At 43.1% G+C, this 106,433-nt stretch overlaps 1 protein-coding gene across 3 annotated transcripts; it reads right to left on the reverse strand.

Annotated features, from left to right (window-relative positions):
* Positions 1–691: 691 nt before the first annotated feature.
* On the reverse strand, positions 692–95,485 carry LOC124596472 (general transcription factor IIF subunit 2). Of its 3 annotated transcripts, none has more exons than XM_047135615.1 (9): positions 95,301–95,485; positions 92,999–93,055; positions 78,699–78,784; positions 45,736–45,809; positions 25,472–25,623; positions 8,154–8,240; positions 7,938–8,062; positions 4,245–4,388; positions 692–1,021 (listed from the first exon to the last, which is right to left on the reverse strand). In XM_047135615.1, the coding sequence occupies exons 3-9, from the start codon at positions 78,771–78,773 to the stop codon at positions 884–886; spliced, it is 795 nt and encodes a 264-aa protein (XP_046991571.1). In that variant the 5' UTR covers positions 78,774–78,784; positions 92,999–93,055; positions 95,301–95,485; the 3' UTR covers positions 692–883. The 3 variants fall into 3 exon arrangements, with proteins under 3 accessions (XP_046991571.1, XP_046991570.1, XP_046991569.1); XM_047135614.1 differs by having other exon boundaries at positions 92,999–93,058; XM_047135613.1 differs by lacking the exon at positions 92,999–93,055 and having other exon boundaries at positions 95,301–95,484.
* Between the last annotated feature and the right edge of the window lie 10,948 nt (positions 95,486–106,433).

Here is a 106,433-nt window from a genome sequence, read left to right on the forward strand (position 1 = left end):
AGCAGTAATATCACTCAGTACCTTAAAAAATTCTGAGAGGCCATTTTCTCTGGGAGGTCATAACAAAAGTTACATCTGCTTACTGAAACTGACAGGAGGGTTTTATTATCGGTTGTACAAAGAACTACTATTTTTGAAGTTCTCCATATGGAAATTCACTACAACTGCACCGAGTGAGCCCCCGCAGCCTTACCATCAGTTTATATTTGCCACAGCTTTTGCAAAACTACATTCAGAGAAATCATAGAAATCATTGATACAGCATCAAAACTGGCCCTAATGTGACAACTCAACTGTTGTTTGGTTACCAGCAGTTCAGCAGTTTTGGCTGATGAAACAAGTTTACATTTGAAAATTAACTAATAATGTCTTTATATGCGTTGAGGATGTCTACTGCATTAAGGGATCAAATATAAGGCACAGACACATTTCTCACACCAAACACTAATGTCAAACAGTATATTTCATGCTTGATATTACCAGCTAATCACCACCAAGTTACTACTCACTACTTCTGCTATTATCTGTGAAACTGTTATTGTGTGAGTACATTTTTCAATTCTCTGTATGTTTTAAAGATCAGATGCTTTTGTTGTTGTTGTTGTTGTTGTTGTTGTTAGTGGTGGGTGGTGGTGGTGGTCAAACTTCTTCATCCCTGCTGCAATGTTTTTATTACAACATACTGATGATGTATCTGAACATATAAAAATATTTATTTCACCAAAAGGACACATGTCTAAGTATAACAACATACAGTCATCTGAAATAATAGAATTGCAAGTTTGTAATCTGGTATGCTGTAGCACAGCAAAAACTGCAGAAAATATTCAAGTACATCAAAAATTGGTCACACACCAGAATATATTTTTATATTCTCAACATTTCAGTCAGTTTTTGAAGCTGATGTTGCAGGTGGTGGATCCTTGTAGTGTCTGTATTCTGGCTTCAGCTCCCACATATTCTTGTGTGGATTTTTCATATTGTAATTACACACTTCTTTCAATATGTCCTTGAGGTACACCTAAAAAAATTGTTTACATTAGTGAGACATACGTTCTCCTTTTACTTTTTTGACATATTCTGAAACAGTGTGGTAAGAGCAAAGAATGTGGAAAACAAATAACTTTCAAGCACTAACAAAATATGATAGATTCACACCATCACAATACGTTTGAAACATCAATTAGGTTTCTAATATAATAGTGGCCTGCTTATGAGCTGCAAAACCATATGTTTATTTCCAAAAATAATATTCAAATCACTCAATACTATCACAATACACATCATAGTTAATGGGGACATTGTATGTGAATTCGTTGAAATTTGACATTTTCTGCTTTTTACTCCATAATGTACTTTGTACTTTCTTGAAAATTTTGGTATATAATTCATTAAAATCAGGCAATTGTGAGACCTTCAAATAATTTCTTGTATGTTGACGTGTGACTGTCAAATTTCGAGGCTACACATATACTGCCACAGTTAAGCAGTCATATCTTGGGAACTACACAGTCTAGAAGGCTGTGAATTGCTTTGTTTTGTGCCTACTGCTACATCTCAGAAGTTGGCATCATGAATAAACATATCAGTCATTTGTTTCTGATACTAGTTTTTGTTGTAAGTAGTGTGATTATCAGCTATTTTTGTAGTAAGCTAACTTCTATTGCTTTTTATATATAAATAAAATGACTAAGCATAAAAGTAACTTCAAGAAACACAAATTTGCGGGTAACAGATATGTGAGACCTGCATTTTCTTCTAAAGTACTTGAAAACACCAATGAAAAGCCATGTCATGCTTTGTGTCCACCTCAACCAAACACTTGGTGTAAATATAGGCAAGCTGAATTTTCTGGCACTGTGCATGAATTTACACACAAACATTCTCTTCCTTTGGCAGTAATGGAGGCACTCAAACCTATTTACATGGGAAGACCCAGAATGTGAATAAGTCCTGCAATAATGTTGTGTAGTACCATGTGACTAAAATTGTATTTGTTGGCCTTATGACTCTAATGTTAGCAGTGTCTGATGCTGTAGTAACTATTAATAGTGGAACTATGAAAGACTTAAGGTTCTGGAGAAGTTAGGAGTATGATTTGGACAGAACACGGCTAAATGACTACGGAAACTGGATGAGCTTCGTGTACGTGAAGCAGAGTTGGATGCTCAGCAAATGACAAACGAAGCAAGAAAGAAAAGGAGGAGGCAAGCACTGGGCTGTTTTGACACTGAAGACGACACAGACTATGGGCCAGGGCAATTCTAGTGCATTAAAGAGGCAGAAATGTAAGTCTGTATAAGAATTTGTAACAAAAAAGTTTTAAACTGCAATATCTCTGAACAACATTTCTTGCAATAAAAGACCTGTTTTCTAAAAAAGTAATGATGGTAGAGAAATGGAATTTCCACAGCATGCACATATGGAACTAGAATAATTAAAATATCCTGAGTTGTTTTGTTTTTATGTTCATTTATTTACAAAATTCTGTCAAAAAATTCAGTGTTTGAGGAAAAAAAAAAAGATAACATGCACTCTTGACAGGTGGATGTCCCGTCATTTCAGCCAGCTCAGGCTGTACACAGCAGGGTCTGTTCCAGAAGGCCCACCACCTCCCCTTCCCCTGCCGCCGCTTACGCCCATTCCCGTGTCACAGACGGTCCGGTTGGCACCACAGTGGGGGTCAACGCCTGTTAGATCGCTGTCTAGGGTTTCTGCCTCCTCAACTACCACTTCATCTGTCACCGCAGCCACCGCCTCCTCCGTTGCTGGGTCCAACGGCCCCACCCCTGGCACCTCCGGCTCCAACCAGTGACGTCACCAAGGAAGTCATTATGGAGACCCCGTCCCCGGTATTGTCCCACAGCCACTCACAAGATGGGGGACAGTGCGCCAACACACCCCTTCATTACTTCCGCCTCTACTCGCAGGTGACTGCCCGCCACCTGCTGCAGCAGCCATTGTCGCTGGGCGATGGAATGGATATCAGCACTGTCATTGGTGTTTTCCACGACTCATAATGTAGGTGTCTTGTGAGATCAGTGCCTTTTTTTTTTCCTCTCATGGTGCCAATGCTTTTTCGGTACCAGTGCTTTTCTTCCATACCACACTCGTTTCTGTACAATGCACTTTCTATGTACCACCTATTTTTCTGTGCCTAATGTCTTTATGTATGTATGTGGTTTTCCCACCCCCTAGAAGGGAGGAGCAATGTACGTCCACTCATGAAGTGCTTGATTTCAGACATTGAGAGTCCATATAGTTCACAGGACTGCCTTATAAAGGTGCACTCTTGTGAGCCGCCAAAGGAGCAGCATTATTTAAGCGATTGCAAAAGAGTGCTTGGCCTATTCTGTAACCTGTATTACTGTTGTACTGTCAATGTGTTCAATGCTACACACAACATGTACTTCATGGCATCGTACGTGTTGCTCTATAAAGTACTATGTTTCATAAATTGTGTTCGTTCTTGATATAAAAGTTATGGTCTCAGTTATTCTACATACTCTGTTCATCAAAGTGGGACCCCAGCCAGCCAAACTGAACTGCAAACGTGTTTCCTCCACCACAACACGCGGTGTCGAAGTAGCAACTGTGAGCCACACACTGCCAACGTGCGACCTTCGTACAGCTTATTAGGTCTGGGCTAGGGCAGCCATCATGACACATCAGTCTATGTGGCAAGTAATAGAGGGGACAGTATGTGCAGATGGTACCTAGAACTGTTTCAGGTCTTCCTCTCCCACTGCAACATCAGGCACCACACTTCCAAGTTCCTCATTAATGTGTGGCAAGAAACACTTGTATTAGAGCACCTGAGACCACAGCTGAGGTGGTCTTTAATAATTTACTCAAATTAAATACACATTCTCTACTCAGCATTCAAAAATTTGTACACTAGATCCTCGGTAGCTTTCCATACCACAAAAATATTGCCAGAATTGGAAACCTGCTAACAGATTACAACTGTTGGCAAGACTAGGGCTCAAACCCGAAGCCGTACATTTTGCAATATGCAGGGAAACTTCTGTGAAGTTTGGAGAGCAGGTAGGAGGTGCTGGTGGAACAGAGGCTGCAAGGATGGGTCACTAGTTGTGCTCGGATGACTAAGTCCCAGTCTGGCACATAGTTTTAATCTGGTAGCAAGTTTAAAATCAGCACACACTCCACTGCAATGTGAAAGATTCTTTCTGAAAGCTAGAATTTACTTTTATTATGACACACAATTTATAATTAATACTTACAATAGGCTGCCTCGTTATTTTCACTAGGTCCTTTATATTATAATACTGATGTTTTTCAAAAGCTGCAAAAAGCATTTCAAGAACTGCATCTTTATCATCCCGAGCCTTCTTCCCTTCAGATTTCTTCTTTTCTTCATATTCAATCTATAAAATGAACAAATCGCAAGAAAAATGATTAGAATACAAAAATGCATTGCTGAAATTTATCTACCACTGTGTGACAAAGTCAAGCAGAAAGTTCTTAATAAATTTACTTATATTCTTGCAGTAAAATGCAAGAAATTTGCTGTCCCACACACTACCTATTATATAAATTAGTACAGCACATTTTTAAACCATACTGCTATAATAAGCTGCCTTTTTCTTGACTTCTTCCCAAGAGCATCAAATTAGAATTCTTCATATTCAATAAAATATCACAAATTAAGGTTTAATATACTCAAAAACACCAACAATCACACAATTTCTGGAACAGGTGATTTTTATGGTGCTACTTGCAAATCCTGGTCCACATGCATGAATTGAATGGTTTTTCCCATACAACAGTCCACAATTCGTCCTCAAGAGTCTGTGGGAAGCAGTGTACTCTGTACATTAGGTCATAGGTGAAACTTTCAAAATATTATCTATGACAAGGTACGTCCTTATATCTTTCGTGAAAGGACAAAACATCTGTTCTAGCAGTTGACTGCATTACAGTATACCAAATTCCTGGAGGTTGTTTTACTATATATGACACACTAAATCTGAAATCCACTTGTCTTCAATACATAAATGTACGGTTTTTGTTTGTAATCCTGTAACTGAGGATGTGCTGATAGCCTTTCTTTCATTTCTTTTTCTGCTAACATGTTTCTTCATTTGCTTTTTTTTCTGAACTCTCTTCAGACCACTTGAATAACTATTTTTACGTCAGTACCTACCCCTTCTGATACTCATTCATTCAAACACAGTATTTGTGGCAATGACTGCTTTACCTGGTTATTCTAAGCAGTGTTTTACACACACCTCTTAATTATTTCAGATCCCCCAGCTCCTAACCACCCACCACTTGTTCCTCATAGCCAAATGGCTTTTCCTGCTCCACCATGGGTCTATGGGACTGGCTGTCTGCTAGGTTTAACAGATAATTTTGGGACAGACACATCAGCAGCCTTGTGAATGATGGTAGTTACGAGTTCTACCAAGTATCTGATCCTGGACTGATGTTATACTACAACCATTTTGCTGGAAAAGATAACACAGTGGATCCTCTTCAAAAAAGAAGAATCAAAAACATTGTTTATTTGCAGTCAATGGACAAAATGCTGGATTTTGAAGCACCAGATCTCAGTCCACAGTCATTTGCACAGCATATCACAGACTGATACAAAATGGTAAACTAAGGTGACAAAACTAAAGATACAAACTTCAAATTATGTTTACTGAGCAATTCCCTCACCGCCATCACCAGCCAATAAGAAAACCAATGAAATATAACAACTTTGTGCACTTTCTGCATAATAGCCTACTAATCTACCATCCATTTCACATAAATTTGCCTCATGAAGAGGAGGGCCAAAGCAGACGTGCAATACAACAGTGCCAGCAAGCAGAATTTGATGGAGAGCTGCCTACAGTTTATGAAACAAACTGAGACACACACTTTCATTAGAATGACTGATGCTTCAGGGATGTAAAGTTTTGTATGAGGGTTGGAACTTAAATAGTGGCAGCTATTTATTCGCAACCAATACAAAAGAGTTACATGTTTGCACCTGTTACTGTCCTTCAAAGTAGTCACCAGCATTGTGTAGAACCCATTGCCAGCGACATGGAAGCCATAGTATACCATTAGCAGAGCCTGTTCTGTTGTTGATGCGAATGAAGCGGTCTAAAGTTATGATGATTCTTGTGTACAACTGTGATGGTGTTAGCCTAACGCATTATGTTCCTACATGGCAGAGCATCAATGCACAGTATTACTGTTCATTTTTGGAGCATCACCTGCGACCAGCTTTGCAAAAGAAGCGGTTACACTTTCTGCTCAACCCACCAATCATTTTGCACGACAATGAGTGGGCACATACAACGCAAGCTGTGGCTGCTGTGTTCGGTCGATGGGACTGGGAAGTACTGTACCATCCACCATACTCCCCGGATTTAACTCCTGGTGACTTTGATTTGATTCCATAGACGAAGGAATGGACCACTTCATGGCATTCGCTTCAGAACTGTTCCAGAGATTCAACAGACAGTAGACCGCTTCATTCGCAGCATCAACAGAACAGGCTTTGCTAACGGTATACTATGCCTTCCACATCACTGGCAACGGGTTCTACACAATGCTGGCGTCTACTTTGAAGGACAGTAACAGGTGCAAACATGTAACTCTTTTGTATTGGTTGTGAATAAATAATTGCCACTATTTAATTATTCTGTATAAGCCAATCATGATTTAGAAGACAAATGGCATAACTGCAACATCCTTTAACAGAGTATCTTAATGTGAACCAAGTAGTACATTATCAAAGAATTTCAGTCTACAGAATAAGTAACTGATTAGTGAGGTTAAAACAGATCGAACTGCGAGGTTAGTGGTCACTTCTTTAAATAATCAACATCTAAATGATTACATGAGTGGAGTAAAGGGTGGTCAACCCATCTGAACTTTTCCAGTTTCACGTGAGATGTAGACCCAGGCAAGAGAAAAAGTAAAGAAGCGAAGATATAACTATGAAAAAAGAAGTCATAAAATACATTCCAGTGGGGGAGGCTCACTGGGGCTAGTATTGCAGCTGGAGCTATCGTCTGCATCCAGGTCACTGTAGAAGAATGATAGAATTTTTGTCACAAAATGGTAAACAGAAGTGATAAAACCAAAGCAACAAACTTAAAATGAGGGTATATAATCGTACTCTCAAATAAAACAAAAATAGATCTGCCACTAAACAGTGGTAGAAATTAGTCCTTATGTTTCAATACACACCATGAGATCAGTAAGAAATATCTAACAGAGAGATTAAACAGAATATTTAGTGCCTTCAATTAAAGTCCCAGAAGCCTCATAAATTAAAAGGATGAACTTTAATATCCAATCAGGAAAATGAAAAGGCAGATGAAATTTCAGCAGACTTGTGCATATGAGTACCTCATATGGAAATCACTGGGACATAACAGATTCATCTCGGTGGATACAAGCTAATGTCACATTACTGTAGAACCAATCAGGGAATAGGAGGAGTAACTTTATATGCAAAAAAACAGAGTTGATTAATCATCTCAGTTTTGTCACAGTCACACTCAAGTCCCACTTTAACATATATTCTGATTTCAGTACTGTTTGGTCTCTGTTTCTCTCTTTTACTTTTTTGCTTCACTTCTGATGTGATTTGCCCCTTTATTCACCTCCACTAAGCTATTTTAGGATTCTAAGGTTCTGAAATTTATCATCTTTAAACACAAATGAAATAATTATATGGAGATTGGTGTGGTGCACTTATGTCATGCTTCACTACGACACGGGTCTTCAACACGTTTCTCAATTTGCAATAATTCACAGTTACTTACTTATAGAGCACATCTCATAATACTACACTGCAGCTTAAACTTACATGTGAGATTGCATATCACTGTATTAGATCAATGATGTGAAAAATCAAAGCCAGAAAATAAATAAATAAATAAAGTAGTTAGTTGGCAAAGTTTACTAACATTGTGTTTATGATCTGACACTGGTTTGAAGTTATGAACAATTCTCTCCAACTGCTGTACTTGTCTTGTGGGAAGAGCCGCTTTACGTATTGATTCCAACTTCATTTTCATATAGCAATTGTCCGCTGAAAGAATAAAAGATATTCTTAGTCTCCTTTGATTATCATCCCACTAACAGTTTAGCACACTTTTGAAGGTTGTTAATAAAACTGTTACCATAGGGTCGGCATTCCAGTTTTTGAACTACACGGCCCTCTAAACTCAATTTTTCAGTCTCTGGGACTACAGAATCAGAATTTGATGCTGAAACACAAGAGAAAGAATGTATCAGTTACATTGAAAAGATATTCTTTCTTAAAAATAGCAATAGGAAGAGTAGTTATAAGAAATAAACAGTAAAATGAAAAAATACATGGGAACTAAGGAAAGCAAATATGGTAAATTTGCTACTATATGAAAATGTTAGAATACACTGAGATTTTATAATACTGCCCCCACCCCCCTTCTTTGCTCAGTGATGGGCTAACAACCAAGGAAATGGCATGAGCATATCCCACACAAACACCACATGTAATAAGCATTTTTGGACATTCAGCTCTTCGTAACATTTAGGCCTGCGAAAAACCATCGGAAAAATTTTTGTCTTAAGCAAGAAACAAATCACTGGTTTTTCTTATAATGGTATGTATTTCACCATATTATGTGCTATCTTCAGCAAAGTTTTGGTGGCAGAACAATTGGAGGAGGATCCTACAAATACAACTTACATCTACTTCTACATGAACAGAAGATATAATCTGACACTAACTCATGCTAGCATACACACACAGATAAAGACTGTGACAAACATTACATGGTTGACCAGTGAAATATATTGTATCTGTTATTAACGCTGCACCAAAAACTGAGTTTACAACTCTATGAGAGGAATTCATATAGCTTTAATCACCACCTCACAAAAACAAAGTTATGTGATTATTTTTTGTTTAATAATATATAGTTGATATTCTTGAGACATATAGAGTCTCACCTTTATCTTCAATAATAATGTAGGTTGAAGCAAAGAATTAAAAACCTACAAATTTTAATTCACTGTTTGAGCCTACATTACTATTGTAGATAAACTTTTTGTCTGTTTGCAGTTACATGATGATGGATTTGGAGTGCCCAATAGCACAGTCATCAGCACACTTAGTGGATGTCAGCATGCAAATATTTTGGGAGGGACAATTTATGTCCCTGCAGGCTAAGTTTCCTGTAAAGCATTAAAATCCAACTATCAACTGCAAAAACTAACTTTACGATACATTAAACAACGAGACTTAAAATCGATGAATAAAAATGGTAAACTGCCCAATCAAGCTATTCACTCGAGAGGCTGTTGACCTCCTCTCACCAAAATTTAAGAGATAGCACCTGACATTTCTCAAAATTTTGAAATGTGTTACACTGGTGTCAGCATTGGCAAGGATGGTGGACACAGCTGCAGCCAAAATGAGTGTTTCCCTTATGTCACATGTAAAACACATCTAGTTAAAATATACTGTACCAAAAATGGTACACTACAAACTTAGGGTAGTGGTAGACCTTCCCACTGGAGGGGGGAAACAGTGTGTTACCACGCATGAGAGGTCGATTTGACTGATCAAATTGTTGTTCAGCACTTTCAGCCATTTATTTTCATACTGATGCACGACTCTTCTGTCAATGAGATGATGACGTGCAGGATGGCACACCAAACTGGAACATCTTTGTCACTTTGTCAGATGTATCATTTCTTCGCATTCTTATGTATCCTGGTATGCAGCAAAAGACCACCTCTTTGTCTCAGTTTTTGATCCACTGTAAGGCACTGTCGATGGTCTGAATCATTTCTGCTACTGGATATTTTTGTTGTGCCAGTTGTAGGGCACTGAGTGAGTCATAGTAGATGAGAAACTTTTTGTTATCATGATTTCGTACCTGCTCCAGTGCCTGCATGACTCCATATACCTCTGCATCATTATTTGTTAATTGCTCTGGAAGGCATACCCCGAAAACCCTATCGTGAAAAACTGCCGAACAACCAAGTGCATTCCCCTGTTTAGATCCATCCATTTATATAAAACTATAAACCTTGGTGTGTTCTTAAAACTGAAGAAAACAAATTTTTAAAGCAGTAATCTGGAGTACATGATTTCTTGTGCTCTGTCAAGCTTAAAATCACTCTGAGCATCTGAAGACATGAAGGCAGCAGTTCGTTCCATCCCTGGCTGCTAATTCTCAGGTCTGACACATCCAGCTTACTGAGACAGTCTTAAGTGTGTATCCCAAATGCCTTGGTCACATATGGCCAAGTCCTGAAAATCTGCTGAAAGTTTAGCCGGTCCACCACACGAAATTACTGAGGTAATACTAACATTTTCAGGGCCCTTACAGCTAAAAGGAGGTGCTGCCATGTTCAGAGGTGGTCCACCAGCTTCTGCACACAGACTCTGAACTGGGCTGGTCCAACACCACCTGCTGTGGTCTAATACCCTCATAGTAGACAGAGTCTAACATCTTGAGGTAGGACATATATTTAGAGCCATAAACCATGCCACCTAATTCAGTCACAAGAGAGGACTCACAGAATATTGTGAATATGTTTCCTGATCCTGCTTCTGTAATGAATAGAGACTTCACTTTGCTAGCTATAGCATGCGAGAGTCATGAGATAAAATCTGGGGCTACAGACAGGGATTTGCGTGATGTTATTCTGAATGTCTTGTCCAAAAATTACTTTGAGCAGATATTTGAAAAATTAACTTGCGAGAGTGATGTCTAAGACCTCCTAGCAACAAACAGATCTGAACTTCTCAAATAAAACAGAGAGGAGGGCAAAGGTGATCAAAAGGCTGTGATAGCATCAATGACTATCGATGCTGTAAGAAATCTTAAGGAAAGTAGGAAAATATTTTTACTGAGTTAGACTGACAGGACACAAATTGCAGAGTATCTGAGTAGTCAATATCAAATATTCAGTTCTGAGGATGAATTGATGAAATTCAAAAGTGTCATTCAATATGACATAGAGAAGTACATTCCCAGCTAGGTTTTGAGGGGTGGAAAAGACCCACTGTGGTTTAATAGCCATATTACAAAGTTGCTATGGAAGCAAAGAGAGATTCATCATGGATTTAAGGTGAGCTTCATCACAGATTTTACTCTTTGAAGGGTGGGCTTAACTGCAACCTACCACATACACACGGGGTCCTTTTTAATTGAAGACAGTGGAATATCTCAAAAATCACACACTGGATCAAAAAAGTTATAATTCCAATTTGTTTATGCCAGAGAGGGACATCCAAGGTGTAGGGTGGCGGGGACTTTGAAATCTTCAAATGAACCCGTTTTTTAATTGCAGATTATGACTATATGGCACATTTACATACGTTTTCTATGCAGCATTTTCTTCATTTCACTGCACATGGCGCTGTAATTGGAGGAACAGAAATGGGTACACAGTCATAATTTACCACATGATACGCAGGGGCCCTTGAATACCCAATGACACATGGGACCCCATCTTTATGCTACAAGGGTAGGAGAGGCCAGAATTTCATAACTTCTTATTGGAAACACCATTCGCAACTTTGTATTCCTCCAGCATATTGAACAGGGGACTACTTGATGGGCCACCATGGCTGTGCAGTGAACTATAACATATCATACTAGACAGTACACAGTGACCAGAGCTCACATATCGTGCAGACGTACAACAGATAGTGGTTCAAAACATTCACAATACTTGAGCAGTGTTTACTGCTTGCATTATTGCCTGCACATCTACACATCATTTGGAGAAAAGACATGCAAGTGGACAATCAATGCTGCAACTACAGAAGAAAAAATTCGAATGATCGTAATCCACAGAGAATATAGGAGAAATGTTGCGGCTGCTGTTGCCTTGTATGCAGAGCGTTTTCCAGAGAAAGCTCACTCTTGTTTGTCATTTTACAAGGTTGTGAACGCCTTTATGTTTGTTGGCAGCATACAGCCTGACGAAAGGAAACAAAGCAAACGTGTTACAGGAGATGTACTAGCAGCATACCACAACCACAGATAAGCACTCAGCAATTACATTGCGATTCCAGTATGCCTTTAGGTAGTATTGTCACAACACCGCATAATTATAAGTATCATCTATATCAAGTGTAACTGCATTAAGAACTTTGTGGTGCTGGTTTCCATAACTGGATAGTGTTTTGTGAATGGTCATGTCAACAAATGTAAACAACCCCCACATTCTTTGGCAACATACTATTTTCCAATGAGTCAAAATTCACAAACCATGGCAACATTAACCAGCAAAAGCATGCATTATTGGAGTGCAGACAATCCCTGCTAGTTATGGCAAGCTAACCATTAGTGTCCTTGGTTGGTTAATGTATGGTGTGGCATCATGGGGAACAAACTCATTGGTCCAGGTTTTATTTATCATTGAAAAGATGAACATTTTTGGAACAGGATCTACCGGTACTACTGCAGGATGTTGCCCTGGATGTTCAACAATGTACGTGGTTTCAGCATGACGGTTGCCCAATGCGTTTTGCAGTTGACGCATGGAAGATATTAGGCCATTTTTACACTGGTCAGTGGATTGGCGGAGATGGCCTTATTAATTGGCCCGTTTGGTCACCAGATTTCTTTCTGTGGGGATATTTAAAAGATAAGGTGTATCAGCAAGTGCCAACAAGCAATAAAGATGTTGTCAATCACATCAGAAATGCCTTTGCTCACATTCCTGCAGATATTCTTCTGTCCTGTGTATGGTCATTTGAAAAGCGGATCACTAATGTATTAAAGTTGGCGGCACTACGTTTGAACACTTACTCTAATAGGAAAAGAGAGTAGCATCCACCTCCAGCCATAACCACAGTGTTTGTCAAGTAGTCCCACGATTGATATGTAAGAGGAATACAATGTTGCAAATGGGGTTTCCAGTTAGAAGTTATGAAATATTGACCCGTCCTACCCTCTCAGCGTGAAGGTGGGGCCCCACATGCCATTGCATATTCAACAGCCATTGAGTAGCACATTGTAAATTATGAATGTTTAGCCATTTCTATTCCTCTGATTACAGCACCATCTGCGGCAAACTAAAGAAAATGCTACAGACAAAACATTTGTAGATTTTGCCATAGAATTTTAATCTGCAATAAAAAATGGGGGTTACCATTGAAGATTTCAAAGTTGCCACCCCTCCTAATGTCACCCAAGCATGGGGTGGAGTGGTGGATTGAGTGAGGTATCACTAGATATCCCCCCTGAGACAAACAAATTGGAATTATAACTTTTTTTGATCTGATGTGCAGTTTTTGATTTATTTCAATGTCTTCAGTTGAAACAAGCAGGCTATATTAACACTTTGAAAGGGGAGTGGTGGCTGTGGCTAACCACATATTTTTCTCAGCTAACAATCTAATTGCTGATTTAAGTTCCATTAGACAGGAGAAGAATCACAGTTCAGTATTTTTACTGCATATTTATGACACAAACTGATATTTCATACATTGTTGATGTTGTTCATGGAAATGTCGTGCATTTCTCTCTGTAGCTCTTCTTCATACAGCTATCTCCGGTACATAATTGTTTATATTTATGTGCTGACCTTCCACAAATCTACAAGTAATAGTACTTTTTAAATGAATAGACTTTTCTACATTTCACAATGGATGTCTGTGTGATTAGTGGCACTAACCACCGCCCTTCTTCTCCATCCAGTATATTTTCTTCTCCATCCAGTATGTCTCACCAGAAATGAACAACAGAGGAAGAATGTTACCAAATATTATTTGATGAAATTCCTTCTAGTGACAACAATGTTGACAGTGATTTAAGTAATGTTAATAATCTGGCATTCACTACAGATAGTGCAACTTCTAGTCTTGTTTACAGTTGTATGTTGAACAGTATGATTCTAAGGATAAAATGATGAGACAAATGGAAATGACATGGTACCTCTCCCTGTTTCATCAACAGTCAAGATAAACTGGATTCAAGAAACAAGTGTCAACCACGTGCCATTATTTACTGGACAACGTGGTGCAGTTGCAGAAATAAAGAACAAACCAAACCTAAAGCCAGATGACTTATTTTGCAAGTTTTTCAATGAAATGCTTATAAACCATATAGTGTTTCAAACCAATTTTTATGCAACACAGACATTCAAATGTTTTGTCGCCACCAACGAACACAAAATAAAAAAAATTATAGGAATAAATCTATCTACAGAGATTACTGGAGCACTGATCCAGACCTTGACGAAAGTTATACATCAAAGCTAAAGCCAATAAAACGATTTAGTTGGTTACTGACAAGGGAACACCCCCCCCCCCCCCCCTCAGATTTATTGGTAAGATGGCCCAGTGGATAGCTCGTCAAAAACTGAACACAGATCAAGCATGAAAACAGGAACAAAGTGTACTGAACTGTGAAACAAAAAGAAAGAAAGAAAGAAAGAAAGAAAAACCAGTAAAATAGAAACAGTAAGTGGTCTAAGCTAAGAACTGCAATAAGTGATGGAAAGCAGCCCCAACGTCATGGTGGTCATGGTGTTGGATTGTCAACTGGGCGAGCCGGGTTCAAAACTCCCTCATGCCATTTATTTTTATTTTCTTTTTTTCAGAACATTGTGAACTGTCTATCTGGTCAGTGAAATGTTTCTTCTCTTTCTGTAGTCTTGGCAGTTGTCATACTATACACTGGTCTTATAATTTGAGTCATGTTGTAAGAATACGTTACCATCGCAAGTAAACGTAATGAATAGTGAGAGCAGGCAAGATACCACATACATGTCTCACAAAAATGAAAGCAACAAATAAACAGGTGTGAACTATGTTACAACAAAGGAACTATGTTACAACAAAGAAACTTCCAAAATGGAATGCAACTTTAAAAAAGTTAAGTACATAAGGTTTGGCAGAGCACAGAAAAACTCTGTGACTTTGAAACTATTGCATTCATTTGTTACAGCTTATGTATTATGTTTTCGTCATTTCCTATGTTACAACAAAGGAACTATGTTACAACAAAGAAACTTCCAAAATGGAACGCAACTTTAAAAAAGTTAAGTACATAAGGTTTGGCAGAGCACAGAAAAACTCTGTGACTTTGAAACTATTGCATTCATTTGTTACAGCTTATGTATTATGTTTTCGTCATTTCCTTGGGACCAATCACATTCACATTCATTCAAACACCTAAATCGGGCAAGGAGGCATATCTAACTCACTCACCAGGCATACAAATTAGGTGCATCAGTAAGAAATTCCTATCACATGACACACATACTGTCATTAATGCAGTGTATGACACACCAGATGTGTTTTCCAGAAGAGGATTCAAATGACTTGTCGCCTTGTCATCAAACATTTGCAGTTCGTATATGAAATCCAATCTCTTCTGGCTGCTAATAGAGTATTATAGGTGCCCTTCCTTACACACCGCTGTTGTAAGTGGATGTTACACTACAACACAGACACAAATCTGAATATAGTGAGGAAAAAAATGAGCACAAATAAGAGTTGAACACAGCTTGCCTGTGTGGCAGTCCAACACCATGACCACTTAACCATTAAGACGCTGCTATTTCGAGCTGTGCTATACTGCACTTCTTGTCCTTGGACCATTGACTGTTTCTAGTTTGCTCTTCTTTTTTCCGTAGTACAATACACCTCCTCCTTCCTGTTTTCAAGCTTGATCTGTGTTCAATTTTTCATGGGCTGTCCACTGGGCCCTCTTACCACTAAATCTGAGGGGATGGTGCAAAGTTTCCCCTGTGAGTACCTTGCACCTCAATGATAATTCTGTGGCTCCTGACAGAAACTTTTTTTTTTTTGTCCATCCTCATGATAGGTGGTCTGGGGGACTTTGGGCGTTCACTTATGTAAGAAAATGAAACACCTACAGCGATCCCTACGATGCCATTTATTGTATGGTTACCAGTTTTGGTGCTTCCGTGCACCATCTTCAGGCATTGGCTGTTGCTGAGGAGGTTAACACCATGTTGTCTCTCCAACCATTAACATCCTGTTGATGGTCGGAGAGACAGCATTGCAGTTTGAGGTAGTCTGCAAAACCAGTTATAGATGTTGGCCACTGATTCAACATGTATACGGATTCTGTTAACACCCTCAGCATCAGCTAAGGCCTGAATATGACAAGCAACATGCTGCCAACGCTCTCTTGAAAGCATGTATTTATGCAACCGCCACTGACCAGTGGGCCTCACAAACTCGACTCAGTACTCCAGGTTGGTGTCGGTCATTCATTTGCGGAGCGGCATATTTCAGCACAGGCTACACCAGTACATAGCGTCCAGATTGTGACTATAGCAAGACTACTGATAATGTCTGCAAGAGGACTATTACTGATGAGGCTATACCACGAACACAGACTCTATCTAAGTTAAATAGCAGCTTCATGTAAATAAAGAATCGTATTTATCCATGTATGCAATTACCAACCACCCATAACAACATCCTATCCCTTGCTTCCTATGATACAAGACTCTACAGTAGCGACGAGGATAATTCAGTGGTGGTTGAAGATAATCAACTTGGCCGAAGATTTTGCTTGTTTCTCTCGTGTTTTAGCTTGCAGGGATGATCATGTGCAAGTGTTTGTAACTGATAATTTGTTGTTGTGTTCTTGTATGTATTCCAGGAAAGGAGCTGCAGAACTAATAAAATTTCTATTTTCAGAGCCTTTGCTTGCTTTTTGTTATAACGTATTTGTGTAAACCATGAATTCTCCGCTCTCTCCACCTCCCGTCCCCATACTGACGACAGCACAACAACTACTGGCTGCACAACCTATGTCGGGTGCACAACCAACCAACCAACCAAGCCAACAACTGCCACTGACCAGCATACCTATGTCCCGGCAATTTAATGACACAGAAGAGGAATGGCTCGAACACCTGACTCTGTTCCTAGCACATTGTCAAGTTCATCATGTTCTAGGTACTGTAAACTTACAATACTTCCTTTCTATTGTGGAGTCCCCAGTGTTCAGGTTAATACAGAAACTATTCCCAATCGCGTCTCCTGACAAACTCTGTTTTGACCAGGTAATCGCTGCATTACCTAAACACTATGACCAGCAAGTCCAAGTAACTGGAGGTAGATATGAGTTCTTTCATTTGCAGAAGGAGCTGGAACGGACGTCCTACCTGTGGTACATAGAATTAACGGGTGTGATCAAGAAGTGTAAATTTAAGTGTAGTTGTGGCAACTTTTACATTGATTTAACAAATCACAATGCAATAACATTCAATGTCCCATACAGTAGAATACAGGAACAGATCTTAAAGTTCTCTGATCCATCACTTCCCCAAGTATTGCAAATCTCAGAGCAATATGATTCGGGTGTAACTGTGGCCAATAAGTTTGACCACGCACTGATTTGTCAGGTCAAGTCGCCACTTGCTCACAACCGCCCCAAGCAGCTACAACAACAAGCACATATACAGCCGCATGGAAGGGCAAGTAGACAGGTAAACAGACCTGTGAATTTTGTGAAGTCTTGCTCTAGATGTTTTTCTCACCTTAAAAGACAGGATTGTCCACCATGTAACACAACAGGTTACACGTGGGGGAAAAAGGCCATGTCCAAGCAGTTTGTTTGCAATGGCACAAAACTGCCAATTTTGCCAGCAACAGAAAAAACTGGCTCATGCACATGCAGTGAATGCTGTGTTTTCAAAACCTACAACAGGTTCTGACAAAAGTAAGAGTAAGGCTGTACCTCCTTCATGTCCTAGTGCTGTGCAACAACATTCTAACGAACTGTTTGTCTCATCATGAACTTCTGGCCATCATGTGGACTTTCAGTTAGACACAGGTGCCTTAGTATCTTTGCTTAATCGTGCCACATACAAACAGTTAGGCTCACCATGCCTTTCTAAATCTAGCAAGCACCTCACTGCTTACAACGGACATGAAATTCCAGTGCTTGGACAATGTAGTTTGCCTGCTATTTAGAAATCTCACACCAGGACAGTGAATTTTACTGTGTTGAAATCAAGAGACAATGAGAACACATTCAGCTTAGATGCCTTTGATTTGTTTGGACTTAGCATTGTAGCTAGCTTGCTTAAAGAATTTCCTGGACTATTTTCAGAAGAAATGGGAAAAACTTGTAACTTTGTAGTGCATGTTACATCGAAAGACAATACACAGCCTAAGTTTTTCCAGGCCCACCCCATTCCAATTGCTTTAAGAGACAAAGTAGACAGTGAATTTCAAGAATTGCAAGATGATGGTGTAATTGCTCCCACTCAAGCTAGTCAATGGGCAAGTCCTCTCATTTTGTTGCCTAAGCCTTCTGGTCGCATTCGCATTTGTGTTAACTTCAAGCTACAGTCAACCCACAGACACTGGTTGACACTTACCCGTTACCGCGCCCTGAGGAACTCATAGACAGGCTTGGTGCAGGACTTTCTAAGACAGATTTGTATGATGCCTACCTGCAAATTCCATTGGATGAAGAATCACAGAAAATGTTTGTTGTAAATACACACTTAGGACTGTTCAAGTATTTGCATTTGCCTTTCGGCAGTGCTTCCCCACCCACTATTTTTCAATGTCACTCGGAACAGCTGGCTACAAAAGAGCCATTTTGTTCAAACTACCTTGATGATATTGTTGTATCGTGTCATACAGCAGAGAAACACACTGCCAATTTGCATACTCTTTTTCGAGTGTTGTCAGAAACAGGATTCAAGTGTTGTCTCAGAAAGTGTGACTTTTCACACTGAACTACAGTACTTAGGTCATGTGATAAACAGTCATTAGGGCATGTGATAAACAGTTAGGGTGTGCACCCCCTCTAATCTCATTTGGTTACAATCTGTGACCTGCTTGTTACTTGCAATGTGTCTGAACCGCAGTCAGTACTAGGAGAGATGACATACTCCATTGGCTTTGTACTGAATGCTGCTCAGATCGCGGATCCATTGCATCACTTGCATCGAAAAATGTGCCTTTTGTGTGGAGTAAAGAGAGTCATGACACATTTCAGAAACTCAAAAATGCTTTGCTTAGCGACAGATGTTTAGAGCATTTTGACCCTGCCAAGCCGGTAGTTTTGCAAGTCAACGCTTCTTTGCTTTTGCCTCAAAGTTGTTAACTTAAACTCAGAGCAATTATTCACAAATTGAAAAAGAAGCTCTCACTACTGTATATGGTGTGACCAAATTTCATCACTATTTGTATGGTCATAAGTTCTTTTTAGTGACAGATCACAAGCCTTAGCAGTCCTTGTTTCATTTGTCGAAGCCTGTTCCTACACGCACTGCTCAAAAATTGCAATGTTGGGTTTTGCTGCTTTCGCAGTATCAGTATGAAATTGTGTACAGACCTATAGCAAAGCATGGCAGTGCAGATGCCCCATCTCGCCTTCTGATTAGCCCAGACTCTGAGTTTGGTGCATCTGCCGCATCTGTTGCCAAATTGATGTGCAGAACTCCGAGTTGCTGGAATCTTTTCTCTTGCATTACGGAAAAATTGCACAAGCCATGGAAGCAGACCCAGATCTCAAGTTTTTGTTGCATTAAATTCACACTTCTTGGCCGCATTCATATCCAGAACTCAGTTGTATGCTGATATTTTGTATGTTGGCATAACCTTCCAGTTCAACAGGGTGAGATTCTAGTTCAAAATAACAGTGGACAACCACATTTGTTTATTCCCAAAGTGTTGCCAAAGGATGTGTTGTTATTGCTCCACCAAGGACAACACTGGGGAAAGGGAATTGTCCGCACTAAACAGTTAGTGCAACGGCACTGTATTTGGCAGGGCTTGGATGCTCATATTAAATGGATGACATCACAGTGTTGCACATGTGCGGAAAACCAATCAGCTCCACCACAGACAGCAGCTTGGCCTAAGGCTCAATCACCATGGCAACAAGTGCACACTGACTTTGCAGCCCATTCTGGAACACTCGTTGGCTCACAGTGGTAGACTCTTTTAGCAAGATCCCATTTGCGGTGCCTATGGCTTCTACCACATCATGTAGCACCTTCAAGCATTGTCCTCCATATTTTGCATCAAAAGGTTGCCAAAAGTATTTGTGTCAGACAAAAGATCACAGTTCACTTCACGTGATCTTTAACAGTTTTGTGAACGAAATGGCATTCATTGTCTAACAAGTGCTTCATTTCACCCCCAGTCCAACAGAGAAGCAGAACGCTTTGTATGCACTTTTAAGCAACAGATGGCCAAGCTTCACACCCCCCACACACAGGAAAAGGCACAGCAATTCATTCTCACCTCCTATCTCTTCCAACCATGAGACGGATCATCACTAGCGGAACTTCTGCATGGCCACCACCGTCGGATGCTGCTCCACTTGCTACACCCACCGGCACCATCAATGGTCTGCACGTAACGCTTTGCACTGTGCGATCTATTTCTTTTCAGAGTTTATGGCAACCATGGGCATTGGGAAAGAGGCATGATCCAGGAATGCATTGGGTCTTTTATGTACTTGATTAGAGGTCCCGATGGTTTGCAGTGCTGCCACCAGTACCAAATTCATGCGTGTTATTTGCCCTGTGGTTCTGTTGCTTTTCTTCTTCCAGATTCACAGGCTCACAGGACTGCGCAGCCTTCTCAGCCACCCACTGGTACCATTAGGGCACCCCAGTAGAAGCCCTGCCATCCCTGCTCGCCAACCTGATGGACGTGGACCCGTTGTGGTCGTCATTGTCATCGCTGCCATCATCACCCCAGAACATGCTCTCAGGACTGGACGTGTGCCCTAGCAACAGTTTTCCGGAGGATGTTTCTGTTGTCTCACAAGCCAGATGGTGGGGTACTGTCGGGAGTATGCCATCCTCCACAGTCACAGCTCCTGCCTCATCTGTACATGCAGCATCCTGCCTCCCACCCCGAAGTCGTTCGCTTCCTCCCTACACGACAATCGACAATGGTTCTACAGTTAACCAGTGAAAGAAACATTATTTTTAAGGGCATTTATTTAACCTTATGTGATTTGTTCAAGAACCTTAAGTCCAGTGGTCTGTATGCTTGCAGAACAATATATCCCAGAAGGAAAAACATGCCAAAACTCATGGAGGAGAAAGGGAAATTGGATTACAGAATAAGTACTGATGGAGTAATTAACTACAAATGGAAGAATAACAGGGCAGTCAAAGCGATTTCTACATGTCATGCACCATCAGATGCATCCACAGTAAGTCACAGACTGAAAGACGGAACAACAACAACCAATATCACTTGCCCTCTTGTGCTGAAAAATTTCAGTTCCAGTACAAACCACGCGAACAATTTTGATTGACTGAAGTCGGACAACGCTATAGACAGAAAAAGGAAGAAATGGTGAATGAGACTGTTCTTTCACATTGTAAACCACTGTGTAACAAGTGCATTCATTATGCACTAGGAGACTGAAATGGAGCAATTCTTCGATAAAGACTTCCGTCAAGATGTGCACAAAAGTTTGTTGGCTCCAAAAATAATTTCAGTGGATACTGCTTCATGCTGTATACAGAAAAATATTTTATATCATCTCAGATCAAAGAACACAAGCACATGCAGATGAAAGTATTCACCACATAAGCAGTCAACATCACTCATCTTTCACTCATCATCTAAATGTACAGTTTGCAATTCAAGAAAAACACTCGTCTGAATTGTGTGGTTGTATTTAGTATGCAAAGTACAAGGGCAGAAAATAGAGTTCTATTTTTTATTTAAATTCATTTACTGAAAAACTCAAGGCAATTATAACTTATTTTTCCACATAGTTTCCTGCTTTGGAAATGCATTTGTCCCAGCTTATGGGCAGCTTTTTGATGCCCTCATCATAAAAAGAACTGGGTCATGTCACCAGCCAGTTCTGCATGAAATTTTCCACACTATCATCATCTTCAAATAGTCACCCTCCTAGAGCTACTTTAAGCAGTCCAAATAAATGGAAAATGCAGGGTGATAAGTCCGGGCTGTAAGGAGGATGATCAACTGTAGTCCAGTGCATTTCCTGTAGGTTGGAGACAGATAAAGCTGCAGTATGGGGTTGCGCATTGTCGTGGAGGAGGATGACCTGTTAAATCGATTGGTCTCATCTTTTGCGGCAATACGCAACTCTCGTCTTGTTCAACAGTTCGCAGTAGTATGCAGAACTGATTGTGCTTCACTCATGCAAAAAATCAATCGGCAAAATGCCTCGCTGATAAAGGAAAAAAGAAAAAAAAAAAAAAAAAAAAAAGGGGTTGAAAGAACCTTGCCAGCTGACATTCGAGTCTCGGCTTTCACTGGTGCTGCCTCCCCTTTCTTCCGCTATTCCTTACTGCCTTGTTTGGATTCTGAAGTGTGGTGGTGAACCTGTTTTGTCACAGGTGACAATCCAACTCAAAAATACATCACCTTCTTCTGCAACCCTTACTGTAAGCCTCTGACAGACCTCCAAATGTCATAACTTCAGATTCTCGGTCAAAAGTTTAGGGATCAATCTGGAACACACTTTAGAGGACTGTAGGTCGTTTGTGATGATTGCTTGACAGCTCCCATAACTGATTCCAACTTTCTGTGCAATTTCTGAAACTCTCACCCGTCGATCGTCGTCAATAATGTCTTTAACCGCGCAAATGGTTTTTGTCTGTAATGCTGGTCCGAGGACAGCGATTGTGTAGCTGATTTTCCACACGTCCTTGTCCCTCCTCGGTCTTTTTATGCCAGGCAAACACATGCGTCCTTGATAATGTTTTATCACCGAACTGTGCAGTCAATCTCTGGCAAACTTCCACTGCTGTAACTCCTTTATGAGCAAGAAATTTGATAATGGAGAGGTGCACCTGCTGCTCAGACATCATGAGCATTACTGACAAAATGGTAGGAAATATCCAACAGCACATTCTCCTCACTTCTAACGGTCCCGCCTAAGCATAGCAGAAGTGTGGGGCCAGTACTACCAACAAAAATCCCGTTTATACAGGATGTTACAAAAAGGTACGGCCAAACTTTCAGGAAACGTTCGTCCCACACAAATAAAGAAAAGATGTTATGTGGACATGTGTCCAGAAACGCTTAATTTCCATGTTAGAGCTCATTTTAGTTTCGTCCACCTACGCTCAATGGAGCATGTTATCATGATTTCATACGGGATACTCTACCTGTGCTGCTAAGAACATGTGCCTTTACAAGTACGACACAACATGTGGTTCATGCACGATGGAGCTCCTGCACATTTCAGTCGAAGTGTTCGTATGCTTCTCAACAACAGATTCGATGACCGATGGATTAGTAGAGGCGGACCAATTCCATGGCCTCCACACTCTCCTGACCTCAACCCTCATGACTTTCATTTATGAGGGCATTTGAAAGCTCTTGTCTACGCAACCCTGGTAACAAATGTAGAGACTCTTCGTGCTCGTATTGTGGATGGCTGTGATACAATACGCCATTCTCCAGGGCTGCATCAGCGCATCAGGGATTCCATGCGACAGAGGGTGGATGCATGTATCCTCGCTAACGGAGGACATTTTGAACATTTCCTGTAACAAAGTGTTTGAAGTCATGCTGGTACGTTCTGTTGCTGTGTGTTTCCATTCCATGATTAATGTGACTTGAAGAGAAGAAATAAAATGAGCTCTAACATGGAAAGTAAGCGTTTCCGGACACATGTCCGCATAACATATTTTCTTTCTTTGTGTGTCGAATGTTTCCTGAAAGTTTGGCCGTACCTTTTTGTAACACCCTGTATTTGACCCCCTCATACCTTTGTGTCTGAGAGATGGCAAAAAACTGTTTCAAGATATACCAAGAAAATTAAGAAAGTTATGCCAAAGTTGAACCACCAACTATTGAGCTTGTATACCGTAATGGCATGATGGTTAGCAGCGATGACCACAATTAGCTAATATTTTGTTGGTAACATGAATTTTTACAAATCTACCACAGAAAGCATAACACAGTAATACAACTAAAGTGTTATAAGTGTATGAGATTTCAAAGATGTAAATTATTGCTCATACCCATATAGGGCAAATTTTTATGTTGTTTACCTGCCCCTCGAAGAGTTAAGCCAAACAAAATTTGAACAAAGCAAAAATGGAGGGTAAGGAAAGTAACAAGATAAACATTCAATGAATTGGAAGTACCATTCTGCCATCTGATCTTTCTAATAACTCTGAGAAGTTTTGAGTTTTGGTCATATATAATATGAGGAAGCTGGTCATTAATCTATTCGCTCACTAAGTGACTATACTGACACCGAATTTGGTCTTCTGAAGCTGTTTCACTGAGGAAGACCATAATATGATCCCTCCTTCCAATCATCATACAAATAACAAAGTAGCGTATACTGAGATAAATGATTGCAGAATAGAAAAGCAACTACAATTACTTAGTAGTGGGAGCACTTCTGGGCCAGACGAGACACCTATAAGATTCTACAGAGATTTTACAAAAAACAGCCAACCAACTTGTTCCCCTTCTAGCAACAGTTTAGAAAGAAGTACAGTCATTCCCATTTTCAAGAAGGGTTGTAGGACAGACGCATAGGCGTACTTTGTAGATATAAATCTGTTGTAAAATTATGGGACATGGTTTATGTTCATGAATTATGACATTTTTGGAGGGTGAAGATCTCCTCCATGCAAATCAACATCGGTTCCACAAACGGAGATATTGCGAAACTCAGCTCACTTCATCATAGTGCCGTAGACCTCTGCACTCAGGTTGAAGCTGTGTCCCTCAATTTCACAAAGGCATGTGATACAGTTGCACATTGTCATTCATTGAGCAAAATACAAGTTTAATGAGCTTTGGACCAGATTTGTGACTGGATTTGAGACTTACTTGTAGACAGAAATTCACACATAACTCTTAACGGAACAAAACTGACAGATGTAAAGGTAATTTCCAGAGTACCCGAAAGAAAGACTTCTTAATTTTCTATCTTTCTATAATTTCTTCAGCACTAGTCTGAATTTCATAACCAATAAATGTGTGGTCAGAGTGGAAACGCTTTGCAGTTTAAACTCCTGTATGAAAATCTGTCTTTCCATATTATCTGCATGAAACCTTCCAGGGTTTGTATATAACTTCTTTCATGATTCTTAAACCAATGAGGAAACTGCAAAATTCTACTAGGCATCTTTCTCTTTTATTCCTTTTCCCCAGTTCATGTTCTCTTATTAGTTTCCTTTCTCATTCTTTTCCTATTATAAAATTCCATTAGCCAACCACAATCAAAATTTTTGTCTCCCTTAATAAATAAATTCTTTTATCTCATCATACATTTCTTCAATCTCTTCATCATCCGTGGATCCATTGGTCATACATCCTCGTACAACTATGGCTGACTGCAACTTTATGTCTACCTCAGTTCAAGCACAGTTCATGCACACTTGTATTCTATTTATGGTAATTCTGGTATTTCTTATACTACTTCTGCAGCTACATGAAGCACCTACACACCAATTATGCAATTCAACAGTAGCACACTGAAAAATTTGCTTTATAATTAAATAATAACCTTACGTGTTACATGTGAGAAGACACCTAAAGTCTGTCTTGTTACGGTTGAAACATCAAGCCGATGCTCTCGTGGAATATTCTCTTCTCCAGGTTGCTTCAAACACAGGACAGACTCTGAGAGTGTGAGAGAAACATGTGTCTTTTGCCCCAATGCTCTAGGAGAGACAAAAAGAATTGCCATTACAAACACTAAAAATATTTTACATTAGGCTACTCATCATTATGTGTATCTATACTAAACAAAATTGTGAGTTACTAACATAATAAATTGACATTTCTCACTTTAGTAAAATTCTGAAAATTCAGGTATGTCTCCAAAGCCAACTGATTACACAAGGATAGCAGAGATGCTGAGTCACACATTGGCACAACGAAAAGACCATCACAATTAAAGCTTTCAGACACACACACACACACACACACACACACACACACACACATTGCACACACAACTGCAGTTTCAGGCAACTGAAACCACACTGTTACATTCTATCCTAGATTTTCCACTGTTTGATTACACAATGAGGTATAGCCAGAAAAACAGTTGAACAGAATAATACAACAAATCTTCAATGAGTTTTACAGAGGAGCCCAAGTGTCTCAAAGTGTCGAACATCCTTATAACTGCCCAAATATGACTGGATGAACATTGAGGAACTTTTGTTTTCAAGGCCAACCAACAAGTTTAGCAATAATAGTGTTATTTATGACACACAATATTAGAAGGGTTAGCATAATGAAAAACAGGTGAAACTTGTGCACATCTTAATGGTGCAGCACTTGGCATTTCAAGAAGTCAATATAGGGCAACAACCTGTTGGAACTACATTCCTGTATAGTACATAAATAAAACAGCACACTTTGTGATAAGTTGGGAAAGATGAACACAAGTCACTCACTGGACTTGCATACATCTGCACCGGCTTACAGTATTAGTTTCAGTGGTGATCAGTGAACAAGTATAGATACTGAATGTGAATAAACATGTCAGAACAAGAAATTGAATCATATCATTTTACATCTGGACATGAGTATTAACGACTATAACTTATCTTGAGAAGAGCTTCCTCCAAATAATGTAGAAAATATCTTTGAAAAGAGGTTAGTGTTACTACCTGTTAGTGACAATATGATAATGCAGAGCCTTTGTTTTTCTGGTTACGATGCAAAGTTCTGTCCTTTGGACATGCTTGCATGTCCAAAGGAACTCTGCACCATAATCAGAGTAGCACAGGCACTGCAATATCGTATTTCTCTGCCAATACCAGGCAAGCGGCTTTCAAGTACAATGTCTGACCTATAATGGATGCATGAGTACAGGTCATAGACAAATGGTTGGCGACAAATGGAGATTTAGGTCTGGCCATGAGTCATACACAGATAGCTAAACGGTATGGCGACTGCCCACCCATGATAAGCAGGAAATCTGGGTTTGAGTCATGGTCCAGCATAAATTCTCATTATTGTCATTCCATTCTACAGCTGATGGTTGTCCTTATTCACAATGCCAGATACATTCAATGCCAGAGACAAGGTCATAAGAGATTGAGCATAAGCTTAGATTGGACAATAACGGTGAATAAAATCAGCAGAGTCAATTTCAAAGGACCCATCTGTGTATCACCTTAAATAATTCAGAGAAACCACAGAAAACCTACAAGACATTATTGAATCCTATTTCTCTCAAATTAAAACCACTAGAGCCTTCAACACAGCACTGAGTCACTTGGATTGGCGAGAGTGGCGATACAAAGCTTTGAGTGCTCACTACTCTCACGTTACTTCCATGACTGTCAAACTGAGGACAATTTGACTGCTAATTTCAATACAAATCCACTGTCTAAGGCCGTACTTAACAACACTTTTTTATTTTGTTGGTGTTGCCGTCTTCAAACTGAAGAGTGATTTGATACAGCTTTCTATGCTGACCTATCCTGTGCAAGCCTCTTCATCTCTGCATGATTACTGCGACATACATTAGTCAGTTTGCCATAAAGTTCTTTTCTTCCAATTCAGTCAGTTACCCAACCTGCTCATCCTAACCTTTATCAGTATTCTATAGCACCTACATATAGCTCCTACACATATTTTGTCTGTACTGTTATCATTCATAGCTCTCTTACATTAGAGCCTACAGTAAAGACAAATATCTCCAGAAAAGAGTCTGTAATGCAAATTTATGCTCAATGTTAACACATTTCTATTTTACAGAAATTCTTTTCTTGCTGACCGCAACACAACAAATCCTCTACTTTTAGTGTTTCATGTATTAATCTAATTCCTCAGTGATGACTGATTTAATTTAACTACAATAGAGTGCTGAAAAGTAACATCTCCGAATTTTTTATTCTCTTCTCAATATTGGTTAAGGTATGTCATGCAAATTACTTAGTCAATTTTCCCATTTCGTTGACGCAAGTTGCAACCCTCTGCTGCTAGTGGGCTCCAAATTTGTGGAGTGTAATACAGCAGTCTGTAAAAGTAACAATTTCAATGCATGAGAAAGAGTCAAAGAGTTTGTCCACACATGGAGCACCCTCTCCTGCAGCATGACAATGCCAGACCATACACGAGCACTGCGACGCCTGCGGGAACCCAACACCTGGGGCGCTCTGTCATCAATAAACCTCCATACAGTCCCAACTTGACTTCATCCGATATTCAACTGTTTCCAGAACTTAAAGAATATCTCTGAGGACTTCTCTTAGATAGCTAAGAAGCAGTTCAAGCAGAGATGAGATTGCGGTTCCATCAATGAAGTCAACCATCTATAATGACAGTATCAACAAACTGTTCTCTCTTTGGGAGAAAAGTGTTTATTACTATGTTGAGAAATAAATATGTAGACACAAAGAAAAAAGATGTAGAATGTTAATAAAGTTTGTTTTATTTATATAAAAAAAAAAAAAAAAAAAAAAAAGCCTTAAATGTTTTCACATAAAAAATTCAGAGGCACTGATCTTCAACATGTCATTGTGTATTTAATCACCTCCCCCCTCTTTTTTTGCCGTTATAAGCTCTCTTCATGATACTACCTATTCTATTCAACTGCTCTTCCAATTTCTTCATTATCTCTGTGGTTTGCCGATGAGACTGTAATTCCGTCAAAGCTTTTATTTCTTCTTCCTGAACTTTAATTCTATGAATTAATTTTCTCTTTGGATTCCTTCACCGTTTGCTCAATGTATAGATCGAATAAAATCAGGGGCAGGCTACAAATTCACACCACTTTTTTCTAAACTACTGCTTCTCATTCATGCCCATCTCTTATAAATGTAATCTGATCCTTAACCAGTTACATTCAGAATTTCAAAGTGTGTATTCCTGTCAACTTTGTCAAAAGGGTTCTCTAAATTTACAAATGCTATAAACAGATTTGCCTTTCCTTAACTTATCTCCTACTATAAGTCCTAGGGTGTGTTCTTACATTTCTTTGGAATCCAAACTGGTTGGTGTCTATAATTTTTTTCTGTTCTTCTGTGAACAGTATGTGCCAGTATTATGCAGTCAGTATGACAGAGAGTTCTATAATATCCAAACCTGTCACCTATCTTCCTGGTAATTAGGATTACTACATTTTTGTTTAGGTCTACCGACTGAGCTACCCAAGCACGACTCACGCCCCGTCCTCACAGCTTTACTTCTGCCAGTACCTCGTCTCCTACCTTCCAAACTTTACAGAAGCTCTCCTGCGAACGTTGCAGAACTAGCACTCCTGAAAGAAAGTGAAAATTTCATTCTAGAAACATCCCCCAGGCTGTGGCTTAGCCATGTCTCCGCAATATCCTTTCTTTCAGGAGTGCTAGTTCTGCAAGGTTCACAGGAGAGCTTCTGTAAAGTTTGGAAGGTAGGAGACGAGGTACTGGCAGAAGTAAAGCTGTGAGGACGGGGTGCGAGTCATGCCTGGGTAGCTCAGTCGGTAGAGCACTTGCCCGCAAAAGGCAAAGTTCCCGAGTTCGAGTCTCAGTCCAGCACACAGTTTTAATCTGCCAGGAACTTTCATATCAGCGCACACTCTGCTGTAGAGTGAAAATCTCATTCTAGAAACATCCCCCAGGCTGTGGCTAAGCCATTTCTCCGCAATATCCTTTCTTTCAGGAATGCTAGTTCTGCAAGGTTCACAGGAGAGCTTCTGTAAAGTTTGGAAGGTAGGAGACGAGGTACTGGCAGAAGTAAAGCTGTGAGGACGGGGTGCGAGTCATGCCTGGGTAGCTCAGTCGGTAGAGCACTTGCCCGCAAAAGGCAAAGTTCCCGAGTTCGAGTCTCAGTCCAGCACACAGTTTTAATCTGCCAGGAACTTTCATATCAGCGCACACTCTGCTGTAGAGTGAAAATCTCATTCTAGAAACATCCCCCAGGCTGTGGCTAAGCCATTTCTCCGCAATATCCTTTCTTTCAGGAATGCTAGTTCTGCAAGGTTCGCAGGAGAGCTTCTGTAAAGTTTGGAAGGTAGGAGACGAGGTACTGGTAGAGGTAAAGCTGTGAGGACGGGGTGTGAGTCGTGCCTGGGTAGCTCAGTCGGTAGAGCACTTGCCCGCGAAAGGCAAAGTTCCCGAGTTCGAGTCTCGGTCCGGCACACAGTTTTAATCTGCCAGGAAGTTTCAAGTATTAATCTGTTGAGGAAGATGTAACAATTTTTTTATTATATATAAAAACAAAGATGAGGTGACTTACCGAACAAAAGCCCTGGCAGGTCGATAGACACACAAACAAACACAAACATACACACAAAATTCAAGCTTTCGCAACAAACTGTTGCCTCATCAGGAAAGAGGGAAGGAGAGGGGAAGACGAAAGGAAGTGGGTTTTAAGAGAGAGGGTAAGGAGTCATTCCAATCCTGGGAGCGGAAAGACTTACCTTAGGGGGAAAAAAGGACAGGTATACACTCGCACTCACGCACATATCCATCCACACATACAGACACAAGCAGACATATTTAAAAGACAAAGAGTTTGGGCAGAGATGTCAGTTGAGGCAGAAGTGTAGAGGCCTCTACACTTCTGCCTCAACTGACATCTCTGCCCAAACTCTTTGTCTTTTAAATATGTCTGCTTGTGTCTGTATGTGTGGATGGATATGTGCGTGTGTGCGAGTGTATACCTGTCCTTTTTTCCCCCCTAAGGTAAGTCTTTCCGCTCCCGGGATTGGAATGACTCCTTACCCTCTCCTTTAAAACCCACTTCCTTTCGTCTTCCCCTCTCCTTCCCTCTTTCCTGATGAGGCAACAGTTTGTTGCGAAAGCTTGAATTTTGTGTGTATGTTTGTGTTTGTTTGTGTGTCTATCGACCTGCCAGCGCTTTTGTTCGGTAAGTCACCTCATCTTTGTTTTTATATATAATTTTTCCCACGTGGAATGTTTCCTTCCATTATATTGATATCATTAATTTTTTTATTATAAATGACAAGAAAAGAAATACAGCAGAGTCCCACTAAAAAGAACCCTGGTAATCCAAACGTTCCGTTAATCCGAACATGAAAAATGTTAGTCTAAGTATGGAAAACTGTGCGGTAAACTGCTGTACACACACACTATTTTAATCTACACAGTACAGTAAACATGTATTAGAAAAATTGGCAAGAAAACATTAGGTTTAAACAATGCATAACAATGAAAGAAAAGTTGTCAACCTTACTAAAATACAGCGGACATTTTATCCCTACTGTTTAGATGACAAAAACTCAGTCATTGTTTTCGGGTGTAATGAAGACAGTCTGTTATATGACACATAACTGTGCAATCATCTTATAAACATCAAATCAGCAGGTGTCGTAGTGGGCTGTTGCTCCAAATAATGTAGCGCAACGTCAAGAGCTTCTGCTGCGTCACTGTGTGGCACCAGCTCTCCTTTGTCGTTTTCAGGCTCATTGTCACTTCTGCCACAGCAGTCCTCTTCTTCCTGGTCTTGAGTCAGAGCAGCAACTAAATCAGTGTCAGTAAGGTTCTCCACACATGCCCCATCTGATGCAATTCACTCATTTACGTCTCCTTCATTATCTTCTTCACATCCAGGGATTGCTGTATCATTTGTAGTAGATTTTCTTCTTCATTTTCAACTAGGTTGTCCTGAAATTCAAGAGATGTCCACAGTTTTCTCCACAATTTTCTCAGAGTATTTTCTGGAATATTCTGCCATGCCTCAGTGGCCCGATAAACAACATCCCTCAGATTGGTCTTTTTATTTTGTCCACTAAAGGAATGCTATCATATTGGATCAGCATTCTTAAAAACCGTTTTCTGTACATCAGTTTTAATGTTTGCAGTACACCATGGTCCACTGGCTGTAGAAGTGGTGTAACATTCGGCGGCAAAAACTTCGCCACAATTTCTCCATTACATAATTCCTCAGTGTTGGGATAAGATGGTGCATTATCAATCAATAGGTTTGCATGAGGAGACAAATGATTTTCCTTAGAAAACCGTCGAACAGAGGGAACAAACTGGCTGTGAAACCATTCTTTGAACAGCTTCCCATCCATCAATGCTTTTTTCTGGTTGCGATAATATACAGGCAAGGACTTCATGTTGCAGTTTTTAAAAGCTCTGGGCCTAGCAGATTTGCCAATCAGCATTAAAGGCAGCTTGTGATTACCAGCAACGTTGCTGCATGCTAATAAAGGCACACGATCTCTGCACGTTTTAAAACCAGGAGCATGGCCTTCTGCTTTTGATGCCAGTCTTTTTGTTGGTAATGCCCTAAAATTAAGGCTAGTCTTGTCAGTGTCATAAATTTGTTGGGGAGAATGCTTTCCCTCTCTTATCATTTTTTCAAACTAGCCCAAATATTCCTTCGCTACATCACGCTCAGAAGAAAGCTTCTCTCCAGTGATTGTTAGCTGAAGGATTGCATGACGTTTCTTGAATCTGTCCAGCAACTCGTACTCGCACTAAAAGACTCATCACCATTCATTAACTTGTTCAGGTAAACAGCCTTCTCCTGAACCAGTGCTCCACTCAGAGGAGCTCCCCTTTCTCTTTCCTGCATACACCAAAGGAAAAGAGCTTCATCCACTCCATCATACTGGGAATTTCGAGTGTTTTTCACAAAGACGTTGCACAGGACTGTTCAAGCTCCACTCGGTTCTTCTTCCAATCACACATAGTTGCTTTGCCAACACCCAGTTCTATTGCCAGTTTAGATACATTCTCACTATTGTCTATCCGCTTCAAAGCATTCAATTTTTTTTTTTTTGAGAGTTAACGTTGTATGTTTCCGCTTATTCATGACGAAAATATGTACACCACTACGCCTGAACGAATTCAATACAACTGTTACGCGTGCCAGCGATCAATAACTAACATAACCAAGCTCTTTGTGAGCCAACTGGTAGTGCACTGGCCTCTGACGCTGCAAAGGTCTCAACTATGCAAAACAAGGGCAGAGAGTGAGAGTGAGCCATTGTTCCCGCACTTGTTCCCATTTGTTACCATGGTGTACCTACTTATCTGCTTGGTATACTTCATTCTAGAAACTAGTCACCATAATTCTGGCTAATCCGAACAAATAGATAATCCGAACAGGGTCCGGTCCCAATAAGTTCAGATTAAAGGGACTCTACTGTATTTACAACAAATTTCCATATTTTCAAGATAATTTTTTTTATTGGAAATAATATATTACCAATCTCTGACACGCATTATAACAGTATTCTCCATTTTGAAACTTATTTACATAATCAAGGAAGGTGAATCCAGGAAACATTCAGGCAATTCTTACTGCAAAACAATGTAAAACCTTGCTTGCACAGTGCTTCCCAACAATCAACAGCGAAGTGAGCTCCATTTTGGTTTTGCTCAAGCAGTATACAACGCGCGCTTGCTGAACATGCTGTTTTACAGGCAGGTGTGCTGCAGTTTTAAGAAAAACTGTCGACCTTGCAACTGATATTGTGATACTTATTTTTACTAATAAGAACTTTTGAGCTTGGTGTGGTTCCCATCCTTGGTTTTAAACAAAAGGTACTAATTAGCTTATTCATCAGTATGACACAGAACTGCTGTGGTTTAGGAAATGGGTAGCATTCGGGAAAGTTGTCCAGAACACCACACCGAGGGAGACTAGCTAGATGGGACGATCAGGAAAGACTGACTGGTGGGGACTACATCGGACAATATTTGAAAATCTGAGAGCTTACATTATATATATGAGGTGGTGGTGGTGGTGGTGGTGGTGGTGGTGGTGGTGGTGGTGGTGAGGGGGGGGGGGAGGGGGAATAGACAGGTCAGAAAATAAAATGCATAGAAAAATAAAAGGGAATGAAGAAAAGAATGTGAAGAAATTAAAGAAAATGACCAACCACTATTGAACTTTTAACTAGATTTACAGCAGCTCAGTAAATTAGTACTACCAATCTTACAGGTGGGGACAGGGAACTAGCCACTAGCTATCGAAAGGGGGGGGGGGGGGGCAGGGTATACTGCTTCCTCTTTGAAGGAATGAGTTATCAATTTATGGTATTTTCAACCTTAATGTGTTAATTTTGGTTTTTACTTTTTATTAAAGCTTACATCAACTGCTAATGAATTATTTGATAAGATCTTGATATATACAGACGATAATAGTCAAGAGAATCAATGAAATATGAATATAAATGCTAAGACAGACCTTTTTGTTTTAGGACTGTGTTCTAAAGGATGTATAGAAATACAAGTGGCTGACAGCCTGATCAATAAAGACGATGGCTTGACTCTCAGTAAAGTGTAGAACCCAGTGCACAGCCAACTGAAGTCAAAATTCCACATGCAACAGGGAAAGCAAAAGCACTGAGGGACAGGAGTTCACTAGCAGCACATGACAATCACATTCCCCCATCAATCCACCTCACGCAGTATGTGGCCAGGTAATGAGGGAAGTGATGTGGAGCAATAAGAGTATAAAGGAGGCACAACATAGTGAAGATTCTCCTTCTACGGGTATCACCTTAAGGTCACGTCAAGGAACACCGACAAAATATCGTGTTACATAAATGATTGCACTCGTCCGGACTCCCCAAGAGCAATGCAAATAGATCCTTAGTTGTAGATGAGAAAAATCACTGCAACGAGGAAAGACTATCAAATTAACCTAATCGCAAATTTGTGTGTTGACAGGGAATATTATCGATAGGTGCGGTATGACATCTGACCCAGAAAGCTATTACTTATCAAACAACGGAAACCAGGATGGGTCGCGATAGGCACAACAAAAAAATAGATTCACACAATTATAGCTTTCGGCCATTAAAGCCTTTGTCAGCAGTAGACATACATACACACATGCTCACACACACACACACGCGCGCACTCACACAAACGCAACTTGCACACGTCTCAAGTTGTGCAAGTTGCGTTTGCGTGAGTGTGTATGTGTGTCTACTGCTGACAAAGGCCTTAATGGCAGAAAGCTATAATTGTGTGAATCTGTTGTCTATAGCGACTCAGCATCTCCTCTATATGGTGAGTAGCAACTTTCCTTCTCAAGATCATTACTTATATAAGCCATGGTCAACCATCCTGAAGTAAGTGCTTGGGTAAATCCTAGTAGTGGCAGAGAAAGTGATTATATAGTTGTCCAGATTTAAAGAAGTTTATAGATTGATGTTCAAAACCATTGGATAATAAGAAAATAAACAAGAAGATTTTGGTATTTTGTATTAGGTTAACTTTTCTCTCTTACTACTTTTTGGTTACCATGAAAGAAAGAGTAGGTTTATGGGAGTATTTTATAATGTCTGAGTGTTTTAATCATAATTATTAGACATTCATATTTTGTTGATGTGTGGGGGGATAGATTCTCTTTACAAGGATGACGTTATTGAAGCAGAGGTATGATGCTTGTGTTGGGGTGGATGCGTCAGTTGCAACAGAGGAAATAACAGCCAATTTTGTGGACCTGTGGGGTTGAAGCTGTCAGTGTCTGTTCTGTAGAACTGATGAGCACCTGTAACCTATAGCCCACAGGTGAAAAGCTCCACAGAGAAGGATCCTGAAGGGGGGAGAAAGAAGGGTACCTGTCTTTGGGGACCTGTATTCTGTTCTTCAGTCCTGGTTGCTCTGTCCTGTTCATTTTCTGTTCTTACTTTCGCATTGGGAAGGCCTGTTTGGACGTTTTCTCTCTCTCTCTCTCTCTCTCTCTCTCTCTCTCTCTCTCTCTCTCTCTCTCTCTCTTTTCAGTGGGGCTCTATTCTGTCCTATCCACTATCTCACATTCTACCACAGAACCCTTCCCATTTAGCATACAACTCAATTCATGAGATCCCTCAGTTGGTGGATAGTCACATGGTTAGTAGTTTGCTAAGTACACAAGGGTTAAAAAAAAAAAAAAAAGATTATACATGGATGCTGTGACTTACCAAACGAGAAAGTGCTGGTAGGAAGACACAATAAAAAACACACACACAACTCTTTACCTTTACATATGTCTGCTTGTGTCTGTATGTGTGCAGATGGATATGTGAGTGTGCGAGTGTATACCTGTCCCTTTTTCCCCCTAAGGTAAGTCTCTCCGCTCCCAGGATTGGAATGACTCCTTACCCTCTCCCTTAAAACCCACATCCTTTCGTCTTTCCCTCTCCTTCCCCCTTCCCTGATGAAGCAACCGTGGGTTGCGAAAGCTTGAAATTTGTGTGTGTCTGTTTGTATGTTTTTTATTGTGTCTTTCTACCAGCGCTTTCTCGTTTGGTAAGTCACAGCATCTTTGTTTTTCAATACATTTTTCCCATGTGGAATGTTTCTTTATATATACAAAGATGATGTGACTTACCAAACGACAGTGCTGGCAGGTCGATAGACACACAAACAAACACAAACATACACACAAAATTCAAGCTTTCGCAACAAACGGTTGCTTCATCAGGAAAGAGGGAAGGAGAGGGAAAGACGAAAGGATGTGGGTTTTAAGGGAGAGGGTAAGGAGTCATTCCAATCCCGCGAGCGGAAAGACTTGCCTTAGGGGGGAAAAAGGACAGGTTACACTCGCACACACACACACACACACACATATCCATCCGCACATACACAGACACAAGCAGACATTTGAGGCGGAAGTACAGAGGCAAAGATGTTGCTGAAAGACAGGTGAGGTATGAGTGGCGGCAAATTGGAATTAGCGGAGATTGAGGCCTGGCGGATAACGAGAAGAGAGGATATACTGAAGGGCAAGTTCCCATCTCTGGAGTTCTGACAGGTTGGTGTTAGTGGGAAGTATCCAGATAACCCGGACGGTGTAACACTGTGCCAAGATGTGCTGGCCGAGCACCAAGGCATGTTTAGCCACAGGGTGATCCTCATTACCAACAAACACTGTCTGCCTGTGCCCATTCATGTGAATGGACAGTTTGTTGCTGGTCATTCCCACATAGAAAGCTTCACAGTGTAGGCAGGTCAGTTGGTAAATCACGTGGGTGCTTTCACACGTGGCTCTGCCTTTGATCGTGTACACCTTCCGGGTTACAGGACTGGAGTAGGTGGTGGTGGGAGTGTGAACGGGACAGGTTTTACACCAGGGGCGGTTACAAGGGTAGGAGCCAGAGGGTAGGGAAGGTGGTTTTGGGATTTCATAGGGATGAACTAAGAGGTTATGAAGGTTAGGTGGATGGTGGAAAGACACTCTTGGTGGATTGGGGAGGATTTCATGAAGGATGGATCTCATTTCAGGGCAGGATTTGAGGAAGTCGTATCCCTGCTGGAGAGCCACATTCAGAGTCTGATCCAGTCCCGGAAAGTATCCTGTCACAAGTGGGGCACAAGTGTCTGTGTGTGTGCGGATGGATATGTGTGTGTGTGCGAGTGTAACCTGTCCTTTTTCCCCCCAAGGTAAGTCTTTCCGCTGCCGGGATTGGAATGACTCCTTACCCTCTCCCTTAAAACCCACATCCTTTCGTCTTTCCCTCTCCTTCCCTCTTTCCTGATGAAGCAACCGTTTGTTGCGAAAGCTTGAATTTTGTGTGTATGTTTGTTTGTGTGTCTATCGACCTGCCAGCACTGTCGTTTGGTAAGTCACATCATCTTATATATATATAAAAAAACAAAGATGAGGTGACTTACCGAACGAAAGTGCTGGCAGGTCAATAGACACACAAACAAACACAAACATACACACAAAATTCAAGCTTTCGCAACAAACTGTTGCCTCATCAGGAAAGAGGGAAGGAGAGGGGAAGACGAAAGGAAGTGGGTTTTAAGGGAGAGGGTAAGGAGTCATTCCAATCCCGGGAGCGGAAAGACTTACCTTAGGGGGAAAAAAGGACAGGTATACACTCGCACTCACGCACATATCCATCCACACATACAGACACAAGCAGACATATTTAAAAGACAAAGAGTTTGGGCAGAGATGTCAGTTGAGGCAGAAGTGTAGAGGCCTCTACACTTCTGCCTCAACTGACATCTCTGCCCAAACTCTTTGTCTTTTAAATATGTCTGCTTGTGTCTGTATGTGTGGATGGATATGTGCGTGAGTGCGAGTGTATACCTGTCCTTTTTTCCCCCTAAGGTAAGTCTTTCCGCTCCCAGGATTGGAATGACTCCTTACCCTCTCCCTTAAAACCCACTTCCTTTCGTCTTCCCCTCTCCTTCCCTCTTTCCTGATGAGGCAACAGTTTGTTGCGAAAGCTTGAATTTTGTGTGTATGTTTGTGTGTCTATTGACCTGCCAGCACTTTCGTTCGGTAAGTCACCTCATCTTTGTTTTTATATATAATTTTTCCCACGTGGAATGTTTCCCTCTATATATATATATATATATATATATATATATATATATATATATATATATATATATATATATATATATATATATATATATATATATATATATATATATATATATCTATATATATCTAAAAAGAAAGATGATGAAACTTACCAAACAAAAGCGCTGGCAGGTCGATAGACACACAAACAAACACAAACATACACACAAAATTCTAGCTTTCGCAACCAATGGTTGCCTCGTCAGGAAAGAGGGAAGGAGAAGGAAAGACAAAAGGATATGGGTTTTAAGGGAGAGGGTAAGGAGTCATTCCAATCCCGGGAGGGGAAAGACTTACCTTAGGGGGAAAAAAGGACAGGTATACACTCGCACACACACACATATCCATCCACACATACACAGACACAAGCAGACATTTGTAAAGGCAAAGAGTTTGGGCATTTTTTGGGCAGAGATGTCAGTCGGGGCGGATGTACAGAGGCAAAGATGAAGTTGAAAGACAGGTGAGGTATGAGCAGCGGCAAATTGAAATTAGAAATTAGCGGAGATTGAGGCCTGGCGGATAGCGAGAAGAAAGGATATGCTGAAGGGCAAGTTCCCATCTCCGGAGTTCTGACAGGTTGGTGTTAGTGGGAAGTATCCAGATAACCCGGACGGTGTAACACTGTGCCAAGATGTGCTGGCCGTGCACCAAGGCATGTTTAGCCACAGGGTGATCCTCATTACCAACAAACACTGTCTGCCTGTGTCCATTCATGCGAATGGACAGTTTGTTGCTGGTCATTCCCACATAGAACGCTTCACAGTGTAGGCAGGTCAGTTGGTAAATCACGTGGGTGCTTTCACACGTGGCTCTGCCTTTGATCGTGTACACCTTCCGGGTTACAGGACTGGAATAGGTGGTGGTGGGAGGGTGCATGGGACAGGTTTTACACCGGGGGCGGTTACAGGGGTAGGAGCCAGAGGGTAGGGAAGGTGGTTTGGGGATTTCATAGGGATGAACTAAGAGGTTGCGAAGGTTAGGTGGACGGCGGAAAGACACTCTTGGTGGAGTGGGGAGGATTTCATGAAGGATGGATCTCATTTCAGGGCAGGATTTGAGGAAGTCGTATCCCTGCTGGAGAGCCACATTCAGAATCTGATCCAGTCCCGGAAAGTATCCTGTCACAAGTGGGGCACTTTTGGGGTTCTTCTGTGGAAGGTTCCGGGTTTGAGGAGATGAGGATGTGGCTCTGGTTATTTGCTTCTGTACCAGGTCGGGAGGGTAGTTACGGGATGCAAAAGCTGTTTTCAGGTTGTTGGTGTAATGGTTCAAGGATTCCGGACTGGAGCAGATTCGTTTGCCACGAAGACCTAGGCTGTAGGGAAGGGACCGTTTGATGTGGAATGGGTGGCAGCTGTCATAATGGAGGTACTGTTGCTTGTTGGTGGGTTTAATGTGGACGGACGTGTGAAGCTGGCCATTGGACAGGTGGAGGTCAACGTCAAGGAAAGTGGCATGGGATTTGGAGTAGGACCAGGTGAATCTGATGGAACCAAAGGAGTTGAGGTTGGAGAGGAAATTCTGGAGTTCTTCTTCACTGTGAGTCCAGATCACGAGAATGTCATCAATAAATCTGTACCAAACTTCGGGTTGGCAGGCCTGGGTAACCAGGAAGGCTTCCTCTAAGCGACCCATGAATAGGTTGGCATACGAGGGGGCCATCCTGGTACCCATGGCTGTTCCCTTTAATTGTTGGTATGTCTGGCCTTCAAAAATGAAGAAGTTGTGGGTCAGGATGAAGCTGGCTAAGGTAATGAGGAAAGAGGTTTTAGGTAGGGCGGCAGGTGATCGGCGTGAAAGGAAGTGCTCCATCGCAGCGAGGCCCTGGACATGCGGAATATTTGTGTATAAGGAAGTGGCATCAATGGTTACAAGGATGGTTTCCGGGGGTAACAGACTGGGTAGGGATTCCAGGCGTTTGAGAAAGTGGTTGGTGTCTTTGATGAAGGATGGGAGACTGCATGTAATGGGTTGAAGGTGTTGATCTACGTAGGCAGAGATGCGTTCGGTGGGGGCTTGGTAACCAGCTACAATGGGACGGCCGGGATGATTGGGTTTGTGAATTTTGGGAAGAAGGTAGAAGGTAGGGGTGCGGGGTGTTGGTGGGGTCAGGAGGTTGATGGAGTCGGGTGAAAGGTTTTGTAGGGGGCCTAAGGTTCTGAGGATTCCTTGAAGCTCCGCCTGGACATCAGGAATGGGATTGCCTTGGCAAACTTTGTAAGTAGTGTTGTCTGAAAGCTGACGCAGTCCCTCAGCCACATACTCCCGACGATCAAGTACCACAGTTGTGGAACCCTTGTCCGCCGGAAGAATGACGATGGATCGGTCAGCCTTCAAATCACGGATAGCCTGGGCTTCAGCAGTGGTGATGTTGGGAGTAGGATTAAGGTTTTTTAAAAAGGATTGAGAGGCAAGGCTGGAAGTCAGAAATTCCTGGAAGGTTAGGAGAGGGTGATTTTGAGGAAGAGGAGGTGGGTCCCGCTGTGACGGAGGACGGAACTGTTCCAGGCATGGTTCAATTTGGATAGTGTCTTGGGGAGTTGGATCCTTAGGAGTAGGATTAGGATCATTTTTCTTCGTGGCAAAGTGATATTTCCAGCAGAGAGTACGGGTGTAGGACAGTAAATCTTTGACGAGGGCTGTTTGGTTAAATCTGGGAGTGGGGCTGAAGGTGAGGCCTTTGGATAGGACAGAGGTTTCGGATTGGGAGAGAGGTTTGGAGGAAAGGTTAACTACTGAATTGGGGTGTTGTGGTTCCAGATTGCGTTGATTGGAATTTTGAGGTTTTGGAGGGAGTGGAGCTGGAAGTGGGAGATTGAGTAGATGGGAGAGACTGGGTTTGTGTGCAATGAGAGGAGGTTGAGGTTTGCTGGAAAGGTTGTGAAGGGTGAGTGAGTTGCCTTTCCGGAGGTGGGAAACCAGGAGATTGGATAGTTTTTTAAGGTGGAGGGTGGCATGCTGCTCTAATTTGCGGTTGGCCTGTAGGAGGATGCTCTGAACAATAGGTGTGGATGTGGGAGAGGAAAGATTGAGGATTTTTATAAAGGATAGGAGTTGATGGGCGTGTTGATTGGCTGAGTGGATGTGTAGGTGAAGGATTAGGTGGGTGAGGGCAATGGATTGTTTGGTTTGGAACTGGTATAGGGACTGATGGAAAGAAGGGTTGCAGCCAGAGATGGGAACTTTAAGTGTGAGGCCTTTGGGGGTGATGCCAAATGTCAGACAAGCCTGAGAAAATAAAATATGGGAGTGTAATCTGGCTAGGGCGAAGGCATGTTTGCGGAGGGAATGTAAATAAAACTTAATGGGGTCGTTGTGAAGGTGTTGTGAGGGTGACATGGTACTAGAAGGTGGAAAGTGGAACACGAGGCTGAAATGAAAATGAGAATAAATATGAAAAAATATATGGGGAGAGATAAAGGTAAAATTAGAAAGCCAATGGAGATCTGGTGTGAAAAAAGGCGAAAAAGGGTTGGTTAGGGCTGGGCTATGTTGATCCTGTGGTGAACTTGTGTAGGTAGATAATGATGTGCATAAAGGTTAGGTGGTTGTGTTGCCGCCAAAACACGTTAAAGGGTGGAGAAATTCGGGAAAATTTCGAAAAAACTACGTGAGGATGTAATAAAAGGAGTGGTTTGGTGGTGGCAGATTATGGAAATGAAGCTAACAATTGTTTGATGAAGAAATAATGACGTTAAAACCTGTGGGAAGCGACTAAAAAGGATCGGTGATGTGAGAAAAACGGAAATGGAAATAAAGCAAAAGTTATTAAAACTGCCGAAAGGGTTGTTTAATAGCTGAAAGGAACTGTTTGTGGACTGGAAACGGTGGATTTTATAGCAGCAAAGCGGAAAAAAAAATTTTTTGGTTATGGTTTGGAAGTGATTTACGTATTATTACGTATTATTGAGTGTATATCGACGGGATAAAATTGTATACTGGATTACGGTAAAAAAGGAGAAGGTGAATAGAAAGTGATGGCAAAAACAGAAGGAGGAAATAAGACGACAGAAAAGACTTCGAAATGTAACAGTGACAATAACAATAACGATAACAATAACAAACGTGATTGTTGGCTTCAAATTAATGATATGAATATAATAGAGGGAAACATTCCACGTGGGAAAAATATATCTAAAAAGAAAGATGATGAAACTTACCAAACAAAAGCGCTGGCAGGTCGATAGACACACAAACAAACACAAACATACACACAAAATTCTAGCTTTCGCAACCAATGGTTGCCTCGTCAGGAAAGAGGGAAGGAGAAGGAAAGACAAAAGGATATGGGTTTTAAGGGAGAGGGTAAGGAGTCATTCCAATCCCGGGAGGGGAAAGACTTACCTTAGGGGGAAAAAAGGACAGGTATACACTCGCACACACACACATATCCATCCACACATACACAGACACAAGCAGACATTTGTAAAGGCAAAGAGTTTGGGCATTTTTTGGGCAGAGATGTCAGTCGGGGCGGATGTACAGAGGCAAAGATGAAGTTGAAAGACAGGTGAGGTATGAGCAGCGGCAAATTGAAATTAGAAATTAGCGGAGATTGAGGCCTGGCGGATAGCGAGAAGAAAGGATATGCTGAAGGGCAAGTTCCCATCTCCGGAGTTCTGACAGGTTGGTGTTAGTGGGAAGTATCCAGATAACCCGGACGGTGTAACACTGTGCCAAGATGACATTTTCGTGATCTGGACTCACAGTGAAGAAGAACTCCAGAATTTCCTCTCCAACCTCAACTCCTTTGGTTCCATCAGATTCACCTGGTCCTACTCCAAATCCCATGCCACTTTCCTTGACGTTGACCTCCACCTGTCCAATGGCCAGCTTCACACGTCCGTCCACATTAAACCCACCAACAAGCAACAGTACCTCCATTATGACAGCTGCCACCCATTCCACATCAAACGGTCCCTTCCCTACAGCCTAGGTCTTCGTGGCAAACGAATCTGCTCCAGTCCGGAATCCTTGAACCATTACACCAACAACCTGAAAACAGCTTTTGCATCCCGTAACTACCCTCCCGACCTGGTACAGAAGCAAATAACCAGAGCCACATCCTCATCTCCTCAAACCCGGAACCTTCCACAGAAGAACCCCAAAAGTGCCCCACTTGTGACAGGATACTTTCCGGGACTGGATCAGATTCTGAATGTGGCTCTCCAGCAGGGATACGACTTCCTCAAATCCTGCCCTGAAATGAGATCCATCCTTCATGAAATCCTCCCCACTCCACCAAGAGTGTCTTTCCGCCGTCCACCTAACCTTCGCAACCTCTTAGTTCATCCCTATGAAATCCCCAAACCACCTTCCCTACCCTCTGGCTCCTACCCCTGTAACCGCCCCCGGTGTAAAACCTGTCCCATGCACCCTCCCACCACCACCTATTCCAGTCCTGTAACCCGGAAGGTGTACACGATCAAAGGCAGAGCCACGTGTGAAAGCACCCACGTGATTTACCAACTGACCTGCCTACACTGTGAAGCGTTCTATGTGGGAATGACCAGCAACAAACTGTCCATTCGCATGAATGGACACAGGCAGACAGTGTTTGTTGGTAATGAGGATCACCCTGTGGCTAAACATGCCTTGGTGCACGGCCAGCACATCTTGGCACAGTGTTACACCGTCCGGGTTATCTGGATACTTCCCACTAACACCAACCTGTCAGAACTCCGGAGATGGGAACTTGCCCTTCAGCATATCCTTTCTTCTCGCTATCCGCCAGGCCTCAATCTCCGCTAATTTCTAATTTCAATTTGCCGCTGCTCATACCTCACCTGTCTTTCAACTTCATCTTTGCCTCTGTACATCCGCCCCGACTGACATCTCTGCCCAAAAAATGCCCAAACTCTTTGCCTTTACAAATGTCTGCTTGTGTCTGTGTATGTGTGGATGGATATGTGTGTGTGTGCGAGTGTATACCTGTCCTTTTTTCCCCCTAAGGTAAGTCTTTCCCCTCCCGGGATTGGAATGACTCCTTACCCTCTCCCTTAAAACCCATATCCTTTTGTCTTTCCTTCTCCTTCCCTCTTTCCTGACGAGGCAACCATTGGTTGCGAAAGCTAGAATTTTGTGTGTATGTTTGTGTTTGTTTGTGTGTCTATCGACCTGCCAGCGCTTTTGTTTGGTAAGTTTCATCATCTTTCTTTTTAGATATATTTTTCCCACGTGGAATGTTTCCCTCTATTATATTCATATATATATATATATATATATATATATATATATATAGAGAGAGAGAGAGAGAGAGAGAGAGAGAGAGAGAGAGAGAGAGAGATTAACTTAAATGATATCATTTAATTAATAAAAGAGTACTACGGCTCCTAGACTGAATTCTGTCAAGTTAAGGTGAAAATAGTCATGAGAAATGTTATGCATGTATACAGATGGGAGTAGTATTATGTACCCAAGGTATAAAAGGGCAGTGCGTTGGCGCAGCTGTCATTTGTACTCAGGTGATTCGAGCAAAAAGATTTCCGACGTGATAATGGCTACACAACAGGAATTAACAGACTTTGAACATGAAATAGTAGTTGGAGCTAGACACATGAGAATTGCATTTTGAAAATAATTAGGGAATTCAGTATTCTAAAATCCAAAGTGCCAAGAGTGCGTCGAGAATATTAAATTTGGGGATTATGTCAAGAATATTAAATTTTAGGATTACCTCTGACCACGGACAACACGGAAGTTTGCTTCATAGCTAAATATCAGCTTGAAAGCAAAATATCCTCTTCCAGTGTTTCCTGTATTGTGATGCAAAATTGAAAGTGTCAGCCACCCATAATCTTCCTGTTTTAACTGTTGCTCAAGCTGTACATGGTATGGTTTGAAATGCATCCGCCATTGCAAAATCTTCCCAAAAGTTTGCTGTGGTATTCCAAGTTCATGTGAGGACCACGAACAAAACCATCAGTCACCCTCTGCACCACTGCATCTGGCAGATTTGGTCAACTGGCACTTTTCTGTTTACAGACAACCTAGGTCTCTAAACTGTCGATACCAATGCAGAATGCCCTGTTTACATAGCAGTTCTTTATCATAATTCCTTCTGAATGCACACCGCACTGTGGTAACAGATAAACATCTCACATATTCCAACATACAAAATTTTTTTCTTGTTCTGTCACTATTTTGTCAAGGTGCTGCACTTGTAAAACCAACTGATGGCCGCAAAGAAAACTTTGCAACACTCATTTTGAATGATCTCAGTAAAATAAAAAACAATATTGTGATTTTCTAGTAAACTGCTCAGGTGCTTGAGTCATGAGGTGATTGTTCCATACTCCACACTACTCCCCATCCCACATGAAAATGGAGTTTACTTTACAAATAGCCCTTATATTCTGATAAACCTTTGCATGCCTTGTATAACTGAAGATATGACGAGAAGATAAATCTGTTGCTTTGAAAATAAAGTTATGTTTCTTCCATCTCCCCAATCAGGCAAATACAAATACCAGAAATGTTGTATTAGGCTACAAACCACAAAAAGATTATTTAAAAATTATAATTTTTCTACTCACTTGGTAATTTTTAGTTTTCCTACTTCTATGTTACCAGGTGCTTTGTCCCATTTGTTAGCTACATATTTTGGAACCTGAAATTAAACGAGTTATTAATATCTACATGAATATCCAATACTGCAAATGAACTGAATAATACATAATCTGAAATGCAATTTATGTACAAACTGCACAGTTATCTTAACTCAGCTCTGGGTTATGAAATAAATGTCTGACACACGAAACAAACCTCTTAGTACTTTGAGTTCAACAAAATATAAGAGTTACTATTTACTTAAAACAGTAAAAATTTCCAGAATCCCATAGTGTACATTTTTGTACTTTAAAAAAAAAAAAAAATATATATATATATATATATATATATATATATATATATATAGCTAACAGACCTACTCAGCAGGGTAAGTCGAAGCACAAACACTGAGTGGAGCTACTAATGTGAACCTCCTCTCATTATATTGGACTGTAGGTTTTTTGAAGGTGGTGAAGTAATGGCATACTAATTCATTCGTACATCATGTTCCATAGATCCACTCAGGCAGAGAAATAACTGGTGTGTGTGTGTGTGTGTGTGAGAGAGAGAGAGAGAGAGAGAGAGAGAGAGAGAGAGAGAGAGAGAGAGACCGGAGGGGGGGGGGGCAGTTGGGAGGGGTGGGGGTGGGGCAGTTGGGAGGGGTGGGGGGGGCAGCCTAGATTTGTGTGGCAGGGGCTTTCAATGGGAAGTTCTTTTTGTAGTTTTATTTGTTTTTTATTGTGGTGGTGGTGGTTGTTGGGATGTTTAAGGGGGACTAAACAGCTAAGGTCATCAGTCCCCCATTCCAAAAACAGGCGAGACAAAGTCGCAGAGCAGATAAAACCCCAAGGGAAAGGAGACTCCCTCCCCCCCCCCCCCCCCCAGGTGCTAAAGAACACAAATTAGGCAACGAATACTACAGAAAAGAAGAGTACAGACGAACACCAGACAGAAAGAAATAGAAGAAAAGAAGATGGCCGGAGACTGGGTGACTGACCACCAGAACAAAAAAAAGGGAAAGAGTCAACCATCCGACGGCACACCCAAACAGCAACAAATATGGAGAGATGCGAGGACAAAAGACACAGAAACGGAAAGGTGCATGACCCCCCTAAATGGATCCATAAAAAGGACTAGCACGGATAAAATGTAAAACATTGTCAGCCATGGAGGCATCGTCGCATAAAATCAAAGGCAAGGTGCCCGGGAGATTAAAAGACTGTCGGAGGGTGCGCAGTCGGGGACACTCCAATAAAATGTGGGCGACTGTCAGCCGGGACCCACACCGACACAGGGGGGGATCCTCCCGACGCAAAAGATGGCCGTGCGTCAGGGATGTATGGCCGATGCGCAGCCGACACAGGATAACAGAGTCCCTGCGAGAAGACCGCAGGGAGGAGCGCCACACATCGGTCGTCTCCTTGACAGCCCGCAGTTTATTAGGTGCTGTCATGCCTCGCCACTCAGCAGATCACACCCCAAGCACCTTACGGCGCAACACCAGCTGCTGATCGCGAGCTGTGAGGCCGATCTCCAAAACTGGGGCGTCGATCGCCCCTTTGGCCAGCCTGTCAACACGTTCATCCCCGGGATGCCAACATGACCTGGCGTCCAAACCAAGACCACCGAACGACCAGAACGGGCAATGGCGGAAACAGACTCCTGAATAGAGGACACCAGAGGAGAAGAGGGATAGCAGCGGTCGATGGCCTGAAGGCTGCTCAGGGGGTCACTGCAGATGACGATGGACCTACCTGAGCAGAAATGCATATGCTCAAGAGCGCGCAATATGGCCACCAGCTCTGCAGTAAAAATACTGCAGCCAGCCGGCAAGGAGCGCTGCTCAACATGGGCAGCGTGAGCAAAAGCGTAGGCAGTGCGACCATCAACCAGGGAACCATCAGTGTAGACAGTCTCACAGTCCGAAAAAGAGGCGAGGAGCGCAAGAAAACGGCGACGGAGGGCCACAGGCGGAACCGAGTCCTTGGGTCCCTGTGCCAAGTCCAGACGGACGGACGGCCGGGACATACACCAGGGAGGCGTAGGTGCACGGACCCGGAAGGGAGGCAGAAGAGGGTATGACCCCAGTTCCGACAGCAGGGACCGGACGCGGACAGCTACAGAAAACCCAGACCTAGGTCGCCGTTCGGGCAGATGGAGCACCATGGCAGGGAAAAGCAGGCGACGATTGGGATGGCCTGGCGAGCAATGCACGTGGACAGCATAGTCGGCGAGCAGTCGATGGCGGCGAATCCGCAGAGGGGGAACACCGGCCTCCACCAGTAGACTATCCACGGGGCTGGTGCGAAAAGCGCCAGTTGCAAGCCAAACCCCACAGTGGTGTATGGGGTCTAACAACTTCAACACTGAGGGCGATGCAGACCCATAGGCCAGGCTCCCATAATCAAGCCGGGACTGCACAAGGGCTCTGTACAATCGCAGCAGCGTCAGCGATCTGCACCCCAAGGCATGTGGCTAAGGCAGCGGAGGGCGTTGAGGTGCCGCCAGCATTTTTGCTTCAGCTGAGTAATATGAGGAACCCATGTGAGCCGGGCATCAAACACGAGTCCCAAGAAGCGGCAAGTGTCCACCACTTCAAGCAGGTGGCCGTCGAGGTAAAGTTCAGGATGAGGGTGGACCGTCCGACGCCTGCAGAAGTGCATAACTCGAGTCTTGGCTGCAGAGAACTGAAAACCATGAGTCAGAGCCCATGATGCTGCCTGGCGAACTGCGACTTGTAGCCTGCGTTCGGCGACTCCCGCAGTCGTGGAGCTAAATGAGATGCAGAAGTCGTCAGCATACAAAGAAGGAGACACCGACGACCCCACGGCTGCAGCCAGACCATTAATTGCCTCTAGAAATAAGGAGATGCTCAACACCGAGCCCTGCGGGACCCCATTTTCCTGTATATAAGATGAACTAGAGGTGGCACCGACTTGCACCCGGAAAGAGCGGCGCAATAAAAAGGTTTGAAGAAAAGCCGGGAGCCGACCACGAAGACCCGACTCATGCAACGTGGCGAGGATGTGATGCCTCCATGTGGTGTCATACGCCTTCCGCAGATCGAAAAATACAGCAACGAGATGCTGACGTCGGGCAAAGGCCGTACGGATAGCAGATTCCAGCTGCACCAAATTGTCCATGGCAGACCGGCCCTGACGGAAGCCACCCTGGCATGGAGCGAGGAGACCGCGCAACTCAAGGACCCAACACAAACGCCGCCCCACCATACGTTCAAGCAATTTGCACAAAACGTTGGTGAGGGTAATGGGACGATAGCTGTCCACCGCCAGTGGGTCCGCACCGGGCTTCAAGATGGGGACAATAAGACCCTCTCGCCATTGCGACGGGAACACGCCCTCGCTCCAGATGTGGTTAAATATGGTGAGGATGTGTCTCTGGCAGTCCCTGGAGAGATGCTTCAGCATGTGTGCGTGGATGCAGTCTGGGCCTGGTGCTGTATCAGGGCAAACGGCGAGGGCAGCGAGGAATTCCCTCTTGCTGAAAGGAGCATTGTATTTTTCAGAATGACGCGTGCGGAACGATAACGGCGTCTGCTCGGCACGCTCCTTGAGAGAGTGAAAGGCGGGGGGATAAGTTGCAGCCGCAGAGCTCTTAGCGAAGTGCGCAGCAAGGTGTTCAGCAATGGCGGCAGCGTCCGTGCAGACAGCGCCGTCCAAAGAGATCCCAGGGACACCCGTAGGAGTCTGGTGTCCATAAATCCGCCGTATCCGGGACCACACGAGCGAGGGGGAGACACGGGTGCCCAAGGAGGAGACATACCGCTCCCAGCACTCCTGCTTACGCTGTGTAATAAGACGACGGGCGAAGGCACGGAGCCTCTTAAAGGCTATGAGGGTCTCGAGAGACGGGTGCCGCCTATGACGCTGGAGGGCCCGCCTACGGTCGCGAATAGCCTGAGCAATCTCCGGCAACCACCAGGGTACAGCCTTCCTCCGAGGGAGTCCAGAAGAGCGGGGGATGGCAGCCTCGGCTGCCGAAATGATTGACGTGGTTAACACACAGACCACCTCGTCAATGTCACCCCGTGGGGGAGACTCAATGGTTGCCGCGGAAGTAAAACCCGGCCAGTCAGCCCTGTGGAGAGCCCAGCGGGGCAGGCGCCCAGAAGAATGACACTAGGGCAGTGACAAATAGATGGGAAAATGGTCACTACCACACAGGTCAGGATGCACTCTCCAGTGGAGGGATGGGACAAGTCCGGGGCTGCAAAGAGAGAGATTGATGGCCGAGAACGAGCCATGGGCTACACTGAAATGCGTGGGAGCACCGGTGTTCAAGAGGCTAAGGTCGAGCTGAGCCAACAAATGCTCCACGGCACGACTGCGGTCATCGGAGACAGTCCCACCCCATAGAGGGTTGTGGGCATTGAAATCGCCCAGCAACAAGAAAGGTGGCGGCAGTTGGGCGATCAGAGCAGCCTGGACATGCTGCGCGACAGCACCATCCGGTGGAAGGTAAATACTGCAGATGGTAATAGCCTGTGGCGTCCACACCCGAACAGCGACAGCCTCTAAAGCTGTTTGTAGAGGTACAAACTCGCTGTGAAGAGAGTGAAGGACATATATGCAGACGCCACCAGACACCCTTTCATAAGCTGCCCGGTTCTTAAAATAACCCCGATAGCCACGGAGGGCGGGGTTTCGCATTGTTGGAAACCAAGTTTCCTGCAGAGCAATGCAAAGGAAAGGATGAAGGCTGATAAGTTGGCGGAGCTCAGCGAGATGGTGGAAGAAACCGCAGCAGTTCCACTGGAGGATGGTGTTGTCCATGGCTGGGAAAGGCGTGACGGGACAGGGAAGGCAGATTACGCCACTGGGTCACCTGCTGCCTCCGATTGAGCACCTGCGCTAGTGATATTCATGGCGTCTGAGGGACTGGCGAGATCGAGGTCCTCAGCGGATGCCAGAATCTCCACTTCGTCCTCAGACGCAGAGCTGGAAGGTGGCGGCAGGGTGGCTGCCACCGCGAGTTCCTTAGGCTTAGTGCTCTTCTTCCTTGATTTCTCACGCTGCTCCTTGGGTTTAACTGGCGGGGAGGGCTTCACCGATTCAGTCTCCGGGACTGAGGAGGATCGTGAAGCCCGTCGACCAGCTGATTGTGGGCACTTACGCCACTGTTGGTCGTCAGCCTTCCCGCTGGTGGAAACCTGGGCAGGGAGGGACCCCCCCATGGGGGGGGATCGTCTTGCTCCTGAGGGAGGTGGCACAGGAGCAACCCGGTGGGTAGAGCCCCCCACTGGCAAGGGGGCAGGAGGAGTTGTACCACTCGTCGATCCGGCCGGAAGTCGCGAAACTGATGGGGTGAGCACAGGTGTTGTAGCAGCGGCGTAGGAAGATGTCATTCTCACTGGATGTAAGCGGTCGTATTTCCTTTTGGCCTCAGTATAAGTCAGCCAGTCCAGGGTCTTATATTCCATGATTTTGCGCTCTTTCTGGAACACTCTGCAGTCTGGCGAGCAAGGTGAATGGTGCTCCCCGCAGTTGACGCAGATGGGAGGCGGGGCACATGGAGTATCGGGATGAGATGGGCGTCCACAATCACGACATGTGAGGCTGGATGTGCAGCGGGAAGACATATGGCCGAACTTCCAGCACTTCAAGCACTGCATCGGGGGAGGGATATAGGGCTTGACGTCACATCGGTAGACCATCACCTTGACCATTTCCGGTAACGTATCACCCTCGAAGGCCAAGATGAAGGCACCGGTAGCAACCTGATTGTCCCTCGGACCCCGATGGACGCGCCGGACGAAATGAACACCTCTATGTTCTAAGTTGGCGCGCAGCTCGTCATCAGACTGCAAAAGGAGGTCCCTATGGAAAATAACACCCTGGACCATATTTAAACTCTTATGTGGTGTAATAGTAACGTTAACATCCCCCAACTTGTCACAAGCAAGTAACCTGCGTGACTGGGTGGAGGATGCCGTTTGTATCACGACTGACCCAGAGCGCATTTTAGACAAGCCCTCCACCTCCCCAAACTTGTCCTCTAAATGCTCGACGAAGAACTGAGGCTTTGTGGAGAGAAAAGACTCCCCATCAGCTCTCGCGCAAACCAAGAATCGGGGCGAATAACTGTTACCTCCATCCTGAGACTTACGCTCTTCCCACGGCGTAGCCAGGGAGGGGAACGTTTTCGGATCGTACTTCTGAGCATTAAATTGAGCCCGAGAACGCTTAGAGACTGCCGGCGATTGGCCGCCAGCGAGAGATGATGTACCACGCTTCATTGCGGGTCATCCGCCCTGATGCCACCTACTCCAACCAAGGGCCCTCCCCACGGGCGCCACCCAGCCACAGCAAAGGCCACCTGGCAGGATGGCCGTTGCCGGGAGTCCCGATACCCCAGTAGGATAGGCATCTACTCTTTGGCATACGTGGGGAGTTAACGGCGCAGGCATCAGTAGAGCGATCCCTGTGTTGTCAGGGGGCTACAACCAAGAGGGTACATGGCAGCCCCACCACAACGGACTGGCTACCGCGCTGGATCTTAGGTGCAAAAATGTCCAAGGTCGTCGTCGCAGTTAAACGAAACACTGCAGAGTGCAGTGTGGTAATCGCACCCAGGGACGCATCCTCGCCCAAGAGATCGAAAACGAGCGGGACGCCATTGCAACGACGAGAAAGCCGGCGAAAGGTCTAATTGCACGACGGATACAGTGCACCATGTAAGGCGCCCTTCCCCAATTGGCTCGCTCTTTGGAATGATTTAGAAAGATGGAGGTCAAACCCGAAAGGGGACCATCACATAAGGCCGAAACATGTGAGACTCCTTTTAGTCGCCTCTTACGACAAGCAGGAATACCGCGGGCCTATTCTTACCCCCGAACCCGCAGGGGGTGTTTTTTATTGTAATATATATGGTATGGGTGTATGTGTTTCTATCAATCAATGGAAAATCCAGGATGGAATGTAACAATATTATGAAAGTCATTACCATATAGCGGAGATGCTGAGTCACAGATAGGCATAACAAAAAGACTGTCACAAACAAAACTTTCAACTGAAAGCTTTATCTGTGACAGTCTTTTTGTTGTGCCTATCTGCGACTCAGCATCTCTGCTATATGGTGAGTAGCGACTTTCACAATATTGTATATATGTTTCTAGTTGTTTACGTATATCGAAACATGATGATGTAAGTTGTCATGAATTTTGGGGGTTGGACAAAAATATGGAAACACTACAATAAAAGCATGTCTCAACATAAATGCATCTGCAAGCCAAACATGCAGATTGCGCTGTCGTATTTGATCACAAAAGGCACCTGTGCAATGTACTCAATATGTGGCAGACATGTCAATCATGATCAGAGCAGTGGTCTGTATAGTTGTGAGTACATTGTCAGAGCTAAGTGAATTCAAATGTGTGCAAATTGTTAGTGCTTATATGGTGGGTGCTTTTCTAATTAAGGCAGTCGACGCGTTTTGTGTTTCAAAAGGCACCATACTGCAGATTTACACTACAATCAGGGAAGTTGGAAAAAACATCATCCACCAAGTCACAACATGTATGAAAGTATGCATTGAGTCATCATGTCAGATGATCACTGAAGAGGACTGTGATGAAAAATTGGACAATGACAGCTGCAAAAGTATCTGCAGTACTGAATGTCACACTCGTGGACCCTATCAGCATCAAAACAAGATGGGAACTCTGTAAGCTGGCAATCACAGGGTGAGCTGGAAGAACTGGGATTCCAAAACCATTCATCAATAATGCAAATGCTTGTAACAGGAGAATTAGGTATCTGAAGCCATAAAACATGGACTACGGAGCAATGGTTGGTTGGTTGGTTGGTTGGTTGGTTGGTTTAAAAGAGGGGAAAAGGGAACAAACTACAAGGTCATTGGTACCTTGTTCCTAATAAAATAATGCCACAAGTGTGAGAATAAAACAGACGAGACATATAACACAAAACGGAAAGAAAGGAAAGACCACAAGAACGAAGGAATGGCAGCGAACACTAAAAGGAACAAAAATTGACAAGAAAACAACAGAGAGATGCAAGAAACAGTTAGAAGAGAGTAAAACAAGAAAGCAGATTATAGTGGCTGGCCGAACACGAAAATAAAAAGGGAAAGCCAGCCACCCTGTAACAAATTAAAATCTCCACCCTAAAAGCACTAGTTTGGAGGACACACAGGGACAAAGGACAAGCGCTAAAACTCAGATCGAATCATAAAACCCACCCTCATGGATGAAACGTACAACCAAACAGCCGATGAGGCGTTGTCTGCTAAAATCAATGATAACAAGTCCGGCAACTGAAGATGAAGGTGCAGGGCAGCCAAAGAAGGACAGAGCAGAAGAATACGAGCCACTGTCAACCAGGCGCTGCACCGACACTGAGGTGGGTCTTCACGGCGCAGGAGGCAGCTGTGGGTCACCCAGGCATGGCCAATGCAGAGCCGGCAGAGAACCATGGAATCCCCTCATCAAAGACTTCCACACATTCATGGTCCCCTTAATGGCTTGCAGTTTGTTGTGTGTACGGACATTTTACCATTCCGTCTCCCAAAGCTGAAAAACCTTGTGGCATAATAACATATGCAGGTCAGTTGCAGGGATGCCCATCTACAGAAGTGGTTTCCGTGTAGCCTGATTGGCCAGCCTGTCAACAAGTTCATTTCCTGGGATTCCGATGTGACCAGGGGTCCAGACGAACACCAGTGAATGAGTGGACCGTTCCAGGGCATAGATGGATGCACGTCTGATCTGCAATGGAGGGACCCCAGCCTCCACTAGTACACTGGTCACCGGATTCATCGTAAAAGCTCCTGCCGCTAGTCGAACCCCGCAGTGGTGCACAGGTTCAAGTAAACGCAATGCTGAGGGCACTGCCAAACCATTAACCACACTTCCATATTCAGTTCGGGAATGGACAAGGGCTCTGTAGAGCTGCAGCAGTGTAGAGCGATCTGCACCCCAACTGGTGTTGCTCAGGCAGCAGAGGGCATTGAGGTGCTACCAGCACTTCTGATTAAGCTGACAAAGATGAAGCTAAGTCAACCAAGCGTCGACAACCAGTCTTAAGAATTGATGTATCTCCACTACACAGAGTGGATCATCATGAAGGTAAAGTTCTGGGTCCGATGAACAGTACGATGCCCAGTGAAGTGCATGACACACAACTTTGCAGCTGAAAACTGGAAGCCGTGAGCTAGAGCCCATGACTGCACCTTGTGGATGGCTCCCTGTAGGCGATGCTCAGCAACACCAGTGCTGGTGGAGCAGTGTGAAATGCAGAAGTCGTCTGCATACAGAGAAGGTGAGACAGAGGGCCCGACATCTGCTGCTAGACCGTTAATGGCCACTAAAAATAGAGAGACGCTCAATACAGAGCACTGCGGGACTCCATTCTCCTCAATATGGATGGAACTATGGGAGGCACCAACCTGGACATGGAAAGTATGAAGCGACAGGAAATTTTGGATAAAAATTGGGAGCGGGCCATGGAGACCCTACTCGTACAATGTGGCAAGGATATGGTGTCACCAGGTCATGTCATATGCTTTACGCAAGTCATAAAAGACGGCAACCAGGTGTTGGCATCTGGAAAAGGCTGTTCGGGTGGCAGACTCAAGGGACACAAGATTATCAGTGGTAGAGCGACCCTGACATGGAACCAGTAGGCCACGTGACTCCAGGACCCAACCCAACAGCTGACATACCATACATTCTTACACAGAACGTTGGTGAGGCTGGTGGGCCACTAGCTATCCACATCAAGTGGGTTTTTACTGGGTTTGAGCACTGTAATAATGGTGCTCTCCCGCCATTGCGATGGAAAGATGCCATCGCACCAGAACCAATTGAAGATGATGAGAAAACATCGCTTTTAGTCAGATGAGAGATGTTTAATCATCTGGCTGTGGATCCGATCTGGCCCAGGAGCTGTGTCAGGGCAATGTGCAAGGGCACTGAGGGGCTCCCACTCTGTAAATGGGGCGTTATAGGATTCACTGTTGCGTGTGGTGAATGAGAGGACATTCCCTTCCAGCCGCCATTTGAGAGTGAGAAAGGCTTGGGGGTAATTCTCTGACAGAGAGGCTCAAGCAAAGTGCTCGACAATCACATTTGCGGTGATAGATAACACACAATTTATGGTAATATTGGGAACACCTGTTGGTGTCTGGTACTGAAAAAGACGTCTGATCTTTGCCCAGACTTGGGAAGGTGATGTATGGCACCCAATGCTCGAGACATATCTCTCCCAAAACTCCTGCTATGAGATGCTCCAGGGGAGGGTGCCACTTATGCCGCTGCAGAGCTCACCAACACTCCTTAATTGCTACAGCGACTTCCAGTGACCACCGAGGGACCGCCTTACGCCTTCGGCACCTGCAAGAGCGAGGAATCACGTTTTCTGTCACAGAAACAATTATTGTAGTCACCTGCTCAACAATCACACCTATGTTACCGTATGGGGGAGATTTAACAGTGACAGCAGAGGTGAAAGTTTCCCAGTCCGTGGCCCTGATATGGGGGCAGTGACAGGAAGATGGGAAGTGGTCACTACCATACAGGCCATCATGTGCTCTCCAGTGGATAGATGGGATAAGTCCTGGCCTGCAAATTGATAAATCAATGGCTGAATAACTACTATGAGCCACACTGAAATGTGAAGTGACCCCAGTATTTAAGAGGCAGAGGTCGAACTGACACAATAAAGTTTCAACATCTCTGCCTCAGCCATTAAGCACTGTGCCGCCCCACAAGGGGTAGTGGGCATTAAAATCTCCCAAAAGTAGGAAAGGTTTAGGCAGTTGATCAATCAGTGCAGCTAATACATTTAATACATTCAGGGGTACTGCACCATCTGGAGGAAGATATACGTTGCAGACAGTTATTTCCTGAGTCGTCGTCATTCTGACGGCCACAGCTTCAAGAGGGGTTTGAAGAGGCACAGGTACACTACAGACTGAATCTAGGACATAAATGGAAACTCCATCTGACACTCGATTATAGTCGCTATGGTTCCTGTAGTATCCCTTATAGCCCCAGAGGGCATGAATCTGCATTGCCAGGAACCAGGTTTCCTCGAGGGCAATGCAGATAGCAGGTGTAAAGCTTAACAGTTGCTGTCGCTCAGCCAGGCAGTGGAAAAAACCGCCGCAATTCCACTGGAGGATGACGTGATCATGAGATTGGGAAGGCATGGAACATTCTATGATGTAGTTTACACCTCAGAGTCATGTGCTGCCACAGACTTCTTGCTTGAGCAGGCTATATCCATTGTATCTGATGGTCTGGCAAGAACTAGGTCTTTAGCGGTTGCCAAAATGTCCACTCCATCCTCAGACGCAGAGCTTGCAGGTAGCAGTGGTGTGGGTGCCACTGCAATTTCCTTGATCTTAGGGGTTTTCTTTTTGGATTTCTCTTGTTGCTCCTTGGGTTTCCCTGGCTGGGAGGACTTCACTGGGTCAGTCTCCGGGACTGAGGATGAGTGTGAAGCCCTTTGACCAGCTGCTTTTGGGCTCTTCAGCCACTTGCGGGTGTCATCTTTCCCATTAGCAGAAACCCGGGAAGGGAGTGATCCAAGGGCCCCGTTCCTAGGGAGAGAAGCCAGAGAAGACTTACGCTTCTCTGGCTCAGAAGTTGGGACGGATGTCCCCAAATAGTTGAGGGGGGGGGGGGGGGGGGGGGGGCTCCAGAAGTACGTGGTGCAGGAGCAACAGGGAGGGAAATGCCCCCCACCATCAAGGGGGCAGGTGTAGTCTTCAAGCTCTGAGAGGTGACTGGGGTTGGCGGAGCTGATGGTGCCAGAACTGTTGTAGCGGCGGTGTAAGACGATGTCATACACACAGGATACAGGCTTTCAAATTTTTCCTTAGCCTCAGTGTAGGTCAGTTGGTCCAGGGTCTTGTACTCCATGATTTTCCTTTCTTTCTGGAGAATCCTGCAGTCTGGCAAGCAAGGTGAATGGTGCTCTCTGCAGTTGACACAGATGGGAGGCGGGGCATTGGGATGTGAAGGGCGTCCACAATCTCGACATGTGATCCTGGTAGTACAGCGGGAAGACATATGGCCGAACTTCCAGCATTTAAAGCACCGCACTGGGGGAGGGATATAGGGCTTTACATCACAGCGGTAAATCATCACCTTGACCTTCTCAGGCAATGTATCACCCTCGAAGGCCAAGATGAAGACACCGGCGGCAACCTGATTATCCCTCGGACCCCGGTTGACAAGCCGAACAAAATGTACACCTCGCCACTCTAAACTGGCGCACAGCACATCGTCAGACTGCAAAAGAAGTTCCCTGTGAAATATGATACCCTGGATGATATTTAAGCTCTTATGGGGCATTATGGTTACAGAAACATCCTCCAGCTTGTCACAAGCGACTAACTCCCGTGACTTGGCAGAAGATGCTGTTTTGATCAAGACTGACCCAGATCTCATTTTGGACAAGCCCTCCACCTCTCCACCTCCTCAAACTTGTCCTCTAAATGCTCAACAAAAAACAGAGGCTTCACCATCACGAAAGATTCCCCATCAGCTCTCAAACATACAAGGTAATGCGGCGAATAAGATCCGCTGCCATCCTCAGCCTGACATTCCTCCCTTGGTATGGCCAGGGAGGGGAACAATTTGGGGTCATGCTTCTGTGCGTTGAATTGAGCTTGTCAACACTTAGAGACTGCTGATGTTTCACACCAGCAAGAGATCAAGGACTATGCTTCATCACGTGTCATCCACCCTGATGCCACCCACTCTGACCAGGGCTCTCCCCATGGGCACCACTCAGCCACAGCAAAGGCCACCTGGCAGGATGGCCATTGCTGAGAGTCCCAATGCCCCAGGGGATGGGCATCTACTCCATGGCATACATGGGAGTTAACAGTGCAGGGATCAGCAGAGCAATCCCTGTGTGGCAGGGGGCTACAATCAACAGGGTACATGGCCAGCCCACCACAATGGACTGACTACCGTGCTGGATATCAGGGGCAAAGAAGCCCATGGTCATCGTCGACGCAATAAGTGCCATTACATAGTGTATGGTGGAAAATGCACCCAGGACGGTGTCCTCGCCCAAGAGGTGGAGAATGGGCAAGACTGCAATGCGACGATGAGAAAGTGAGCTAAAGATCTCAATGCACAATGGACACGATGCACCATGTAAGGCCCCCTTCCCCAGTTGGCTCACTCTTCGGGAAAATTTTGAAGAATGGAGGTTAACCCCTACAGGGGTCCATCATATAAAGGCCAAAACGTGTGAAACTCCTTTTAATTGCCTCTTACGACAGGCAGGAATACCTCAGGCCAATTCTTACCCCCGGAGCCAGGGAGGGACAGAGCAATGGAAGGAAGTCATTAGGTCTGATAAGTCTTGTTTCAAACTGTTCCCAACTTCCGGTCAAGTTCATTTTCAAGAGTGAAACATGGCAAGGGTCCCGATATGAGTAAGGCCATAATAGCACGTTATTCCAACTGCCCCATGGTTACTCTGCAAGGTCACATTACTGTCAATGACTATGTGACCATTTTGGCTGATTATGTCTATCCCATGGCACAGTGTTTGTTCATCATTGGTGATGCTGTGTTCCAATACAACAGGGCTCCTGTTCACACAGCTCGCATTGTTCACGACTGGTTCGTCAACACAAGGATGACCACCACTCACCACACCACAATATTACATTACTGAGACTTTGTAGTCTGCTTTGGAGAAAAGAATGCGCGATTCCTATCCTCATCCATCATTATTACCTAAACTTGCCATTATTTTGCAGGAATAATGGCGTAAGATTTCACTGAAAACCATACAGGATTCCAACATTGGAAGCTTTTTTGAATGTCCATGGGTTTTCTGCATCTTTTGAAATATAGTAATGAGTTGTGTTTTTTTGTTTGTCCACATTTCTGTCCACCATCTGTATAATACTAATACACCGGTGGGGGGGGGGGGGGGGGGGGGGGGTGGGGGTGGAATTGCAACGTCCTCATGTGTGCAGTAGCACCAGGGCATAACTAGTGCACAGTCTGGAGTTGTAGTGCTAGTGATTTATTTGTCATGGTCATTAGCAACCAGATGGCACTCAAGAGGCCTGTCTGCGCACTCTCTGAATCAACTCTGCAGGCAATAACTGTGCTGAAGTTTGACATGAACATTGTTTGCAACTTCATTCTAGGATACAATCGCGCCCAACCGATGAGCACATACTCCTGTTGACAATTTCAGTCATATGAACTGGGTCACACTGTGGGCCTGTGGGAAGCAGGATGAACGTATTGACAGACTGCTGTGCATTTTGGACATTATGTATCGATGGTGCGTCGCTGCTTTCAGCAGTGGTCTGTGGGACATTCCCACACTCATAGGAAGACCCTGGACGTCTGCACAATACAGACGTGCATCATGACCGACATGTTGTATAAGCAGCAGTGGCCAAACAAAAGTCATCCAGGGAAGAAATCTGGAGACATGCTGCACCTGCTTTGTGGCCAAGGAACAGTGGGGCTATGTGCTTGCAGTAGGTCAATATGACATATGTCACTGGCCAGGATACTACTGCCACCACGTCATCAAGCATGCTACTCTGGTATTGTGAGAGTTGAGTGGAGAGTGATGAGTACAGATTCTGTGTGTATGTGAGTGAGTGACATACACATGTATGACACAGACCTGGTGAGTGGCCTTTTCTGGGGTGCATTTGGCCACAACACACTGGTTGCACCCCAGGCTTCAAGGTGTAGGAAGCACGCATGCACACACGCACGCATGCACACGCACCTCACTTCATTACTGTCACTCGCGCACGCCAACGTCACTAGCCCAATGCCATGGGTGGACACAAGGGAAAGCAGCTCGCAGCCGCACTTGAGCTTCTCATCAATGCGATGGGCAGCAACAGCGGCCGCTGCTGACAGCCGAAGTGCACTCACTGGCAACGCAAGGACGTGCAGTGCTACAGGTGCCAGCAACTGGGGCACACTGCGAGTCATTGCAAGAACGCCGTTGCGTGCTTGAAGTGCGCGGCGGCACATGACACCTGCAGTTGCACCACGCCACGTGGGGTGGCCAGCAGCTGCGCAAACTGCGGTGGTCCGCATGCCCCCAACTCGCGTAGCTGTGACAACCTCAAGAAGTTTCACCGTCAGCCCGCCGCACCACGCCCAGTGGTGGTATCAGATGCCACAACGACTGCCCCACCCTCCCCCCACTCTGGCGAGGGGTGTGAGACGCGCCGACCTGAAGCCGCCACTGACAACGCCACGACCGGCTTCCAAGCTGCCTTTGCGGCCAAACAGGCCGCGCTTAAGGAAGAACTCGTCGCAGTCGATTGTCAGCTCCAGCAGCTGCGTGAGGAGCTGCGAGATCTCAACAAGAAGAATGTGCCCGCTCCCGTGCCCGCTTCCCCTATGGTGCGCCCGGTGGGGGTGTACGCCGCCGCACAGACGGACTTACTGCAACAGAAGGACATGGCCACTCAATGAGACGTCGCTCCGGAACCTGTAGCAATTCAGGAAACCGGGGAGACGCCCATGGACGTGGCACCGTCCTCCCCTTCCCCAACTCCCGACGGGGAGGTAAAACAGCAGGGGAAACAAGAAGAGGCTGGGAAACTACGCACAGATGTAATCCCTTTTCCGGACAGCATGAACATGGCGGACGTGCTAAAGAAGATAGCCACCATGTTACGGGATGGGCGCTACAATGCCCAAAAGAATCCATACCTCTTTGCCCAGGTGGAAGGGGAACGGAAGCCGTCGCTCCCACATAGGCCATACGAGCTACGTGGCGGGCACCGGGCAATTCTGTTTGAGTTCAACATAATCAACATGAACCCCATCTTCACGCCGTGCAACTGGGACTACATCCTAGAGGACGCAGTCGTGCGGCTGAGGAATGAGGTTCGCGACAGTGAGAGGAAGCTGTCCGCAGACCTACAGACAGCACTGCACAACGTCTCGCGTGAGACACAGAAGACCAAAAACAGCAGAGTCCACCACTAGCATGCCTGCATGCTAGTAGCCAGGACCAACACCGGACCATGAGAAGACACACCATAAAGCCAGGACACATCATCATCGCATCGTAAGGAATAGGAGGAAAGGCTGTAATAAGCCAAAACTCCTACACTTCGGGCCAAGGCCCGTTTGTAGAGTGTCAGCGTCAAGGTGTATGGAGCTACCAGTTACAACTCCCAGTCACATTTAGTGCCAACTGCATTGCTCAAATTATCCCTGTACTACTGCCATGTCTTTGACAAGAAGGCGATGTAATTTTTCAGCAGGACAATGCACATCCTCATATGGCACACTCTGATGCAACATGCTTTTCATGACGTACAACAGCTGCCCTGCCCAGCAAGATCACTAGATCTCTCACCTATTGAACACGTATAGGACAGGATTAAGTGCAAATTTACTGGTTTCCAGAGTTTGCCAAAATCATTGTCAAATTGCGACAGAGGATACATGATGCTGATATAACTCCCACTTTGTTCTACATGATATCCTCATCCCACTAGTCAGCCACCCGAGCTGCCTATTACTGCTAGTACCCTGTTTAGAACGTTCTAATGGAAAGCAACGCTCAAAGAGCATGAGAAATGTGTTAAGGAAAGCATTATATTTATAATCTATGTTACTGGCACTATAAACATCCTGCCACTCTTGTTCATTGACGAGTTTTAAAAAACTCTCTATTGCTGTTGGGTTAACTTTTCTACATAGTTTGTAATTAAATGTGACTTTTTTTTAGTACATAAGCCTGTTAGTGTTAAAATTTGTGCATCACGGTCTGAAAGCTCATTCACCGCTTTAATAACAGAATGTACATCCAGTAATGAAGAATGAATAAAAATGCTTACCTTGTTAGTGTCATAAAAGGGTGGCAAATTTCTGTGAAAGACTAGAACACTTTTATTGCTGCTTCATGGATGGTAAGCTTGTTTATTCCAAAGATTGTATAATTAATTTCAACAATGCACACCATACAGTGCATTGAAACTTCCTGGCAGATTAAAACTGTGTGCCACACCAAGACCCGAACTCGGGACCTTTGCCTTTTGCGAACAAGAGCTCTACCATCTGAGCTACCCAAGCACGACTCATGACCTGCCTTCACAGCCTTACCTCCAACAGCAACTCGCCTCCGACCTTCCAAACTTCACAGAAGCTCTCCTGAATTGGTCAATGTGGCGGCTGCAATTGAAAATGGAGAAAACTGTTTCGTACTGTAATTAAATGTTTTCATTTGAAGGGTTGGACTACTGTATAAATCAAAACAGAATCAGCTGACATTCATGCACACTCTGCACCATCATTAAAGGTCATTTACTTTTGGATTAATGAATTTAAAAGTGATCAGACAAGTAGTGATGACAAAGTGTGCTCCGGACATCCACTGAGGTCACCACAAAGGAAACCACTGACAAAATTCATGATATGGTAATGAAGACCATCAAATGAAAATTTGTGATACTGCTGAACCTGTAGTATCTCAACTGAGAGTGCGTAGTATCTTGCATGGAGAATTGGCTATGAAGAAGCTGTGTGAAGTAGGTGCCACGACTACTCACAGTCGACCAGAAGAGCATCCAGCACAACATTTCAACACAATATCTGGTGATGTTCAGTTGCAATTTGCAAGATTTTTTGTGCTGATTTGTTACTACTGATGAAACCTGGAGCCATCATTAAAAACCAGAGTGAAAGCATTAGTCAAAACAATGAACAAAGGTTGGTGAAAATGCACCAGAGGAGCAAAGGCCATTGTGCCAGCTGGTAAGGTGATGGCCACTATCTTTTTGGGACTGCCAAGGAATAATCCTCATAAATTACTTGGAAAAAGCCAGAACCATAACTCAACCCCATTATGTTTCATTTTTGGATAATTTGAAACTTGTGTTCACTGAAAAAAGATCAAGGCTGGGACGCAAGAAAGTATTCTTTCACTGGGATAATGCAACATTCCACGCATCAGTGATAACAGTGGTGAAAATGCATGAATGAAGCTTTGAACTGGTTCCTCATCCACTCTATTCACCTACTTAACCCCAAGCGGTTTCCTCCAGTTCCTGAAGTTGAAACTTTGGCTTGCTGCTAAAAAAAACTTCATCATATGAGGAAGTGCCACGTAGTTGCTATCAATGAGTATTTTGCAGAGTTTGACAGCACCTATTTTTCTGATGGGATGAAAAAGCTGAAGGATCACTGGATAAAGTGTACATCATCAAAGGAGACTATGTTGAGAAGTAAGGTAAGCTGTTTATGAAAGAAACATTTTTACTTACTTTTTTGCAGATTATCAAACCAGCCTCGTATGTTTTTAAAAAATTGCTACTTACAGCAGTAACAACAGAAGTCTTTTTACAAAACATTACTACATGGAAATTTACAATTATAAACACTACTACTTGTCATGTAGCTAACAGATACTTTCAATCCCTGAATCAAGGTAATAAGACAGACAATTAGACGTCATTTGGATGCCAATTTTCCCAATGACTTTAGAAATTATGATGGAATGTTATCTACCCCTCTGCCTTCTTTGATCTCAAGCCTTCCAAAGTTCTTTTAAACTCTGACTAATACTGGATCCCGTATCACTTTCATATCAACATCAGTTTCTTCTTCTATCATGTCGACAGATAATTCTCCCCCTCAGAGAGGCCTTCAATGTACTCTTTCCATCCATTAGCACTGTTCTCTGTGTTTAAACTGTTCAATTCCTATTGTGCTCTTGATGTTTCTGCCCTTGGTTTTAATTTCACCGAAGGTTGGGCTGACTCAGTCAGTCCTGACAATTTCTTCACATTTTCCCTGCAGCCACTTCACCATGGCTTTCTAGCACTCCATATTTATTTCATTCCTAACTGATTTATACTGCTGTGATCTTCTATTACCAAAGGATTTCTTTGTGGTTTCCTCCGCAGTACCTATGTTTGTTTTTCCAAATCTATGATTGCTGCTCTTCAACTAAACTCCCTATTGTGATATTCCTTATCGCAGTACCCACATCTTTAGTGAACTTCAAACATGTCTCGTAATTCCTCAGTACTTCAGTATCCCACTTCTACCCACACTGATTCTTCAGTACAATTCTCCTAAACTTCAGGCTATTCTTCTCCATTACAAAATTGTGATTTGAGTCTAAATCTGCTCTTGGGTACACCTTAAAATCCAATATCTGATTTATGAATCTCTGTTTGACCAAGTAATCCAGTTGGAATCTTCCCTTGTCTCTGAGCTGTTTCCAATTATACCACCACCTCTCATGATTCTTGAGCAGATTATTCACTACTACTAGCTGAAATTTACTGCAACTCCATTAGTCTTCCTCCTCTCTCATTGCTACTATCAAGACCATTTTCGCCCAAAATCCTTTCTTCTGCTCCTTTATCTATTTCCACATTCCAATCCCCATCGCAATAAAATTTCTTCTCCCTTTATGTACTGAATTATTCATCTAATATCTTCATATACTTCCTCTCTCTCTCTTTCTCTTCATCTTCTGCTTGTGACATCAGCATGTATACCTGAACTATTGTTGTCAGCATTGGTTTGCTGTCAATTCTGACTAGAACAACCCCATCTCTGAACTGTTCACAGTATCTCTCTATCTCTATCTCTCTATCTCTCTCTCTCTCTCTCTCTCTCTCTCTCTCTCTCTCTCTTTCTTTCTTTTTCACTACCCTACCTTCCTACTCATTAAATTCTTACTCCTGTCATGACATTTTCTATTGCTATTGATATTACCCCTATATTCACCTGATCAGACATCCTTGTCTTCTTTCCAGTTCACTTCAATGAACCCCCCCCCCCCCCCCCCAAATATCTAGATTGAGCCTCAATATTTTCCTTTTCATATTTTCTAGCTCCCCTACCATGTTTGAATTAATGATATTCCACATCGCAACTCACACAATGTCACTCTTTGGTTGGTTATTCCAGATTTTTTTCTTGGTCTCCTCCCCCCTGGCAGTCCCCTCCCAGAGATTCAATCCAGAATCTCTTACCAATGGATAGATTATCATGACACTTTTTTAATTTCAATTACAATTACAGTACATGTCCCGTGGATACACCTTATTTATCTTTAATACAGCAGTTTTTTTTTTGCATCCTTATGCTATTGATCATTGCTGATTCTTCTACTTTCAGGGGCAGTTTCCCACCCCAAGAGCAAGAGAGTTATCTGAACCCTCCTCTGCCCTCTTTGACAAGGTCTTTGGCAGAATGAGGGTGACTTTTTATACTGGAAGCCTTAGCCCACCATTGCTGATGATTTTTACTCAAAATTTAAGGAATGGCTAGTTTTGATCCTGGAACACAGGGTATTTTGATTATGTGTCAAAAGATGTTATCCCTAGACCACAATTCTGCTAGTGATATGTGAAGTGTCAATACAAATAGCTCTATTTTGGCACAAAATTCAAAAGTTCTGTACAACATTCATCAATGTTTCTCCACTGTCTCTATAGACAGCCATTCTCCATAATCTTACTGGTTCTACAGTAGTGTGCCATTACTTTGGATTTGTCACTCTATCTCTTCAATTTCATTGATGTCCTGGTATGCACAACTAACGTGGCAGCGATTCTACCCAGCCTTTCATTTTTCTGTGTGGATATGAAAAGTTCAAAAGCTTCTAACGTTTTGATGTCAAGTCAATCAATTGTTTCTAATTTCCTTAGTTTTGTCTGAGATGCAGTCCTTTGTTTTGCTAGCAACTGTTTTAACAGTAACTATATTTATGATATTCTTCACGTGTTTGCAGCCAGATCATGTCGTCGTCCTGACACAACATTTCGGCGGACCAGCTGGCCACCATCTTCAGGTGAGTTAGTGCTAGTGCACTGCCTCGCCGGAACTGAATTCCAGCCACAACAACGGAAACCTTTATACACCATGAAGAGAGCACCGCGCGCGCGCGAGATGATGGGCACCGCCTCCAGGCGGCAAGTAGACATGCAGCGCGCTGGTGGGAGAAGACGCAGAAACGATAAATCACAACAACACTAGTTGGAAGAATCCAATGATTGAAAAGAAGACCGCTGTTGTTTATTGTCGGACAAAATCAGATTCCATATCTTATTTAGAGGAAAATTATATTTACTTTATACCTCTGCCTTTCACATGAATTGACCTTAAAACTGCACTAGTAACACAATGGAAATCACAGATATAGGATGGATACTGCTTTGATTTGATACATCTGATAATTAGTCATGAAAGTAATTTATCATCAGAGGTATTCAGATGCAATCTAGGGCTTATCACAATGTTCAAGAAAAGACATCAATTTTACACTATTGTGCAGAGTACTCTTAGCATTGTGCCTGAAGTCATCCGCAATTCAACATAGTTGTTGCTGTCAAAATTTTACCTGCTGCCTCTACAACTATTATATGATATTTTCCAAGATCCTTCCCCACAAAACCGAAACTATAGGTTATATAGCTGCATCTTGCACTTGGTTAGAAATACTAATTACTTGGCAAGCATTTCCCAAAGAGTTCTGCATCTGTTATGACATTCCCTTCTATGAGTACCATCCAGCAACAAGACATTCTTAGTCCTCTTTGCCAAATTCTTTCTGACACTATACCATGTACTATTAAGCTGCTTCTAAACACATTTGAGATAGCTAGACTAAAGCTACCAGATTTATAGCACATCCTACACCTTTGTGTGAGGAACATAGAACAGTGAGCCTGATATCGCATGCAGCCAAAGTCTTGTTGAGGACGCTCAACAGAAGGCTATATGGAAAGTTGAATTGCATAATAGGATATGAACAATTTGGTTTCAGGCGAGGAATGGGAACTAGAGATACCACTGGGCTAATGAGAGTGATAGGGGAGAGGTACATGGAGTAGAAAAGGAAGGTGTATGTTGTGTTCATTGATCTTGAAAAGGCTTTTGACTGTGTCAGATGGGACACACTGATGGAAATCATATGGAAACATGGAGTTGACTGGAGGGATAGACAGTTAATCAGAAATTTATACTTGAACCAGAGAGCAAGAGTAACAATGGGAGGTGTGATGAGTGAAGAAATAGAACTGGGAAGAGGTGTCTGACAAGGTTGTTGTTTATCACCAACACTGTTCAATATATGTCTGGAGGAAATTATTAGTGAAAGCTTTGATGGAAGGAAAGGAGCTTATACAGGGGTCACAGTGTGGAGTGTGTAAGATTTGCAGATGACATGGTTGTGATAGAAGAGAGAGCAAGATAGATGGAACAAATGTTAGATGATCTAAACACAAAATTAGAAGAATATGGAATGAAGATTAACAAGAAGAAAATGAAAAGCATGGTAATTGGAGGAAAGGGGATAAAATGCTGTAAGAAAATAGATAGAGAGGAAATAGAGCAAGTGAATAACTTCAGTTACTTGGGGAAGTGTAATAATGGATGATATGTATTGCTCAACAGAGATTAGGAAAAGAATTGCTATGACAAAAGAAGGATTCAAGAGGAAACAGAAATTACTTTGTGGGCCACTAAACAAAGATCTGAGAAAAAGACTTACCAAATGTTACATCTGGAGCGCTGCACTATATGGTGCGGAGACCTGGACATTGAGGAAGAAGATGAAAGAAGATTGGAGGCTCTTAGAGATGTGGATATGGAGAAGAATGGAAAAAGTGGAATGGGAAGACCGAGTAAGGAATGAAGAAGTATTAAGAAGAGTTGGAGAAGAAATAAACATGCTGAAAATTATCAGAAAGAGAAAACGGAACTGGATTGGACATTGTTTGAGGAGGGACTGTTTACTGAAGGAAGGAATAGAAGGAATGGTGGAGGGTAAAAGGGGAAGAGGACAAAGAAGATATCAAATGCTGGACAATATAAAAGGAGACAAATATTCAGAAATGAAAAGACTAGCCATGGACAGACAAAAGTGGAAGAGGCTTAACCCATGACAAGACCTGCCATAAGGCAGAATACCATACTACTACTACTACTACTACTACTACAACTTTTCACCAATTTGGAAGACTGGCTAATTCTGATGTAGCCCTAAGATTACTAGTCCAAACTGCAGATTGCAATTGTGGTAACTGTTTTGTGATATTGCCAAATCAGCTTGAAGTTTCAATATTGGCTGTTCGTTTTCCAGCACTGCATACAAATAGTGATAATCACTTCAACTCCAGAAATGACTAGTATCCTTTCTAATGAAGGTAGTATTACAACATCCCAACATCCAACATGAAAACAATGCTGATGCTCCTCATACCGAAGAAAAGTAGATTGAGGAAAAGACTAGTAGGTGCACTGGTGGGATAGAGTGCCTATGTAGTGCTGGAGTACAAGCAGGGAAGGTGATTTTTCTATTTCAGAAGAAGGACTCCATCCAAAAGCTTAAATATTTGGACAGCCTTTTTCTCTATGTGGTGAGTAGCAATCTATGCTTTCCAAATTACTGTTATTCCATCCTGGACTTCCCATTTTTCGAGATAAATAGTATACACTTTACCTGACAATTTACTAAAAGGAATTATTTCACACTGCTGAAGTGACTCCAAAGAAGTAATTATATTGCTCCTTTTTGTATCATGTTGTGGTGTTGTCATGATGTGTGTTGATTACTGTCATTTCTCCCACACCTATCTCCACCAAATATGCAGAACTTCTCATTACTGTCTGAGATTATATATATATATGCCTATTGTGGCTCAGCATCTCCGCTATATAGTGAGTAGCAACTTTCCTTCTCTTGTATTGTATAGCCGTCTAGTAATAAAGATCATCATCTGTCTTACTATTCTTATGTAAATAGGCACATGGATAAATACCATTCCTTTTTCTGTCTATATTAGGCATTTACACAATCTTTTTTTGAGGCACATGAACTAACTGAGGTGAATAACTGAAAAATGGTCAATGCCACATAGACTGACGGACATTCAACAGAAGACAATACATCATCTTGAGCGTCACTTAATACTCAAAATGTTTCATTTTGTTATAACATCCAGAGTTTATTGGGAAGTATACACAATGGAAAATCCAAGATGGAATAACAACAATATTATGGAAAGAGAAGATTGTGACACACGATATAGAGGAGACGTTTGCTTGCAGACAGGCACAATAAATAAGAGCTCTTGGCCAAAAGGAGTCTGGTCTCAGTAGTCAGTGGCAGTGGTCGTGTGTGGCTGAAAGTTCACATTTATAGCAGTCTTTTTGTTGTGCCTGTCTGTGACAAGTAATTCATCACTTAGCACATTACACATCACTTGCTACCACCCGAGCAATTATTGTCAATTATTGTATGGTTAGCTCTCTATGATTTCACAGACAGACAAATGTGAGTGCTACAAATAACCTTCCTTAGCAAAACAGTGCAGCTACTCAACATCAATACTCATGCTAAGCCACCCTGTTGCATGATACTAAACATGTGAGAGCATTAGATAATGATAATGTCTGAATATTTAGTCTCAGCCACACTTATTCAACCATAAACATGAAGGATGAATACAAATTGCACGGTAATGTTACTTAAATGATGTGGGCAAACTGGCAAGAAATACAAGTGTAACTTTCTGTAGGACCAACATGCATACATTCCATGACCACTCATCTCTTCAGACACACTGTGTTAGTGTTGTTGTCTTCAGTCTGAATGTGCAGCTCTCCCCACCAGCTGACTAGTTGGTTGACTTAAATTTATCAAATGAGAATCATTTACAAAATTTCAAATAACACCTCAGGAAGTACAAATATTAACATTCTACACTTATGAAATTTACATTTATAATGGAAGGAGTGTACGAAAACACTCAATTTTTGGTTGGTTGGTTTAAAGGAGGGGAAAAAGGCCCAAATTGCTAGGTCATCAGTCCTGTGTTCTGAATAAAACACTGCCACAAGGGTGAGAATAAAACAAGCTAAACTGACAACACAAAACGGAGAGAAAGGAAAAACCACAAGCATGACGGAAGGGCAACAAACATTTAAATGGACAAAAGGGGAGAAGAAAACCACACAAATGCAAGAAACAGGTAGAAGAGATTAAAACGACAAAACAGATTACCACGGCTGGCTGACCATGAGAATGAAAAGGAGAAGCCAGCCACTCTGCAACACGTTAAAACCTCCACCCTAAAAGCACTAGGGTGGAGGATACATAGGGACAAAAGACATGTGCTAAAACTTAGATAAAATGATAAAACCAACCCTCATAAATAAAACTTAAAACTAAATCAGCTGATGAGGTGTTGTCAGATGAAATTAACGGCAACGAGTCTGGTAACTGAAGATTTCGTTATAGGGCAGTCAAAGTGGGACAGTGCAACAGAATATGGTCCACTGTCAACCAGGCACTGCACCAACACTGAGGCAGGACTTCACGGCATAGGAGGTAGCCATGTGTCACCCAAGTGTGGTTAATGCGGAGCCAGCAGAGAACCAGAGTCCCTGCGAGAGACCCAGATGGACTGCCACATATTCGTAGTCTCCTTAATGGCACGCAGTGTGTTGTGTGTACTGAGACTATGCCATTCTGTCTCCCAAAGCTGAAAAACCTGGTGGCGTAAAAACGAACACAGGTCAGTTATTAGCCAGCATGTCAGCAAGTTCGTTGCCTGGGATTCCAATGTTTCCTGGGGTCCATATAAACACCACTGAACGAATGGACTGTTCCAGGCACAGATGGACTCCTGGATGGTCGCTACCAAAGGATGATGAGGGTAGCACTTGTCGATAGCTGGTAGGCTGCTCAAGGAGTCATTACACAGAAGAAATGACTCCCCAGGGCACGAACAGATGTGCTCAAGAGCACGAGATACAGCCACCAGCTCTGCAGTGAAAACATTGCAGCCGCTGGGCAAGCAATACCGTTCAATATGTCCTCCATGGAAATAAGCGAAGCCAACATGATCATCAGCCATTGGTGTAAACCACATAACTGGCGAGCAGTAGTGCATGCCTGACCTGCAATGGAGAGATTCCAGCCTCTGCCAGGATGCTGGTCACCGGACTCATCCTAAAAGCTGCCGTCGCTTGTCGAACGCTGCAGTGATGCACTGCGTCGAGTAAACACAAAACTGAGGGCACCGCCTAACCACAAACAAGACTCCCGTAGTCAAGGTAGGATTGAACAAGGGCTCTGTAGAGCTGCAGCAGTGTAGAGTGATCTGCACCCCACTTGGTGTTGCTCAGGCAGTGGAGGGCACTGAGGGGCTGCCAGCACTTCCACTTAAGCTGACGAAGGTGACGAAGCCAGGTCAATCAGGTGTCAAAAACCAGTACTAAAAATCAATATGTCTCCACTGCAGTGAGGGGATCATCACACGGTAAAGGTCTGGTTCTGGATGAATGGTACGATGCCGACTGAAGTGTATGACACACGATTTTGTGGCCGAAAATGGGAAGCCGTGGGCTAGAGCCCACGACTGCGCCTTGCGGATGGCTCCCTGTAGACGTCACTCAGCAACACCAGTACTGGTGGAGCAGTACAAAATGCAGAAGTCGTCTGCATACAGAGAGCGTGAGACGGATGGCCCTACAGCTGCTGCTACACTGTTAATGGCCACTAAAAATAGAGATACACTCAATACAGAGCCCTGCGGGACCCCATTCTCCTGGATACGGGGGGACCTATGGGAGGCACCAACTTGAACATGAAAAGTACAAAGCGACAGGAAATTCTGGATAAAAATTGGGAGTGGGCCTCAGAGAACCCACTCATGTAATGTGGCAAGGATATGATGTCGCCAGGTGGTGTCATACGGTTTTCGTAAATCAAAAAAGACAGCAACAAGGTGTTGACATCTGGAAAAGGCTGTTCAGATGGCAGACTCGAGGGACACAAGATTACCATATTTACTCGAATCTAAGCCGCACTTTTTTCCAGTTTTTGTAATCCAAAAAACTGCCTGCGGCTTAGAATCGAGTGCAATGTAAGCGGAAGTTCTGAAAAATGTTGGTAGGTGCCGCCACAACTAACTTCTGCCATCGAATATATGTAGCGCTACACAGGCATGCTTTGCAGGCACATAGATAAATACTGGGTCCAAAACCTCTGTGTCAGTAAACAAATTTTAAAAAAAAAGGTGGATGACGAGCTTTTTTTCTCTGCCCCGAGTTTCGACCACTGCATTTTTATACATTATTCAACGAAGTAAATACAAATTCCATATTGTTTATCTTCGAATGTAGCAGCCTACATACTACGAAAATCTGGCTGGCAAGACTGTTTGGGATGTTTGTCAATATATCCAACTCTACGTTCTGAATTTTTTCCTACCTGTGACAAGAGATGGTTGCTGATAGGAACTTTTATGAATTGTGAATCACATGCAGTATTCTCTTCACCATAAGAATAATACGAATGTAAACATTTTGCCATGTATTCCTACGTGTTTCCTGCTATCTCATTTAAATCCTGTCTTCCTAATAAACTACAAAACTAGAGTGAGACAACAGCAAACACGGAAGAATATACATATCACGTCATGTTTATATTCGTATTATTCCTATGCTGAATAGTGATACAGTCAGAAATGAAGCACGGCAACTGACTAGATTTTTAAACCTAAGATGACTAATTTCTGTGCAGAATGCACTGTACTAAAGAGGCGACTGCACAAATTTTCAAACAGAAAAATTTTCGCTAAACTTTCGTTGAGAACATCTATCATATGCAGTCTATTATTTGGTTCTTGTTGATAATTATCAAAGAAAGCGACAGTGTAAGTAACAACAAATAGCAGTCTCTTGCCATTGTTTCACTAATGAGATGATTCATCTCTCTTTTTTTTTTTAATTGTAAGCGGCGGTAGCGTGCACCAAAGCAAGCCACGCTGCAAGCGGCGTCAGGCCTTAAACACGCATTATCAGAATGCGACAAACAATGCATGGCACAGTACAATAATGCATTTTGAGCTTAGAGTGACGGAAACACCCATAACAAAAAGAACGACACTTATCAGATCAAAGAACAATAACCAATCAATTCAAACCAGACGAAGCACGTGAAAAAGGCTCTCTAGTATAAATACGGACGGAGCGCCTGACGCATAGCAATGACTACGTGGTAAAGCTTAACTGCTAAGATTACCACACGCACCAAACTACTGTAGCTGTATCGTCATTCATTCGACCTAAATTGTCTCATATTACAATGGACCAACTTTGTTTCGGGTTTGGAGGTGCGGTCTAAAACGTTTCTCCCCCTCGAATTTTGAGTCTCAAATTTCAGGTGCGGCTTAGATTCGGGTAAATACGGTATCAGTGGTAGAACAACCCAGGCAAAAACCGCCCTGGCATGGAGTCAGTAGGCCAAGTGACTCCACGACCCAGCCCAACCACCGACACATCATATGTTCAAGCAGCTTACAAAGAAAGTTGGTGAGGCTGATGGGCCAATAGCTATCCACATCAAGTGGGTTTTTGCCGGTTTTGAGCACTGGTATGACGGTGCTCTACCCGCCAGTGCAATGGAAAGACGCCATTGCACCAGACCTGGTTGACGATCACGAGGAGATGTCGTTTGTAGTCAGACGAGATATGTTTAATCACCTGACTGTGGAACTGATCTGGTCCAGGAGCTGTGTCAGGGCAACATGCCAGGGGCACTGAGGAGCTCCCACTCTGCAAATGGGGCGTTAAAGGGTTCACTGAGGCGTGTAGTCAACGAGAGGACTTTCCTTTCCCTCCCACTATTTGAGAGTGCAAAAGGCTGCAATTCTCCGATGCAGAGGCGTGAGCATAGTGCTCAGCAATTGCATTTGCGTCAGTAGATAACACGCCATTTATGTTAACACTGGGAACACCTGTTGGGGTCTGATACCCAAAAACTCGTTTGATCTTTGCCCAGACTTGGGAAGGTGACGTATGGCACCCAATGGTAGAGACATATCTCTCCCAGCACTCCTGTTACCGTCTTTTGATGAGCTGGCGAACGTGGGCACGGATCCATTTAAAGGCTATGAGGTGCTCCAGAGAAGGATGCTGCTTATGCTGCTGTAGAACTCGCCAATGCTCCTTAATTGCCTCAGCAACTTCCAGCGACCACCAAGGGACTGTCTTTCACTGGGGGCACCCTAAAGAACAAGGGATCATGTTTTCCGCCACAGAAATGATCGTTGTAGTTACCTGCTCAACCATCACATCGATGTTACCATGTGGGGGATATTCAATGGTGACAGCAGAGGTGAAAGCGTCTCTGTCTGCGTTGTTTGAAGCCCATCTGAGCAGGCATCCATGGGCCTGATGCTGGAGCAGTGACAGAAAAATGGGGAAATGATCACTACCACACAGATTGTCAGGTGCGCTCCAGCGGATAGATGGGAGAAGGCCAAGACTGAAAACCAAGAGATCAATGGCTGAATATGTGCCATGTGCCACTCTGAAATGTGTGGTGGTACCTGTACTTAAGAGGCAGAGATCGAGTTGTGACAATAAATTTCAACATCTCTGCCTCAGCCAGTAAGCACGGTGCCACCCCACAAGGGGTTCTGAACGTTAAAGCAGGAAAGGTTTAGGGAGTTGATCAATCAGTGCAGCCAATGCGTTCAGGGGTACTGCACCATTTGGAGGAAGATATACATTGCAGACAGTTATTTCCTACGTCATTCTTATCCTGACAGCCACTGCTTCAAGAGGTGTTTGAAGGGGCACAGGTTCACTACATATCGAGTTCAGGACATAAACGCAAACTCCACCTGACACTTCTATTATATTCATTATGGCTCTTGTGATATCCCCTGTAGCCATGAAGGGCAGGGGTCCACATTGCCGGGAACCACGTTTCCTGGAGGCCAATGCAGAAAGCAGGTGTAAAGCTTAACAGCTGCCGTAGCTCGGCCAGGTGGTGGAAAAAACTGACGCAATTCCTGCTGCTTTAGGACATTTCAGCCACTGGCAGGTGTCATCATTCCCACTAGCAGAAACCGGGGAAGGGAGTGACCCAAGTGACCCCTTCCTAGTGAGACGGTCCCCAATGATTGGGGAGGGGGGGACAGTGCTCCCGAGGTAGGTGGTGTGGGAGCAACTGGGAGGGAAGTGTCCCCACCATCAAGGGGGCAGGTGTAGTCTTCCGGGTCTGAGAGCCGACTGGAACTTGTGGAGCTGATGGGGCTGCATCTGTTCTTGTAGCAGCGACACAAGAATAGGTCATAGCCATAGGATGTAGGTGCTCAAATTTCCTCTTGGCCTCAGTGGAGGTCAGTCGGTCCAGGGTCTTGTATTCCATGATTTTCCTTTCTCGCAGTAAAATCCTGCAGTCTGGTGAGCAAGGGGGACAACGCTCTCCGCAGTCGACACAGATGGAAAGCAGGGCACATGGAGTATTGGGATGGGATGGACACCCACAATCTCGACATGTGATGCTAGAAGTACAGCAGGAAGACATATGCCTGAACTTCCAAAACTTAAATCATCGCATTGGGGGAGGGATATATGGCTTGACATATAGACCATCACCTTGACCTTCTTGGGTAATGTGTCACCCTCGAAGGCCAAGATAAAAGCACCGGTGGCAACCTGATTATACCTTGGACCCCGATGGACGCGCCGGATGAAATGAACTCCTCATCGCTCTAAGCTGGCGCACAACTCGTCGTCAGACTGCAAAAGAAGGTCCCTGTGGAATATAGTACCTTGGACAATATTTAAGCTCTTATGAGACATGACTGTAATGGAAACATCCCCCAACTTGTCACAAGTGAGTAGTGACCATGACTGGGCAGAGGGTGCTGTTTTTATCAATACTGACCTTGACAGCATTTTGGACAAGCCCTCCATCTCCCCAAACTTGTCCTCTAAATGCCCTACAAAAACTAAGGCTTCATAGAGACAAAGGATTCCCCATCAACTCTCATACATACAAGGTACCGGGGCAAATAAGGTTTGCTGCCATCCTTCGCCTGGTGTTTCTCCCATGGTGTGGCCAGGGAGGGGAACGATTTTGGGGTCGTACTTCTGTGCATTGAATTGAGCTCGTGATCTCTTAGAGGCTGCTGGTGTTTCACCACCAGCAAGAGATGATGGACTATGCTTCATTGCGTGTCATCCACCCTGATGCCATCCACTCTGACCAGAGGCCCTGCCCATGGGCGCCACCCAGTCGCAGCAAGGGACACCTGGCAGAATGGCCCTTGCAGGAGTCCTGATGCCCCAGGGAGATGGGCATCTACTCCTTGGCATACATGGGAAGTTAACGGCGCAGGCATCAGCAGAGCAATCCCTGTATAGTCAGGGGGCTACAACCAACAGGGTACATGGTGGCCCCACCTCAACAGTCTAGCTACTGTGCTGGATATGAGGTGCAAAGAGTTCCATGGTCGCGACAGTGCAGAAAACAACACTGCATAGAGGGTGGAGGAAATTGCACCCAGGAAGGTGTTCTCGCTCAAGTGATGGAGGATGAGCGGGACTGCAATGCCATGACGAGAAAGTGGGCTAAAGATCTCAATGCACAATGGACACGATGCACCATGTAAGGCCCCCTTCCCCAGTTGGCTCACTCTTTGGGAAAATTTTGAAAAAAAAAGTCAAATCCTACAGGGGGGTCATCACAAAGGCCAAAAGGTGTGAGACTCCTTTTAGTCGCCTCTTACAACAGGCAGGAATACCTTGGGCCTATTCTAACCCCCAGGCCCTCAGGGGGCTCAACTTTTGGGCTTTGGATAGTCAACAGGCACATAAACAACATCGAAATAATAAATATCCACGGGTATGCTGCCGGTCTATAGTGTCCAACGGGCACTATAGACCGGCAGCATACCCGTGGATATTTTGATTATCAAATACGCCAGGAGAAACTCAAGAATCACATCGAAATAATTGCAAACCTTTCATATGATGTCCTCCTTCAAAGCTACTAAATACACAGTTACATTGTCTCAGCTGACTACACTATCCCAGCACACTGCTGTGCCATTTTGGGCCTTGATGAAGGAAACTATCCATCAGTAGTGAGGCCATCGAGTATTTGTCACGTCAAATGTACAGAGAGAGATTAGCTACACTCGCTTCATTGGTTGTAGTGCATCCACGACTGAAATCAACAACTATGATATATTTGAATAAATCCAATGAACATGATACTGTAGAAACTTTATTTACAACACCCTGCTCCCACGGACCATTGAAATTAAGTCCTCAAAGAGTATTCTACCTTATGTTCACATTCTGATCTTTTACCTCTAACATTCATTCATTCAATTGGACTGCAATGTTCCAGTGGACACCGATATGCATTTTTTATAACACTGTAAAATAGACACAATGCCAGCAATTCATTTCTTGTGCATTTGTGATTTAGTTCATCTTATACTATCTCTGCAGTTTTTGTACTACAAATTTCAGCTTAGTGTCACTGTAATTCACTCATTCCTAACATTAAGAAGAAAAACAACTGATATTTTTGATATGGGTAATTTGTCACATTTTGGCACTTGTTTCTACAAATTATTTTAAAGAAACAGTGTGCGTGGGGGGACTTAGCTCGGACTTAAATGTGACTGGAACTTTCGACTCTTAGTTTAGTGATGCAAAATACTGCAGACAGGAATTTCTACCCACACTTGTACTTCCGCAGCATTTCATCCCCTTTTCCTGTTAGCAGGTGACAAGTGCACTACGTTTTGTCAAATTAGCTCCAGAAATTCCAGAAGTGCCAACTCCCCAGCATTACTCTTAGGCATATAGTGTTGTTCTTACATCCAGTTACTTTTTCCTGTGTACTAAGTCATAGGAGTACCAAGTTTGGAGAAAACAGCTCCAGGCATTATTTAAGTGTAACTGTAAAATGATACTACAAACTAGAAAGGTATTAAATGTGAAAGACAAAAGAACTAAGCTCTTTAGACGAGATATTTCCACAATATCACTGACAAAATTTCCTGAATGTACATATTATTTAATTTCAGTATTTCCCCATTTCAATCATTGATGCTAGAATTAAAACCCTGCTCTAACAAACATTTCTGCAGACATACACACCTTGACTAGCCATACAGCTCTATTTGCATTTGACAGGTCCAGATCCTTATCAGAGTGGGATGAGACTGTGCTCATGCTGACTCGTACTGCAAACACAAGGGACATTAAATTAGTATGTACATATGGACACAAATCTCTGCAATTGATTTCTTGTGTAATGAAAAAAAAAAAACCACACACACACGCACACATACACACAAATTAAAAGAAATCACTGACTAACTACAAACAATGATTCTATATATACAAATCCATGTAAAATAGAATGCGCAATTAACACACGGTCATCAGCTACCTTACCCCAGTACTAAAGTTGCCTACTGCCCTTTCTTGTTCTGTGATATTTATATTTATCATGGCCCTAAGAAGTTGAGTTTCAGGCATCAGCCATACCCCTTAGAGTTAAGAAGGGCCAATGAAAACATTTAATTGTTCATTGGAAGCTTAAGCTGTTAAGCCCTCTGCTAAAGCGCTTACTTACTTCCAGGATTAAGAAAGTGATTGTGGTCTTAGTTTCAGGGAACCTGCCACAGCATGTTGTACGTTTGGCCTGGGTTCAAGTCTCACCACCTGAGCTTGCAGGGTAACTTCTAGAGAGGTCGGCCACGATCCAGAGCTCCATCAGGACCGAGAGGGCATTCGCTTCCTGTTATCATACAGCTGACAATGGGCGTTGAACATTCAGCAGAGCTTGATTTTTAATTGTTGAAACCCATTTACAGAAATTAAAAAGATTGATTGCATTCTAACCTCGACATTTAATAATCCAGCCCTCCAGTCCTACAATATCAGGACAAAAACTGTTAGTACAGAGTGTGGTTTAGGTGTGTAGGAGCCGAGGCTGGACTGTTGTTGATTTGTTAATTATTTTGCAATTGTTTCAGACTGAGCAGATGAGCTGTACAATTATTTTGCAATTGTTTCAGACTGAGCAGATGAGCTGTACAAGACCCACACCTGTCAAGGCACGAGGAACTAAAATATGAAGTCCATATTCGAGGAAGCGAGGGTGAAGGTATGGTGCAGGAGCTGCTTGGCACACTTAAGAATTTGGGGGAAGTGCCTGTTTCTGTTTCATTCTGTGGTAGTGAAATGGTAAGTGACACGCTACTGTCTATTAAAGAAGCAGTCACCAATTTGCAAGCAGTTAAGAGATCTTTTCTGTATCAGTAAACCATCACTGGCCAGCAGCGGAGATTAAGGACCAAAACAGGTGGAAAATTCTTGGAAAATTAGGAGAGCAGAGAAAATGCTGAGCCAGTTGGAGCAATTGCAAGATGACCTGAGTGAATTTTTGCAGTAGGTGGAGTTGGGTAATGGTGGTGGTGTGGAAGATGGAGAAGTGCAGGGTCAATGGAATTCAGGGTTAGTGATTGGTGGGAATAAGGGGGCAATAGTACTTGGTAAACTGCCCCATCCTTTGCAGAATTTTATGAGTGCTATTGGTATGATGTGTGATAGTTACATTGATAATGTAGTTAAGTTTTTGTATATGCCAGTTGATTTGCAAAAGAAAGCTAGATTGTCTGGGATTGCAGATACTGAATTAATTGTTTTAATCACATCACAGGTGGAGTGTGGTTTCATATCTTATGTGCAAAGGGCTGTAGATCGTGGGGAGGGATTTAGCTAACTCCATAGTCAAATTGTAGTGGAGATGATATCCGAACTTGCCTTCCAAGGGTTGGTGTATGTACATTACAGTAGACACCAGACACCCTAAGAAATGATAGGTGACTATATATGGAGAGTAAAATGAAGTGTTCAGGCACTGGGGTTGAGCTATGCTGAAAAACAAGTGGTACGCCATGGACTAAGACTGGATGGTAGGTTACGAGTGGTACTGTGTCAAGCACCACACAACTGTCAACAGTTGAGGGAACTATCATGTCAGGTTTAGGGAATAATGTATAAGGCCAAAAGAAGGCGGGTTAATCTCCAGGTGTGGTGCAACCAGGAGGTTGGAAGAAGGCAAAATAATCGTTACAGAAGTCAGATTAAATATTTTAGATGCAGAAAGAGGGATCGCATATAGAGGTTTTGTGGTCAGAATAGAGATCTGACAATTAAAGAAGTGGCGGCAGAGGAGAGTTACCAGCAAATACCATATAGCTGCAATATTGGAACCAAGGGTAGGGACCTTCCCATTTGTGTGTTGGTATGTTCACAAGGAACCCATCTGTGGATTACTGGATTCTGGAAGTGCCATTACAGCCACTGATAGCTGGTGGATGGAAAAGAACCAATCACATTTTAAATTTCCAACAATAAAATCTGCTGGAGGATGGTATACTGTGGCTAATAAATCACAGGTTGAAGTTATAGGATCGGTCACGGTAAAATTGTGGACTGATAACTTCACGTGGAAAGTACTGGTTAGGACTGTGGATAATCTTACAACAAGCCTGGTACTAGGATCTGATTTCATTGTCAAGGTCAGCCTCATGCCCAAGTTGTCCGATTAGTATTTTCAGTTTAGTTTGAAGAAAAAAAAAAAAAAGAAGAAGAAGAAGAAGAAGAAGAAGAAGAAGAAGTAGTTTTGTCAACATCAGGGTGCGAAACACCAAGGGAAGGTACAGGGAAGGAAATGGTAGTTGCTGCCAGGGGTATAGTTGTGTAAACTGATAGAACAGTTTCATGGGAGATTGGCACTTACTCATTTGATGAAACATAAAACTGAGGTAAGTGATGACGTACCTGCACGGAGATCGCCTTATAGATTGTCTCCTCCTCGCATGAAACAGCTAAAGCTCACAGTAGAGAAGATGTTCCTACAGGAGGTTATCCAACCATCCTCTGTGCCTTATTCTTCCCTTATATTCATGGTTACGAAGCCGCAAGGAGGAATTCAGTCTGTTGTTGACTACCATGAACTTAATAAGAAGATAATTTTGCATTTGGTACCATTATCCCATCTCCACTCCTGTTTCGCATAGTTTAAGGGAGCTAAGATTTTCAGCACTCTAGATTTAGATCAGGCATACTACCAAATATACCTTGAAGAGACGTCTAAAGCATTAACTGCATTTAGTACAGATTGGAACTTACATTAATTTAACCGTGTTTTGTTTGGCCTTTCAACAGGTGCTGCAGTATTGTCACAACTTCCTGGATCGAGTCTTTGAGGGGATTAAATTTGAGATCTTGTATCATCACTTAGATTATGCGGTACTTTATAGTGTATCTATGGAAGATCATTTCTGAGACTTTGAGATAGTGTTCGATCAATCCTGACAAGGTGAGGTTTGGTTGGCCCTTGATACAGTTCCTTGGACACATGGTATCTGCAGAGGGGCTCACTATAGATAGTGAAAGAGTCAGATGATTTCCTACGCCCTGTAATGTGAAGCACGTGGCAAAATTTATAGGTACGCCCAGTTTTTTTAGCAAGTTCATTCCTGGATTTTCCCAAAGGGCAGCCCCCTTCAATGTTTTGAGGAAGAAAGCAGTGAAATTTCAGTGGGGTGAGTGTCAAGATGCTGCTTTCCTCAATATCAAATAAGCCGTGGTGATGGCACTGGTGTTAGCAATGCTGGAGTTTGATAAGATTTTTATTGTTAAGAGTGATGCACCACAGACAAGTATAGGGGCCGCTGTCCTACAAGAAGATGGTGAAGGGCATTGTCCAGTTGCCTTTGTTTCAAATTCACTCAATCACTTTGAGCAGCAGTGTTCTGTTTATGTGCTTGAAGCATTAGCAGTCTTATTTGCTCTGGAAAAATTTAAGCTGTATTTGGTGCACCAGACATTTGAACTTGTGACTGACAATCAGGCCCTTAGTTGGGTGCTGGGGCGCCCTAGAAGAACTGGACGGATTGCTTGAAGATAAAAACGAGTATCAGCTTTTCAGCTCAGGATAACACACTTCGAGGGCATTGACACCATGGGCACAGACGCCTTAAATCAAATGTTTGATTATCAGGACCAGGATGAACAAGATCTGGAGGGAGATGGTCAGTTGGCTTAGAAGGTCAATGTGATACTGGCTGAGTATCCTGATTTAATTTCACAGAACTGAGAATTATCAGAATGAGTATTCAGAGTTAAAGCTGGTGATGGATAAGATCAACAAGGGTGAGGAGAACTACCCTTACCTATTGAAGAAAGGGGTTTTGTATTGTCAGAAGTGGGCTGAAGCTCTTTCTGTGCTTTCTCGACTTCACTGACCACAGTTTCTTAACAGGACTTACACCTACGTCTATAGCTGACTGATTGAGAGAATGTAATTCTTGATGCACCATGAAAGATTTCATCTTGTAAATTTCCTGTCATTGTTGATATTCTGTCAAAGCATTTAGAACACAGAAAGTCATCACTGTTAACGTCCTGAGATTGAAACAGATGAGCACACATCACTTATTCCCAACCTGAAGAAAGTCTGTGGCAAGAACATAAACACAGACACCGCCAGACACCCTGTCATATTCTACACTGCTCTAGAGACACATTAAGGTTGTCTTTAGCACATAAAGGAGTGAACAATATTGCAACAAAAACTTTTGGTCACATGCCCAGGATATAAAGTGTCTGACAGCCACCAAAGGAAAATTTGAAAACAAACTGATAAAGTCTCTCTTTGACAACTCCTTCTATTCCACAGAAGTATTACCATTATTGCAATGTGCAAAAGGTGGTGGGTAAGAACTACTAATTCAGATCAGTATATCCTTTTTATTAAAAAAAAAACCATAGCAGTTTCAGCATGTAACCACATGTACAAATTAATTGATAGTGTGATTGTAAACTGACTCGTTCCACATCATTAAGATTTATTGAGCAAAATTATAAGTGGAATGTGAAACTAACCATTGTAGATGGCTGTTCATGAATTATCATACCATTTGCTGTAGCACTCAGCACAACATTGTTGCGGCTGGCCAAATTTCGTATCAAACAAAATAAAAAAAACATTAGTTTAGCAAGAAATCCTACTACAAGTTCTATGCATGTTTATGTTTTACTGGGCTCACTTACTTCTGTTAAAAATATAATTTGTTTTTATTTATGTAACAATTCCTCAGTATTACAGGTAATTTCCACTTGATATTTCCATAACTAAAATTTTTCCTTTTGGTATCGTAATTATGTATATCATTGTTCGTTTTCAACTGTAGTTGTTTATTTACCATACACGTCATGAGAGAATAAATGTACTGCAAAGCAGTAGTCAGAATGCTCAACTCCTTAAACAGATATGTACAAGATGATCATGGCCGAGCACCACATATTATTCTTACAGCACGCTTTTGAGCAATGAAGACTTTCTTTCTTAAAGATGAGTTGGTTGGTTAGTTTTTGGGTTTGATGGGGGCTAAACATTGAGGTCATCAGTCCCCAGTTCCAAACAGACATACTTGTAAAAGGCCTATACAGTAAAAGCGTAACCTCTGCACCCAGAGGAAGGGAACACCAAGGGGAACAGTGCTAAAATGAACACCGCAGTACCACAAAATAAAGGACACTTAAAAGGAGCAGAGCAAATAGTTGACTAGAGTAAAACAGACTACAGCGGTTGATGGATCAGGTAAAAGGTCAAACACTCAACAACAAACGAAGAACCTCCAGCTGGAAAGCGTTGATAGAGGTACCAACACAACTTGTTACCATAAATGACACTATTTTGGTATCCACATCACAATTAAAAGTCGCTGGAGTGGGTGTAGCCTGAGAAATCATGCGAGAGTGCCCACACTAGAGCGAGTGATAAAACCCAGCTGCACGGATAAAACTTAAACTGAGTCAGCTATAGAGGCATCGTCACCAAGAATTAAAGGAAGTGCAGCTGGTAAATTAAAGGACTGCTGGAAGGGGGCTAAAAGGGGGCAGTCCATCAGAAGATGGACCACTGTCAGCCCTGCATCACAGCAACACAACGAAGAAGATAGCTGTGGGTCAACTGCGTATGTCCAATTCGGAGACGGCAGAGAACAACCGAGTCCCTATGCGTGCCCTTCAAGGATGAGTTCCATACGGCCGTGGACGACTTGACCATGCAGAGTTTATTTGGTGTGTTCAAGACAGACCATTCAGAGCTCCAGACATCGTGGACCTTGCGATGTAGGGCTGACCGGAGGTCTCTTTCCACGAGACCAAGCTCCAAGGGTGGCGAAGAGGTGGCCTGCTTGGCCAACCAATCGACATGTTCATTTCCTGAAAAGCCGATGTGGCCCAGGGTCCACACAAATGTCACTGAACGACCACACTCGGCGAGAGCAAAAACAGCATCCTGAATACCGCGCACAAAAGGGTCCCGAGAAAAACACTGGTCGAGTGCTTGCAATCCACTCAGGGAGTCACTACATATGACAAATGACTCCCCAGGGCAGGAGGAAAGGTGAGCGAGTGCACGATAAAGAGCAACCAGCTCCGCAGTGAAAACACTGCTCCCACAAGGCAGGGAATGCTGCTCAACATAGTCGCCGTGGATGAAAGCAAACCCGGTGCGTCCATCGACCACAGAACCATCAGTGTAGACTACATCTGCATCGTGAAATGAGGCAAGAAGAGCCAGGAATTGTTAACGAAGACTGGCAGGTGGAATGGAGGACTTGGAGTCGCAGGACAAACCCAAGCAAAGCCACAAGCGAGGGAGGGACCAAGGAGGGGTAAAAGAAGAGGGCCGGAAGGATGGAGGAAGGGGAAAGGACTCTAGTGACAAGAGAAGGGAATGAATGCGGATGGCGATCGGGAGACTCGAACCAGGCCGCCGTCGTGGGGAGGGGAGTGCAGAAGATGGAAAAAGGAGTCTGCGGTTTGGGTGGTCGGGCGAGGCATGGACACGGGCAATGTATGATGCAAGCAACTGTTGTCGGCGGAATCGTAGGGGAGGGATTCCAGCTTCTACAAGAAGGCTAGTCAACGGACTAGTGCGGAAAGCACCTGTCGCCAGTCTGACACCACAATGGAGAGTTGGGTCGAGGATCTGCAACGTTGAAGGTGCTGCTGAGTCACACACCACGCTCCCGTAGTCGTGACGGGACTGGACTAAGGCCTTATAGAGCTGTAGGAGGGTTGTACATGCAGCCCGCGAAACGGCGTGGCTGAGGCAGCGAAGGATGTTGAGGTGCCGCCAGCACCATTGTTTAAGCTCGCGAAGATGAGGTGTCCAAGTGAGCTGAGCATCAAACAGCATGCCAAGGAAGCGATGCGTCTCCTCAATACGAAGGAGTTCATTGGCAAGGTGAGCTCTGGGTGGAGGTGGACCGTTCGACGACGACAGAAATGCATCACTCGGGTCTTAGAGGCTGAGAACTGAAAACCATGGTTGGATGCCCAAAAATGTGCCTTACGGATAGCTCCCTGCAGCCGCCGTTCAGCGACACTGATGCTTGGGGAACTGCAATAAAGACAAAAGTCATCGGCATATAGAGAGGAACAGACCGATGAGCCCACCGCAGCCGCAAGACCATTAATTGCCACCAAAAAGAGGGGAACACTGAGAACCGAGCCCTGTGGCACACCATTCCCCTGAATATGAGCAGAGCCACAATATGTGCCAATTCAACCCGAAAGGAGCGATTGGAGAGAAAATTCCATAGAAAAATCAGAAGTGGACCCCATAAGCCCCATTCGTACAACGTAGCAAGGATATGATGGCGCCAGGTAGTATTGTACGCCTCCCGAAGATCAAAGAAAACAGCAACTAGATGTTCTCGCCAAGTAAAAGCTGTACGAATAGCTGACTCTAGCGAGACTAAATTGTCGATCGCTGAGCAGCCCTGACGGAAGCCCCCCTGTTCCTGGGCTAGGAGGCCCCAAGCTTCGAGGATCCACATGAGCCACTGACTCACCATCCGTTCCAGGAGTTTGCACAATGTTAGTAAGGCTGATAGGGCGATAGCTATCAACCACCAGCTATCCTGCCAACAAGTTAGGAAAACGCCCTCCGTCAAGATGCGGTTAAACAGGGCAAGTAATTCACCCTCACAGTGCGCCGAGAGATGGCGAAGAAACTGGTTGTGAATTTGGTCTGGACCTGGAGAGGTATTGGGGCAAGCTGTAAGGGCACTTTGGAACTCCCATTCACTAAATGGGGCGTTTAATCATTCCCAACGGTGCGTGCGAAACGACAACTGCGTACGCTCAGCCTGCTCTTTAATGGTGCGGAATTCTGCGCTGTAGCCTGCTGTCGCAGAAATACGAGCAAAGTACTCTGCCAGGTGTTCAGCGATGGCGATTGGGTCAGTACAAAGTGTACCCCAAAGAGAAAGGCAAGGGACAGACGCACTAGGGCGAAAGCCAAAAATGCGCCGAACCCGCGACCACACCTGAGATGGGGAGGTGCGAGAACCTATGGTGGCAACGTATTGTTCCCAGCAGTCCTGTTTGCTCCGCCGGATTAACCGCCGAGCCCGGGCTCGCAGCCGTTTAAAGGCAACCAGATTCTCTAGGGAAGGATGACGCCGGTGTCGTTGCAGGGCTCGCCAGCAGTCCTGGATAGCTTCTGCAATCTCTGGTGTCCACCAAGGGACTGACTTACGCCTTAGGGTACTTGAAGAGCAGGGGACAGTTGCCTCGGCAACATAAACAATGGCCATAGTGACCTCGTACACTGACAAATCAATGTCACCAGGAAGCGGAGCAATGGCCATAGTAGCCGCCCAATCAGCTCCACGAAGAGACCATCGTGGCAGCTGGTCAGGGGGTTGGGATTGAAGAAGAGAAACCAGGATAGGAAAGTGGTCGCTACCACAGAGGTCATCGTGGACCCTCCAACTGAGGTATGGAAGAAGACCTGGGCTACTAAGAGAGAGGTCAATGGCCAAGTATGTGCCATGAGTTAAGCTAAAATATGTGGGAGCACCAGTGTTAAGGAGGCAAATGTCCTGCTGTGCCAAGAGAGCCTCAACATTCCTACCTTGGCCTGAGATCTGGGCCCCACCCCATAAAGGGTGGTGGGCATTAAAGTCTCCCAAAAGGCAGCAAGGTCGGCAAGAGGGACAACCTCATACGGGGGAAGGTAGAGGGAACAGATGGTAAGCTCCATTCCTGCCTGGACTCTAACAGCCACAGCCTCAAGAGCCATGTGAAGTGGCACTGGGGCACTAGGAACAGTGGCAAGAACATAAACACAGACACTGCCAGACACCCTGTCGTATTCTACACGGTTCTTATAGTAACTCCAGCAGCCAAAGAGGGAGGGGGTCTGCCGAACGGGAAACCAGGTTTCCTGTAGGGCCAGACAAGTGGCAGGGAAGTGGCACAAAAGCTGTTTCAACTCAGCAAAGTGGTGGAAAAAACCACGGCAATTCCACTGAAGGATAATAGTATCCGATTGTAAAGACATGAAAGAATCTGGGGGGGGGGGGGGGGGGGGGATAAGTTACGCCGTAGAAGCGTTCGCCGCCACCGATTGCAAAGTAGCCTGATCAACTTCCATAGGAGCTGCAGGTCGAGCAGCATCTAGCTCCTGAGGGGACGCCAGATGCTCCACATCACCTTCAGGTGCAGTGGTGAACTCCTTTTCTGTCTCTATGTCCTTCTCCTTTAGCTTTTTCTTCTTTTTGGTAGGGTCCCGTTTGCCCTTCGGTTTATCAGGCTGGGTGGGCTTTTCCAACCCAGGCTCATGGACCGAGGAAGACCTGGAAGCCCTACGGCCTTCAGGTGGTGGCTTCTTCAGCCACTGGCTGACATCTGGAGGGGGAGTAACCGTGGAAGGGAGGGCACCAAGTGATCCCTTCCGCACGAGGGGAGCTGGAGGAGGCGGGCACTTCTCCGGATCAGAGGTGGGGGCTGAAGTCCCCAAAGAAGGAGGGGTTGTTACTCCCAATGTTGATAACAGGGGAGCAACGGAAGAGGGTGTTCCCCCAACTACCTGGGGGGCAGGAATAGATGGCCAGGCTGGAGGGCCCACAAAAAGCGGCTGAGCTTGGGGGATCATCGCCAGGGATGGCGACATCGAGGCTGCTGCAGCAAACGTCGATGAAAGGCGCACAGGGTAAAGTTGGTCGTACTTGCATTTAGCCTCTGTGTAAGTGAGCCTGTCCAAGGTCTTATACTCTATAATCTTCCGTTCTTTTTGATAAACCGCGCAGTCTGACGAGCAAAGTGAATGTTTCTGTCCGCAGTTGACACAAACAGGGGGCAGCAAACACGGAACGTTGGGGTGGGAGGCACGTCCACAATCCCGCAGGTAGGGTTGGCATCACATCACGATGACATATGCCCAAACCTCCAGCACTTAAAGCAGTGCATGGGAGGAGGGACATAAGGCTTAACATCACATCGATATATCATCACCTTGACCTTCTCGGGCAGGGCGTCTTCCTTGAAAGCCAAGATGAAGGCGCTGGTGGCGACCCTACTATCTTTAGGTCCCTTGAAGACGTGTCATACAAAGTGGACACTCCGGCATTTCAGATTTGCACGGAGCTCGTCGTCAGACTACAACAACAGGTCACGATGAAAAATAAGTCCCTGAACCATATTGAGGCTGTTATGAGGCGTAATGGAGTCTGCAACATCACCGAGCTTGTCACAAGCAAGCAATGCCCCTGACTGTGCTGGGGATGCTGTCTGTATGAGGACTGTTCCAGACCTCATTGTAGACATGCCCTCAACTTCTCCAAACTTGTCCTCTAAATTTTCCACAAAAAACTGAGGCTTTGTGGTCAGAAATGAGTCCCCATCTGTTTGACTGCAAACCAGAAATCGAGGAGAATACGTTGCACCACATAATTTAGACCGCCATTCCTCCCCTGGTGTCGACAGGGAAGGGAATGATTGGGGGGTCATACTGTAAAGCACTGAACCTTCCTTTCTTAGAGACTTGTGCTTGCGCACTATTCGTATTTTGTTTCATGGTGGTCCCACGAGCAGCTAGGGGAAGGAATGTCCACCCAGATAGAGCCCCACTTGCCTGGGTAAGCCTAATACAAGTGGGGGGGGGGGGGGGGGGGGGGTGCAGGTTCCCCAGAGGTCGCCCGCTAGCAACTGTTACACTTCAACAGCCATGCGTCTCCTCGGCGTGCAGCACACCTTGAGATTGAGGGGTTTTTCATAGAGGTTTATACCACCCTCACGGCCCAGGCAGTTAAGCCGAGATCCCCGGGCTCTGTACCGTACAACGTTCCACTGTTGTGCCTTACGGTGGTTGTTGAAGCACACTCAGAGCTTACGGTATTGAGGACTGGTGGCGCTTCCACAGTCCCCAGCTCAGGGACCCCAGGGTCGCCAAGCCCGTACCCTGCAACTAAATGCTGAGCCCCCTGAGGGGTAAAGATGAGTTACCCCAGAATATTGTTTCGTATGACATTATTGAATGAAAATTTGTGAAATACGTTAACTTAATGATTTGTCTTTTCCGAAGATTTGCAATGATTCTAACGCGCACCCCCTCCCCCCCCCCCCCCCCACCCACCTCCCATATTCAGTGATAAGAAAGCCCAGTGGACAGACCACCAAAAGCTGATCATATATCAAGCATTAGAGCAGCCGCGAAGAGAGATGGCATTGTGGTTCAGTGGTTACGGTATTGGACTGCCATGCATGCAAGCCATGTTCAAACCTCCTTGTACCAATTATTTTTTTCTTTGTTCGCTTTATTCAAATTTGTGCCTGCGTCATAGTGTGAAGTCCGTTTGCAACAGCGAGGTGTAAGGTTGGGACCTATAATGACAGTTAATTCTGCACAACAACTCTATCAGCAGCCAAAAAGAAGTGGCTTTCGAATGGGAACTGCAAACATTTGATGACAAGGTGACAAATCAACCAAATCGTCCACTGGAAAAAAATCTGATGCGTCATACACGGCATTAGTGACAGTACATGTATCATACAATTGGAATCTAGTATGAAGCCATCTAATTTGTACGACTGATAAGTGAGGGAGATATGCCTCCTTGCCGAATGCAGGTGTTTGTATGTATTTCAACATGATCACTCCCAAGGAAATGATGAAAAAATATTAGTCTGTCACATACCCTGCAACAAATGAACAACAGTTTACAATCACACAGTTTCTCCGTGCTATGTCAATATATGTTTCGGATGTCTTGATTCCTGAATCCCTTTGTTGTAACATAGTTCACACTCGTTTATTTGTGTTTTCATTTCTGTGAGATGTCTACCTGGTATCTTGCCTCTTCTCACTGTTCATCACATTTACTTGTGACAGTAACGTATTCTTACCACATGACTCATATTCTGTAACCAATATACAGTATGACAACGGTCGAGACTACAGAAAGAGAACAAACATTTCAATGACTGGACGGACAGTTCATAATGTTGTGAAAAATGCATATATGTATATGGAACGAGTTAGTTGTGAACACGGCTCGTCCACTTAGCACTCCAACACCATGACCACTTACCCATGACACTGTTGCAGCTTCTGGCTCCCCTTTATTGCACTTCTTGTTCTTGGACCATTCACTGTTTCTATTTTGCTTGTTACAAATAAATATGAGGGGGGGGGGGGGGTATGATGGGGAGTTTCCCTTGTAACTGCAAATGTGGCTTAACTAACTTGTTTCAGGTGTTCCAAACTGTGTTTTTTCCAATTTAAACTCTCACCAATACGGACAGCTACGAATTTTGAAGTCTCCACCCTATTTATTATTTCCCCAATCATCACAGGTGTAGTACCCCTAGATGTACAGAACTGAATATATTACGTCTTTTTAAAATTGAGGGTCAGACCATTTGCAGAAAACCAATCAATGATACTTTTAAAAACTTTGGTTGCCATTTCTTCTTTTTGTGTATGTATGCTTGGATTGGTTACAATACTAGTGTCACCTGCAAAAAGTAAATTCTGCTTGTTTGACACTAGACAAATGATCATTTATTTGTATGAGGAACAATTGTGCACCTAAGATTGAGCCTTGGAGAACCCAATACATGATTTGTCCTCAGAGAGAATTATGTCCCTGGACTATATTGGTTGAATTAGTACATACAACTTTCTGCACTCTTTTGTTAGACATGACATTATCCATTGGTCGGCTATATTATCAGTCCCATAAACTTCAATTTATCTATGAGAATAGTGTGACTCACATAGTCAAACACCTTAGGTAGGTTGCAGAAAATATCACCAAGCACTATTTTACTATCTAATGCTTGTAAAACTGGCAAGTGGGTGTACAAATGGCATTCTCAGTAAATTAACTCTTCTGAAACCTAGACTGCGATTTGCTGATGATGTTTTTGTTGATGTTGTTAAGGTATGACACTACTCTAGAAAACATCATCTCAAAAATTTTGCAATATTTTGTTAGTGAAACATGTCAGTAGTTGCTGACATTTCTCTTATCTTTCTTAAAGAGGGGTTTAACAATAACATGTTTCAGTCTGTTTGGAAAAAGGCATACATATTTCAGATAAGACCAACCTTATTATATGGGACCAAATCTTTAGTACTCTGCTGCAGAGACAATCAAAACCAGCTTTTACTTTTGAGAAAGTGTATAATTTCCTTAATTTCAGTAGGAGAAGTTGGTGATACATTCATATGACTGAATTTTATGAGACTTACTTTTTCAACATACTGCTGTGACAAAAACGTTACATTGAAACAAGTTCTTTAGAGATAAAATGTTGCTGTGATACTAGTGCACAATATATTAGTACAACTGAAACATTAGCACATACTCTTCGTGATGTTTGTGAACAAGTGGGAGTTACAGACAAGACTGCCGCTGAACCTCTGGAGAATTTGTTCATACGGATGTATGTGGGAATATGACACACTCATCATTACATGAAGCCAGCTATTTTGTTGTTTCTAAGCATGCTTCTTCTTCATACAGATCTGTACATTAAGGAGAGGTCCTCAGTGGTGGGATTGGCTTTTTGAAACCAAATACATAGTGATGTAGGTTAAGATCTCAGTATCACACCCAAGCAGCCACTCACTCTGGTGGGCCCTCGTTTGCGCGTAATTGATGAAAAAAAATTTCATAATTTTGTGTGATGCTCAATAATGTTACAATAGTCGAATTGCATAGTCTGGTTGTGTGGTAAAATAGATAGATAATAGTTTCACATGCAAGAGGTTGTGGGTTTGAATTTCAGTAGGTGCAGTAAACTTTATATTTTTAAATCTTTATCAAAATGACTTCGCTCATAATTTTTATTCAGTTAACTGGCTTAAATGTTATTTTTTATTTCTGTTCTTTTGTCACATTATTTTAATCATCACATGAACTTTTTTCATTTGTTTCATTATTTGTTTATAACATTCCTTTTTATGTCAGAATTTTTGTGAATATGAATTTAATTTTATTTATCTATTACAACTTTTATTTTAAAATTTCCATCCATCAGTTAAGAAACAAAAGACCAAATCTACTTACATTGACTGTGCAGTGGTGTGAAAAACGGGGTTAACAGCAACGTCCGATTCCACCCATCTGCTTCAGGACAAAGGGAAAAGCTGATATCATGAACAAAATGACAAAGGAATGGAAATAAAAAATTACATTTAAATCAGTTACGGTAACTGAACAAAAATAATGATCCAAATCATTTCAATGAAGACTTAAAAGTAAAAAATTACTGCCCCTGACGAAATTCGAATCCACAACTCATGCATGTAAAGCTATTATCCTATCCTTTACGCCTTGCACCCCAACTATTTGGTGCAACTTTTTTAATGCTATAGAGTGACACATAGAAATTCTGAATTCTTTCTTGTCAATTACTCGCAAATGAGGGCCCACCGCATTGAATGGCTGTAGTATGTGATACACATATACACGGTTTCAAGAAGTCGAACCCACTGCTGGGGACCTCTCCTTGTTAGAATTTCAACAGTTTGTGGTGAGGCAGATGGGGCATAGGCCTTAAGTTATTAGAATCGAGAATAGGGTAGACATTCTTAACAACCAACTTAATGATTATTTCAAGCAGACCACTATTATCCATGAAACCAGTTCACCACAAACAACCGTAGAGGGGTAAATTTGAAAGTGAAATTAAGTCTATAGTGGTAAACGCTCCCACAATGTTTCTTGGCTCTGGCCAACCAGAGACACTTGGGCAGTTGTGTCAACACAGCAGACTATACATTAAATCACTGTCCTTGTAAGCCTAATTGTAAAAGATACCTTAGGAGAAATAGCTTGGGAACGAAACATCATTTAATCATACGTGGTGGTTTTGAGCCAAACACTTCATGCATATGCCAAAACAGTTTGAATCCAAATATCAAAGTAAAGCAAAGAAGCTGGTAATGGTTGCTTACAGCAATAAATACAGGTTTTACGATCCTACAAGAAAGAAAATTGGCATTTTATGAGGCAGGAACTTCAATGAAAATGCCACATGATATCCTACAGACCACTGGAACAAAAACATGAGGCCTATGTGTGAACGCAACTTCTCAAAAAGTAAAAAGGAGGTGAACTCCAAGAACCTGTTACAGAGGTTAACTAGTGCAAAATCAAGATCCCTGTGCTTTTGAGTAGCTTAGGCCTACTCAACTACTAATGAATCTTAAAAATTGATATGAAATTTGCCCTACAGTTCACTTCCAAAGTTATGTGGCTTCAGCAGCAGTTATATGTGCCACAATCTTTACAGAAGGTGATGGTATCCACAGACTGAGAAAAGGTATGAAGCAATTAGATGAAATACCCTCTTTGGCCCTAAATATATAACTTGGATTTCGTAGATCTAACTCGACATCACAAGGATGTTGATTGTGAGTGAGTTTCAAAAATTAAGTGGAAACCAGATGGTAGCATTAAGAGGTATAAAGCTAGATTATGTGCAAAAAAAATATTTCCAGAGAAACTGGGACTAACTTACTGAGAAACTTTCAGCCGTTATTAGGTATGAATCAATTTTTGTGATTCTTTTTGCTTTGGCTACAGTGTATAATACAAACATGAAGCAATTTTATGTGAAAAATGACATTCTCAATTGGGATCTGCAAGAAGATGATATCATGAAACTGTCGGAACGTTTAAACTGTGATAATGTACATTTGGTCTGCAAACTAAATAAAAGCCTTTAAAGAGTGGTGGTGTCACCTTGACGTTGAAATAAAAAAATTTTTGTTTCTAAACTTTCTTAAAATTTCAAACAGCTTCATTTGGATAATTGTGTATTTTGTGCTCAATCTGATGGCAAATAAGTGCTGATGGCCTAGTTCAGAATAAATCACTCACAGGTATTACTAAATAATTTAAGAAGTCTGAATTCTGTCTGAAATTGTGGCTCATGATCTTGCTACTTTCTATGAATGGGAATCAGGCTATCAGTCTCCAATCGATTAATTTATTAATGATCCAAGATCTAACAGTCTCCCCCATTCAACAACACAGACCACTATTTACGAAAATGTTAATATGTAATAGTTAAACAGCACTAGAAGCGTCACAGAGAAGTAGCTTAATCTCTTCCCCATTAGGTCTTACGATCAACAACTTAATTTTTATATCATTCTACATCTCTGACGTCTTATTCTGTGTTTGTCCTAATGAATACAATTTTACAAACTGGAATACGCAACTTTAATTTCATATTTCCAGCAAACTTGAGCTTTGCTTTATCGTTAATTAAACTAGCAATTCTGTCTGTTTACGACAGCTATTAACACAATGAATGCTGTTAATTTAATGACAGAATGTTTCACACTGACTGAAGTGTTACCTCGATCTGGTGGAAGAAAGAAACCAGTTGAGTATAATTTTACTTTGTAACTTTTCCGCGTCTCTATGTCAACATACACAATACATAACCTGTATCCTCATCATTATCCACATTCCACAAACTTGCAACTTCAACAACAAACTCGTGTAGTGTGGGAATTCCAAAGATACGGAAGTCGGAACGCTACTATCATAGATATCCAACGACAGCGTAAGCGACGCGCCTGGGAAGTTGCCATGTATATGATGCACACTAAACAGAGTTAGGCCAAGTCGTTCTGATATATCAATATCAGTTTATCAGACCTTCACTATATCAAACCAGCATTACACCATCAATGGTACTGACAAAACTCGTTAGTTGACAATGTGGTTTTACGAATTTAAGATGCGGAATAGCAATAAGAAAGTGTGTCCTGCAGTTATATTAGCTATACCTTACAAGGAACAGAAAACAGCGAAATAGAGGATATGGGTCTGTGAATGTTTGCAAAAAGGAGCGACTGGTCACATGTTAATTTACTGACAAAGTAGATTCACAGACATGAAAGATTTCATAATTTATTTCCCGATGTGTCCTGCACGGTATGACAAGTTATTAATACTGATAGGAGACAAAACAGAGAAGCGAAAGAAGTTAATGAGAGGCAACTGCACTCGACGAGAGATGAATTTTTGGATTTCTGGCGACAGGCAAGTCATTCGAATGCTCGAACTTTAGTTCTGTAACACCAGCAAGCAAATTAGAAAAATTCAATGGAAACCTGTGAAGCAGTTATACCTGCCTGGCAATGATATGTCTTCAGTCAAGTAACGTAAAACATTGTTTTCTTTTTGTAATAAACTGATGAAACTGACATGCATTTCACAGATATGTTACTAGTCATTGTAGATATACGTCACATTGTTCAAAGTGGAAGCGTTTTTCCAAACTGCTACGTAATTCGCCATCCTATACTATATTTTCTAATTAATAAAGTAAACAGTGTCAGTGAATCATCTACTGACCATACTAAAGTGGTATATAGGCTGCAATGACTACTCTTGCACAGGCCCATCAAAATTATTTTGTGTCAAAAGATTACTTAAAAAATTTAGTCTGACATGTGATACGCACAAAAGTGAATTAAAAACATAAACACATGTCATGCGGTTGGTTCATGAAGCTCTATCAGCTTCTGATGGAGAATATTGTCAAACTGTCACGTGTTCAGTATGTACTGATAATACTGAGAATATTTTGAAAGCCATCAATACTGCTCGTTAATATTTCTAGTATTGGCAATATGTCAGTAAACAATTCCACGCGGTCAATATATTTACGGTTTTACAATATTATTGAACATGTGAGGCCACCTTGGAACTATTCATTTTGAGGTAGTTATTCTTAATGAACAACAATAGTTCAAATGAACGACACAGTTCTTTTTTAAAGTTCAGGTTCAAACTTTTTTAATGTTAAAGTAAACAAGAGTGCATAGGAAAACCCTTAAACTAAAAAATCAGAAAGCAATAATTTATTGATTACAAAAACTTAATGACCTTTAAGAAAAAAAACTCATTGTGCTTATTTCTACTAACTTTTTCTTGTACATGTTATCATTATATTAGGATGGGATGAGGGCTTCCAATTTTAACCAATGTAGTGGAAACCACTAAAGATTGAATTATTCTTATTGTCACCAACAACATTTATCTGATTCCTAGTTCTTTCTCCTATATGATAGAGTCTGTATCGAGGAAAAATTCATTCTTACTTAATACAATAGTTCACCCAAAGAAATACTTAGATACAGGGTGTACAAGATGTAAAGAAACAATAAAAGCTGTGAGACCTAACGTCAGTTGTCTTACAAAAAGAGGAGTGTACTCGGGGTCAAGGGAGGGGCATATCGAAACTGGAGACTGAAATGAACTAAATGAATGAATGGAATGGTTTCTGTCTGCTGATATCACACAGTTCAGAACTGGAGCCAGAAGAGAATTAACTGAATTAATAGGGCGGTTTCGACCTTCCTATCAGACATGCTTCTAACAGCTCACCATGGACGCTTAGGTCCTTGAAGTGGGATATACTCACTGTCAAGAGAAGGGAGATTCAAGCAAGTGCATTCTAACTTCCCACAAGAAGCAATAGCGAGGAGTAAAGGAATGATAGTCCTCTAAAAGAAAGACTGCTTTGTATAATTCCTTTCCTGGAGTAGCTAATTTGACCTAGTTCTTTCATCCCTAACACACAAGCGAGCACTTTGGTTAAATGAGCATCTAAAATAAGGACGCTTGGCTGGTGTTGTCACAAGACCATCACCGCTCGCTGTGTGCCGCGATTTGAGTCTTGAATGCCGAATATACGATAGTGTTAAAGATTCTGTTCCGTCATAACATTAAGCGCCCGTACGTCGGTCTGGAACGTAACAGCAGACAAGGCTGTGAGACGACGTCAGCCAATACAATGCTGACTAGGCCAACACCACAACAGGAGCGGCACCTATACAAAGAGAATACAAGCGCCGCTCCAGCTAGCCTCAGCCGCGCTAGAAGAGCCACACTAGAAGATGAGCCGTGATCCAAACGATTTAGCTGTGACTTGTGATCTGTATTAATTACTTGCATGGAAATTGTACATATCTTAGGACATTGATTATTTGCATGTCGGCAATTGCTTGCGACACCTTACTGTAAAAAGCCAAAGTTAAGTACAGGTTGTACATAAAGTCTGGGAACACTTTCAGTTATTTATTGCACAAGAATTAAACATTGTGCAGATGTCATACATATTGCATTTTGAACAGAAACTCTGAAAGCTTTTTATACAAACCTTTTATATGCGAGCCATGAGTGACCTGGCAATGTCAATACAGTAATCGAATTCTTGCCATACCCATCCCAGTATGGCATTGTCGACTGTGTCTGCCCCCAGTAGCTGAGTGGTCAGCACGACAGACTGTCAATCCTAAGTGCCCACGTTCGATTCCCAGCTGGGTCAGAAATTTTCTCCACTAAGGGATTGGGTGTTGTGTTGTCCTAATCATCATCATTTTATCCCCATCGACGCGCAAGTCGCTGAAGCGGCGTCAAATCGAAAGACTTGCACTCGGCAAACGGTCTACCCCAACGGGAGGCTCTAATCACACGACATTTACATTTTTATCGTCGACTGTGGCAGCTGTTTCCTGTGTTCTCTCCTGGAGCTCTGCTGCATCACATGGTAGAGGTGGTACATTTAATGTGTCCCCATAGGAAAAAGTCACATGGAGTGAGATCTAGCGATCGGGAAGGCCATTTCATGAAACAGCTATCCACTTCTGTGGCATGGCTGATCCATAAATGTAGCAGTTGCTGAAAGATGAATGGAGAGTCCGATTGCATTTGAGGCACCAGCCATTGCTGCATCATGTCCAAGTGGGGATATCCAGTGACAGTGCTCTTGGCAAAGAAGAATGGCCCATATAGTTTTCGATGTGACAAGGCACAAAAAAAATTACCTTTGGGAATTACGCTCAAATTCAATGCATTTGTGTGGTTGCTTTGTTTCCCAGATTCGAAAATTATGCCTCTTCACTTTCTCATTAGTGTGAAAAGTGGGTTCGTCGCTAAAAATTAAGTGATCAACAATGCCATCCTCATTCAATTGTTGCAACTGCGAACAAAACTCAAAACGCTTGTCTTTGTCGTCATCATTGAGCTTTGCATTAGCTCCAATCTGAATGGTTTCATAGACAGCTTCTGTCGTAGGACTTTCCACGCTCTCATTGGAGCCATTTCGAGTTCACAGGATGCACGAAGCACCAATTTCTTTGGACTCCTTACGAATGTCTGTTGTACGAGCTCCACATTCACTTCTCTCACACTGGGACGTCCGCTTCTCTTTGCTGGGCACAAGCAACCCGTCGTAACGAATTTTTTGTGCCAGTGGTAAATGGCCTACCTTGTTGGTGGCTTCTGACCATATTTGGTTCTAAACATCCGTTGAACAGCTGCAGCACACTTGTTTTGTCGAACTCCAACACACAGAAAGCTTGCTCCGACCCTCAACTCGGCATGTCTGCGACTAGTGCTGACTAGCGGCAAATTACCAAACTGTGCTGTGACGGTATACCTGAAAAAACTTTCAGGGTTTCTCTTCAAAATTACATATGAGGGTAGAATGAAAGTTAATGCCTCCACCTTCGTTACTTGGGTTTGGATGGGAATATTTTAATAAATCAAACTCATAAATAATCCTTAGAATGTGATCTTTTCCACATAATCACCAGCCAATTTTATACTTTTCTGCCAATGATGAACAAGTTTTCTGAAGCCGTCACGGAGGAAGTCGACACTCTGTTTCCGCAACCAGTCTTCTTCTTCTTTTGTAGAAATTTGTGGTAAGTTCTATGGGACCAAACTGCGGAGGTCAGCGTCCCTAGGCTTACACACTACTTAATTTAACTTAAAATAACTTACACTAAGGACAACACACACACCCTCCGACGGGCAGAACTGCACGAACCACGGCAAGGCGCCTCAGACCACACTAATATCCCGTGAGGCAACCACAGTCACACAGTTCTCTCAATGGCTTCATCAGGAGCATAATGATGTCCCCACAGTTTGTCTTTCATTATCGGGAACAGATGGAAGTCAGATGGTGCTAAATCTGGACTCTATGGTGGATGCTGTACGGTGGTTAGATTCAGTCAATGCCAAACCGCACACTTCACGTGCCACCACAGCAGAACTTCATTGTCATGCTGTAGGAAAACATATTCCAGAGTTCGCAGCATTGTCATGTAAAGCTCTGAATTTATTGTTGTTCAATGATCAAGGAAATCAACGTGGTGAACACCATCTGTGTCCCAGAACACTGTGGCCATGACTTTTCCAGTTGAGAGCTGCCTCTTGAATTTCTTTTTCTGGGGCGAGTCTTTGTGTCGATATTCCATAGAATGACGTTTCGTCTCCAGGTCGTAATGGTGTACCCACGTTTCGTCTCTTGTCATAATTGAAAGGAAAAAGGAGTCACCTTCATTCTTGTAACGTGAGAGGAGTTTCTGGCAAACTACATGTCTGTGCACATTCTTTTCATGAGTCAGCATCCGGGGTACCTATCGTGCACAGATATTCCAATAGCCAAGGAAAACAATAATGTGACCCACACGCTCTTGTGAAATGCCGATTGAGCTTGCAGTTTCTCTCTGAGTGATACGACGATCATCCTGAATCAATCTGTCAACATTTTGCTTGTGAAATTCGGTGGTTACTGCCACTGGACGTCGAATTCTTTGTTTGTCAAGTAGATCAGATGTTCCCCCCTCAACATCTTTAAACTTACTCGACCAACGATGCACAGTACTCACATCAACACAATCATCAGAAACTGCTTTCATTCTCTGACGAATCTCCTTTGGGGTGGAACTTTCTGCTGTAAAGAATTCAGTGACTGCACGTTGCTTAAATGGCATTGACCGATCGTCTGCGCAGGCTTCCATACTTTACACTGTAACAATACAACCGTTCAATGCTAAGTCTTTCTGCCAACTGGAACTGTAGAGAAGAGGCTACGGAACAAGCCAGTACCTGCCGCATACCAATGCTGCCAACTGTTGAAGAGTTATGAAGATGGAGGCATTACTTTTCAGTCAAACCTCGTATGTATGGTATGTGTGCAATATTTGGTTCTTCTGCAATAAATCATTGAAAGTGCTTATGTACACCCTGTATTGTCAATTTAAGTTACTGTAATAAACTCCGATAATAAGATTTGCTTGTATGTTGTCTAGCTATGCGAGACAACATATTCCTAGGCACCCTATATTAAATGAGTAGACAGCATCCCACAGATTCGATTTCAGCTAAATATATGTGACAGGAAGGAATGCAAATATCGTTACTAATCGTTTCATTCGCAGCAATTTAAGCTGCACTCTTTGGTTGTACTGTGATAACATACAAATTACAATATGTAAACAATGAAATACAACGAAATCCTATAAGGCTTCTCCAAAGTAGCAAGTGAGGGACGTCACGAGACCGATTTCCGTCTTCTACTGAAGCTAGTTGAACATCATTGCAGCATCTTCATTTTATTCCCTCGTTATGTTTATTTCAAAGATCAAAGTTTTTTTCCTTCTGTTAAAGATTGTTATACAAAACTCCACTAACAGACATTCAGAAGGTCAAAACAAGAAACAAATGGGTAGCACACAGACTACTACAAGGCTGTCCGGGGCCACAGCAGAGACTCACATCATGTGCCCAAAGCGGCTGCAGCAAAGCCCCATACTGGATACCATGGCCTGACCCGGCAGTGAAACATCCATCACAGTGCGTATTGCAGTCAATGTGCTAGTAAACAAGGGCTTTAAATGTGTATCTTAAGAGCTATGAGCACCAGTTCATCTTTGATACTGCTACTGCAAGCTCTTTGCTTACCATATTTTGGGAGGTGATAGCATATACCAAAAGAAGAAAAAAAGCCCAGTTAACATGTGGTCTGACAAGATTACCTTAGGAGCTATGAACACTTATTCAGTACAAGAGATATGTTTCACAGTGTGAAGATCAGCAAGTTCTCATAGCTACTGAAGTATGCATTAATGAACACATGTTTATTAAATTTTTTCTTGTTTTTGTCTATACAAGTCTTAATTCTGAAAGTTTGTTGGTGGAGTTTTGGTTAACCCTGCGTAGTGGAAGTTCATGTCCTAAAGTTAAAAAAATTGTAATTCACTGTTAGTAAAATATGAATGCACATTTTTTATTTTTTTGGTCCAGAGAGAACACTTACATCCAAATTCCATGATATAAATACAAATTCATTGTGTAGTATTTGTACTATTTATTTATCAACTGTTTCGTTTAGTTTTTATTCTGTGTTGTTGTTTGTTGTATGGGTGTGCAATGTTTTGAAGATTTACCTTCATGATTTATTATTAAATTATTGACAATGAATGCTTTTCTTTTGAAAGATATGCTATATTTCACGTTTTGTTCTACATTTTATTTCACTTTTGAGAGACAAAAATACCTATTTTCTCCAACAACAGCATACTTTAATGTCAATCAAAATACCTTCAAATGCTCTTCAACATTTCATTAAGCATATTTTACTTTCTGGTGTTTTGTGATGTCAAATTATTTGTAATCCCTCCAATGAATTCACTGTATGACTTTTGTTTAAATTTAGCAGTATCTTAAAATCATGAGTATATCTGTGATGGATTACTTCTGTTGTTTGTTTGTGATGTTTGAGAATGCAGTAGTCCATTGTAGTTGTATGCATTAGTATATACAATGTTTCTCATTCAAAAAAGCAAACCAGCTTTTCCAATGTATGAATGGAGGCATAACTCACACCTTGTTTTATAAATATTTACTTTTATATAACGGTTTTGCTTACTGCTTTATGGTTTGCACATCGATTTCTAGTGTCATTTTTGATTTTCAACAGACTTATTCAAATTTTCTGTGTCCCAAAAGTATTTCCTGACCTTTCTGAGAATCTGTCAGATCTAATTGTGTCCAAAATTCCTGGAAATTAAGATAAGTTGAAGTTTTTTAAGCTATTTTTTTTGAGATACAAACTGTTATGCTCCTGCACTCCATTTCGTTAACTAATGTGACACTGTTTTCATTATGTTTTTCTCTGTGAGGCTTGGTGACTCACTGGGAAAAGTACCAGACTACAAATATACGAGGTGCATTCAAGTTCTAAGGCCTCCGTTTTTTTTTCTAATTAACTACTCACCCGCAATCGATGAAACTGGCGATACTTCTCGACGTAATCGCCCTGCAGACGTACACATTTTTCACAGCGCTGACGCCATGATTCCATGGCAGCGGCGAAGGCTTCTTTAGGAGTTTGTTTTGACCACTGGATAATCGCTGAGGCAATAGTAGCACAGCTGGTGAATGTGCGGCCACGGAGAGTGTCTTTCATTGTTGGAAAAGGCCAAAAGTCACTAGAAGCCAGGTGAGGTGAGTAGGGAGCATGAGGAATCACTTCAAAGTTGTTATCTCAAGAAACTGTTGCGTAACGTTAGCTCGATGTGCGGGTTAGTTGTCTAGGTGAAACAGCACACGTGCAGCCCTTCCTGGACGTTTTTGTTGCAGTGCAGGAAGGAATTTGTTTTTCAAAACATTTTCGTAGGATGCACCTGTTACTGTAGTGCCCTTTCTAACGCAATGGGTAAGGACTACGCCCTCGCTGTCCCAGAACATGGACACCATCATTTTTTCAGCACTGGCGGTTACCCGAAATTTTTTTGGTGGCGGTGAATCTGTGTGCTTCCATTGAGCTGACTGGCGCTTTGTTTCTGGATTGAAAAATGGCATCAACGTCTCATCCATTGTCACAACCGACGAAAAGAAAGTCCCATTCATGCTGTCGTTGTGCGTCAACATTGCTTGGCAACATGCCACACGGGCAGCCATGTGGGACGTATCGACAATGAACGCGGCCTCATTTTAAAACAATGCGCATGTTTCTATATCTTTCCAGTCCGGAGAAAAAAAATCAGAGGCCTTAGAACTTGAATGCACCTCGTATATAAGTCTGTGCCACTATACCAGGTCACTTGTTTCTTTCACCTATGCCAATGATTTGTGTATGTGAGACATAACAAATTGAAGACAGTATTAAACTACAGTTCCCATTAATGCTGGTTAAGTTCAAAGGCCTGAGGAAGGAAATATCATACCATCACCGATTTGACCACTCTTCTGGTGTTCAAACAAAGCTTCGTATAGAAGACAGCTTTGCTGTATTCCAAAATTTTTCTCCCTGTTTAAGGGATATGGATAACAAGTCTCAAGCTGTATGACTGAGATTGTATACTGGAGTATTAATGAATGGTGCAATCTTTTAAATTCTCTGACAAAGGTATAACTGCTTTAAACATTGAGTATGGACTATGCATCAGTGACAGAATTAATTATGGTGTCTGATAATTACTCTTTCACATTCGAATGTACGAGGGTACAAATAGGTTACTTCATGACAGCTGAAAGTGTTACTGGGTATGTGTTGGTGGCATTGGTATGATTCTACCAGTTTACCTGACTTCAAGACAATGATAACACCTACAATATCTGACAAAAGTATAAAAAATTCTATGTAATGTGGAATTAATCACTAGATGTCACAAGAGGTGGATCTGCTTCTATAAAAGGAGGCAATGAGTATTTATTGTCAATAGAGAAGTAGAACAACAGAATGCATCAGTCGGGAGAGATCAGTGACTTTTATTTAACCTGAGTAACAAATTCATCAGGGACATTTCAATACTTCTAAATCTGCTAAAGTCTACTGCTGGCTATTTGATTGTGAAGTGTAAAAGTGAAGAAACAACCACAGCTTCAACAATCCCCTGCTGACATTCAGGGTCCATGGGTTCATGAGGTTGTCTCCATACCCGTACACGTCCATCTGCTTGATCCAATTTGAAACGAGACTCGTACGACCAGGCAACATGTTTCCAGCCATCAACAGTTCAATCTCAGTGTTGATGGGCCCTGATGAGGCGTAAAGCTTTGTGTCATGCAGTCATCAAGAGTACATGAGTGGGCCTTCGGCTCTGAAAGCCCAGATCTATGATGTTTAGTTGAAAGTTTCGCACACTGACACTTGTTGACAGCCCAGCATTGAAATCTGCAGCAATTTGCAGAGGGGTTGCACTCCTGTCACATTGAACGATTCTGATCAGTCGTCCTAGGTCCTTTTCTAGCAGGATATTTTTTCGGACGCTGTTTTGTGGGAGATTTGACGTTTTACCAGATTTCAGATATTAACGATACATTCACAAAATGGTCGTATGTGAAAATTCCCACTTCATCACTACCTTGGAGATGCTGTGTCCCATCGCTCATGCACTGACTATAACACAATGGTCAAACTCACTTAAATCTTGATAAGCTGCTATTGTAGCGGCAGTAACCGATCTGAAAATAGTGCCAGACACTTGTCTTATATAGGCACTGCCGACCGCAGTGCTGTATTCTGTCTGTTTACATATCTCTGCATTTGAATATGCATTCCTGTACCAGTTTCTTTGGCACTTCAGTGTAGATCCATAGTTTGTTTATGATTGCCTTTGCTGCAGATTTCTGGTCCTGCGGGTTGACTGTTGTAGGACTCCCAACAATAAGTAAGCGGCGCACTATGCAAAGAAAGCAGCTACTCTGGCAGCAGAGCACTCGTGGATTGCATATGGTTTTCTTTTAAGCTATGCGGTAGCTTGAGGCACTCTGATGAACACTCACCAGTCGTCATGCAGACAGTGAAACAACGTCCGGAGTAAATACACTTAAACTGTCAAAATTGTATCAGTAAATTGTGGAGTATTAATAACAAAGTCCCCAACTTTGCTCCCCTTCAGAAAACTTCTCATGGTCAAATTATTCTCAGGATGGAGAACCAGCTGAAACTGGAAGCAGGAACTCTGAGATATTTAGCGAGTCATATATATATATATATATATATATAGTGTGTGTGTGTGTGTGTGTGTGTGTGTGTGTGTGTGCGGATGGGTGGGTGGGTGGGGGATGGGTGGGTGGGTGCATTGAAAAATGCATATATTTTGTATGTAGTTTAATTTCTCAAAGTATTTGTTTCAACACTTTTGACGAAGTGTAAATGCATCTCTTTGATGCATGCAATGCAGTTGCATCTGGCTGCTGTAAAAATGAACAATTTATGGAGATAGAAAACTGCCTACTTTAAAATGGAAGTGTAAATGCGCCTGTCCACATACAAAAAAGACACATGCAATACTGCTGTGTCTACCTAGTGTAAAAATGGATACTTTATACAGTTATGTGACTGCATTTTGTGAAATTAAATACTGTTAAGGGTGTAAATGCACCTCTTGTTGCCCTCTCTGTTTACCACACTGCACTCAGTCATTCACCAACCTGCCCACAGCAGATGTTTAGCTTTCCAGTACACAGCCACATGAGAGCGTCTGATGTACTGCTAGTTGGAATACCATGTCATGAAATTTGGAATTTAGACACAATGCATGCCAGTTCTCTCCTGCTACAAACTTTGCCTGTTGACTCTCACAGCAGTGGTGTACATCCCATACTTGACACACCCTGAATACTCTTCCAGCGATACCCCTGAACCTTGTCGTTTGCAGTGGTTCCTGTTTTC

The sequence above is a fragment of the Schistocerca americana genome, chromosome 2 (assembly GCF_021461395.2).
Source record: "Schistocerca americana isolate TAMUIC-IGC-003095 chromosome 2, iqSchAmer2.1, whole genome shotgun sequence".
In the NCBI taxonomy this organism is placed as follows: Eukaryota; Metazoa; Arthropoda; class Insecta; order Orthoptera; family Acrididae; genus Schistocerca; species Schistocerca americana.

What these genes read in the sequence shown, in the direction of transcription:
- LOC124596472 (XM_047135615.1), bottom strand. Translation starts at nt 78,773, where the DNA reads ATGAGCACAGTCTCATCCCACTCTGATAAGGATCTGGACCTGTCAAAT. An exon ending in GGAAAACTAAAAATTACCAA is followed by an intron (nt 25,624 to 45,735) that starts GTGAGTAGAAAA and finishes TGTCTCTCCTAG; the next exon opens with AGCATTGGGGCAAAAGACAC. An exon ending in AAATAACGAGGCAGCCTATT is followed by an intron (nt 1,022 to 4,244) that starts GTAAGTATTAAT and finishes CAATTTTTTTAG; the next exon opens with GTGTACCTCAAGGACATATT.